Source organism: Sus scrofa, chromosome 5 (genome assembly GCF_000003025.6).
Source record: "Sus scrofa isolate TJ Tabasco breed Duroc chromosome 5, Sscrofa11.1, whole genome shotgun sequence".
NCBI lineage: Eukaryota > Metazoa > Chordata > Mammalia > Artiodactyla > Suidae > Sus > Sus scrofa.
The window spans coordinates 64,366,393-64,509,849 of NC_010447.5; the positions used below are offsets into that span (position 1 = coordinate 64,366,393).

The following is a 143,457-nucleotide window of genomic DNA, read 5'->3' on the forward strand; positions in this document are numbered from 1 at the left end:
CAAGGTGGCAGTGGGGATGATAGGCCAGGCAGATAAACACAAAGTGGTGGAACAGGCAGAGGACAACTGGAGGGAATGTACACAAAGGAACCAAAAGAAAGGAGGCCAAAGAGACAGATGGCTTTTTAAAAGCCTACCTCATCTCATTCGTTTGCACAAAGCATTACAGGTTACAAAGCACCTGTGCATGCATTTTCTCATTTGCTTTTCCCAGAAGGGGTATGAGGAAGCCAGAGCAGGAAAAACTATATATTCTAGGAAGTTCCCGTTGTGGCTCAGTGGTTAACGAATCCAACTAGGAACCATGAGGTTGCAGGTTCGATCCCTGGCCTCGCTCAGTGGTTTAAAGATCTGGTGTTGCCGTGAGCTGTGGTGTAGGTTGCAGACGTGGCTTGGAGCTGGTGTTGCTGTGACTGTGGCGTAGGCCAGTGGCTACAGCTCTGATTGGACCCCTAGCCTGGGAACCTCCATATGCCACATGCACGGCCCTAAAAAGCAAAAAAAAAAAAAAAAAAAGGGCGGGGGGACATAAATCAATGGGATAGAATTGAGAGTCCAAAAGTAAACCTATACATTTATGGTCAATTGTTTTTTTTGTTTGTTAGGTTGGTTTTTTTTTTGTTTTTTTTTTTTTGTCTTTTTGCCTTTTCTAGGGCTGCTCCTGTGGCATATGGAAGTTCCCAAGCTAGGGGTCTGATTGGAGCTGTAGCCACCAGCTTACACCATAGCCACAGCAATGCGGGATCCAAGCTGCATCAGCGACCTACACCACAGCTCACAGCAACGCCAGATCCTTAACCCACTGAGTGAGGCCAGGGATCGAACCCACAACCTCATGGTTCCTAGTCAGATTCGTTAACCACTGCGCCATGACGGGAACTCCCATGGTCAACTGATTTTTGACGAGGGTGCCTAGACCACTGAATGGCGGGCGGAAAGAATAGCTTTTTCAACAGAGGGTGCTGGGACAACTAGATATCTACATGAAAAAGGATGAATTTAAACCCCTATTTCATACCATATATAGAACTGAAAATAGATCAAAGTCCTAAATACATACAACACTATAACACTTTAGAAGAAAATATACGTGAAAGTCTGTGTGACCTTGAATTAGGCAATGGATTCTTCAAAACAGCAACAAAAACACAAGCACAAAAAAAAAAAAAAAAGAGTTCCCATCGTGGCACAGTGGTGAATGAATCCAACTAGGAACCATGAGGTCGAGGGTTCGGTCCCTGCCCTTGCTCAGTGGGTTAAGGATCCAGCGTTGCCGTGAGCTGTGGTGTAGGTTGCAGACGCAGCTCGGATCCCACGTTGCTGTGGCTCTGTCGTAGGCCGGTGGCTACAGCTCCAATTTGACCCCTAGCCTGGGAACCTCCATATGCCACGGGAGTGGCCCAAGAAATAACTAAAAAAAAAAAAAGCACAAGCAATCAAGGAGGAAATACATAGATAAATGGGACATCATCAAAAGTGGAACTTCTGTGGGTCAAATAACACTAACAAGAAAGCGAAAATACAACCCACAGGATGGAAGAAAATATTTTTAAATCATATATCTGTTGGGGGTCCTGTGTCCTGAATATGTAAAGAACACTTACAATTCAATAAAAAAGACAACCCAAATGAAAAGTGGACAAAGGGTTTAGGTAGATATTTTTCCAAAGAAGATACACAAATGACAAAACAAAAACCAAAAAACAAACAAAAAAAAAACTCATGAAAAGATTTTTTTTAAGGGCTGCACTAGTGGCACATGGAGGTTCCCAAGTTAGGCATTGTATCAAAGCTGCAGTTGCTGGCCTACACCACAGCCATAGCAACGCAGGATCTGAGTCGTGTCTGTAACCTACACCACAGCTCATGGCAATGCAGGATCCTTAACCAACTGAGTGGGGCCAGGGATTGAACCCACGTCCTCATGGATACTAGTCAGGTTCTTTACTGCTGAGCCACAACAGGAACTCCAAAAAGATATTTTTAGCATCATTAGTTACTAGGGAAGTGTCAGTCAAAGCCACAATGAGCTACTACTTCACACCCACTAGGATAGTTACAACAGCAACAGCAAGTGTTGGTGGGAATGTAGAGGAAGTAGAATCCCCATACTTTGTGGCTGGGAATGTAAAATGTCTCAGCTGCTGTAGAAAATAGCTTGGCAGATTCTCAAAAAGTAAAATAGAGAACTGCCATGTGACTCAGCAGTTTCATTCCTAGGTCTATGCCTGAGAAAATTGAAAACATGTTCACACACAAGCTTGTCCATGATGTTCATAGCACCATTATTCAAAGTAGCCAAAAAGTAGAAACAACCTAATGACTAGCAGCTGATGAGTAGATAAACAAAAAGTGGTCTATGGGTGCAGTGGAATCCTTTTTAGCCATGAACAGGAATGAAGAGCTTGGAGTTTCCATTGTGGTGCAGTGGTTAAAGAATCTGACTAGGAACCATGAAGTTGCAGGTTCGATCCCTGGCCTTGCTCAGTGGGTTAAGGATCCAGCGTTGCCGTGAGCTGTGGTGTAGGTTGCAGATGCGGCTCGGATCCCGTGTTGCTGTGGCTGTGGTGTAGGCCGGCAGCTACATCTCTGATTAGACCCCTAGCCTGGGAACCTCCATATGCTGCGGGATCGGCCCTAGAAAAGACAAAAAGCCAAAAAAAAAAAAAAAAAAAAAGGAGTGAAGTGCTTGTAGGTGGTACAACCTGGATGAAGCTCTCAGTGAAAGAAACCAGATACAAAAGGCCACGTATTGTTATGATGCCATTGATATGAAATGCCCAGAATAAGTGAAGCCATAGAGACAGAAAGTAGATTAGCAGTTGTCAGGGTTTGGGAGAGGAATGGAATTTGGACTAACTGATAATAGGTAATGTGTTTCTTTGGGTGGGGGGGACAGTGATAGGAATGTTCTGGAATTAGATAGTGGTGATGGTTGTACAACACAGTGAATATTCTAAAAAGCAGTGAAGAGGATACTTTATTTTTTTAAGTTTTATTGAAGTATAGTTGATTTACAATGTTGTGATAATTTCTTTTTTTGTTGTTGTTGTTGTTGTTGTTGTTGTTGTTGTTGTTGTTGTTGTTGCCATTTCTTGGGCCGCTCCCGCGGCATATGGAGGTTCCCAGGCTAGGGGTTGAATCGGAGCTGTAGCCACCGGCCTACGCCAGAGCCACAGCAACGCGGGATCCGAGCCGCGTCTGCAACCTACACCACAGCTCACGGCAACGCCGGATCCTTAACCCACTGAGCAAGGGCAGGGACCGAACCCGCAACCTCATGGTTCCTAGTCGGATTCGTTAACCACTGCGCCACGACGGGAACTCCAATTTCTTTTTTTTAATTAAAAAATTTTTTTAAATGTTATTTCCCCACTACAATTTTTTTTTCTACTGTACAGCATGGTGACCCAGTTACACATACATGTACACAGTCTATTTTCTCTCATTATCATGCTCCATCATAAGTGACTAGACATCGTTCCCAGTGCTACACAGCAGGATCTCATTACTAATCCATTCCAAAGGCAATAGTCTGCATCTATTAACCCCAAGCTCCCAATCTGCCCCACTCCCTCCCCCTTCCCCTTGGCAACCACAAGTCTATTCTTCAAGTCCATGATTTTCTTTTCTGTGGAAAGGTTCATTTGTGTCTTATATTAGATTCCAGATATAAGTGATATCATAAGGTATTTTTCTTTTTCTGACTTACTTCACTCAGTATGAGAGTCTCTAGTTCCATCCATGTTGCTGCAAATAGCATTCTTTTGTTCTTTTTTATGGCTGAGTAGTATTCCATTATGTATATATACACCATATCTTCCTAATCCAATCATCTGTCGATGGACATTTGGGTTGTTTCCATGTCTTGGCTATTGTGAATAGTGCTGCAATGAACATGTGGGTGCATGTGTCTTTTTTAAGGAAAGTTTTGTCCGGATATATGCCCAGGAGTGGGATTGCTGGGTCATATGGGTAGTTATATGTATAGCTTTCTAAGGTATCGTCATACTGATCTCCGTAAAGGTTGTATCAGCTTACATTCCCACCAAGAGTGCAGGAGGGTTCCCTTTTCTCCACACCCCCTCCAGCACTTGTTATTTGTGGACTTATTAATGATGGCCATTTGGACTGGTGTGAGGTGAGTACCTCGTGGTAGTTTTGATTTGCATTTCTCCAATAATCAGGGATGTTGAGCATTTTTTCATGTGCTTGTTGGCCATCCATACATCTTCCTTGGAAAAATGTCTACTCAGGTCTCTTGCCCATTTTCCCATTGGGTTGTTGGCTTTTTTGCTGTTGAGTTGTCTAAGTTGATTGTACATTCTAGAGATTCAGCCCTTGTCAGTGGCATCATTTGAAACTATTTTCTCCTATTCTGTAAGTTGTCTTTTTGTTTTCTTTTTGATTTCCTTTGTTGTGCAAAAGCTTGTCAGTTTGATTAGGTCCCACTGGTTTATTTTTGCTTTTAATTCTGTTGCTTTGGGAGACTGACCTGAGAAAATATTCATAAGGTTGATGTCAGAGAATGTTTTGCCTATGATCTCTTCTAGGAGTTTGATGGTATCTTGTCTTATATTTAAGTCTTTAAGCCATTTGGAGTTTATTTTTGTGCTTGGTGTGAGGGTGTTTTCTCATTTCATTGATTTGCATGCAGCTGTCTAGGTTTCCCAGCAATACTTGCTGAAAAGACAGTCTTTTTTCTCATTTTATATTCTTACCTACTTTGTCAGAGATTAATTAACCATAGGTGTCTGGGTTTCTTTCTGGGTTCTCTTTTGTGTTCCATTGGTCTGTTTGTCTGTTTTGGTGCCAGTACCACACTGTCTTGGCGACTATGGCTTTGTAATATTGCCTGAAGCCTGGAGAGTTATGCTTCCTGCTTGGTTTTTGTTTCTCAGAATTGCTTTGTCAATTCTGGGTCTTTTGTGGTTCCATATGAATTTTTGGATTGTTTGTTGTAGTTCTGTGAAAAATGTCATGGGTAATTTGACAGGGATTGCATTAGGTCTGTATATTGCTCTGGGTAGTATGGCCATTTTAACAATATTAATTTTTCCAGGAGCATGGTATATCTTTCCATCTTCTTTAATTTCATTGATTAATATTTTATAGTTCTCAGCAGAAAAGTCTTTCACTTCCTCGGTCAGGTGTATTCCCAGGTATTTGGTTTTTTGGGGTGCAATTTTAAAAGGTACTGTATTTTTGTATTCCTTTTCTAATATTTCATTGTTAGTATAGAGAAATGTGCCTAATTTCTTTTTCTTTTTTTTCTTTTTTTTTGTCTTTTGCCATTTCTTGGGCCGCTCCCGTGGCATGAGTTTCCCAGGCTAGGGGTCAAATCAGAGCTGTAGCCGCCCAGAGCCACAGCAACGCAGGATCCGAGCCGCGTCTGCAACCTACACCACAGCTCAGAGCAACGCCGGATTGTTAACCCACTGAGCAAGGGCAGGGATCGAACCTGCAACCTCATGGTTCCTAGTCAGATTCGTTAACCACTGAGCCATGATGCGAACTCCAGAAATGTGCCTGATTTCTGAATGTTTATCTTATATCCTGCTACTTTGCTGCATTTGTTGATCAGTTCGAGTAGTTTTTGGGTTGAGTCCTTAGGGTTTTCTATATATAGTATCATGTCATCTGCCTACAGTGACAGTTTTACCTCTTCTCTTCCTATTTGAATGCCTTTTATTTCTTTTGTTTGTTTGATTGCTGTGGCTAGGACCTCCAATACTATGTTGAATAACAGTGGTGAGAGTGGGCATTCTTGTCTTGTTCCAGATTTTAGTGGGAAGGCTTTCAGCTTTTCTCCACTGAGTATTGCATTGGCTGTGGGTTTGTCGTACAGGGCTTTAATTATGTTAAGGTATGTTCCCTTTACACCCACTTTGGTAAGAGTTTTGATCATGAATGGATGTTGTAGAAGAGGATACTTCAAAATGGTGAATTTTGAGAGTTCCCGTTGTGGCTCGGTGGTTAACGAATCCGACTGGGAACCATGAGGTTGCAGGTTCCATCCCTGGCCTTGCTCAGTGGGTTAAGGATCTGGTGTTGCTGTGAGCTGTGGTGTAGGTCACAGACACGGCTCAGATCCTGCATTACTGTGGCTGTGGTGTAGGCCAGCAGCTGTAGCTCCGATTTGACCCTTAGCCTGGAAACCTCCATATGCCACGGGCGCGGCCCTAAAAAGAAAAAAATAAAAGTAAAAAAAATAGCTCACGTTCATGGAGTACTTTCTATATGCCAGACATCGCCTTGGAAATGTATATATATGTTGCTCTTCATTCATCTTCACCACAACTGCATGAAGCAGGCATCACTGCTAGTCTGATCACCATCGTCCCCAGTTTTCAGAGGGAAAAAAGCACAGAATTGGACAACTTCTTTTTTTTTTTTTTTTTGGCTGTGCCCATGGAATACAGAAACTCTGGAGCCAGGGATTGAACCCACACCACAGCAGTGACCCAAGCCGCAGCCGTGACAGCGCCAGATCCTTAACCCACTGCACCACTAGGGAATTCTCCAACCTCCTTTATGAGAATTTCAGCCTCCCGCCTTATTGCTCCCAAAGCCAGAGCTTCATCTGTCGTGATCACAGTGTGTCTTTTTCACTTACCAAAAAATCTCTAATAAGACAAAACATGTTTCTCTTGCAGGAGAGAATTTTAGAGATAAGTGGAGCAAAAATTCATGGACGACTCTGTCGTCAGGTATGCTTCCCACTCTCTAAAAATTATTTCACAGTCTGTTTCTCAGGATTTTCTTCAGCCACGAAGAGAACTGAACACTAGCATCCACAGCTGGTGGTCATTGCTCTTGAACTTGGCTTGCCATTGTTCTCTGACATCCAACAGAGCATTGGAGAAAACTGCTCTCTAAGTATCTACGTTACTAGCTTCACCACTGGTTTGACTGTCTTTTCTGTTGTGTGTCTCGTACCCGTATTTGCTCTGAGGAGTGAGAGCAACGTGGGTGATGTGCTCCGTCCTTGGGGCCTTTCTCTGACTTTAGCACAACCTTCTCTTCCTCTTCAAAAGAAAGGAGGGAGTTAGGGGTTACTGACCAGTTACAGTCCTCTCATTTTACAGATGAGGGAACGGAGGCCCAAGGGCATCTCCAGACTTGTCCCAAATCACCCCCAGTAACAAGGCAGAGCCACAATGAGAGACCAGAGCTTGACCCCGGAATAACAGAAACCTTACATGGTAGGACTGTTGGAAGGACTGCATGATACACTTAATAGACATGAAGTGCTTGGACCTGCACGTGGCACAGAGCAAATACCTTCTCTTCCTCTTCAGGGGCACAGTATTTTGTGCTACTTCTGGAAACTGTGACCAATACACAAGCTTCGATTGACTTTGAACCTTGATTTGACATTTTAGGGCTGATAGTGCCCTGGGGACAAGGGGTGAATAATAAATAAAACCCTGTTTCCGGATAATGTTTTCGGTAGTTCCTATTGGGGGTTTATTTTTCCTTCTTGTGCAAACAATCATTCTCACTTTCCTTCGCCCCTGTCCCTTTAGACACATTATATCCCCAGTGAAATCTGGTTCAGTTTATGGAAGGCATTGTTCTGAGTTGTCGGAGTCCTATCACTGCCTTCATTGCTACTTTTATGAGTCAAGGAAGTCCTTTGGGGCCACTGATGACTTTTTTCTCATTTGGGGATATAACATACAACAGCAGTATACACACAAATGTATAAAGCACATTTTAAAACATGAACAAAAATATGCATATGGGGAGTTCCCGTTGTGGCTCAGCAATAATGAATCCGACTAGTACAAATGATGACGAGGGTTCAATCCCTGGCCTCGCTCAGTGGGTGAAGGATCCAGTGTTGCTGTGAGCTGTGGTGTAGGTGGCAGACACAGCTTGGATCTGGCATTGCTGTGGCTGTGGCGTAGGCCAGCAGCTGTAGCTCCACTTTGATCCCTAGCCTGGGAACCTCCCATGCCTCGGGTTTGGCCCTAAAAAGACAAAAGACAAAAAAAAAAAAAAAAAAAGCATATGACAGGAAGATAAGATTAGCCAGGGTCAACTGTCCCCATTAATTAAATTTTTGAGAATCTGCAATCTTTAGGATTGTAATAATTATTAACCTAACAATACGCTGTAACAACCATAGTCAATGTCACATTTCAAATGTGTGAGTAGTGGGGAACTAAGTTGCTTATCACTTTTTCCCCTGAAGTACAACTTTCCTTGGAAACATTTCAGTCCTCCAAGAAGTTCTAAATTCCTGAGAGCTTGGCTAAGGGGACGATGAGGGAAGGACAGAAGAAAGGTGGACAGAGGCTGTCCACAAATGCTGAGGGGAGACTGGACTTCTCTCCCTGGCCTGGGAAACTTATGCGATGTTACAGCCCACCACCGGGGGGCGCTGTAGAACTAGGGATGGTAGCCTTGTTGCTTTACTTATCCCCGGGCATTCTTGACCCCTAAATCCTAGCTTTGTTTCCCCCCCTTATATTCAGTTTTTCTTTCCTTTTCTTTTCTTTCTTTCTTTCTTTTTTTTTTTTTTTTTGCTTTTCCCTTATATTCAGGATACTTAACCTGGTGACGCTGGTCAGGCTTCCGATTGTCAGTGAATATTTAGAATTTATGTGTAAAATATGTGTGACTTGTTAAACTGCATTTTTCTTCCTAGAGAGAGGTTTCATAGTTTTGATCAAACTCCCAAAGGTATTTGTGGATGAGGAGTTTGGGGTAGGTAGATGGAAACTATTACATTTAGAATGGATAAGCACTGGAGTTCCCATCATGGCTCAGTGGTAATGAATCTGACTAGTATACATGAGACGTGGGTTCAATCCCTGGCCTCGCTCAGTGGATTAAGGATCTGGCATTGCCGTGAGTGGTGATGCAGGTCGCAGTCTCGACTCAGTTCTGGCATTGCTGTGGCTGCAGTTCCAATTCGACCCCTAGCCTGGGAACTTCCATATGCCTCGGGTGTGGCCCTAACAAGACAAAAAGAATAGAAAAGAATGGATAAGTACTGAGTTCCTACTGTATAGCATAGGCAACTATATCCAATCTCTTGGGATAGACCATGATGGAAGATAGTATGAGAAAAAGAGTATCTATAATATATAATATACATGTATGACTGAGTCACTATGTTGTTTGTACAAAAGAAACTGGCACAATACTGTAAACCAACTATACTTTAATAAAAAAAATTTTTAAGTATAATGATTATGACAAAAAAAAACTTTCAAAGGAATTTGTGACTTTCCCACCCCCCAAAAGCAATGGTATTCTCTTGAGAGGGTGGAATGCAAGGATACAAACTTGTTGACATCTATCAGTAGCAAGCACTGAATATATGTAATTTGACATAATCATCCTCAAAATTACCTTTCAAAATATCCCCATTTTACAGGGGGAAAAAAAAAGTAACAAAACACACCCTGCCTCTTTGAAGTTCAAAGAGATGAAAGAACTTTGCCCCAGTTCATACATTTAACAAGTGGTGAGGCTGGCATTTGATTCCAGGAATGGCTGACCCTGACCAGGTCTGGGCAGAGGCGGAGAGAAGAGAGAATTCTAGGTGAGGGAGTACAGACTGTGAGCAGATGGCTCTCAATTGAGCCTTGAAGGATGGCAGAGAAAAGGGGCATCCTGGATGAGAGGGATGTGGGCAAAGAGGGATTAGGGCCGTGCTGCGGCTTTTAAAAATGCATGTGGTACAAGACCTTTATTTATTTATTTTTTGTCTTTTGAGGGCTGCACCGGTGGCATATGGAGGTTCCCAGGCTAGGGGTCCAGTCGGAGCTACAGTTGCTGCCCTACGCCACAGCCACAGCAATGCCCAATCCGAGCCAGAGCACAGGGCAACACCAGATCCTTAACCCGCTCGGCGAGGCCAGGGATAGAAACTGCATCCTCATGAACACTAGTCAAATTTGTTTCCGCTGAGCCACGATAGGAACTCCCAAGAACTACCCCTTTTGAGCAGGTGCCAGAAAGTGGGGTGATGGACTTGGTGACTGGGAGGTGGGCAAATGATAAGATCCAGGGTGTGGCCGGGGAGTGGGAGGCCGAGGTGGAGGAAGCGGTCATGGGGAGGAAGGGAACCAGGAGGGGAGGCCACAGTGGATGGGTGGGTCTCCCACGTGGATGCTGCCTCGCACAGTCAGGGGAAGAGCAAGCCACCAGCCTGGAGCTGAGTCTTCAGGGAAGGAAGGGGGGCTGCCCAGAGGCCAGGAGATGACAGCAAGAAGGGAGATGGGAGCTAAAGCTCACCACCCAGATTCTTCAAGGATGTTTCTATGGGGGTGGTGGAGTGGTAGCAGGGGTGGGGGGGGGGACCTAACTTCCTGAAGCAGCTAAGAGGAACCAGGTGAATGCTAACCTTACTTCCTGTCCCTAAGGTATGTAGGCAGGGTGAGAATAAGATCAAGGCTAGATTTGAGGAAAAATTTTCTGAACTGGACAGGGTATGAGGCATGAACATAGCAGCTGAAGAGCCCCAGGAGGTGTCTTTTCTTCCAGAAGAGGTTTGGGAGCAGAACTGACCCCTCCCCCATCCTTCAAATCCCTTCTCCCCATCTTGGTGAGGCTGCCTGGCTTCTTTGATGGCAAGGTTTCATTTAACCCAAATCCACGGAGCCCTAAGACATGTACACTCACTTTTCTTGGCTCTGGGGAGAAAGAGAGAGCAGTGAATAAAACAGAGAAAACGAACCCCCTGCCCCATGGAACTGGCTTCCTAGCAGGGGGATTTGTTTAGGTGGGTTCCTGATGCAGAAGCATCCAGCAAGTTCTGTTACTCACCGGTGCAGGAATCTGGACGTGGGCTGAGTTCAGACAATGAGTCGTGTGTTGCCTGGGGGAAGGGAGAGATGGGGTGACGTCAGAAAATGGAAAGAGCCCCAGGGCCTGGGGGCTGAGGTGGGGGTGGGGGGTGGGCGGGCAGTGACCTTGAGAAAGTAATTTACTTTTTTTTTTTTTTTTGTCTTTTTGCCTTTTCTAAGGCTGTTTCCGCCGCACGTGGAGGTTCCGAGGCTAGGGGTCTAATCAGAGATGTAGCCGCCGGCCTACGCCACAGCCACAGCAACCCGGGATCCGAGCCGCGTCTGCCACCTACACCAAAGGTCACCGCAACGACGCGTCTGCCACCTACACCAAAGGTCACCGCAACGCCGGATCCTTAACCCACTGAGCCAGGTCAGGGATCGAACCCGCAACCTCATGGTTCCTAGGTGGATTCGTTAACCACTGAACCACGACGGGAATTCCAAGTCATTTACTTTCCCTGAGGCTTTTCCTGCTTAGCTGATTGATCTGTAAAGGAGAAAGGAAGGGGAGATAATCCCTCATTCCCCAATTGTGGTATTAAGTGAAAGTGCTGTCCAAATACGTGCCCTACAAATAGTCATTTGTCATCTCCATGAGGCAAGTCTTCATTACCTTCCCTGCGTGTGGGTGCACAGTGGCCCCTACTCCCCCACGGTGGCTGCGAGTATTAAATAAATGCACAAACTAAGCATAAGGGCTTAGTGAGTGAGGCCCATGGTGCCAGCGATGCTGGCCACCAGCAACAGTCCTCTGTTCATCACCAGCAAACTCTTTGCTCTCTGGGGACCAACGTCCACCCGGAAGGGGAAACGGGTCCTGGTGCCAGCCTGAGGGTTTAGGGTGCTGGGGGCGGGGCGTGGAACCCGCCTAAGGGATGAAGGGGGAGGGAGAGGAAGCCCACCGCTGAGACATAATTCTTTTGAGCTACTTCCTTCCCCTCTGCACTCCAAAGTCCCTCATTCAGCCAATCGTTTAATTTTTATTCAGGACCTACTGCGCGCAAATATTGTGTTTGGTGGTGAGGATGGAGTGGAGAACCACACAGGCGGGATCACTGTTCTTGGGCTCTCATCCCGGTGGGGACAGAGGTGGGAGCTAAGTGCTATTTCTCATCTTTCCTCCTGGGGGCTGGGGTGGGTGGCTAGGCTGTCCCAGCTTCCAGCTCCAATTTGGCCTGGATTTGGGGTCCCCAGGAGAAGCCCACTCTCCTCTTTTAAAAGCACAGTGTATTGTGCGGTGAGAGTTTGAGAGAGCTCTCTCCCATCTTCAGCTTTTTATTTCGAACGTGTTCCTATCGACAAGAAAATGGAGAAGCACTACAGCGAAAAATGGTTTTCGCTGAGCTTCCAGAGCTCGGACGCCGGGGACGAAGACTGGTGGGAAGGGCGCGGAGAGGGGCGGGGTGGGGGCGGGGCCTGAGGGGGGCGGGCCCAGAGCGCGGGGCGGAGCAGCAGGCGGGTCCCGGCGCCGCCAGGGGGCGCCGCCAGGGGGTGCCGCGGGACGGCGGGGGCGGACGAAGTGGGTCTACAGGACGCCGGATGACTCACAGCGGCGGACGAGAGGATGAGTCAGCTGTCCTCCCGCTTTCGGCGCCCGCCGCGCCCCGGCCCCCGCCCAGAGCTGACCCTCGGGAGGGGCTCCCAGGGGCGGGCGGCAGGGCCGGGGACGCATTCGGGACAGCGCTCGGTTTTCTCCCTCGGGGCCGGTCTTCGGGAGGAGACTTTGTGAGTGTCTGGGCCGGGCGCGCCAGGGCTGATCCTAGGGCAGCGGGCTCCAGCTCGAGTACCGGTGGAGGCGCAGCCCCGGGGCTCGGGCCTGGGCGGTGGCACTTCCTGGGGAGGGGGGGTGTTCCCTTGGGGAACCACTCGCTCCCTGCTCGCCGGGATCCGCGGGGATGCTCCTGAAGCCAGGGATGCTCCGGGTTCTGGGCGGACTGTGGGCGGCGCCGCAGGGAAACGTGCCCCCAGCCAAAGCCACATGCAGAGAAGAGAGCCTGCTTTGTGCCTTGGACGCCGGCTGTTTTTTGTCCCTTAGACCAAGTCAGAAGAAAGAGGAACCCAGGTCCTCTCTGCGGGTTGGCGGCCCCTGGGCCCCCGGTCTCTGGTGGCAGGTCCGGCCCAGGAAGGGATATGACTTGTCCAAAGCCGGAGAGAGGAGGCCAGGCTGCTGGGTTTGGACTTCCAGCTCACCAGGCCGTGGAAAGTGCCTAAAATAGTGCCTGACATCTAGTCCCCCGTAATGTATAATAAGCAATATATGTACGTATGTGTGCCTAATAGCTTATCTTTATGGGGTCCTTACTCAGTGCCCAATGTTGTCGCAAGTGTTCCTCATGACTTCATATTTGATTCTAACTAAGACGTAAACACTATTCCACACTGGGGACATAAACATTCCCAGTAAACACATTCTGTTTCTGGGGAAACAGAAGCTCAGAGAAGTTAGGTTACTTGAGCAAGATCACACAGCTAAGAAGTACAGTGTGGGAGTTAAACCAGACCCCCTGATTTCAGGGGCTCTGTGCATGAGACTGACTTTGAATATCTGTGGGGTCCGGATGTTGATAAAAAAAATTGACCAGTCAATGTGAGAAAGAAGTGGAAATTTCCATGCAAGCCAGACTAAGGGAATAGACTCTCAGAAAGCTCTGAGAACTGTTTGGCCCATTAGAGGTCAAAGCACAGTCATGTAAGTTTTGAGAGAGAGGACTGTAGAGTAAATGACGTATTATTGCCAGTTTATACTATCCAGATCTGCTCTCCAAAGCGTGGTCGTGGTCATCATGGCCTCTGACAAGATTAAGAAGGCCTGTTATCTCTTAAGGGATTGTGGCCCTTAATGAGATGAAGAAAGAATGTGATCTCCAAGGAGGGAGGGTTAATGTAGATGCACGACCCACAGGCTAAAGGCGAGGAGGGAGGGGGCCCAAATGAGCAAAGAAAAACTCCCTGTTTGGGAGTTCCCATCGTGGCGCAGCGGAAATGGAACCATGAGGTTGCGGGTTCGATCCCTGGCCTCGCTCAGTGGGTTAAGGATCCAGCGTTGCCGTGAGCTGTGGTGTAGGTCGCAGATACGGCTTGGATCCAGCATTGGCTGTGGTTGTGGTATAGGCCAGCAGCGGTAGCTCTGATTAGACCCCCAACCTGGGAACCTCCATATGCCATGGGTGGGGTTATACAAAGCAAAAAAAAAAAAAAAAAAAAAATTCCTTGTTTAAATGTTTCTTGTCTTGGAGTTCCCTAGTGGCTCAGCTGGTTAAGGATCTGGCATTGTCACTGCTGTGGTGTGGGTTCGATCCTTGATCTGGGAACTTTTGCATGCCACAAGTGTGGCCAAAAAGTTTTTTTCCTTATCTGGCCGTAAAATATGGATTTTATTTTATCACAGGAGTGTGCTGCCAATGGTTTGCTTCTCAGGGTGTCTGAAGGTTCTGGCCAGAGTTAGCTCAAAGCTGAGGGAGGGGGCCCAGTGAGCTCTGCCCCTCCTGTGAGGCCCAAGCTCTGCAATTTCTCAGGTGCCACAGGACAGAAGAGAAGCACTGAGCATCACTCTTGTCCAGCTCTTGGCTAGCCCTGTGGCCCCGGGACCTGATCTCTGACCGCCACCATTCCCCCTGCTTGGTCCATGGGCCACACTTGCTACTTTAGGGGAAGTCGCCTTTAGCAGGGTTTCCCAAACACCTGCCAACAGACTGAGGCCGATTTGGGGTTCATTAGAAGCAGCTGGGGAACACATTAAACACACAGATCCCAGCTCATCATAGAGCTGTGATTCTCAACCCTGATTGTACATTAATACTCAGTGGACCTGATGCCTGGGTCTTCTCCCTGAAGATTTTTTTTTTTTTTTTTTTTTTTTTTTCTTTAGGGCAGCACATGCAGCATATGGAAGTTCCCAGGCTAGGGGTCAAATCAGAGCTGTAGCTGCTGGCCTACACCATAGGCATAGCAACTTGGAATCCGAGCCGCATCTTTGACCTACACCATGGCAACGCTGGATCCTTAACCCACTGCGCAAGGCCAGGGATCGAACCCACATCCTCATGGATACCAGTCCAGTTCTTAACCCACTGAGCCACAATGGGAACTCCCCCCACCCCCTAGAGATTCTGATTGAATAGATCCTGGGGTCCCCTGGGGCTCAGAATGATTACTTGTGGGCTGCTGAGGTTGGGCACCGCTGCTCTGATGGTCGAGTCCCCTAGAGCTGAGGTGGCCCTAGGAATCTTAACTTTTAAAAAACCGCCTATGTGATTTTTGGGTGCAGCCGTGTTTGCAAACCTCTGGGGTGGAACTCACTTTTTTCTAATTGGCTTTGAAGAATCTCCCAGATTCTTCCAATGGAACCCTGTGTGTCATGTGTGGGAGCAGCTTGGGGAGGAGCAGGGTCCCCTCTCATCCTCTCCTGGCCCCTCTCTCAGTTTATAGGGTTCCTCTCCTTACCAGGCACCAGCATTCTCACCCACCCAGTCAGGTTCGTTTCTTGCAGATTCTCGGCAGGGTGGTCAGTCCTTCTGAGTTGGTGGTCACTTGGAGCTGGGCCCTTGAACCCTGAGCGCTCAGGCTGGCGGCATTGGCAGCCCAAGGACCTTAGAAAACACTCATGTCCATCCTCTTTTCCCAGGTCTCAGTGGGCTGTGTTGTGACCAGTTAACTGGGTGCAGTGATGGCCTCCCCTCCCTTCCTCTGGGACGCATTGTCATCCCTCTTTTTCAGTGTCAGCTTCTGCCCTGGAGTAGTTACATCTGTCACCTCCCAGCTTAGTGCCCTTTTCTGTGTCTTTGGCTGCTACATGTCCTCCTGGGTATTCGGTATACCTGCTAGGTGCGAGACTAGGGGTCTGCACTCTGGACCATGTGCCCCAGGTCATATCACTTAACCTCTCTGACCCTCAACCTCTTCATCTGTGAAATGGGCTAGTAATGTGTCTTACCCCCTCGCAAGGTCACTGTGTGGCTCAAGATAGTCTGCAAAGAGGTGCTTGGGTGACTGCAAATTGTGACACCAATGTTCTTGATATTCACTGAATTGGATACAATGAATGTTCTCTTTTCTCACTGGCGGAGAGAGGGGTCACTGGCCCCTTGCTTGGGGAACACCCGGGGTGTCAGCAGTGAATATTAAATTCCCTAAACTTGCTGTACAGCACAGGGAGCTGTATCCCATCACTTGTGATGGAACATGACAGAGGATAATGTGAGAAAAAGAACATGTATATTTATATGTGTATGTATGTATATGTGTGTGTGTGTGTGTGTGTGTGTGTGTATAGATATACACATATATGCGACTGGTTTACTTAGTTGTATAGTAGAAGTTAACAGAACACTGTAAATCAACTATAATGGAAAAAATAAAAATCATAAAATAAAATTTTTTTTTGGTTTTTTGCCATTTCTTGGGCCGCTCCCGCGGCATATGGAGTTTCCCAGGCTAGGGGTCGAATCGGAGCTATAGCCACCGGCCTACACAACAGCCACAGCAGCATGGGATCCGAGCCGTGTCTGCGACCTACACCACAGCTCACGGCAATGCCGGATCCTTAACCCACTGAGCAAGGCCAGGGATTGAACCCGAAACCTCCTGGTTCCTAGTTGGATTCGGTAACCACTGCACCACGACGGGAACTCCTAAAAAAATTTTTTTTAAAAATTCCCTGAACAATGATGGATCCAAGGGTCCTGCTTCCCTTCCTTACTGAATCAGAATGTGCTCACAGAGAGCCTAGCATCTGGTCCATGCCCAGCACAGAGGCAGGTACATGGGGATTCCAGGCTATTGGGTAGTAGAGGGATCCTCAGAGAAAAAGGTGAGTGATGCTAGATGAGAACAGTCTAGAAAGAGTGACTGCTTTGGCATTTCAGCGGCAGAGTGTTGCACAAATGGCCAGAGAATAAATACTTTATGCAGAGGAAGGAGCTGAACCAGGCCAGCCCTGAAGGAAGGTTGGGACTGATTGGAGGGAGCAGAGGATGTGGGCAGAGCTGCCTGAGGGGATCAGCAGGCTGCCCCCCCACACCAGATTTCCATAGCAATGCCACTTAACAGGACTGACCCAGGCATGGGGGCCTCTTAGGCACCAGCATCAAAAAATGGTGTCACAGGAGTTCCCATTTGTGGCTCAGTGGTAATGAAGCTGACTGGTATCCATGAGGATGTGGGTTCCATCACTGGCCCTGCTTAGTGGGTTAAGGATCTGGCATTGCTGTGAACTGTGGTGTAGGTTGAAGACGTGGTTCAGATCTGACGTTGCTGTGGCTGTGGCGTAGGCTGGCAGCTGCAGTTCCAATTGGACCTCTAGCCTGGGAACCTCCATATGCTGCCAGAGCGGCCCTAAAAAAAAATGGCATCGCAGAGCAGTCACCAAACAAAGCTGTGGCCGCTTACCTCCTGGCCTTTGCTTTTCAAAGCCAAGAGGCACACTCTTTCCAGTAGTTTCCTCTGAAGGAGACCTGGTGCCCTGCCCCTCTAGATTCTGCCATTGTTGGTGCATTTTCAAGGATGGATGAAGAACAGCCTCCTTCCTCTCGTCCCAGTGGCAGGGGGCAGAGGTGGGGCAGCCACTGTTCCATCTATCCTTATGTCGCCAACAACACAGCATTTGCCTATGGACAACTGTCTAACCCTGTTCAGTTGCCAGATCACCCCATGCACCCCCCCAGATCCGCTCCCCTTTGTTCTGACTTCTCCACCCTCTGCTCAGAGCTGCCATCCATTGTTCTCCTTGGGAATGGCTGCAACAAGGGAAATCACGCAGTTTTTGGTCAAGGAAGGAAAGAGGGAAGGGAAGGGGTGAGTGGTGGAAAAAGTGACTGCCAGCCATTCCTTGGATGTGGGCCTGGAGGGCAGTTCTGGGTGGTTGCCGTGGTGACAGCCAGCCGAGCCTCCTGCCATTTCCCTGCCCTTGGAACTGAAGAATAGCTGTTAGGCCTGAATTGATAGCCTCAGGGCCACGCCTGGGGTGGGGTACGGACCGCGCCCAGGTTTAGCTCTCTTGCCTCTGTGTCCCCAGCCTGCACAAAAAAAGATCAGCTAGTCTTGGAGTTCCCGTCGTGGAGCAGTGGTTAATGAATCCGACTAGGAACCATGAAGTTGCGGGTTCGGTCCCTGCCCTTGCTCAGTGTGTTAACGATCCGGCGTTGCCATGAGCTGTGGTGTAGGTTGCAGACTCAGGCTCGGATCCAGCGTTGCTGTGGCTCTGGCGTAGGCTGGTGGCTGCAGCTCCGATTCGACCCCTAGCCTGGGAACCTCCATATGCCTCAGGAGTGGCCCAAGAAATAGCAAAAAGACAAAAAAAAAAAAAAAAAAAAAAAAAATGATCAGCTAGTCCATTTGCTCCAGCAGACACCTCCAACTATCCTCTGCTTCCTGCCCCAGCTCTGGGCCCCAGCAGGCTCTCCTTTGTGGACCCCTTCTCCTGGGCTCCCTTGCCCTCTGGCTTCTGGCCAGCACCCCTGGGGGCTTCACCACCCCGATTGGTTTCTCTCAATCCCACCTGCCCCCCTGTGATCAGCTTCTCCACTAAGTTCTCCCCAGTCACCCCTTTCTCTCTGTCTGCTGCTGGGACCCTGACTGCTGCAGAGGTGTGTTCATAAGGAGGGAGGAGTTCCCTGGTGGCTCAGTGGGTTAAGGATCTGGCACTGTTGCTGTTAGGGCTCGTGTTGCTACTGGTGTTGCGGGTTTGATCCCTGGCCTGGGAACTTCTGCAGGCTGTGGGCTTGGCCAAAAACAAACAGACAAACAAACAAGGAGGAAGGAAGGAGGGGAACCTCCCCAGGACTCCTTTCCCTGTGATCAGGCAGGCTGGCTGTATGAGTTGGGTAGCCTGGCAGGTGTAATCTGAGATGTACCCAGAAGGCTGCCCTGCCCAGAAATAGCCATGCTGAAGTCCTGAAGTTCAAGGGTCACTCTCTGGGTTAAAATGTTTCTCTGTAAAAATCCCACTCTCCCTAGGAAGGAGAGCACATTACCTTCATTCATTTCTTAACCTGTCTTAGTTTCAGCAGATAAGAAGCTTTGAAATGCAAAGACTGTCTGTCCTGTGTAGACATGGCATTGGGCCTGGTAAAGAGTAGGCTTAAAAAACAGTAAGCGCCTACTGTAGAGCACAGGGAACTATATTCAGTATCGTGTAATACCTATAATGGAAAAAAATCTGAAAAAGAATATGTGTGTGTCAGAGTTCCCACTGTGGCTCAGCAGTTAACGAACCCCACTAGTATCCCTGAGGATGTGTGTTCGATCCCTGACCTTGCTCAGTGGGTTAAGGATCTGGCATTGCTGTGGCTGTGGTGTAGACCAGCAGCTACAGCTCTGATTCGACCCCTAGCCTGGGAACCTCCATGTGCCACAGGTGCAGCCCTAAAAACACACACAAAAAAAGAATATATGTGTGTGTGTGTCTGAATCTCTGTGCTGAAACTAACACAACACTGTAAAACAACATTTCAATTAAAAAAAAAAAAAAAAAAAGAGGAGTTCTCGTCGTGGCACAGTTGTTAACGAATCTGACTAGGAACCATGAGGTTGCAGGTTCGCTCCCTGGCCTCTCTCTGTGGGTTAAGCATCCAGCGTTGCCCCGTGAGCTGTGATGTAGGTTGCAGACGTGGCTCGGATCTGGTGTTGCTGTTGCTGTGGCTGTGGTGTAGGCCAGCAGCTTTTGCTCTGATTAGACCCCTAACCTTGGAACCTCCATATGCCTCGCATGGGTTAAAGAGCCGATGTTGTCTCTGCAGTGGTGCAGGCTTGATCCTCTGTTTGGCCCTGTGGGTTAAGGATCTGGTGTTGCCACAGTGGTGACTCATTCATTTCCAGGCCTGGGAACTTCCACGTGCTATGGGTGCTGCCAAAAAAAGATTTTTTTTTAACGTAAGAAAAGTTATTTACAATATAACTTTGCTAAAGTGACAGGAAAGGGGGCGTCTTGCTGAGGGCAGTTTCCTGAAAAGAACTGCTTACAGCTGTATTTAAAAACCATCAGATACTCTCTGGTCCTGACAGCAACATATGAGGCCCCTAAACCCACTTCCTCCCACGGACGCAGCAAATCTATAGCTACACATGGAGAAGGAATTCCCTCCAAAAATCCAGAAATCAGGGGAGTGACTTCTCCATATTAGATGAAGGAGAAAATAAACACATCAAAGTGAGTAGGAAATGGGAGTTCCCTTTGTGGCTCAGCGGTTAATGAATCTGACTAGCATCCATGAGGATGCAGCTTTGATCCCTGGCCTTGCTCAGTGGGTTAAGGATCTGGCTTTGCTGTGACTATGGCGTAGGCTGGTAGCTACAGCTCTGATTTGACCTCTAGCCTGGGAGCCTGCATGTGCCGTGGGCGTGGCCCTAAAAACCAAAAAAAGAGTAGGAAAGGCTGCAACCCACTGGCCATAAACCCCACCCTGCACAGCCATGCAGTCGGGAGGGATCTCGGCCCATCTCGGCATCAGGAGATGCACCCCGTGGTACCTGCTTCCTCTACTCATTCACTCACAATTTTGCACCTCAGGTGGTTGCCTCTGCTGGGTGGAGCACAGGTCACATGCCAGCTACCCAGCTACAAAGGAGGCTGTGAAAACAAGTTTTCTGGCTTCTACCTTGGAAAAGTGAAACCCGTAAGACAGGAAATTCCCCACACATAGAGAGGGTGTTCAAACGCCTGGGCAGCGAGAAATATGACAAGTGTCCTCCACCGTAAAGGTGTTGGGGGGGGTTGGGGGGCCTGGAGAGAGGGCCACAGGCCCCCTCAGTCTGTGTTCTGGGTTTCAGCCAACAGAAACAGACTCTGGTTAACTTAAGCAAAGGGAATTTCTTGCAAGAAAGTCAGGAAAGTGTGGGGAGAGGGAAGGGGAGGTGGTCTTTTGTGAGGCATCTACCGTGTGGTTTGTCATCTGCATTCTTCTTCTTTTTTTTTTTTTCTGTCTTTTTTGTTTTTTTAGGGCTGCACTGGTAGCATCTGGAGGTTCCCAGGCTAGGGGTCAAAACGGAACTGTAGCTGCCGGCCTGCACCACAGCCACAGCAATGCCAGTCTGAGACCTACACCACAGCTCATGGCAATGCTGGATCCTTAACCCACTGAGCGAGGCCAGGGATCGAACCCGCAGCCTCATGATTCCTAGTCGGATTCGTTAACCACTGAGCCTACATTCTTTCTTTTCATTCTCTCATGAGCCTTGTGAATTAGGTATCCCTCCTCCCACTTCACAGATGAAGACACTGAGGCCCAGTGAGGTTAAGTGACTTGCCTAAGATCGTGTAACTAGTAAGCAGCCGATGTAGAAATAAAATCTAGAATTTTCTGACTTAAAATCCCATGCTGTTTCTGGGGTTTATTTTTTCTCTCTTTTTATGTGCACAGACTGCTCAAAAACTCCAAATATTTTCCCTGCTGCTGGAGTCCTGCTCAAACCAGCAGGTGGGGTGGTTGCCAGAGGCTGTGGCAGAGGAGGAGGCGGGAAGGCAGGGTGTGCCTGTGTGGGCCCTTTGTAGTCAAGTATTTATAAACCTGGCCCTACTCCCTTGTAACAAATATCAGGTGTTTCTTCTGGCTCCCAGGCTCAGAGGAGGGGGTCCTCCCCTCTGCCCACAGGAACGCATCCAGGAAAGGCAGTAGCTGGGGGTCAGGTGAGGCCAGGCCAGCTCTGCAGGGTGAACTCAAGCTCCCGGACTCAAGGCGTCCTAGGGATTTGGAGTCTGCTGCCGCTTCGGAGAGATACTGCCCTGAACCACGCAGCCCTGGCTCCTTTAGGTCAGAGATGGTTTGTCCGGCATTGGCACCCAGCCCAGGGCAGCGCTGCTATAGACGAACCAGGAGCCTGTGATGGGGCTGTGGTCAGGGCTGTGCTCGCATTGGGGTGATGAGGGTGGCAGGAGAGGAGGCAGGAGCAGGAGCATGTCCAGAAAGGGCAGAAAAAGAGCTGCCTGCGGAGAGGTGATCCGTGCCCTCTAGCCCCCTGGGTATGGCCGTTCCTGGGGTCCCTGGAATCCTTCAGACCTTTCCTGCTGTGAATTCCTTCCAAGGAGCCCCTCACTTTTAGACCAGATGGAGTGAGAGTGATTATGGTAACCAAACAAGACCGATGGGGACAGTCCCCACTGTGGACCCTGTCACGTTCTCAGGGGCCGCGGCTGGCCGGTTGTGGTCGCCACACTGGGTCACTGGTTCCTGGAGCTCAGGTTGACAGGGACACCTCAGAGCCTGAGCCTGAGGAAGGGGTATGATGAGGACTAGAAGCCCCAGGGGGGAGAGGAGGGAAGGGCCAGAGGGACCAGGGGTGGAACATGGGCTTCTGACAGGACATCACCCTGAGCTCAGGCCTGGGGTGCGGGTTTTTTGTTTTGTTTTGTTTTGTCTTTTTAGGGCCATACCTGTGGCCTATGGAAGTTCTCAGGCTACGGGTTGAATTGGAGCTGCAGCTGCCAGCCTACACCACAGCCACAGCAACACAGGATCCAAGCCGTGTCTGTGACCTACACCACAGCTCAAGGTGATACCGGATCCTTAACTCACTGAGCAAGGCCAGGGATCGAACCTGGGTCCTCATGGATACTAGTTGGTTTGTTAACAATGAGCGACAGCAGGAACTCCTGGGATGTGTTTTAAGAAGTGAGAGGGTCAAAGCACTAGTTTGTATTTTAAAGCATGTATTTACTTATTTAACCATCTCAAGATTCAAAAATCAGGAGTTCCCACTGTGGCTCAAGGGGATTGACGGTGTCTGCAGTGGCAGGGACATGTGTTCCATTCCTGGCCAGGCACAGTGGGCTAAGGAATTAGCATTGCCGAAGCTGTGATTGCAACTCAGGCTCAGATTCCATCCTGAGCCCTTGAACTCCATATGCCTCAGACGCTGCCATAAAAATAAATAGGTTTTCAGAGTTCCCGTCATGGCTCAGTGGTTAATGAATCTGACTAGGAACCATGAGGTTGCGGCTTCGATCCCTGGCCTTGCTCAGTGGGTTAAGGATCCAGTGTTGCCGTGAGCTGTGGTGTAGGTTGCAGACGCAGCTCAGATCTGGTGCTGCTGTGGCTCTGGTGTAGGCTGGCGGCTACATCTCCGATTAGACCTCTAGCCTGGGAACCTCCATATGCCGTGGGAGCAGCCCAAGAAATGGCAAAAAGACAAAAAAATAAATAAATAAAATAAATAAATAAACAAATAAATAAAATAACTAACTAAATAAATAGGTTTTCCCCATCGTGGTTCAGCAGTTAACGAACCTATATCTGTGAAGGCTTGGGTTCAATCCCTGGGCTTGCTCAGTGGGTTAAGGATCTGGCATTGTTGTGAGCTGTGGTGTAGGTTGCAGACGAGGCTCAGATCCTACATTGCTGTGGCTGTGGCATAGGCACAGCTCTGATTAGACCCCTAGCCTAGCCTGGGAACCTCCATATGCCATGGGTGTGGCCCTGAAAAGATAAATACATGCATACATACATACATAAGGACAATACCTTGTTTAAAAAAATTCCTCGCAGAGTTCCCCTCGTGGCGCAGCAGAAATGAATCCAACTGGGAACCACGAGGTTGCAGTTTTGCTCCCTGGCCTCTCTCAGTGGGTTAAGGATTTGGCGTTGCTGTGAGCTGTGGTGTAGGTTGCAGACGTGGCTCGAATCTGGCGTTGCTGTGGCTCTGGCATAGGCTGGCAGCTTAGCTCGGATTAGACTCCTAGCCTGGGAACCTCCATATGCCTCGGATGCGGCCCTAAAAAGCAAAAAAAAAAAAAAAAAATTCCTTGGGCTCGTTGAGAGGATGGGGTTGGGGATGTGTTGGGAGACTGTCTCATGAACCATCCTGTCCTGTGGGGGGGGCGGTTATTCGCAGCTGGACAGGTTGGAAGAGGCTCCCCATTTTCCTCAAGGGCAGGTCTGACCTCTGCCTGCCTCCCGCCTACCTCTGCATTCTCAGAGGCTGGTGCCATCTCACCCTGGGGAGCAGGCAGAAGGTGGCACCCCAGCCTCCCACCCACACCCACCCACCCACAGACTGACAGCCGCCCCACCTCACCCCCTTCCTGGTGTCTCTCTTGGGCACCTGAAACTTTTCGCCTCTGCTCCCCCACTCCCCAAGTCTTCAAGCTCTTTCTCCTCTCCAATCAGCCTTTGAACCTGCTCAGATTTTTCTTGTCTTTAAAAGACACACCCTGGAGTTCCCGTTGTGGCTCAGTGGTTAACAAATCCAACTAGGAACCCTGAGGTTGCGGGTTCAATCCCCGGCCTTGCTCAGTGGGTTAAGGATCCAGTGTTGCTGTGAGCTGTGGTGTAGGTTGCAGACATGGCTTGGACCCCATGTTGCTGTGGCTATGGCATAGGCCGACGGCTACAGCTCTGATTCAACCCTTAGCCTGGGAACCTCCATATGCCACGGGAGTGGCCCTAGAAATGGCAAAAAGACAAAAAGACAAAAAAAAAAAAAAAAAAAAAAAAAGACACACCCTCCCTTGGCCCCACATCACCCTCAGCTGCTGTTTTCTCCCCTGCTTCGGAGCCAGACTCCCTGAAAAATGAAGATGAGCTTAGACTCCCACCATCACCCCCTCCATCTCTTTCACTTCTCAAGATCTCAGTTCCTAGGGCTTGAACCAGGCTGCAGCAGAGAAAGCACCAAATCCTAACCACTAGACCACGAGGAAATTCTCTCATGGCATTTTTAACAGAAGTTTATGGAGCTCCGTGGGTCAGGTGCTGTTCTGAGCATTTGCATGTAGTGACCCACTGAATTCTCACAACAAGCCAAAGAGGTGGGTACTATGTCTAGCCTATTTGACAGACAAGAAAACTGAGGGAGAGTTTAGGTGTGGTCACCCTGAGAAAGCGGTTTTAAAACCAGGCCGTCCACATGCACTGGTCCAGAAAACAGATTTGTGCCAGGTTAGCAACCAGCTTCCTGTCCACACAGTGACACTTTTTTTTTCTTTTTTCTTCTTAGGGCTGCACTCGCGGCATATGGAAATTCCCAGGCTCAGGGTCCAACAAAAGCTACAGCTGCCGGCCTACGCCACAGTGACACTGGATCCTTAACAGCCACAGTGACACTGGATCCTTAACCCACTGAGTGGTGCCAGGGATCGAACCCACATCCTCATGGATCCTACTCAGGTTCATTACTTCGGAACCACAATGGGAACGCTACAGTGACATTTCTTGGTGAGTTTAGACCCACCCCCCCTCCTGCCTTGGCTTGGGACACCTTGGTTCCTTAAATCTTGGTGTTTCTTCCTTGAGTGAGGGCACCCCTTTCAGGCATCTCCGCATGCTCACTGACTTCCCTCTTTCCCCACCTAGATCTGCCTCCTGACCCATCTCTCTCGGCTGCCATTGTCACTCTACTTGTCACTCCCATTTGAATGTTGCAGAGATATATTCTAAATCTATATTCTAAATCCCCAGCTGGAGGCAGGTCTTGCCCAGAAGTTCAAATTTTCTGGAGCTTGGGAGGGCATGGAGGGCTGCAAGTCAGAGATGGGGAGGTGGGGAAGGCCTGGGGTATTGGGTCAGATGAGGGCTTTATTCTTTTTTCATTTTTTAGTCTTTTTTTTTTTAGGGCTGCACCTGTGGCATATGGAGGTTCCCAGGTTAAGGGTCTAATCCGAGCTGTTGCTGGTGGCCTACGCCACAGCTCACAGCAACGCTGAATCCTTAAACCACTGAGCGAAGCCAGGGATTGAACCTGCAACCTCATGGTTCCTAGTCGGATTCGTTTCCACTGTACCACAACGGGAACTCCCCAGATGAGGAGTTCACACTGCTATATACAGAATAACCAACAAGTCCTCCTATATAGCACAGAGAACTATACTCAGGATTTTGTAATAACCTATCAGGGAAAGGAATCCAAAAAAGAATAGTTACATGTTTAATTTTTTAAATTTTTTATTTTAGTTGATTTACAATGTTCTGTCAATTTTTGCTATGCAGCAAAGTGACCCAGTCATACAAGAATAGGTATAGGTATTTATAACTGAGTCACAGTGCTGTACACCTGAAACTATCACAACATTGTAAATCAATTATACCTCAATTTCAAAAATAATAATTTTGGAGTTCCCATTGTGGCTCAGTGGGTTAAGAGCGAGACATAGGAGTTCCCGTCATGGCGCAGTGGAAACGAATCCGACTAGGAACCACGAGGGTGTGGGTTTGATCCCCAGCCTCGCTCAGTGGGTTAAGGATCCGGTGTTGCTGTGAGTTGTGGTGTAGGTCACAGATGTGGCTCAGATCCCCCGTTGCTATGGCTGTGGTGTAGGCCAGTGGCTACAACTCCGATTGAACCCCTACCCTGGGAACCTCCACATGCCAAGGGTGTGGCCCTAGAAAAGGCAAAAAGACCAAAAAAAGTTTTTCATGCAGATGGAACAGTCCCCAACACGGAGTGTGCCATTGCCCTTGAAGCTACTTGGGAATCACGCTGGCCCTGGTTACCTAGGCTGGAATGGCGGAGACCCACAGCTGATCAAACCCCTCTGTTTTGGAGTTCCTGTCGTGGCTCAGTGGTTAAGGAATCTGAATCTGACTAGGAACCACGAGGTTGCAGGTTTGATCCCAAGTCTTGCTCAGTGGGTTAAGGATCCAGCATTGCCGTGAGCTGTGGTGTAGTTTGCAGATACGGGCCGGATCCCGCGTTGCTGTGGCTCTGGCATAGGCCGGCAGCTATGGCTCCAATTCGACCCCTAGCCTGGGAACCTCCATATGCTGCAGGAGAGGCCCAAGAAATGGCAAAAAGAAAAAATCCCTCTGTTTTTATGCAAAATTTATCTCTGTCAACTTCACAGCAACCCTGGGGACGGTGACCTTGACTGGGGCGGGGGCGGGGGGGGGGGGTGTCAGTCTGGATTCCTAGGAAGAGCTGATGTTGTTGTTCAAGTTCAAAGGCAGCCGGCTGCAGGATGTCTTCTTGCCCAGAAGAGGTCAGTCTTCAGTCTGTTCAGGCCTTCAACTGATTGGATGAGGCCCACCCACATTCTGGAGGGCAATCTGCTGTACTCAAGCCCATAGATTTAAGTGTAAATCTCATCCAAAAACAGGAGTTCCTGTTGCGGTGCAGTGGAAACAAATCCGACAAGGAACCATGAGGTTGTGGGCTTGGTCCCTGGCCTTGCTCAGTGGGTTAAGGATATGGTGTTGCCCCTGGAGCTGTGGTGTAGGTCACAGATGCGGCTCAGATCTGGCGTTGCTGTGACTCTGGCGGAGGCCAGCAGCTGTAGCTCCAATTGGACCCTGAGCCTGAGAATCTCCATATGCTGTGGGTGTGGCCCTAAAACAAAACAAAACAAAAACAAAAATCTCATCCAAAAACAGCCCCATAGAAACACTCAGAATGATATTGGTCCACATATCTGGGCACCATGGTCTAGTCTTGTTGACACCTCAAATTAACCATCACAGGGGCTTTCTGTTTAATCCCTACAACCCGGGAGTCAGCTGTTGGGGTCCCCACTGGTGATGAAGAAAGGCGGCTCAGAGTGGTGCTGAGGTTAGCTCAGGGCTGCAGTGTGTGCCATCATCAGGGGGCATCTTCCACAGACTGCACAGGAGAACGCTCTCTGGATGTTACTAGAAAACTAGCACCCAGGATGGAGTTCCCACTGTGCTGCAATGGGATTGGAGGCGTCTCGGGAGCCCTGGGACACAGGTTCCATCCCGGGCCTGGCATAGTGGGTTAAAGGTCCAGCATTGCCACAGCTGATCCCTGGCCTGGGAACTCCATATGCTGCAGAGTGGCCAAAAAAGAAAACAAACAAACAAACAAACAAAAAACCAGCGCCCAGGAGCCCAAAGCAGGGACACGTGATGTCAGGATCAGAACTCGATGGACGGTCCTAACCCACGTTAACCAGAAGGGAAGTGATAGACAGCTAGTAGGCACACCTCTCAATATCCACACAAGGTCGGCCCATTTCTGGAGTCTGCTGGTGGCTCAGTGGGTTAAGGATCTGATGTTGTCACTGCTGCCACTCAGGTTTGATTCCTGGCCCAGGAGTTTCTGCATGCTGCAGGTGCGGCCAAAAAAAAAAAAAAAAGTTTAACTCATTTCTTCAGCTCCATTGTGGAAAGTTGACATCCTCCCCATGGTTTCTAAGGTGGCCACAGAGTGGCGGCTGGGGTGCCTTCTCTTGGTCAATTGGCCCTGACTTCCCGCTTCTGCCGCAGCGGCGTTCTTATCACCACGGCTTGTTTGTCAGCCTGGCAACTTTGTTCCTTTATTTCAAAATCCACCTCCTCCCGCCCCACTGTGCAGCATCCGTGTTTGTGGTGGGCTTTCCAAGTGACCTGGGGAAATGGAGGGAAATCACAGAGCCGCAGCGATGGCTGCAAGCGACATTAGCCCACGTGTCCTTACAACATGAAGCTGCCTGTGGCATTTCCACAGCCCGGCTCCAGCTCCCTGTGGCTTAATTCCTCCCTCTTTCCTCACCTTCCTTTGCCCTCTCATCACCAGCCTCTTCCTCTGAGAAACAAAAACTAAATTCCTCCCACTTTGTTTTGCAGGGAAATTCCACCTGCTCTCGCCCAGAGCATTCATCCTGGCTCCAGCCTTTCCTCATCCGTCCTGGGGATGGGCAGAGGCGTTCAGAGAATTCTCTACCAGTGAGGCTGGCTCCTCCCTCCCGGATCCGGTTCCTTCCCCGAAAGGAGCTGGCCCTGCTGGTCCAGCCCTGGCCAGGTGAGAAGGCCTCCTGTCTAACCCGGGCAGGTGACTCTCCATTGTGAGGACAGGTCCCCAGCTACCTCAGCTGGAGGCCCCAGGCTCGGATCCCACAGGGCTTTGTAATTCCTCCTCCCCCGTGACTCATCCACAGTGACTGGGCCACCAGGCCAGAGGACAGGAGGTTCTGTTCTGGAAAGTGCACTTGACCTTCTGGTGTCTGGCAGACTCTGTGCTCAGGTGGACACCCACCGTGATGTGCACAGTATCCCCCTGCACTGGAAATACTCGGGTCCCTCTTGTGCCTCTTAGGAATCTGTGTACCCTGTTCCCTGCTGTGACATTGAAGGCTGGACATCAAACACCAGGGAGTTGAGATTCCCAAGCTCTGGGGAGCCTTTGCCTTCTTGAGAGGTTTATGGTATAGGAGGCTGGTGCTGGGGGTTTGGGAGGGAAACAGACACTGGCTTAAACATTTTTTGCTTTTTAGGGCCGCATGCATGGCATATGCAAGTTCCCAGGCCAGGGGTCAAATCAGAGCTATAGCCACTGGCCTACACCACAGCCACAGCAACACCGGATCCTTAACCCACTGATCGAGGCCAGGGATTGAACCTGAATCCTCATGAATCCCAGTCAGATTCGTTAACTGCTGAGCCATGACGGAAACTCCGACACAGCTTAAATCTTGACTCCATCACTTACTGTGTGGATTTGAGCAAATTACTTAACCTCTCTGAGCCTTAGTTTTTTCAGTGGTAAAAATGGGCACTATAGGAGTTCCCTGGTGGTTCGGCAGGTTAAGGATCTGGAGTTGTCACTGTGGTGGCATGGATTTGATCCCAGGACCTTTCACACGTTGTGGGCACGGCCAAAAAAAGCGGGGGGCGTTATAGCATCTCCCTTGTGAGGGCTGCTGAGAGGACCCAGAACGGTGAGGTATGGCAGGTACTTAGCACAAGACCTACCTGTTCTAGTTTAGGTCCAGGAGCAGAGAGCCTGGGCCCTGCTCTCTATTGTGTCCAGCCTCTAAGAGGAGTGGGACCCCACTTGCTGCCTCTCTCCCATCCCTGACCCCTCAGCCTGGCATTCCTGGTAGAAGCCCCACGGGAAGCCAATGGGAAATCTGATCTTGGTTCTGGCCAAGCTCACTAATGATGATAGCGGGGGCTGTAGCCCCATGGAAGCCTTTCTATTTTGCTGACCTGAGCCCTGGGGTCCAGGGAGCTCATTCCTCCTCCACTTCCCTAGCTGATCCCCCTAAGTGACCCAGCCTTGGGCATGGCAGGGAGGCCCTTGGCAGTTCTCTGAGTTGGCAACCTGCACTCCATGGTGGGCAGCTTTTGTTTAGGTAAATGCATGTGATCACTTAGCCAGACCTTAGACTTAAAAGGAGGGAAAGAGAGAAAAAAAATTTAGCTAGTGTATTCTTTTTTTTTTTTTTTTTTTGGCTGCACTGGTGTTATGCAAAAGTTCCCAGGCCAGGGACTGAACCCGCACCACAGCAGTAATCCGAGCCACAGAAGTGATAATGCCGAATCCTTAACCCACTAGGCCACCAGGGAACTCCCAAGCTCAGTGTATTCTTGCAATCATTTTTCCTGATACCTTTTGGGTGCAAGGCGGTACCACATCTTGATCAGGGCTGGATCCCCATTTCCTGACTCCCACAGAGTGTGCGCTCTGACCCTCTCTGCCCCTTGGTGGATTTGACCCCAGGCGCTCTGGGTCCATGGCCAGGCCTCAGTTCCAGGAGTCAATTCACACTCACTGCTGTCGGATATGGCATCACGGGAGACTGAGCTGCTGGAATGGTGCTGACATGCTGATTTTGTGTGACTCCAATAGTTTATCTAGACAGGGGCCCAGAAAAGGAAAGTCTGGGCAGGGGCTTGGGCATCCTGGAGGTGGCTCTAGTGGCAGGACAAAACAGACAATGTCCTGCCCTCCAGGAGCCTATATTCTCCTTGGGGGAAGCAAACTGGGGTGATAGAGCTGTGAAAAGAAAGAAAGCTGGTTAGAAGTTCTCATTGTGGCTCAGTGGGTTACGAACCCAACTGGTATACATGAGGTGTGGGTTCAATCCCTGGCCTCGCTCAGTGAGTTAAGGATCCAGCGTGGCTATGAGCTGTGGTGTCATTCACAAATGTGGCTTGGATCCGGTGTCACTGTGGCTGTGACTTAGGCTGGCTGCTGCAGCTCTGATTCGACCCCTAGCCTGGGAACTTCCATATGCTGGGGGGCATGGCTGTAAAAAGAAAAAGTAAAGAAAAAAAGAAAGAAATCTGTTTAAGGGGGATAGATTACAGTGAGGAGGCCAGTGGAGTGGTCCTCATGGTAGGACTAGGGCAGGGCGGTACTTGAAAGGCAGTGAGGAAAGTGCCTATGGGTGTCTGGGGAAGAGATTTCCAGGCAGAAGAATAGGAAGGCCTGAGCCAGAGGGCAAACAGCAAGGACAGAGAGGTAGGGGGGACCAGATTGGCCAGAGAGCCTGCAAGCCCTTGTAAAGACTGGCTGTCACTCCAAGAAAGATACAAAAAAGGCGTGGGGAGAGACTGAGAGGAGAAACACATGATCTGACTTTATTTTTATTTCTTTTTTCTTTTTACCACCACACCTGTGGCATATGGAAATTCCTGGGCTAGGGATCAGATCAGAGCGGTAGCTGCCCGCCTACGCCACAGCCACAGCAACGTGGGATTTGAGCCGCGTCTGCAACCTACACCACGGCTCAGGGCAATGCTGGATCCTTAACCTGCTGAGTGAGGTCAGGGATCGAACCTGCAACCTCATGGTTCCTGGCCGGATGCATTTATTTCTGAGGCGTCAGGCTGCTCTTTGCGGTAATAAACAGCACCATGAAAAGCATTATTTTTTATTTATTTATTTTTTAAATGTAAGCTCTTTTTTTTTTTTTTTTTTTTTTTTTTTTGTCTTTTTGCTATTTCTTGGGCCGCTCCTGTGGCATGTGGGGGTTCCCAGACTAGGGGCTGAATCAGAGCTGTAGCCACCAGCCTATGCCAGAGCCACAGCAACGCAGGATCCGAGCCGCGTCTGCAACCTACACCACAGCTCACGGCAATGCCGGATCGTTAACCCACTGAGCAAGGGCAGGGACCGAACCCGCAACCTCATGGTTCCTAGTCGGATTCGTTAACCACTGCGCCACGACGGGAACTCCTGAAAAGCATTATTTACGCCATTCCCTGGTGGACCCATGCAAGCATTCCTGTGGGATAGGAGAGGAATCACAGGGATGGATAACATCATCTCTCTCATGTCTTAAAAAAAACACAAAACCTGCCAAGTTGTTTTCCAAAGTGGTTGGAGCTGGAGTTCCAACTGTGGCTCAGCGGATTAAGAACCAGACACAGTGTCCGTGAGGATGAGGGTTCGATCCCTGGCCTCGATCAATGGGTTAAGTAAGGATCAGGCGTTGCCGTGAGCTATGGTGTGGGTCGCCGAGGCAGCTCAGATCTGGCATCGCTGTGGCTGTGGTGTAGGTAGGCAACTGTAGCTCCAATTCATCCTCTAGCCTGGGAACCTCCACATGCTGCAGGTGTGGCCATTAAGAGAGGAAAAGAAAAGAAAAGAAAAAAGAAAAGAAAAGAAAAGCCTGAGTCAGATCAGGGCACACACTCTCTCTCCTCAAACCCTGCAATGGCAGCCCACCTCCTTCAGACTAAATCCCCAAAGTCAAAGTCACTGGAAAGGCCTGGGAGAGCCTCTGGCCCTTGTTTCCTGTCTGAGTCCCTCTCAGTGACTCTCTTGCTCACCCTGTTCCAACCTCGCCAGTCTCGGCGCTGTCCCTGGGACCTGCTGGTGGCCCCCTGCTGCCTCAGACCTTAGCACTGGCTGTTATACTGAAAATAGCCTAAATGTTCTGGTTTATTTGTTTATTGTCTGTTTCCCTCAATAAAAAGCGTTTCACAGTCAGGGCCTTTGTTTTCTCGCTGCGGTATCTCGGGCACCTAGAATAGTACTTGGCACAGTGTGGGTCCTGCATAGTTGTTCATTGAATGAATCAGTGAGTGTGTGATTATAATGAGCTTTATAATCTAAATCAGGTAAAGAGCAAGTGACATGGTGAGGGGTGAGAGGCAGGGAGAAGATGGCAAGGTTCAGGGATTGAAGGGTGGGAAAATGGTTGGAATTGGAGTTTTAGAGGAAAGGAGTTTGAGAGAGAGTAGGAGATGAGAGAGTGGCTACCTGGTCTGAGTGATGAAGGGGTCTCTGCTCTCCTGCCTCATTGGCTCCTTCCACTCAGCCTCCTTTGCTGGCTTTTGCTTTTGCTTTTTGGTCTCTAAGATGAAAGCAACATCAGGAAAAAGTCTAGCGGAGTTCCCTTTGTGGCGCAGTTAACAAATCTGACTAGGAACCATGAGGTTGCAGGTTCGATCCCTGGCCTTGCTCAGTGGGTTAAGGATCCGGCATTGCCCGTGAGCTGTGGTATAAGTTGCAGACGTGGCTTGGATCCCGCGTTGCTGTGGCTCTGGTGTAGGCCGGTGGCTGCAGCTCCAATTGGACCCCTAGCCTGGGGACCTACATGTGCCGCAGGAGCGGCCCTAGAAAAGGTAAAAAAGACCAAAAAAAAAAAAAAAAAAAAAAAAAGTCTAGGGCAGTGTTCTTCAAAATGAGAGGCATAGTCATCAGTGGATCATGAAATGAAGTTAGTGCATCTATAAAAATGAAATAGAAGAGAACAGGAAATAGCAGCGCTCAATGTATGTATTGAGGGAAAGTATCGTATGATAAAGCTTTATTTCATTGAGGTCTGTGTACACGGTGCATGTATGCCTGAGTCATACCTGTCGTTGGGTCCTGGACAAACAAGTTTGAAAGCCATTGGTCCCGAGAGTGGGTGAGGAGGTGGAGGAACTCAGAGGGCAGGTGCCTGGAAGGATTTCATTGTGAGTCTTGAAATCATCAACACTTTATGGGGGAAGGCTGGATAGAAGGGTATGGTACCAGGGCCAAAACTCTTCAAAAGATACTCAGGGGCCTGAAGATGATTGCCACGAGCTGGTTTTTCTTCCTTGCTCCAAGGAAGAAAACTCTTCCAGCCATCCCTCAGCCCAACACTGCTGCTGGGTCTTTGCCCACCCGCGATTCCAACCTGTCTCCTAGCAACCTGCCTCCAGTGCTGGGTCATGACCCCGGGCTGGGATTCCTCATTTGTACCTCTCGCACTCTCTCTAGGTGCCCATCAGAACAGCAACACTATGTCCAGTTGAGCCATCATTAATGGAGCCCGTCTATGTGCCCACAGCAACCCCGCAAGGTATGATCACCCCTCATTTTACAGGGGAGAGCCAAGAGTTCAGAGGTTGAGCGCCTTGCCCAAGGTCTCAGCGTCAGAGACAAAATTGGAACTCAGGTCCATCTTACTCAGCAGTGCAGCCTTTGCAGAGCACGTCCCAACCTCCCTCACCAGCTGCCTGGTCCACTCTTAGACGTCCTCACAGGAGATTCAGATTTCGTGCTTCGGTACAACTACAAATCGCTTCATTCTGTGGATGTTGGGTTCCACAGTCATAACACCAGTTCTCCATTGGGGCATCCTGTAGTTCAACTCCGTCTACCTGGAGGCAGCACCAGATCGCACAGGTTGTGGGCTCAGTCCCACAAGGCCACTCCACTCCTTCCCACGTGGGATGTCAATCTCACGTCTAGGTTGTTGCCTCTGCTCTGACTGACTGGCTATGTCCCTTGCCGTGGGCTCCATTAATTTGCTAGAGGGGCTCAGAAAACTCAGGGAACCAGTATACTCACTAGATTACCAGTTTATTATAAAGGATGTTACAAACGGCCAGATGAAGAAATACAGAGGGTGAAACTCCAAGGCAGGTGCTTCTGTCCCTGGGGACCTGGTTGTGTTCTTGCTCTACAGCTGGGCAGCTCTCCAAATCCCATCCTTTTGGGCTTTTATTGGGGCTTCATTGAGTAGACACAATTGATTACATCACCGGCGATTAAGAAGTTCTGGTCCATATGTACAATGAAATACTACTCAGCCATAAAAAAAGAACAAAATAATGTCCTTTGTGGCAACGTGGATGGAACTAGAGATTCTCATATTAAGTGAAGTGAGACAGAAAGAGAAAGAAATACGATGTCACTTATATGTAGAATCTAAAAATGGCACAGATGATCCCATTATAAAGGCAAATATGATGTCACATATGTGGAATCTAAAAATGGCACAGATGATCCTATTTACAAAACAGAAAGAGATCACGGCCAGGGAGAGCAGACTTGGGCCTGCCAAGGGGGAAGGGGAAGGGAGAGGGATGGACAGGGAATTTGGGGTTGGTGGATACAAACTGTAACATTTGGAATGGATAAGCAATGAGGTCCCACTGTACAGCACAGGGAACTGTGTGTGATTGGATCACTTTACTGTACGACAGAAACTGAAGTACCATTGTAAATTAACTATACTTTAATTCAAAAAAAATCATTGGCCAACGGTAATGGATTCAGCCTCAAGCTCCTTCTCCGAGGTTCAATGGGAGGGGCCAAAATTTTCCACCCTCCAGTCACGTGGCTGGTTCCCTTGGCAACCAGCCCCAACCTTAGGTGCTTTCCAAAAGTCACCTCATTAACATAATCCCAGGAGCGGTTGAAAGGAGTTGGTTAAGATAGTGACAACTTTATTGTTCTTATCACTAAGGAAATTCCGAGAGTTTAAGGAGCTCTGTGCTGGAAATGACAAAGACTAAATCCATTTCTTTCCTTTTTTTTTTTTTTTGGTCTTTTTAGGGCTGCACCCGTGGCTTAAGGAGTTCCCAGGCTGGGAGTCGAGTCAGAGCTACAGATGCCGGCCTATTTCACAGCCAGCCACAGCCACACAGGATCCCAGCCACGTCTGTGACTCTCACCAGAGCTCACGGCAATGCTGGATCCTTAACCCCACTGAGCGAGGCCAGGGATTGAAACTGCACCCTCATGGTTCCTAGTTGGATTTGTTTCCACTGAGCCACGATGGGAACTCCTCCATGTACTCAACAATGGGGTTTAGGTGGCTGACAGAATCTGACCTTTACTTGACTGAAGTCACCAGGGTCAGAAGAGGTCAACATCATTCTCCCTTTGGTCCCAGTTGATCTGCTGGTTGAGTGATTCAGGCTAATCCTCCCCATCGAAGCAGGACTGGGAGTCTTTACAATGGCCTTGTTATCTTTGCTCTCATTACTTCTCCCCCCTGATAACAGTCTTTCATCTCTGTGTTCTTTTGTTCCCTTAAGAGCATTAATGACTGAGACCTGTACAAGGGCAAGCACTGCAGTCAGGCTTAGACTCTCAAATGGCTCTGGCCAAAAATGGCTTCTCTTCTGTCAATAAAGCCATGCCTGGAGTTCCCGTCATGGCGCAGTGGTTAACGAATCCGACTAGGAACCATGAGGTTGCGGGTTCAGTCCCTGGCCTTGCTCAGTGGGTTAATGATCCGGCATTGCCGTGAGCTGTGGTGTAGGTTGCAGATGCTGCTCGGATCCCACGTTGCTGTGGCTCTGGCGTAGGCCGGTGGCTACAGCTCCGATTAGACCCCTAGCCTGGGAACCTCCACATGCCGCGGGAGTGGCCCAAGAAATAGCAAAAAGACAAAAAATAAAAAAAATAAAGCCATGCCTGATGGAGCTCTCTGGTGGCTTAGTGCTTAAAGGACCTGGCATTGTCACGGCTATGCCTCAGGTGGCTACTGTGGTGTGGGTGTGATTCCCTGGCCTGGGAGCTTCTGCATAAGGGACAAAACAAAAACAAAAACAAACAAACCAACCAAAAAACCCAAGGCTGGTTCTTTTTTTCTGGGATGCGGCACCCCCCCATCTTCTTACATAACCTGTTAAGGTAAAGTTTGGCATTGGGTGGCCCCACCTGTAAGGACTGCAGAAGATCAAGCAGAACAGCTGGATCTGAAATTCTAGCTGCACTAATAGACAGGCCTGGAAATCCATGTTCGGTACAATTCAAAATATTTCTCACTGTGTCACTGCACAGCCGGTCCTGACAAGGTGGATCTTCATGTGCTCGTTCAGGGACTCAAGAGCCTTCCTTCCTTCCTCTGTGTCCTTGCGGTTCCCACCACTTAGCTCGTGGGTAGGGAGGGAGTGGGAGGGAGGCACACCTGCTTCTGGGACAGGCTGCCAGGAGACTGGCTGGGCTGCTGTTCCAGCAACAGCTGTGGCCTTCAGGAAGGGAGCAGGACTTTGACCGCCCGCAGGTGGTCTCTGCCATGGCTATTGTGGGGGGTGATGAGGATCTGAGCCCCAAGGAAGAGAAAGAGGGTCTCTCAGTGGGTGGTGCTGGGCCCAGGAAAGAGTTGAAGGATACAGCAGAAATTATCACGACCTTGTGCATCAACTAAACTTTGATAAAACTTTAGGAGTTCCTGGAGTTCCCGTCGTGGCGCAGTGGTTAACGAATCTGACTAGGAACCATGAGGTTCGATCCCTGGCCTTGCTCAGTGGGTTAAGGATCCAGCGTTGCCATGAGCTGTGGTGTAGGTTGCAGACGCAGCTCGGATCCCATGTTGCTGTGGCTCTGGCGTAGGCAGGCAACTGCAGCTCCGATTAGACACCTAGCCTGGGAGTGGCCCCAGAAGAGGCAAAAAGACAAGGGAAAGAAAAAAACAAAAAACAACTTTAGGAGTTCCTGCTGTGGTTCAGTGGTAATGAACCCGACTAGGATTTGGGTTTGATCCCTGGCCCTGCTCAGTGGGTTAAGGATCTGGCGTTGCTGTGAGCTGTGGTGTAAGTCGCAGACATGGCTCAGATTCAACCCCTAGCCTGGAGACTTCCATATGCCACAAGTTCGGCCCTAAAAAGCAAAAAAAAAAAAAGATCCAATTCATGCGTTAGGTTTGCTGAGGGAAGAATGCGCAAAGCCTAGTTGATAAAGCAAAGGAGATTTATTAAAGCATCAGAGGGGCATGGACTGAGCTCAAGATGGCGCCAGCTCTGACTGAGCAGGTGCTAAGCTTATAAAGCATCTGTGGCTGGAGTTCTTGGCCGAAACCAAGAAGGAGGAGGAGGGGAAGGTCAAGGGAGTAGGTGGTCGAGTCCCAAGACAGAGGGCAGTGAATCCTCGTAGGTGGTCAATCTATGCTCCACATTCCGAAAAAGGTGTAGCTCTGGTGCTGGGCTGTGTCTGCAGGTGAAGAGTCACATGGGGGGGGGGGGGGGTCTGTCTCCATCCTCCTGGGAACCTATCAACACGGAGAATACTTTTTCAAAAAAGAAAAGTTGATTGGAAGGAGACCTGAGGGGAGTAGGGCCTGCATTTGGGGTGGAGAGTTATGTAAATTTGGGTAGAGAGAGTGAGACCTGATTAGAGAGGCCTTGAATGTGTCCTTCTGCTTTGTTCTGGGTTCCCGGAGTTAACTCTTATGCAGATGGTCTCTGACTGGGTTCCACCTGCTAAGCCCTGGGATTCGGGGTGAATCTCTCAGTATCCCAGGGCCTGGAGAAAGGGAATGAGCTGTATTTCTTTATTGAGGTGGGGGTGAGGATGGGAAATATTTACAAGCCCAAGGTCAGCAAGACCAAGTTGATGTGTTTCAGAGAAGGCCCCTGGCCTTTTCTGTAGGGCAGATTCTAAGGCAGGACCTTAGAATCCTTCGTGAAGCGCCCACAGGCTGCTTGGGGCCGGCCAACCTGGCTTTCGGGACTGGACCGTTGCTGGGAACAACCCAGGATGTGGCTGCTCCCGGTTAAGTTGTGGGAAGCTGAGCTTAGGGCAGCTCCTCCCACTCAGATCGGGAATCCCGGAGCCGGCCTCTGCCTGGTGTCCACCCTGATCCTGGCAGAGCTGAGGCCTTGAGGATTTTGTAATCTTCGGGGAGATGCCATTCCAACATTCTTATGTTACAGTCACGGTAGCCTCGTGAGACAGTTAGAGCCCCGGGATTCAAAATAACCACTCCATCTAGTGTGTTTACTATGTGGCAGGCACCTTATATTTGCATCTAGTAGATGAGCAGGGCCTGGGCCTTGCGGCATCCCAGCGACTGTCTTTTAACGGCCCTGTTCCTAAATCGAGCTCCGTGGGGCAGTTCTTCCTGGGTCAGGGGTGCTGTGCGGCAGTCCCAACACATCCTGGATTGTTTATTTATTTGTTTGTTTGTTTGATTACTGGCTGGCCAGGGGCATGCAGGAGTTCCTGGGCCAGGAATGGAACCCACACCACAGCAGCGACCTGAGCCACAGCAGAGACTACACTGGATCCTTTACCCGCTGAGCCACAGAAAAACTCCTTTCCTGATGACTTTAGGGTAAAGTCTACAGTGACTTGGGGTTGCAAAATCATCTTTATTCCAGAATGACAAGGTTCAGTCACATTTAATAGCCACAGCTTCCAATTACAGTCCAAGCTGGGACCGATTTTCCGGCAGTGTGAGGGGCGGGCCCCTGGGGAAGGGGCGAGGCCAGCGGGTCCTTTCCTGCAGAGTCACCTCTGCTCACAGAAGAGCTTTTTCTGAGCTCCCAGTTGGTGCAGGTTTAGGAATCTCACACCAATGATCAGAGGCATGGAATGTGGTACTCCCAGAATCGGCCTCTCCACAGCCCTTGGAGGTGCCAGCGGAGCAGAGACATGACCCGGCCTCAGTCTGTTCCAGCTCTGCAGGGCCCCTCCTCTGAGCTTCTAGGCCCCGGTAACCCCACCTCTCCTCTGTGCCCCCAGCCCTGGGGCCAGCAGCTGTTTCCCAGGGTTATTATTTCTGAATTCCCTCCTCCTTTTTTTTTTCTTTCAGTCCTCTGAGACTTGTTTAACCAATTCCCTATATTAAATTCTCTCTGATGAATGACCTGTTTTGGATTCTGTCTTTTTTTTAGGGCCCCTCCCATGGCATGTGGATGTTTCCAGGCTAGATTTCGAATGGGATCTACAGCTGCAGGCCTACGCACAGCCACGCTAAATCCGGGCTGCGTCTGTGACCTATACCACAACTCATGGCAATGCCAGATCCTTAACCCACTGAGGGAGGCCAGAGATTGAACCCACATCCTCATGGATGCTAGTGGGGTTCATTACAGCTGAGACACGACGGCAACTCCAGGATTCTGTCCTCTTGACCAGACCATGATTACATATTGGTTATTTAACAATTTCCAACACACCACGATTTTTTTCCTCTTAGCAACTTTGGATTCCATTTTTTTAACTCAGTGAATTTTGTTATGTTTATAGTTGTACAACCATCATCGCAACCTAATTTTGCAATGTTTCCATTCCAAACCCACAGCTTATCCCTCCCCCTCCCCCCAAACTGTCTCCTTTGGTAACGGTAAGTTTTTTAGTCTGCAAGTGTTTCTTCTCTGCAAATAAGTTCATTATATCCTTTTTTTTTCAGATTTCACACATAGGTGATAGCATATGATATTTGTGTCTCATTTTCTAACTTCACTTTGTATAGTAATTTCTAGGTCTATCCATGTTGCTGCAAATGCTATTGTTTCATTCCTTTTTATGGCTCAGTAATATTCCGCTGCACATATGTACCACACCTTCTTTATCCACTCCTCTGTTGATTTAGGACATTTAGGTTGCTTCCATGTCTTGGCTATTGTACATAGGCAACTAAAAAGGGGTCTAAATTATGCTAAATATAACAGCCAGTTATTTATGAAGGAAATGATGAAATATTTGCTTATGTCATCCAGGGCTTGATAAAATACTACTCTCCCTGGGAAAGAGGTTAATACTTACCTGAAGTGCTATGCTATGACCTTCCTTTTCTGCATTTGCTTTAAACCAACAGATGCCCAATATGTCATTCATGCACCAAACTGCAAACTGAATAAGAGCTGACCCCAAATTTCAAAACAGCTTAAGCCTGGAGTTGCTGCTGTGGTGCAAGAGTCCACAGTTTAGTGTCTGACTGCAGTGGCTCAGGCTTTGAGAAGGCTTGGGTTCCATCTCTGGCCTGAGGCAGTGGGTTAAAGATCCAGTGTTGCTGCAGCTGTGGCTCGGATTCAGTCCCTGGCCTGGGAACTTCCATATGCCTTGGGTGTGGCCATAAAAAAATAAATTAAAAACTAAGAAAAAAACAGCTTAGGCCCCCTACCTCCTTACTGTTGTGACCCATAGGTCAGCAGTGTTATCTGTAGGGTTGGTTATAGAGTCAAATGACAATTGAAAGTGTTAAAAGCAGAGGTGTTTTTTTTTTAGCAAGTTGTTTCCTGACCTGCTGTTCTGTAAGGCAGGCTCAAGAATTTCTGTTAGTCACCAGTTTCTGTTAACCCTGTTTCATTTTCCAGAATGTTGTAAAGTGGGACTCCTACAGTAGGTAGCGTTTTCAGAAGGGTCTCTGTCTTTCTTTTTTTTTTTTTTTGGTCTTTTTGTCTTTTTGCCTTTTCTAGGGCCGCTTCTGCGACATATGGAGGTTCCCAGGCTAGAGGTCTAATCAGAGCTGTAGCCACCGGCCTATAGCAGAGCCACAGCAACATGGGATCCGAGCCACATCTGCAACCTACACCACAGCTCACAGCAACGCCGGATCCTTAACTCACTGAGCAAGGCCAGGGATCGAACCTGCAACCTCATAGTTCCTAGTCGAATTCATTAACCACTGTGCCACAACGGGAACTCCAGAAGGGTTTCTTTCACTTGGTCATAGACATTTAAGTTTCCTCCAGGTCTATTTGCAGCTTGGTAGCTCATTTGTTTTTCTTTCTTTCTTTTTGTCTTTTTAGGGCCGAACACTCGGCATGTAGAGGTTCTTAGGTTAGTGGGTCTAATCAGAGCTGTAGCTGCAGGCCTACACCACAGCCACAGCAACTCGGGATCCGAGCTGCATCTGAGACCTACAGCATAGCTCACGGCAATGGATCCTTAACCCACTGAGCGAGGACAGGGATCGAACCTTCATTCTAGTCAGATTCATTTCTGCTGGCACCACAATGGGAACTCCTCATTTCTTTTTAATAGTTTTAATTCTTTCTTCCTTTCTGTTTTGGCCATACCTACGACATGTGTAATCCAGGCCAGGGACTCAAACCCAAGCCACAGCAGTGATAATGCTGGATCCTTAACCAGCTGAGCCACCAGGGAAGTCTGTGATACTTTTAATTTTCTTTCTTTCTTCTTCTTCTTCTCTTTCTTTTTTTTTTTTTTTTTTTTTTTTTTGCTTCTTGCTTTTTAGAGCTGCATCTGCGGCATAGGGAGGTCCAACCAGGGGTATAGCTGCCAGCCTACGCCACAGCCTACGCCACAGCAACATCAGATCCGAGTGGCATCTGCAACCTACAGCCACAGCTCACAGAAACCCTGGATCTTTAACCCACTGAGTAAAGCCAGGGATCGAACCTGCAACCTCATGGTTCCTAGTCGGATTTGTTTCTGCTGCACCATGACAGGAACTCCTAATTTTCTTTTTCTTTCTGTCTGTCTGTCTGTCCTTTTTTTTTTTTTTGATTTTTAGGGTCGATCCTGCATATGTAAGTTTCCAGGGTAGGGGTCAAATTGGAGCTATAGCTGCCAGCCTACTCCAAAGCCACAGCAATGTTGGATCTAAGCCACATCTGCGACCTATACCACAGCTAACGGCAATGCCAGATCCTTAATCCACTGAGTGAGGCCAGGGAACAAACTCACATCCTCATGGATCTTAGTTGGGTTTGTTAACCATTGAGCCATGAAGGAACTCCTACGTTTAATTTTCAAAGCTACCCTCTGAGAGGTTTAATCAGCTCCAATTTACACATGAAGAGACAAAGGCCCAGGCCATGCTAGTTGAATGCCAGGGGCAGGGCTTTTGAATGTAGATCTGTTTCACTGTCTCTGTTCTGGGGGGAACCAGAATTTGGCACCTCAAAATGTCTCTTTGGCATGTTAATTATTTTAAGCAGATTATTTTCTAAGGAACAGAGGATCTGAAAGCAACTCTGCAAACCAAGAAGTTACCCTTTTGTAAGAAACATCTTCATTTGTAAGGGAAATATCCACTTGCAGGAGTGTCTTTCTTTTATTCTTTTTTAAAAAAATCTTTTTAGGGCTGCACCCACAGCACATGGAGGCGCCTGGGCTAGGAGGCCAACTGGGGCTGTAGCTGCCAGCCTACGCCACAGTCACAGCTACTTGGGATCCGAGCCACATCTGCAAGCTATACCACAGGTCATGGTATCCTCAGATCCTTAACCCACTGATTGAGGCTGGGGATGGAACCTGCGTCCTCATGGATACTAGTCAGATTCGTTTCTGCTGAGCCACGATGGGAACACCTAGAAGTGTCTTTCTCCTTGTACCAGGAAGAGAATGACCAGATCTCTAGAAACTCTTATCAATGGAGGTGTTGGCTTGAATGTGCCTCACAGCCTTACCTTGTTTGCTCTGTTTTTCCTGGTTACCTCCCCTAATTGGCTCCCCCCACCCTCAATATTCTCTTTTGTCTTCAGCTGGAAATGATTTTTTTTTTTTTTTAATCTTTTTAGGGCCACACCCGCGGCATATGGAGGTTCCCAGGCTAGGGGTCGAATCGGAGCCATAGCTGCCGGCCTACGCCAGAGCCACAGCAACGCAGGATTCAAGATGCGTCTGCAACCTACACCACAGCTCATGGCAACGTTGGATCCTTAACTCACTGAGCGAGGCCAAGGATCGAACCTGCTCCTGGATGCTAGGGGGGTTTGTTAACCTCTGAGCCACGATGGGAACTCCTGGAAATGGTCTTTAAGGTGAGGATTACTCAGGTTTCCTAGGTCTCTCCCAAGGAGAAATTTTTGTTTGATTTTCTCCTCTTAATCCGTTTTGCATCGATTAAATTCTTGTACCAGCCAGAGGGACTGGAAGGTAGAGGAAAATATCTCAACTTCCCACCAGCCCCTCCCCCATGGCCATGGCACTTCTTGGGTCCACTCTGCGGTCCTGGGCAAGCCCACACCTCTTTTCTTTGCCCCATGATGTCCCCATGTGTTTAGAATCTAGAATAATCCATGTGTCTGTCAACTGAAAAAAAAAAAAAAAAAAAAAAAAGCACAACCTAAACGTTGAGAATTTTGTTTTATTTGGTGGATTTTCTGAGGACTTAAGCCCAGAAGACAGCCTCTCAAATTGAAACTGATGGCACTACGGGCCTGAACCCAGCCTAAACCCAGACTGGCCCTACTCCATGCCTGTCAAAACTGATCTGAGGCACTGTTCTGAGAGGTAAGGGAGGAGCCAGCATATAGGGGTGTTTTTGCAAAAAAATGTCCCAGGAAGTTGGAACATCAAAAGATTACTGTTAATTAAAGAAAAGCAGGAGTTCCCATTGTGGTGCAGCAAAAACGAATCTGACTAGGAACTAGGTTGTGGGTTCAATCCCTGCCCTCGCTCAGTGGTTTATGGATCCGGCGTTGCCATGAGCTGTGGTGCAGGTGGCAGACATGGCTCAGATCCCGTGTTGCTGTGGCTGTGGTGTAGGACAGCAGCTGCAGCTCCAATTCGACCTCTAGCCTGGGAACCTCTATCTGCCATAGGTGTGGCCCTAAAAAGAAAAAAAGAAAAGAAAACCAGACGTCTTAAATTAATGAATTTAGCACTTTTCTATGTATGGTAAGACAAGAATCTGGGCTCATTGAAATCATTCCTTTGAGGAGTTCCCATTGTGGCTCAGTGGTTAACGAATCCGACTAGGAACCATGAGGTTGCGGGTTCGATCCCTGGTCTTGCTTGGTGGGTGAAGGATCCAGCATTGCTGTAAGCTGTGGTGTAGGCTGAAGATGCGGCTCGGATCCTGCGTTGCTGCCGCTCTGGTTCAGGCTGGCTGCTATAGCTCCGATTAGACCCCTAGCCTGTAGCCTGGGAACCTCCATATGCCGAGGGAGTGGCCCTAGAAAAGGCAAAAAAAAAAAAAAAAAAAAAAGACAATCATTCCTTTGATATGGACCTTAACTATCTATCCAGGGCCAGTATCCTGCTTTCCTCCATCCTCAGTCCCCTCAGGGTACATAGTGCAGGAAGCTGCAGTGGCTGATGGCTTGGTGGCGGCAACATTCTTTGTTTACTGATATGGCAGGTGACATTTTTCATTCACGGGACCCAGGAGACAGCCTCTCAGATAGCTGAGGAACTGCTCTGAAGAAGCGTCTGATAGGATGCTTGTGAGAGATACAAGCAGGCAGGCAAGGAGGCTCTGCCCCAGGATTAGGTGGGTTACATTTTTATAATCCAAGGAAAATGGGGAGGGAACAAGACTGCCTTCTTCATTCTTCACGTGGACATCAGGCTTCCCATCATTAGCTCCTCCTTCGTAATGGGTAAGAAAGTATTTGACCCAATGAGGTCAAACTAGGATCTTCCTGGTGCTTATTCAAATCAGCAGAAGGGTGGTAACATTTGCCGAAATATGTTGAATGACCTCTGGTTTCCATATAATGAGGGTCTCCTACTTTGGAATGTCACCTTCCCCTTACATTCCTGTCCTCGGTTCTCAGGATCATTATCTCACTGAACTTGAATGCAGGACTCAGTTTATCTTTCGCTTAATGACCTGAGGTGTATCTTATGCTCTTATTTATGGTTTTATAGTTAAACAAGCCTGCTTTGTTGTTGTTCTTTTTCTTCTTCTTTTTTGTCTTTTTAGGGCTACACCCACAGCGTATGGATCCTTAACCCATGGGAGGGATCGAACCTGCAACCTCATGGTTCCTAGTCGGATTTGTTTCCACTGTGCCACCACGGGAATTCCAAGCCTGCTTTGTTCTGATGGCTTTCTTGAACAGTTATTAACTGACAGTGGTCTTCCCAAATCCCCTGGGTTTCCCTATCTATTGTCCCTTACTTGATCTCCCTATAACTTACCCTTGTAACTATTCTACTCCATCCCGATCAGAAAGTCAGAACATATATGATTGTAGTGAAGGGAAAATACATACAATCAAGCACGCTTTTTTTTTTTTTTTTTTTTTTTGCTTTTTGCCATTTCTGGGGCCACTCCTGTGGCATATGGAGGTTCCCAGGCTAGAGGTCTAATCAGAGCTGTAGCCACCAGCCTACGCCACAGCCACAGCAACGCCACATCCGAGCTGCATCTGTGACCTACACCACAGCTCATGGCAACGCCAGATCCTTAACCCACTGAGCAAGGGCAGGGATCGAACCCGCAACCTCATGGTTCCTAGTCGGATTCGCTAACCACTGAGCCACAATGGGAACTCCTCAAGCACACATTTTGTCAGAAGTTTGATGCTGGTCATGAGGACAGGCATCTCCATTAATGATTTTAGTCTTTTCTAGATATGAGAAGATGCAAGAAATTGGGCTCATTAAATTTTCTCTTGAAAATATCTGCCTAGCTGAAGGCTTGTTCTGCCAGTTTTTCCCAGAGCAGGGAGTGCCTCATTCCTAATCTCCACCTTGAACTCCTTTCAGGGGGGTTGAAGGGCAGCAATTGAAGTGGCTCAAGACTTCATGCTTGGAGAACTAGATGGCGAGCAACAAAGTTTAATTGGCACCCCTCACTCTATGGGCAGTTCTTTTTTTTTTTTTTTTTTTTTTTTAGGGCAGTACCTGAGGCATATGTAGTTTCCCAGGCGAGGAGTTGAATTGGAGCTGTAGCTGCCAGCCTACGCCATAGCCTCAGCCATGTGGGATCCAAGCCGCATCTTCGACCTACACCACAGCTCACAGCAATGCTGGATCCTTAACCCACTGAGCGAGGCCAGGGATCAAACCTGCATCCTCATGGATGCTAGTCAGATTCATTTCTGCTAAGCCTCAACAAGAACTCCTGCAGGCGGTTCTGAGGGTGAGGCGGACGGCTCAAACTCTGCTGAGACGCATGGTCCTTGCAGGCCATGTTAGAACAGCCCCACTGGGTCCCTCACCGCCCGGCTTGGCCAGTCAGCTCTGGCTGCGTGGGACATGGCAGAGTAGTGGGGTTTCTACTCTGGGAGAAGATCTGACCCTGCCTACATTGCCACAGGGGAAGCAGCTGGTTTGGGGAAATCCAATTTAAAAGGAAAGAAATCGAATTAGTTCTCCAGGCGTCTGCCAGCCAATGTTTGAGTGGAAACGATTACATTAGCTGCTCAGGCCTCTCCAAGCCAGCATCAAAACTGAGGGGCTGGTGGGCGGAGGGGGAGAGCAGAGAACTTAGCTTGGTGGAATAAAGTCCTAAGACTCTGATCAGCCTTGGCTTGGGACCCATGAACCTGTGGCTGGCTCTGCCATTGTCTTTCCGTGGTTCTCAGACCCTTTTTGTAACTTCCCTTTCCCAAGGCCCACACGCGTGGTCCCAGCCCTCGAGAGTGTGGTCTTACTTATATAAGGAGAACACCCCTGCACAGGCCTAGCTACTCTGAGAATTCCATCGCAGATCCCCTTGGGGTATGGATGCTATGGGGTGGGCTCCTCTTGGGGGGCTGGCCCAGGTGGTCCTAGGTGGTCCTTGAGCCAGTCAGCTCTCAGCAGGAAAGCTGTCTCCGGAAGGTCCTTCTGCCTAATATCCTGTGCTTGGTAGGCCATGGGGCGTCCTGAGCACGGACCCTGCTCCCTTCACCCTGACCCCTGGCACCAGGATCAGGGTCCTGATGAGGTGCCAGTAGGGATGCTTCTTATTGGATAGGGCTGACTACCTGTTTGGTCCTTTCTGCTAAGGGGGCTGGAGGCTGAGATGCAGTGAGAAGCTGGGAGGCCACAGGTAGAGCTGGGAGGAGCCACTGTCTCTGGCCTCTGCCGGGTCTGCTGTACAATCCAGGCTGGAAGCACAGAAATGCAGAAGTCGCAGTGTGGCTGCTGAGATGCTGACTATCCTTCCCCCAAACCCCATTATTTAAAGGTTGGGGTGCTCCTTTCTTTTCTTTGTGTGTGGGGGAGCACACACCTGCAATATATAGAAGTTCCCAAGCTAGGGGTTGAATTGGAGCTGCAGCTGCCGGCCTATGCCACAGCCACAGCAATGCCAGATTCCAGATCTGAGCTGTATCCATGACCTACACTGCAGCTTGCAGCAATGCCGGATCCTTCACCCGCTGAGCAAGGCCTGGGATTGAACCCACATTCTCATAGATACTAGTCGTATTCTTAACCTGCTGAGTCACAACAGGAGTTCCTGCTTTTTTTTTTCCAGCCACACCTGTGGCATATTCGTTCCTGGGCCAGGGACGGAATCCAAGGCTCAGCTGTGTTCCAGGCCACAGCTGTGGCAATGCTGGATCCTTAACCTACTGGGCCACAGTGGGAACTCCAAATTGGGGTACTCTTTTCTTTGCATCTTGGTTACCAGAAAACTGGGTTTACCTCTTCGTGGGTGTGGAGCCAAAAGACCCATCCAAGCCAGAGAGCAGGAAAAGGATTTATTGCTAGGGGAAATAAGGAGAACACTGGGGAGTTTTTTCCAAAACAGCAAAATTGGGGAAGATTGAAGCTAAGGGTACATGTGTATTCACGAAGGGGCTTGAGCAGAGGCAAATTCAACACAGAATAGGGGCAAAGGTGGACAGAGTTCAAGCTTTAGTTGACTGAAGTCACGAACATCGGAAAAGATCAACATCATCACTCCAGCCCCCACTTGGGAGGGGGGCCTGAGGTTCTGCAGAGTGAAAAGATATCAGAGTTCCTGTCATGGCGCAGCGGAAACGAATCCGACTAGGAACCATGAGGTTGCGGGTTCGATCCCTGGTCTGGCTCAGTGGGTTAAGGATCCGGCGTTGCCGTGAGCTGTGGTGTAGGTTGAAGACACAGCCCAGATCTGGGGTTGCTGTGGCTGTGGTGTAGGCCGGCAGCTGCAGCTCCGATTGCACCCCTAGCCTGGGAACCTCCACATGCCATGGGTGCGGCCCTAAAAAGCATGCATAAATAAATAAATAAATGATATCTATCAGACATTATGTTCCTTGGGGAGGAGCTAGGACTGTGTTTTATGGCTGAACTACTGTTCCTTGATTGCTTTTCCTGTGTTCCTATTCTTTTGTTCTCTTAAGATCATTGATAACCATTGTGGTCTGGCTGGATTCCCAAGCCATTTAGGTCAAAACGGTTTCTCTTATGTCCAGAAAACCATTCCTGAGTGTTCTCCTGGGGTGCATCGGGTTAGGGATCTGGTGTTGCCACTGCAGGGGCTTGGATCACTGCTGTGTCGTGGGTTCCATCCCTGGCCTGGGAACTTGCACATGCTGAGGGGGCGGCAAAGCAAAAAACACCCACAGAGAAACTCTTTCTGGTCCTCCTGCTCCAGGGACCCCCTGCTCTATCTGCACACATCTCGAACAGCCCAACAGTGGCACTGGGGAAAATGGAACAATTACATTGAAATGCTTGGGGGCTGTCTGTGGACATGGTCACTGTTCCTATTACTTTCCTAGTGGCCCTCCCCTCCCCTTTGCCCCCCCAAGTGAAAACAAAAACAGAGTGCTGATTTCCTGAGTATTTGCTTGGAAACCTGCACTTCATTTATCCATTTTTTTCTTTTTTTTTTTTTTTTTTTTTTGTCTTTTTGCCTTTTCTAGGGCCGCTTCAGCGGCATATGGAGATTCCCAGGCTAGGGGTTTAATTGGAGCCGTAGCCACTGGCCTACACCAGAGCAACAGCAACGCGGGATCAGAGCCGCGTCTGCAACCTACACCACAGCTCACGGCAACGCCGGATCGTCAACCCGACTGAGCAAGGGCAGGGATCGAACCCGCAACCTCATGGTTCCTAGTCGGATTCGTTAACCACTGCGCCACGATGGGAACTCCCATTTTTTTCTTTTTAGAGCCTCACCTGCAGCAACGCCCGATCCTTTAACCCACTGAGCAAGGCCAGGGATTGAATCCTCATGGATATTAGCTGGATTCTAAACCCGCTGAGCCCCAGCGGGTGTGGAGACCCACTCTTTATGAGATCTCTAAGGTGGAAGGGATGTGAGAGCTTCTCAAGTTCCCATTTCCAGCCTCCTCTGGCGCCCCTTCTTATCCCGGGGGCCCCCATCCATCTTGGACAGGCCTGGGTTTAAGGAGTTTGTCTTGGCATTAAGCCAAAAATCTGTCCCCCGTGAGTCCCACCCTGAGTTATTGTGGCCCCTGGGATGACATATACCCCGGTCCCCCTTATAGCTCTCTAGGTAGTTTTTTTTTTTTTCTTTTCTTTTTAGGGCTACACCTGTAGCACATGGAAGTTCCCAGGCTAGGGGTCAAATTGGCAGTGGTTGAATCAGAGCTGTAGCTGCTGGCCTACCCCACAGCTCACAGCAACGCCAATCCCTGACGCCATTGAGTAAGGCCAAGGATCAAACCTGAATCCTTATGGATACTAGTCAGATTCCTTTCCCCTGCACCGCAAGGGGCTCTCCGCAGAGATGCTGTCTTTGACTGTGCCTCGCTGCTAAATCAACACCTGAGTTTACTTCTGGACTTAAATATATGAGGGATAAAGCCTATTATCCAATGGACCAAATATGTGCTTAACCTACTCAGCTTCTTGAAGGGTAAGGATCAGGAACTGTGCTAAACATATCACACCCATTGTGGCGCAGTGGAAACGAATTGGACTAGGAACCATGAGGTTGTGGGTTCGATCCCTGGCTTTGCTCAGTGGGTCAAGGATCGGGTGTTGCCATGAGCTGTGGTGTAGGTTGTAGACGTGGCTTGGATCTGGCATTGCTGTGGCTGTGATATAGGTCGGGCGGCTACAGCTCCGATTAGATCCCTAGCCTGGGATTCTCCATAAGCTGCAGGTGTGACCCTGAAAAAATGAATTACACAGACTGCTTGATTTCATTATTGATGTGTATCCTCTTGGGTCTTAATCCACTACTCTTGACCAAGATATCTTCGAACTATAAAGCTGTTATCCAAATTACTAGGTATTTCTCAGAGCTTTGCGAAACCTACAATAAGTCATAACATTCCAAGTTATCGTTGGAAACATTGACCAGGGAAGGGCAAAGCAGGACCCTTGCCCTTGTTGGGGGTGGGGTTCACCCAGGTATAGATCTGCTTAATTGTGCTGTCCAGTGCACTCATACTTTTCCATTTTGTGCCCAAGAAGCTCCTAAGATGCCCTAGCCTATCAGTGAAGTAAAAATTCACTGTCCTCTGGAGTGTACTAAGGTGCTAGTTCAAACCTCCTTCCCGGAGTGCCTGTCCTGGCTCAACAGGTTAAGAACCTGACTAGTATCCATGAGGATGCGGGTTCAATCCCTGGCCTCGCTCAGTGGGTTAAAGAATACAGCATTGCCGCAAGCTGCAGTGTAGATCACAGACTCGGCTTGGATCCAGTGTTGCTGTGGCTGTGGCGTAGGCCCGCGGCTACAGCTCTGATTCAACCCCTAGCCTGGGAACTTCTATATGCCGAGGGTGCGGCCCTAAGGGGGCAAAAAGTGGAGCAAGGTAGGAGTGCTGCGTCCATGGTTCCAGGATGTCCTACAGCTCAACTGTGTTTCCCTTCTTGGGTTCCATGAGACACCACCTGTGTTCTGCAACTCCCTCCATGGCAACGCGGAAGCTCCCAGGCCAGGCATCACATCCACATCACAGCTGTGAATACACCGGTTCCGTAACATGCAGAGCCACCAGGGAACTCCCACCACCCATATTTTTTCTTTCTTGTCTTTTCGTCTTTTTCTAGGGCCACTCCCGTGGCATATGGAGGTTCCCAGGCTAGGGGTCGAATCGGAGCTGTAGCCGAGGGCCTACATCAAAGCCACAGCAATGTGGGATCCAAGCCACATCTGCGACCTACATCACAGCTCCCGGCAACACCGGATCCTTAACCCACTGAGCAAGGCCAGGGATCGAACCCGCAACCTCATGGTTCCTAGTCGGATTCGTTAACCTCTGCGCCACGATGGAAACTCCCTACCACCCATGTTCTTAATAAACTGTTGGCTTTCACTTGAGTGAGATGTTATTTACAATAACAAACTGAGTCTGTTATTTACAACAAACAGAGAGAGGGTTTCACCCTGGGATATCCTTGGGTTGAAGTAGCAGCATCTGGTGTACTGACAGCACCCTCTGCAGCAGAGAGACCAGGACTGGGAGGTGTGTGTAGGGGACCTGCTTTTCCCAGAGGGAGCTGGCGGTCCCCAGCAGGGCGGATCTTAGCATTGATCAGGAATTGTGATGCTATGAATTAGGACAGTCTCATTCATTCTTACGTAAATGATTGACTAGTCCCACAACTGAAACTGTACCGTTAGCCCTTAAGGCCTCTAATTGATCAGACTAGGGCCATAGAACAGCAAAGAGACCTAAGGATGCTAATCGAGCTTGGGTTTTCGTTTTTTTTTTTAATTGTGGTAAAATAAAACTAAGATACTCCTTGCAACTGTCACCACCATCCATTTCCAGAATTTTTCAGCATCCCAAATGGAAACTCTGCACTCATTATACAATAATTCCTATTCCACCCTTCCCAGCCACTGATGACTGCTAGCCTACTTTCTGCCTCTATGAATTTACCCGTTCTGGGAAGCTAATATAATTGGGATCCTACAGCATTTGTTCTTTCATGTCTGGCTTATTTTTACTGGCCTAATGTCTTTAAGGATCATCTGTGTTGAAGCATGTGTTGGAATTTCATTTCTTTTTAAGTTGAAATAATATTCCATTGCATGGATCTATTTCATTTTGTTTATCCATTCATCTGTTGATGGATATTTGGGTTGTTTCCACATTTTGGCTCTTTTTTTTTTTTGGTCTTTTTGCCATTTCTTGGGTCGCTCCGGCAGCATATGGAGGTTCCCAGGCTAGGGGTCTAATTGGAGCTGTAGCTACCAGCCTACGCCACAGCCATAGCAACATGGGATCCGAGCCGCATCTGCAACCTACACCACAGCTCACGGCAACGCCAGATCCTTAACCCACTGAGCAAGGCCAGGGATCGAACCCGAAACCTCATGGTTCCTAGTCGGATTCGTCAACCACTGCGCCACGACGGAACTCCACATTTTGGCTCTTGTGAATAATGCTTTAGTGAACACTGGTGTTTTGATTTTTTTTTTTTCTTGTCTTTTTAGGGCCACATGTGTGGCATATGAAGTTCCCAAGCTAGGTATTGAATTGGAGCTGCAGCTGTTGGTCTACACCACAGCCACAGCAATGCAGATTTGAGCCACGTCTGTGACCTACACCACAGCCCATGGCAATGCCAGATCCTTAACCCACTGAGTGAGGCCAGGGATCAAGCCTGCGTCTTCATGGATACTGATCGGCTTCATTACCGATGAGCCACAACGGGTCCTCCCCGCCCTGATTTTTTTTTCAAATGTGATGGTATTCAGGGCCATTTTGATTCTTTTTAAAAAGATGTTGAGTGCACCCAAACTGAATTAAGGAGTGGAAAATAAAAACCGGTTTCCTCTGCCTCTGTACTTCCTCTCTTGTAGTGTTTATCTCACTCTGTTGTAATTGCTGGCTTCATGCTCTGAACTGCAGGCTAGACTGTAGACGTTTGGGTGAAGACTGTCTCCCACATGGAGACTTGGTGAGGCTGACCGACACCCCCCAGCATCCCCCTGCCTGACCTTTTCTGGTTAGAGTGAAGCAGGCGGAGGTGGAGCAGCGGTCATTCCTTAGCTCACACAAATTGCTGCTTCTTGGCTGGCTCACTAGCTTCTCCACGGCCAGCCAGGGTGTGTTTGGTTTCACTCTATCGGTCCCGGCCTCTGCAGGACCCACGCCACCACCATGGGGAACAGGAATGGACCAGATTTGCCGGTCCTCAGGGGCTCCACCCACGTTCTCGTTCTCACCCACGTTCTTTGCATCTGTCCTTCCTTGACTCTCTGCTCCGTGGGCGTCAAGTGCCAGCCTCAGAAGCAAAGACAATACCCTTATAGAGATGGCTTAACCAGCTCCAGTGATTGCAGAAGGTCAAATTTCTAGAAAAAAGTATTTAATATGCTGCCTCTCTGATTAAGCCCCGACGGGTACACCCTCATTCATTCAACCAACAAATACTGAGGTTCTAGAGTGGATGCTATGAACAACGGTGTGATCTTGGATCAAAATCCCTTCACCTCACCCTGCCTTGACATCTTCACTAGTCAAGTAGGAAGACCAGCCTTCTCACTTACTTCTTTTTTTTGCTTTTTAGGGCTGCACCCTCAGCATATGGAGGTTCCTAGGCTAGGGGTCCAATCAGAGCTACAGCTCCTGGCCTGCATCACAGCCACAGCAACTCGGGATCTGAGCCATGTTTTTGAGCTACACCACAGCTCAGGGCAATGCTGGATCCCCGACCCACTGAGCGAGGCCAGGGATCGAACCCATGTCCTCATGGATACTATTTGGATTGTTTCTGCTGCACCACAAAGGGAACTCCCCCCACTTACTTCTCATACAAATACAGTGAGAGCAAACAGCAGGTGAAAGACATCTGAAAAATAAGTAACTCCAAAAAAATAAGGAACGCAAAACCCCCAAACCAATTCAGGACGTTGTCATCATCTTTTATTATGTATCAAATTGTCTTTAACATAAGTTACAACCTGATTAAATTTGATAGACATTTTTTTATCTATTTAAAGAAAAAAAACTCTTTATATACAATATCTTTTGTCTAGAGTCTAGCAAATATAGTACCTTTCATTGCAGGATTTCTGCTTTACATAATAAGCAAAAACAAATGACCAAACAAATATAAACCCGAGCAAACCCAAACCCCTTAACTACAAATATCAATATTGAATAAAGCATTACAAACATAAACATAGAATAACTTTTTTTTTGTTTTGTTTAGAAATGCAGACTGAATACTAAAGTTAGTGGCAAAGAAAACCAAAAGAAATACAAACAGGACCCCGAGAAGATGACCAATAGTCTTCAGGGGTGGACTTTCCTGCTCAGGGCTGCGAGGCTGACTCTAGACCATCTCTCGGCTCCGACGGATGGCACAGCACAGGATCATGCTGAAGATCATGCCGAAAATCTGCAAGACAGGACGGGCTGTGAGGGACAGGGTGGCTTCACCGTGGGAAGGCAGAAGGAGAGCGGAGACAGGAGTCCCTCGGGCCCCAGCAAATGACAAGGAGAGTCTGCCTCTGAGGCCAAACCAGGTCAAGGGTGTGAAGCAGGAGAGACGCAGGGGAGACAGCTGATGGCCAGCAGTGGGGAGGCGGTGTGGGATTCTGAGTCTGTAGCCGCTGGCTATTGCAGGCGCATGACCAAGCTCCCTGGGGACTCTCAGGGTGCGACAAGGAAGCGCGGAGCCGAAGTTAATGTTCAAATTCCAGATGTTCCAATGTCCACAGGGCAAGACTTACACTTCCCTCTTTCCATATGTCTGTGATTTACTTTTTATTTTTCGTCTTTTTGCCTTTTCTAGGGCCACTCCTGCGGCATATGGAGGTTCCCAGGCTAGGGGTCCAATCAGAGCTGCCGCCGCTGGCCTACGCCAGAGCCACAGCACCAGATCCTTAACCCCCTGAGTGAGGTCAGGGATTGAACCTGCAACCTCATGGTTCCTAGTCAGATTCATTAACCACTGCAGCATGAAGGGAACTCCATATGTCTGTGCTTTATATTCTAGGTTTTTTTTTTTTTTGGCTGCATCCGTGGCATACAGAAGTTCCCGGGCTAGGGCTCGAACCTGCACCACAGCATTGACAAAATCAGATCCTTAACTGCTAGGTCACCAGGGAACTCTTATATTCTAGTTTTAAAGGTACCATTATGTCTTTTACTGAAAGCTGAGTGGAGCTTTTGTAGCTGCAGACGAAGGTGCAAATAACCTAATGAAGAAGAAAAGCGATTCTCTCTTGGGGGGAGTCTTTGCAAGGGGCAGAGGAGGGCTGGGTCCCCTACAAAGCCTTACTGAGCCCTCGTTGGGGGAGGGGGGACCCCAGGGAACCTGGCTGGCCCTTGATGGTTTCTGGGGGCTCATGGGCAAGAGAGTAGCTTGTTGGAAGCTTTTGGTCTCCTAGTTGTGTGTCTCTCCAACCACAGGGGCAGGTGACAGTCCACATCCCTGTAGCTTCCACGGAACTAACTCCTTTCTTGGGGCAAAGAAAAGCAGGTGCAGGATGAAGATCATCCTGCACCTGGAGATCATCCCAGGAACACTAACAGACCTGGGAGATTGACATCCTTGCTGCTCCAGGTGTGCTCTGCGGACCAGGTGCAGCGAAATCACCTTACATTTACCCCTGAACCTTAATGACTAAGGGAATGGATTCTGGAGACGCAGACCTCAAGTCCCAGATGCCTCACTCATGGCCTCAGAGCCTTGGATCAACGTACTCAACCCTCTCTGTCTCTCCAGCCCAGGAGTCTGTAAAATGGGAATACCAATGGTTCCCCCCTTCATAGGCTGACACATTAGCTGATTCGTTAAAACAGTGCCTGGAAGTTTCTGCTATGGTGCCATGGGATTGACCGCGTCTTGGGAGCATGAGGACGCAGGTTTGATCCCTGACCCAGCACAGTGGGCTAAGGATCTGGTGTTGCCGCAGCTGCCATGTAGGTCACCACTGCAGCCTGGATCTGATCCCTGGCCCAGGAACTCCATGTGCCGCGGAGCAACTGAAAACCAGCCCCCCAAAACAAAAGCAAAAAAACACCAGTGCCTGGCCAGAGCAAGCGCTCAATACATCTTACCTACCAGAAGGACTATTCGCTTCCGAAACCCCCGACACTCACCATCACCACGGCGATCCCAATGCCCACAGCGCCAATGATGTGGAACTTGTTTTGGAAGACCTCTTTGATGGCCTCAGGGCAGGGCTTAGGCGGGCAGAACCAAGATCCAGGTCACACACGGTCCCTGCTTCAGGCTCTCCCCCAGCCCCTCCCCCCAGCACGCATTTCATACCCAGAGCCCGGGCTTGGGGACTGGCTGACGGATGGGAGGGAGAACCGGGGGAGGGAGATGTGGGAGGAGGGGCCCCCAAAGCTGGGCAAGACATCAGGGATGGAAGAGGGGTGAGCCCTGGCTTTGGGGGCCTACGTCTTCTCTGGCCACAGGGTTACTTCCTATAACTTGAAAGTTTGGACATTCGCCCAAACTTCTCATCACAAACTGCTCCCAAGTCCGAAGAGCAAACATCCAGGCCTGGGAGCTCCCGTGTCCACAATGGCTGCAGGGCAGGGCGTGGCGGGCAGCTGCAGGTGCCCAGTTGTTGCAGGAGCTGGAATGCTTTGTTATCTCCCTGACCTTTGCTGCCCTTGAGGAAACACCCGGGCCAGGGGAGAAAGGGGAGGGCCATGGTGGGTCCTTCCTGAGGAAACAGGTGTTTAGCAAACACTGGGACGCCGTCTTCCTGGGACAAGGGGGCCGAGTGCAGGGCTGCCTTTTGGGGATCTGCCCAGAGCAGCTGGGCAGGGACGCAAGGGTCTCGCGCCTCAGCTTACCTTCATTGGGAGGCTTGAGAGTACGTCCTTTTGGGGGCAGATGTCTGCCAGAAGTTGTTCCACTCCCCCCATTAAACCACAGCAGTCCAGCTGCAGAGAGAAGGGCAGGGATGGGGTGAGAGAGACAAAATCAAACAGAGGATTGAAGAGTTGCTGTTGTGGCGCAGCAGAAACAAATCCGACTATTATCCATGAGGATGCGGGTTCAATCCCTGGCCTTTGCTCAGTGGCTCAGGGATCCGGTGCTGCCATGAGCTGTGGTGCAGGCTGCAGATGTAGCTCGGATCTGGTGTTGCTGTGGCAGCTCTAGCTGCAATTTGACCCCTAGCCTGGGAATCTCCATATGCTGCTGGTGTGGCCCTAAAAAGAAAAAAAAAAAAACCAAAAACACAAAAACCCCGAAAAACCAACCCCCCAAGAGGATTGGAAGGGATACACACAAGTTCTGAAGCAAGGGGAGGAGAGAAGGGTGGCATCTTTGTGAGGCCAGCGTACCGCGTAGTGGATGGCTTTCAGAGTCTCCCGCTGGGGGTCGTCCTTGCCCTTCAGCTTGTTGTAAGTGTCCCTGTAGAAATCCTGGACTTCTTTGATCACCTGGGATGCACAGATAAGAGAAGAGCAGAGATGGCTTTTTTTATGAACAAATGGCACTTCCCATCTCATTCATGCTCAGCCACAAATTCCCACACTCGGAAATGCCATGGAGCGGACAAGCCACTGGGCCAGCATGGCCCCCTTGGGGCCTCTGGGGTCCCTTATCTGCTCCCACATCCTCTAGGAACCCCTCCAGCCACTTTCCCTTCTTGCACCTCTGGTTGGTCCTTTCAGCCCCATTTGGCTCCTTCCCTTCTACCTAGAGACAAAATTAAATCATCTCAATTTAAGGAATTAGAAAAAAAAAAAATCCTGGGAGTTCCCTGGAGGCCTAGCTGTTAAGGGTCCAGTGTTGTCACTGCTGTGGTATGGGTTTGATCCCTGGTCTGGGAACTTCTGCATGCTGTGGGTATGACAAAAAAGAAAAAAAAAAAAAAGAGTCCTACTCCTACTAGTTCCTCAGGCTTCCATCTTTTTCTACTTTTTCTTTTTCCCCCACTTTGAGACTATGTGATATTTGGCAAGTTACCAAAGCTCTCTGTACATGAGTTTCTGTGAATGTAGGATGGAGGTGATAAGAGGTCTCTACCTCAGAGGTTATTTTGAGGATTTAGAGGTGATACTGCATGTGAAGCCCTTAGCACAGTGTGTGGTACAGAGTAAATACGGGGTGAGAACTAGCTCTTTCCCTTGGTCCCCACCCTCCAGTATCAGGGAAGTGACCCATCCCCAGCATTCTCTTTTAGTATCCTTCGTCGTTAGCTCTCCCTGTTTCCATGGCTACAGCTTTTCTCATCTGGATAATTAAATCCCCCCACCCCACCTGCATCCAGTGTTTCTCTTCTTTTGCTTCTCCTGCTACCCATGGCGAGACAGCCCTTGCCCTTTCCAAGACACCGTTCTGACGCGGGGCCTCCCTAGCTCCCCACGGAGCCCATGCTCAGCTGTGCTCAGACCCCTTCTTTGCTGGAAGCCCCTGACTTCACCAAGTTTCTTCCTGAAATCCTCTCTCTCCTTCCAGGTTTAGGTCCACACCTCCCCTCCACGGAGCCAGAAGACACTCTTCTTCCCCACCCCAGCTTTTCAAATCCCATGAGGCTTCTGTAACACTCATCAATGGCATGTTGCTCTCCCACACTAGGTGGCAAAGTTCCCTGAAGTGGGGACCACAGCTCTGGAACCCCCAGAGAGTGCGGCACAGCTCGGGGCTGATGGTGGCACCTATTTAGAGACTCGGTGAGGGAACGAGGGCGGGGTGGGGGGGTGGTTCGTGTACAGTCTACACAAAGCCATGTTTTCCTAAGTCCTGCTCCAGGGAAGCTGGGGTCGGGGGACTGCTGAGGGGTGAGCAGCAGACACACAGACTCAAGGACACGATCTGAAGGCCAAGGCCTTGCTCTGCGGTCACGGGAAGCAGCGGTGGGCACCTGCACAGGGCAGTGTAACCGCTCGCCTTCCCCACCCTGGGAGGGACCATTCTGATGCCCACGTGGGAACGGGGTGAGGTAAGAGGCACGTCTCATGATTGAAGGCTGACCCAAGTGACCTGCCAGGACACCCTCCCGCTGCCATCCTCCTCCATCCCCCCCACTCCCAGGAGACCTTCTGGGAAAAACCTACCTGATCCTTGTGGGAATATCCCCAGATGGCCGCGGCTATTTCAATGGCAAATATCACCAAGAGGAAGCCAAAGAACTGGAAGGGAAAGGGCTGAGGTGAGGTGTGGTCCCGGCTGGCCGGAACAAGCAGAGGGCGTTTTGGAGACAGGGCGTCTGGGGACCGGGCATCTGGGGGCGGGAGCGGATGCCTGGCAGGGGTGGGAGGAGGGTTACAGAGGTGCTAGCACCCAGCCAAGGCCAGGAGGGAAAATGCTGCAGGAGGAGAGCGCTGACACAGACCCCAGGATCGGTATTTCTAAGGTGGGAAGGAAGAGGTAGTGATACAATGCCATCCCGCTCACAAAAACCGTAGAGATTTGAGGAAAGAAGGAATTGGATACACTCTGGAGTCTGAGCAAAACTGTAACAAATTTTGAAACGAGAAGAGGCGACGAAGGTACCTGTGGATTCAGAGAAAAAAAGCAAACGTGGTCCTCGAAAAAGGGGAAAGCAAAGTCCTGGCACTTAGTCGCCTAAAGGAAGTGATAAGACAGAGGCTCCAGGAAGGAAGAGGAGTCACCACGGGTGGGGTGGGGAGGAGACAGAGCCCTGCTCAAGCCCCAGGGACTGGCTTCACCCCACCCCATCCCCCGTTCCATGAACTCTTGGGTGGGGGACCTGGGAGGCCCAGGGGTTGTGGGCACGGAGGGGACACTCACCAAGCCCAGCATGCACTGGGACTCCTGTACCGCCCCGCAGCAGCCCAGGAAGCCCACCACCATCATGAGGGCGCCGGCTCCAATGAGAATATAAACTCCTGAGGGGGCAGAGCAGAGGACAGGACGAGGAGATGTTAGCGTGAGGCCCAGGCATGTTCTGTCTCCTCTGCCGCATCCTTAAGGCCCCCATCTCAGGGGGGCCCCATCCCCCCTCAACTCCTCCACCTCTGCTCCCTTGTCTCCCGCCACCTACCTCTCTTCCAGGACCCGCTCACCAAGCCCTCAGCCTACCTGGAAGCGGGTAAGATGCCCATTACCCCCGACCTAGGACAAAGAATACCCACGGGACCCCCAGATTATATCCAGGACAAAGTGGTCCCATCAGTCAGCTGTTTCCTGCAGGATGGCTTCATTCCCACTAATTAAATTAGAACCTCTAAAGTTGGGCCAACTTCCAGTGACTCTAGACAAGCCTCCTGCTGGCCTCTACCTGAGAGAAGAGGCTGTCGGAGGCAGGTGTCAGCAGGAAGGGGCTGTGCACGCTGCGACATCCACGCTCTGGGCAGGCAGCTCTGCCAGCTTCCCAGAGGGAATGCCTCCCCGCCCCGCTGCCCAGAGGCAGCCAGGCACAAGCAGTGAGCCCCATCCGAGGGCATGAGAACCTCGCTCTAGTGCAGAGAACACAGCCCGGGGGCCAGAAGACGCTTGTTATGGTGCCCACTCCACTACCAACTGCTGTGTGATCTTGGGTAAGACACTTTCCCTCTCTGGGCTTTGATTTTCTGATTAGTAAAATGAGACGTTGGTTGCTAGAATATTTCAAAAGATCGCTTATACTTTCGTGAGAGCTCACAGCTGCAATTCAGTTACCCCAGGTTAAGGGTGGCAAGGATCCTCCTTGCTAGAGGGTGGGTGAGTGACACGTCCCTAAGAGCTCAGTCGGGGTGGCCCATGGAGAGGGGGTGGTGAAGGGTTGTGAGTTCCACAGGGACACGGCCCTGGTCCTGGTTATTCCAAACTCCCCCAGGGAATGTCCAGAGGGGCAAGCAGCTCTAATTATTTTTTGTTTTTTAAGGGCCGCACCTGTGGCATATGGAGGTTCCCAGGCTAGGGGTCAAATCGGAGCTACAGCTGCTGGCCACAGCCACAGCCACAGACACTCAGGATCTGAGCCACGTCTGTGACCTACACCACAGCTCACGGCAACACTGGATCCTTTACCCACTGAGCAAGGCCAGGGATCGAACCTGCCACCTCATGGTTCCTAGTTGGATTTGTTTCCACTGCGCCACGATGGGAACTCCTCTGTATTTCCATGAAGCCCACCATGATGGTACCTCCAGTTCTATTCTTGAGGAGTGTAGCTGTCCTGCAGCTCCCACCCCCTTACCCAGCTCCATCTGGCCCCAGGGCCCCAGGGGAAAACTGGCAGAGAGGTCCCAGGCCTCCCTGGCTTGCAGGCATATTCTGTCTACCCTTGGGAGGGGCTATGGTCACATGTCGAAGGCACCAGCTCTGAAGGCCCAAATGCCTGCATTTGAAAGCCACTTAATCTCTCTGTGCAACGGTTTTCCGGTTTTCCATCCGTAAACCGTGGATGGGAAAAATACCCACCTCAAGGACTGCCATGAGGATCAGGCAAGCAGCTCTAAATGTACACAAGTGCTGGCTATTGCTAATCTTTTTAACATTCATTTTTAAAGTTTTTATCTTTTTTTCTTTTTTTTCTTTTAGGGCTGCTGCACCTGTGGCATATGGATATTCCCAGGCTAAGAGTGGAATCGGAGCTATAGCCGCCGGCCTATGCCAGAGCCACAGCAACGCCAGATCTAAGCCACATCTGCAACCTACATCACAGCTCACAGCAATGCCAGGTCCTTAACCCACTGAGAGAGGTCAGGGATCGAACCCGCAACCACATGGATGGATATTAGTCGATTCTTAACCCTCTCTGCCACCATGGGGACTCCCTAAAGTCTTTATCTTTTTATTGAGGTATAGTTGATGTACCAACAGCTATTAGATGACAGCTGTGACTAACCCCAGTGAAGATGAGTTTCCCTGATGATGTACCGCTCCCTCCCTGCTGTCCTCACTGGGGCCAGGGACACCTCCCTCAAGTAGGGGTGCTTCCCCATAGTATAGCAGGACGCTGTGAGGATGAGAATCCCAGCAGGTGTCACAGTGACTTCATTTTCCCACATCTGTACTCTCAGCACGGGGCTGAGCCATGCCGGCAGCAAGCTGTCCAGTGGGGCCAGCAGCTGAAGCTCCTGGGCAGCCTGGCCGGAGCACACACAAGGGAGCATTTGTCCTCTGCCCGTCCCCCCACATCTGTCGTGATGTCAGGTCACGTGGGCTTGCAGGCAAACCCTGATGAATATGAGTATTGTCCCCGTGCACGCCTGGCCCAGACTGGGCAAGGGGACAAAGGCAGCTTGTCCTCGAGTCAAGTCCCATCCTCCTGGGTCGTCCAATATGTGGGGCCATGGGCTGGACTTGGGGGGGCATGATGGCCCCCCCACCCCGCAGGCACTGTGGGAGAAGGGCGCTTTGGGGTCTGGGCTCTGCTGTCCCCACCTCCCTGTGAGCAGTAACGCGGGCCTGATTCTCCCCATCTCATCACTCTTCTCATCGCTCCCATCGGGGCAAGACGGCAACAGATGAGGTCACTCCTCTGAGCTCCACAGGGGCTGAACAAATGGGGGTATTAAGAGATCAAAAGGATTGACAAGCACATAAAATAGAATTGAGAGGAGTGATCAGACAGACGTGTTTTCTCTATGTCCAGATCCCAGGCCAGAGGCCTGAGCGACTCTGGCAGAAGGCAGGGAGTTGGGCTGGCAGTGAGAGAGCCACTGGAGGCAAAAGCTTTTCCCACGCAGAGAGAACGCGCTCCTATTGGGCCTGTTGGTTAATATTAAATATTCATTCTTGGGCTCAGTAGAAGACATTAGGACAAAGGGTCTTGTTGGTTTTAAATCTCTGCTTGGGCAGCTGCAGATCTGGGGCATCTGGGCTTCACCCTCTCCAGCTGGAGATAAGGACCAGCTCTTCCCTGGCGGCTGCTTGTGGGGGTTTTAGCAGCGGCCATCAAGCCATGGGGCAGCTCAGCTCTGAGCAGCACCCCCTGCGGCCTTCCAGCCACTGCAGGGCCTGGGCTGCTGCTTCTAAGGGTCATCCAGGGCTTCCCCTTGCACAGGCTCCTCCCGGTCTGCACCCCAGCCTGTTTGCAGAGGCGGATGGTGCTAAATGACAGAGCAGTTCCCTTTATAAAACGAGTGGATGTTGGCCTTCGGTCTGACTCATGGAAGAAGTGATTTGTCACGGAGCCTTCTCTCGGATTATGCTGTTCATTTGCTTAAGGGTTGTTGATTCTGCTTTTTTCAATCTGACATGATAGGCTTAGTTGGAAAAAAAGCTTCTGGTGCAGCAGCAGCATCTGCCAGGGTATCCTTTACACAGGAGCTTTTTTTTTTTTTTTTTTGTCTTTTTAGGGCTGCACCTGCAGCATATGGAGGTTCCCAGGGTCCAATCGGAGCTGAAGCCGCCAGCCTATGCCACATCCACAGACACAGCAACGTGGGATCCGAGCCGCGTCTGCAACCTACACCACAGCTCACAGCAACACCAGATCTTTAACCCACTGAGCGAGGCCAGGGATTGAACCTGCAACCTCATGGTTCCTAGTCGGATGCGTTTCCGCTGCGCCACAACGGGAACTCCCAAAGCCTTCTTTTTCACCTGTTTATTGGGGTTCTCGGCCTCAGGAAGGGAGGGGACAATGAGCCTCTGTCATCACCCTGACCCCCATCTTGCAAACAGCACCCCCCACACCTGTTTGAGGGCAGTGCAAAATGTGGCAGAGCCTCTGGCCTCACTTGCTGAGAATAGTCCACTGCCTCCAAATACATCAAGCAGGGGTTCAGAGGAACCCTAAGTCTGCTAACCCCAAAGGCTCTTTCTCCATCCCTCTCCATCGCACTGATGGCTCTTCTTGTTTACGAGGCCACAGTGAACTCTGTCTGTCGAGCATGTAGGTCTCAGCCTGGAGATGTGGGTGTAAAGCTCTGCCAGGGTCAGGATGGGAAAACCAGGCACAAAGCGACAAAACAAACTGCCCGGGACCTCTCTGCCAGTTTTCCCCTGGGGCTCTGGGGCCGGATGGAGCTGGGTAAGGGGGTGGGCGCTGCAGGACAGCTACATTCCTCAAGAGTAGAACTGGAGTTCCCATCATGGTGGGCTTCATGGGAAATACAGACAGAGGAGTTCCCATCGTGGCGCAGTGGAAACGAATCCGACTAGGAACCATGAGGTGGCAGGTTCGATCCCTGGCCTTGCTCACTGGGTGAAGGATCCAGTGTTGCCGTGAGCTGTGGTATAGGTCACAGACGTGGCTCAGATCCTGAAAATCATCAGGGGACTGGTCCTGGGGTGGGATGGGGGGATGGGGGGATGGGGGGTGGGTGGGTGGGGAGGGAGTGGATGCGCCTGGACTCTGATTAGAGCCCCCAGATGCCCTATGGTTCTGGAAGGACATCAAGGAGTTAAGAAGGGCTGCTGGCCTGGGCCCAAGAAAAAGAAGTTCCCAACACGTCTGCAGCCTGGGATTACATACACTGCTCACGGGCTCAATCTCCAGGGCCCGAATCGGAGAGACGGCCCATATAAGGCTGTCAGCTGGTCTGGATCCACTAGAGAGTGTTCTGAGTGTCTCTTTCTTTGCTGGCCTCTCTGCCTGGCTAGGCCCCTTCTCTCTACTCTGAAAGATGTGGCCTCTGCAGGAGAAAAGACACCCTTGGGTCCTTCAGGTTTCCTGAGAGGTCGGCTGCGTGACCAGGCCGGCCTGTGGGTTTCCCTACAGGCAGTCTGTGCCCCAGTGCAGGGGACAGTCACCCCATGATGTCAGGAAGAGCGGTGGGGTGGAGCTGGCACTCTCTGCTGGAAGAGGGGCTCTGGCTCAAAACAAAGGCTGATGTCACAGCCCGAGAGGGGACGGGACAGAGAGAATGAAGCCTCCTTGGCCCTTTGCCCGTGGACGGCAAGTGTTCAGTGGCCCACAGCACTCAGCGAAGCACGGGGCCCAGCCGGATCCGAGGGGTCCCTCAGTTGATCACGTTGCATGATGTCCCTGTCTCCATCCTTGTGCCAGGAGGATGACGTCTCCAGAGCTGAGCCCTTTCGGGAAGGAGGTCCAGCCTAGAGGGTCGGTAATCACCCATCAGGGCTCAGGGGGCAGTGGCCATGTGTTCCCAAGGAGGGAGTGCTGTGTCTCTTTGGGATGTGCCTTCAGAACACCTCCTGGTCACTTCAGGTAGGACCACTGGCCATCAGAAGGGCCTTGCGATGACCTGGGCATCTGGGTTCCGGGAGGTCCCCAGAGGCAGGCCCGGCCTCTGCAGTTGCCTACCTTCTCCACCTGTCACCTGCTGGGCTGCCGGGGCTGGGAGCTTGTCTCCCTGCCCCACTACAGTTGGGAGAAAGTCAAAAGGCCTAGAGAGCCGTCCCGCCCCCAGAGGGGACATTCAGTCAGTGGAGACATTTCCTATTTCTACACGGGGCCTCCTCCCCACAGTCCAGCCCAGATAAGATGAAGCTCTCCTGAGCCTGCCTTCACATCCAAGCCCTGTGTCTGGAGGGCCACAAGTTTGGGCGCCTTATCTGTCACCTCCCACATGTAAAAATGCACAGAAGGAGCCCAAGTGGTAGCAGACAAGAGATACTGGGAGTGACTGCAAGTGTGGGGTCAGGCACCTTCAGAGTGCAGGGAGGCCAGGGGCTCTTAGGACAAGGCCACCTGCTTGCATGCACCTGCTGCAGATCTGCACTCCCCATGGATGGTTCTCCCTCTGAGATAGAACGTGAGGCAGAGAGCTCAAGGCCTGCCTTCAGCAGCTGCCCTTACCCTGCGGCCCCAGTGCCTTAGCTCACAGGATGGCATTCCAGGCTCGCTGCTGTGGCCAAAAAACTCACACAAAAATGCCATTGCTAAAACAAGTCAGGGCACTACTGAAACCCGTTCCCTAGAAACTCTGTGTGTAGTTAAAAAAAAAACATACATTGTACTTCTCTCTCCCTTACTTTCTGGCAATAGAGAGACACGCCCGAAAACACCCCAACTCATGCCACCACCGAAAAGCAATGAAAGCAGAGAAAAGGCCACCAGGCAGATTGCGCCAGGCCAGCACCGGGAGGCAGGAGGGAGTCACATGCCACCGGCCACTGAGTTCTTCCTGAAGGCGCGGGTGATAACGCTCTTTAGACTGTCTGCTCTGTCTTTTTTTAAAAATAACTTCTTTGGTGGGTGGAAGGGAAGTGACCAAACTTAGTTGGTCACTTGGAAGTGACCAACACTCTGAGCCTGATGACATGACAGGAGCCTCCTAAAAATAGGGGCTGCTTTTTATTTCTCACAAATGAAGTGTTTCCTATCCCCCGCCCAGGAGGAGGGGAGAGCCGCAGCTTCCATGAGCTGACTCAGAACCTGGGGAGCTGCACGGGACAAGCCCCAGTGCTCCCACACCTTCTAGAAGCCCTTACGCGGCAATACGGTGGTGAAGGTGACAGAACGATGCTAGAAAATATGCCAAGGAGCCCGTGTGCAGAAAGGAACCTGCTAAAACTATTCGCGTTCAAACTGGAAGCCTTTGCCCTAAAGCCAGAGCACTTTGAAAACAGGCAAATAAAACTTAACACACATGGCATGTGCCCTAGCACGAGGGTCTGAAGGGCTGTGACTGGTCTGGGTTAACTGGGAAGTGGGTCTTCTGGGTCTCTGAACTCCTGTCTGAACCGTGGGGAGATGTTTCGTCTCCTCCTGGCACTGGACAGAGTTGTTTTAAATTAAGGAAATGAGGAGTTCCCGTCGTGGTGCAGTGGTTAAGGAATCCGACTAGGAGCCATGAGGTTGTGGGTTCGATCCCTGGCCTTGCTCAGTGGGTTAAGGATCCGGCGTTGCCGTGAGTTGTGGTGTGGGTCGCAGACGCAGCTTGAACCCCATGTTGCTGTGGCTCTGGCGTAGGCTGGTGGCTGCAGCTCCGATTCGACCCCTAGCCTGGGAACCTCCGTATGCCAAGGGAGTGGCCCTAGAAAAGGCAAAAGGACAAAAAAAAAAAAAAAAAAAAAAAAAAAGTTAAGGAAATGAATAAGCCTAAGAAGACATGAAATGAAGAGAGAGGTTCAGGGACAAGGACGGGGCTCTGAAATCCTCCAGAGCGGCAGTGGCTGTGGCAGAACCGATTTCACATCAGAGAATGGTCCAAAAGCCAGGCTTGGTCAACTTGGAAAAAGAATCTGCACCAGTCAAATGCAAATGCACGGGCACAGTCACACAAAAGCGCAGCTGTGCATGGCCAAATGGCAATGTGGCCAGAGCAAAGTCCCCCCCAACCCAAGCCCCTGGGTCCATGGACTCTCCGCAGCTGGGGCAGCACCAACATCGCCCACTCACCTGTGTAGAAGCTGGAGTTATTATTTTCTTGCTCGAAGATGCTCTTGGTCTGAGAGTCAAATCGGAGCCATAGTCCAATGGCAAGGACTGCAATCCCAGCGAGCTGTAAGAAGACACAGCATGTCGGCATGAGCCTGGCTGCCAGGGACAGCGTGGTCCCCAGGGGAGCCACACTCGACCTGTGCCCCCCTCACTAGGCAGCAGTAGATGGGGAGGTGGTGGGGGCAGGAGATCAAGCCATTTGCTAAAAGTATCAGCCAGCTGGGGAATAAATTATCTACTAACACTACAGGGAGAGAAGGGGTACTGCGTGGACAACAGAATACTATACAGCACTGAAAATGAACCAACCATAGTTTGCGCAAAACTATGAGCACACCGCATGGTGTTAAACAGAAGCAAAAAGCACCAAATACACACATTATGATTCCATACAGTTAAAATGACTGGGGGTGCATATAAATGATAACAGAAAAAGAAGAAAGTGATGATCATAAAGCCAAGTGAGCAGTGGCCAGTAGGGAGAGGGCAGAACTTCTGCTGGGGGGCGAGGTCTAGGGCATGGGCAATATTCTAGCTTTGATTTGGGTGGCGGCGGCACAAGTATTCACGTTACAATTATTCTTTCACCATTTGTGTCTCCTGCACTACTGTGTAGATAGAGCAAACAATAAAGAAAGAAAAAAACCACCCAAAGGGCAGGCACACCCCTGGGCCATGAGAGCAGCGTGATTCTGACCACACCACGCTGCTCAGGGACGCCTCTCCCACATCTGGTCCCTCCCGCTTCTCACAGGGAAGCCTTCCAAGCGGACCCGCCCAACTCGTGGTTTAGGTGGACACTTCCTTATTATGAGTGACCCTTATAAACATCAGACCAGAAACCTCCAAGGAACTGTCCAATCCTATAATTTAAAGAAAATCCCATTTCATAGACAGGCAAGTTGAGATCCTGGACCCTCAAGGGCAGACTCTCCTAATAAGGCAAGACTAAAGCATCAGTCCCAGTCCATTAGGCATTGCTGGACTTGGTGCCATGAAGGAGGCCCCCTGCCCTGCCCCCTCCAGGCCAGCCAAGCACCCCTCCCCATCACTGGCCCGTACCAGACTTGCCGGGGTGACTCACAGGCTGTGGGCAGTGGCCAGCTGGACAAGGGTGTGTGGGCTTGGGGCCAACGCCCAGCCCCAGGTTTCGCTGGCTCACCCTCCTCCATAGAGGAGCCCTGTGTCACAGCCCTGCCCCTCAGGGAGCCGGGTTCTCTGCCCCAGGGGCTGGGACAGCCTGCAGTATGGACAGGCCTCTTCTCTCTGCTTCTCTCCTTTCCCCCATGACTTGGCAGCAGGTTTAGACATGCTGAGTGGAGTGGAGATGGCAGCAGTGGGAGGGGAAACCCAGGACTTTAGCCTGCAGTAGAGTCAAAATCTTGTCTACATCCACAGCAGTGTCCATAGTGAGGGTCTGGAATTTTCTGAAGCTCTATTGCTTCAATTTTCCTATCTGTCAAACAGGAGTGGTAAGCCTGGATGCTCTAGTTCAGTCTGGGTTCTGCTGACTCTCAGGACCACCAAGAGCAGGGGCCCAGCGGGGAAACCTCCCTGCCCTGGGGACTAAGAGCCACTCAATGGGTCTTGACTTCAAGAGAAGCAGATTCTGGCCAAGCCCCAATCAGACCCCTGGAAAATGTTAGACAGAGGCCACTGGCCTTCTCTGGGTCATGAAAGCATTAACCTGAAATGCCTGGAGGCTGGAGCCTCACATGCACTTACAAGTAGTCCTAGACTGTGGTTGGCACTGAGTCACAGACCCTGGTCTGTCTCCCCTCTCGTTCTTATCCTGGTGGGGCTATTGCTGAGAGCACCTAGACCTGTGAGAGGCTGTCCTTTCCTGTCCTTTCTGCTCTAAGCCTTGCTGATCTAAGAATTATCCTCCAGTCAGTCTCCCAGTGGATAAAGTTACTCATCCATCCTTTACTCTGCCGGGAAAATTCCTAAACAAGTCACCACAAAGAGAATAAAAACAGTCTCATCTGAAAGAACTGAGCTGCAAAAGATGATGATGGTTACTCCCTGCCAGATGCTCATGGTTACTCTCTGCCCAAGAGCATCTCAGGGCAGGAACTGGGTCTCTTTGGGATGATTCTATATGCGAGGAATAGGACCCAAATGAAACTTCCGGTTTGTAATTTCAAGGATTCTGAGCCAGCCGTTTACCTGATCTACATGCACAGGTAGCAAGAAGACCATGGATGGAGTGGAGAACTGGGCCCAGAAGGTCCCACCCTGACCAAGGACAAATCCAGATACAGGAGTCCGGGGTCCTGCCATGTTTGGACCTCACCTCAAAGTTAACATTATGCCACTTGGTTGTCAAAGCCAGAACATTTTGCTCAGAGGAGGAAGGAAAAGCAGCCGGCTCTGGAGAAATGGAAAGAGTGGTAAGAGACCTCAGCTTCTGATGCCTGAAAACTCACCCTAAGTGAGGAGGAAGGTTCAAGAAGCCCAGGGGAAGGGAGATCAGGGGTGGGCCTGGGAATACCCTTCACCAAATTCTTAGAGAAACAAGCCCCGCTGCCTGTTTTTATTTTTTATTTTTTTTGGTCTTTTTGCCATTTCTATGGCCGCTCCCGAGGCATATGGAGGTTCCACAGCAACTCGGGATCCAAGCCGCATCTGCAACCCACACCACAGCTCACGGCAACGCCGGATCCTTAACCCACTGAGCAAGGCCAGGGATCGAACCCTCAACCTCATGGTTCCTAGTCGGATTCGTTAACCACTGCGCCATGGTGGGAACTCGCCTGCTGCCTGTTTTGATTGAGTTGCTGAGTTCACTGGTCTGAGGGAGTGCTGCAAACCACTGCTCCATTTTCTTAAAGAAAAAAAAAATTTTTTTTTTTTTTTTTTCTTTTTTAGGGCAGCAGCCATGGCAAATGGAGGCTCTCAGGCTAGGGGTTGAACTGGAGCTGCAGCTACCACCTTACACCACAGCCCTAGCAATGCTGGATCCAAGTTGCATTTTTGACCTACACCACAGCTCATGCAACAATGGATCCTTAACCCACTGAGCGAGGCCAGAAATTGAACCCACATCCTCATGACTACTAGTTGGGTTTGTAACCCACTGAGCCACAATGGAAACTCCCCGCAGCACTATTTATAATGGCCAAGACATGGAAGCAACCTAAATGCCTATCAAAAGATGAATGGATTAAGAAGATATGGTACATATACATCATGGAATACTACTCAGCCATTAAAAAGAATGAAATAATGCTATTTGCAGCAACACAGATAGAGAATACCATATCTCACTTATATGTGGAATCTAAACTATGACACATGTGAACTTATTTACAAAACAGAAACAGACTCACAAACATAGAAAACAAACCTACGATTACTGAAGGGAAAAGGGGTTGAAGAGGGATATATTAGGAGTTTGGGATTAACAGACACAAACTACTGAATATAAAATAGAGAAAGAGAGTTCATGCTGGAGCGCAAGAATGAACTTGGGTTAAGAATCTGACTGCAGTGGCTCTGGTCGCTGCAAAAGCACTGGTTTGATTTCTGGCCAGTGCAGTGGGTTAAGGATCTGGTGCTGCCGTGGCTGTGGCACAGGTAGTAGCTGTGGCATGGATTCAGTCCCTGACCTGGGAACTTCCATATGTTGCAGGTGCAGCATAAAATTAAAAAAAAATAAATAAAAAGAATATGTATCTATTATGTACAACTGAATCACTTTGCTGTATACCAGAAACTAACACAATATTGTAAATCAACTATACTTCAATTAAAAAATAAGAAATACATGTTAAAAGAGTACCAGCCAGTTGTTGAGGGACCCCACAAAATAAGGAAATAGGGGCCGGGAGGGGCCAGGGAAGTTGAAAGTTAATGAACAGCACGTGGCAGAAATATTGGCCGCACAGAGGCCACAGCTGCAGCCTGCCTCTTACACATCATCACGGGACATGGGCCGAGGATGCTCAGACAATTCCCTGCTCACGGGATCCTAGAAAGAGGACAGTAACCTGCCCACCATCACCAACCCGTCTGGTGGGGACGGAAATGGAAAGTCCAGCCCCTCCACTCCCAGCCCCTGGCCCTGCCCAGAGCTGGTGAGCTCTTTCCAACAAAAGCCAAAGGGACACATTCCACCTTTGGGCCAGAAGTGGTCCCATCCCTTCGACGGGGCAGGGAGAAAGGACAGTTTTCCCCTTGTCTCACGGGAGATTTATTCCTTCACACACACTCATTTTCTTCTTAGTAGATGGGCCAGGAGACACACCTAATCTGAGGACATTCTACGAAACACTTGACCAGAATGTCTCAAAACTGTCAGGGTCATGAAAAACGAGGACAGACAGAAACTGCTACAGGGCAGCCAGGACGGGGCACCTGTCACGTGGTGTTGTGGGTGGGGTCCTGGAACAGAAAGGGGACAGGACTGGAAAAACAGGTGAAATCCAAGGAAGTCTAGTGAGATAATGTACTGGCGCTGGTTTCCGGGCTGTGAAAATGTACGCAGGGAATAGAAGCTGTGAACAATAGCGGAGACAGAGGAACATAAGGGAGCTCTCTGTACAATCTCTGCAAATTTTATGTAGATGTAAAACTTTTTTTTTTTTTTTTTGTCTTTTTGCCATTTCTTGGGCTGCTCCCACGGTATATGGAGGTTCCCAGGCTAGGGGTTGAATTGGAACTGTAGCCACCAGCCTGAGTCAGAGCCACAGCAACGAGGGATCCAAGCCGTGTCTGCGACCTACACCGTAGCTCACAGCAACACTGGATCCTTAACCCACTGAGAGAGGCCAGGGATCGAACCCGCAACCTCATGGATCCTAGTCGGATTCGTTAACCACTGAGCCATGATGCGAACTCCTAAAACTTCTAAAACTGTGTGTGTGTGTGTGTGTGTGTGTGTGTGTGTGTGTGTGTGTGTGTGTGTGTGTTGGGGGTGGGGGGGGCTCTCTTTCAAAGCTTCCTGTCTCCTTCGAGAACCTGCTCCATTAATCCACCTCTTTCCTGCCTCTGTCATCCGTCTTGGCCCCTGCTTCACTTTTTACCAACGAACCCAGGCAGGCCTGACCATACAAAAAAAAAAAACAACAACAGAAAACAAACCCTCTCTGCTTCACCCACACTGCTCCCTCTGGCTGCTCTGTGCTTTAACACCCCAGCTTGTCGCTTAACCATCAGACCCCCAAGGCCTCACTTGCTCAGTAAAGGGTCATTGCAAGGGCCCCGTCCCCTCCCCTGTCCCTTGCTCTTCACGCAGGATGGTGGCTATTTCTCTGAAAGGCTTGTCTCCAAGTGTGAAGGCTTTTGCTAGATTTCACTCTGTCATCATACTTTGTGATCTCTCAGCAGGGACACCATTGAACCCTGCCTCCTCTTCGGCTCCTGAGATGCAAAGTTTCCCCAAAAAGTCTCCTGCATTCCCACCTCTGCTTGAGGGAGCCCCCTCTTGCTGGAAGGCAGTCCAGGCCGCTTAGGTCAGCTGTTACCCCACCAAGAGTCCTCGGCCTCTGCCTATCCACTATATGCGACCCCCAGCATCCCCCCCCCAGCTTCCCTGGCCCCTCCCTTCCTGTCTCACGAGCTCCTGGAGGGCAGGGTGACTTCTCCGTCATGTAGTAGCTCCCTGTCCCCTCCATACCTGGAACCAAACGGTCCTTAGTAAATAACTATTCAATCACTGAAGAATTAATTTCAGTGAAAGAGAATCTCTAAAGCCCATCAGAATTTCCTCTCCGGGGTCCCCTTCCCTTGGATAAGCCTTCTTTCCCCCTGGCTTGGCACCCAGACCCATCTTCCAATGACTCACATCCAGAGTCAGAAACTACATGAGTTCCTGTTGTGGCTCAGTGGGTTAAGAACCCGACTGGTATCTATGAGGATGCAGGTTAGATCCCTGGTCTCACTCAGTGGGTTAAAGATCCGGCATTGCTGTGAACTGTGGCATAGATTGGCAGCTGCAGCTCTGATTCAACCCCTAGCCTGGGAACTTCCATATGCTGTAGGTGTGGCCCTAAAAAGAACAAAAAAAAAAAAAAAGTAAGGAAGAAAAAAAAGAACAGAAACTAGAGGGGAATTCCTGTGAATCTGACTAGGAACCTTGAGGCTGTGGGTGTAGCCAGCAGCTGTAGCTCTGATTGGACCCCTAGCCTGGGAACCTCCATATGCCGTGAGTGTGGCCCTAAGAAATCGAAGAAAAAAAAAAAAAAAAAAAGAAAGAAAGAAAGGAAAGAAACTACAAAGAACAACTGCTTGCCCAGAGAAAATACTGAGAAAGAGCCATGAGGGTATGTGATGAATCTCATAACGAGATTTTGGGGCAAATCCACATAAGTCTTTTGAAAATAGGAGTTTACAAGAAGACGGGAGGTTACAAGAAGTCCACACACCGCTGTCCTCATGGCCCACGGAAGGCCAGTGAGACACTCCAATTTCTGCTGAGCACAGAGGTCACCCAGTTGCCTGGGGCTTATGCCACCAGCTTAGGAGACAGGACAGCCCTGCCCCACCCCAGGCTCAGCCCTCGGCCAAGAGTTTCCTGTCCTCTCGGCGCTGAAAGCACAAGGCACCCATGCAGAGCTGCGGATTTTAGCGAGTTCCACCCAGATTTACAGGGACAGGGCCCCACATGGTACCCTGATGCGCACACTCAGGTTAAAGGAAACGGCTCCAATTCCAATAGAGGGCTGAAAACAAGTCAAAGCCCAGTGTCACTCAGGGGCGCAGGGCTGCTCTGGACCCCCCGCTGGTTCCAGCTAGAACCTGAGCGGGTATTTACCAACTGCCCTCCTGATGGAGGCATGGAGGAAAGTGAAGCAGACTGGTTTAAGTGGAGGTTTCAGTGCACGTGTGTGTGTGTGTGTGCACACCTGTCTGTCTGTCTGTCTCGCACTGCATCCCACCCCTCGGGTGGAGGACAAGCCCCACTTCAAAGAAAAGTCCTCTGTGGCAAACAAACTGGGTGCTAGAGGGTTAGGTCCTCTTTCCTCTTGGTCCGCTCTTTCTCTTCTAATATGACCTGACTGGTAGTACATTTTTTCAAAGGACAAATACGCATTATGCTTTCTCTAGACAGCTGTCTTAGCTCAGAAAGTGCAGGGCAGATCATTCTCCACAACTGGTTTGCTTTGAGGCCAACATCAGACCGCAGTGGTCACATCTGCCACTGTACTGGTGACAGGAAGAGGTCGGGGGAGATGGGAGTCCTTTTTTTTTTTTTTTTTTTGCTTTTTAGGGCTGCACCCGCGGCATATGGAGGTTACCAGGCTAGAGGTCAAATCGGAGCTGGAGCCACCAGCCTACACCACAGCTCAGAGCAATGCTGGATCCTTAACCCACTGAGCGAGGCCAGGGATCAAACCCGTACCCTCATGGTTGCTAGTCGGATTTGTTTCTGCTGCGCTACAATGGGAACTCCGAGAATGCTTTCTTTCCTATGTTTGTACCTCTGCACAGCAATGGCTATTTGGCGACTTCGAGGAACCTGTGGTCAAAGAGATGCAGCAAACCCTCCTGTGAGGGGACAGGTGGCATAACAGAAAGACCGATGGGCAAGGAGCAGGAGGCCTTGGCTCTGTCCCCTGTCACTTGCTCGCCTGTGCCACCACAGGGTGATGTCAGAATCATCTGGCAGAGTTCTAAACACACATCTACCACAGCTCCATCCCAGGGCATCCCAAGCGCTCTCGGGAAAATGCACATGTCTGCTGAGAATGGCTGACGAGTGGCTTCAGGGGCTAATCCTGGTGCTGTCACCTAGGAGCTGTGTGACACTGGGTACTTGCCTCAGCTTCTCTGCACCTCAGAGTGCCCATTTGTAAAAAATAGAGTTTGCTACCTTCCTGCCTTTGACCCAGGTTGAAGGTGAAGTTTAAATGAAGTGATAACATGTAAAACACTCTGAAAACCATGAGTGCTAGAGCCAGCCAGATTCTGTGGGGAAAACGATGACAACGCCCAGAATAAACCTTGAGAAAGACCCGAGGACAACAGCGGGGTGATTCATGGCACTCCCAGACGTCAGCTGGGCCCCCCTCTGAAGTGAGAAGGCAGCTGGGTGGGTGTGGGGGAAGGGGCTGTCTGTCTTCCGTGAGAGTCTGGGTGAGTGTGGGGCGGTGGGGAGATGGGCAAAGTGACCCCCTACCAAAGCTCCACGGGGATCAGATGGGTCTCCTGGAGAGAGGGGGGCAGGCGGGGGAGGGAGACAGCCTGAGAGTGAGGCCTCTGTCCCTGCTGGGATCCCAGGCTGCTTCCATGAGCGAATTCACTCTGCAGAAACAGGGCGTCCCCATCGTGGCTCCGTGGTAATGAATCTGACTGGTATCCATGAGGACATGGGTTTGATCGCTGGCCTCGCTCAGTGGGTTAAGGATCCAGTGTTGCTGTGAGCTGTAGGGTAGGTCACAGATGCAGCTTGGATCTGGTGTGGCTGTGGCTATGGTGTAGGCGGGGAGCTACAGCTCTGATTCAGCCCCTAGCCTGGGAACCTCCATGTGCAGAAGGTGAGGCCCTAAAAAGACCAAAAAAAAAAAAAAAAAAAAAAAAGTGATTAAATGAGCAAATCACACAGAGGGAGGGAATTTGACCTCTACTTCCCTCCTTTGCTAAAATCTGTATCAGCCCTGGATGTTTTTTTTTAACATAATGGATTTGGGGGATCTCAGCCTAGCTGCCCCCAACACCCAGGAAGTTGCATCACAGAGGGTGCAGACCTGCCCTCCTGTCTGACGGAAGTCTCAGGAGTGGGGACGAGGGCCTCTGTGTTCACACAGGCTTCAGCGTTTAAAAACCAGTCGGGCCACCTAGACCTGTGGGCTCCGGCCTCACCCATCTCCATGGCAACCCTGGCTCAGGCTCAGGCTGAGTCACCGGCTCTTCTCCCCCTCGCCGGGCACCCTCCTCCCCCGCGCTGCTGTCTCTGGAAGGACGAAGTGCTTGGGCAGCACCAGGGATCTCGGAGCCCTGCCTTTTCTGGTCCCGCCCTCAGGACAACATCAAAACCCAAACTCCACGCTGATCACAACAAACTGCCATGACTTGCTTTTTCCTTAAGGATCACAGGCAAACCGTTCGTTCCTGGCAGAACTGAGAGGTGCCAACCAGGGCATAAGGCTAACTTCAGTCTTGTTAGAGACGGAATGGAACCCCCCTGAGATCACGCCTCCCACACCCCTCCCCGTGAGTCTGATCATCCTGGGGGCCACCTCGTCCCCGTGGGGCTTCTGCTGAGCTGCAAATCTATGGAAGCCTGTATCCTCAGAGGCCACTGGGAGGCTTTTTCCCAGGCCAGCGGTTCTCAACATGTGGTCCCCAGACCAGCTGAAACGGCCGCACCTGGGAACTTCCTGGTTGTGCAAATTCCCTGTCCCATCCCAGACTTACTCAATTAGAGACCCGAATGAGGTGGGCCCTGGCAACCTGATTTTTTTTTTTTTTTTTTTTTTTGTCTTTTTGCTATTTCTTTGGGCCGCTCCTGCGGAAGCATAGATCTTTTTTTTTTTTTTTTGTCTTTTTGCTATTGGCAACCTGATTTTAAGAAGTTTCCCCAGATGGTTCTGATGCCGGCTCAGGTTTGAGAACCGCTGCTGTGAGGCCTTCATTTAAAGACTGGACAGTAGTTCCCATTGTGGCTCAGCGGGTTAGGAACTCGACTAGTATCTATGAGGATGTGAGCTCGATCCCTGGTCTTGCTCAGTGGGTTAAGGATCCAGCGTTGCCGTGAGCGGTGGTGTAGGTCATAGACATGGCTTGGATCCCGCAAAGGGCATGAAGCCATGAAGTGGGGGTGCGAGCCTTCCCTGGGCGCAGGGCTCCCTGAGCTCACAGGCTCCACTGCCCTGCTGGCGCCGTAAAGCCAAGGGGGCTGGGCCTGAGGACCACCTGCTGCTGCAAGGAGACAGTGAAGGAGGAGGATATGAGCCAGGTTAAGAGGGAAGGAAGCAAGAGGTAAGAGAGACAGATACTGGCTGGACAACTCCCTCTTGACCTCACTGAGCTGGGACGTCAGTAAAGGCTCAAGTCAGAACCTGCATGTGGCCGCCAACCTTCGCCTCCACCCACAGACTCACCCCAGGAGCCCTCCTCCCCCAGAGATGCCAAACGACCTCGGTAGCCTCTGCAGCAGGGTGCACTTGGCAAAACATCCCTGATTTCTGCAGCCTGCCTTCTCCCCACGTTGAGTGTGCACGCGGATACTTCCTCAAATCACCCCAAATCCTAGGAAAACCAAATGTCCTTAAAAGGAATACATGCAGAGGCTGATGGGGAGTGACATGGTGGGTCATCTAGCTTCACTGCTGATTTGATTGTGGCTTTTCTGTCCCTTAGTAACTCCTCTAGAGGTGAGGGGAAGGAAAATAAATAAGAACAGCGGCAGCCACCACTTGAGTATCCACATGTGGCCTGCATCGTGGCAGACCTACGTTATCTCATTTCATCTGCTTGTCACACTTATTTCATAGATGAATTGGCGTCAGAGAGGTTAAGCAACTTGCTCCAAAGACACAGCCAGATCCAAGGAGCCAGCAGCTTAGAGCTGCACCCTTCCCGACACTGTGCTCCCTCCTTGCCGGCTGGTGAATGCACAGAATGGGGACCCCCAAGAACTTTCTGGGAGGGGACCAAGAGGGTAATGTGGACGTGTGGAATTTGGCCTGAACCTTACCCAGCCTGCTGGCTAGACCAGGCTGATTCAGGGCATCAGTGCCAGGGGAGGCCAGGGCCAAGGGGAAGGGCGGGCACGACCACTAACTCCTCCTTCGAGTCTGTTCTCTGTCCCCCTGTTGAAGATGGCAGAGGTGGTGGCCTCAAGCCCACCGTCAGGGGGTCCCAGGGGAACCGCACCCTTCAAGGCCAGCTCTATCTTCCTTTCTTTGCTTCCTTTGGTGTCCACACAGAAGCATTGGTGACTTTGGCTCTGTCCCCTCTGGGACCTGGCTTCAAGGCATCAGAAAGTTCTGGAGAAGAGAAATCCATACCTTTGGGGAAGCAGGAGGCGTGAACATGCCAACCTGGCCCTCCCGGGGCAGCTTTCACAAGAGGGGCCCCTGCCAACCCTGCTTCCTTATGGGCCATTTCTGGCAAAGCCCCAAACTGAGGAAATCTCTGAAATGGGCAATATGTAGACAGATGGAAAGACAAGTTCTCTAATTCACCTTCTTCTTCTTCTTCTTTCTTTTCTTTCTTTCTTTTTTTTTTTTTTTAGGGCCGCACCTGTGGCATATGGAAGTTCCCAGGCTAGGGGTCTAGTTGGAGCTGTAGCTGCCGGCCTAGGGCACAGCCACCACCATGTGGGGTCCGAGCCGTGTCTTCAACCTACACCACAGCTCGCGGCAATGCCGGATCCTTAACCCACTGAGCGAGGCCAGGGATCGAATCCGAATCCTTATGGATACTAGTCAGGTCCATTAACCACTGAGCCACGACGGGAACTCCTAACTCACCTTCTGAAAGCGATGAAGCCTAGTGGTAAGATTTCGGCTTTGAGTAATGCCGTGTGATGAGGCTTTGCAGAACTGAAGCCATAAGATGTGAGCGAATGTGAGAGCTTGGGGAAACCTCAACCTCTGAAAAATGCTAAGGAGAGAGGTGGCTCTTTAGGTAATAGTACCTACTCAGCAGCTGCAGCAGCTGACACCTGAGCTCTGCCATGAGCCAGGCACCTACAGGCTTTACACGAACCATCCCGATATCACTCCCCGTGACCTTGTACTACTGTACCGAGGCCGTGTGATGACCTTTCTCACACACTGGAGGAAAGTGAGGCCTAAGGACAGTCACCTCCAGGCTGCCTCCCCCAGGAACCTGCATTTCTAACAGGTCAACCCTCCCTCCCTCAACAATTCCCCTGGGTCATAAAGCCCCCTGCTGCTCTAGGTTGCTCTTTTACACAGTGTGGCACCTTGCAGGGCTCATCAACCACGACAACACCAAAATGCCACCATCCAGAGAAGCCAGGACCTCAGAGAGGCAGATTTAAACATGGTGTTTAGACCTAAACTCAGTGTTTAGTGCCCTAAACACTGAGAAGATTGTGGCACCTCCCCCACCACCTTGATAATTCAACATTAAAAACAAATCAAGGAGTTCCCGTCATGGCTCAGTGGTTAATGAATCCGACTAGGAACCATGAGGTTGCGGGTTCGATTCCTGGCCTTGCTCAGTGGGTTAAGGATCCGGCATTACCGTGAACTGTGGTGTAGGCTGCAGACGTGGCTTGGATCTGGCGTTGCTGTGGCTCTGGTGTAGGCAGGCAGCTACAGCTCCAAACGGACCTGGGAACCTCCACGTGCCGCGGGTGTGGCCCTAGAAAAGTCAAAAAGACAAAAAACAAACAAAATCAAATCAAAATTGTACAAGAAGTATAAAGAAGTTACTTGCTCCACGGTTCCTAAGAACAGGCTCAGCTGCCTGCGGACCTGGGCCTCTCTTCTGGTGAGGCAAGTGCACTTGGGGGCCTCCTGGGTGGAGGCAGGAAGGTGGCTCAATAGCGACAGCCACCAGGTGCTTTCAGCTGGCTCTGCAACTGCGCTTGAATTTCCGCCCAGCAGAGGAAAGCTTTCCTGAAGCTTCGTGCACAGTCAGAGATTTCCCGGGACAGGGAGAAGAGGAATGTGGGGAGAGTGGAGTCCTACGCCCCCTCCTCCCTTTTTTTTTCTTTCTTTTCTTTTTACGGCCGCACCTGCCACATATGGAAGTTCCCAGGCTAGATAGGAGTTTGAATCAGAACTATAACTGCCAGCCTACACCACAACCACAGCAACGTGGGATCCGAGCTACGTCTGCAACCTACACTGCGGATTGCAGCAACACCAGACCCTTAACCCACTGATTGAGGCCAAGGATCGAACCCGCATCCTCAGGGAGACAACACTGAGTCCTTGATGCGATGAGCCACAACAGAAACTCCCCTGTCGCCCCTTCTGAATCTGATAATGCTGGTGGGACTGCCTTTGAGGCAGTTCCGATCACCCCAGCCTGAGATGAAGAAACTGGCTCAGAGAGGTGAAGTAACTTGCCCACAATTACAGAGCAGGAATGCACAGCGCTGGCCAGGCAGAGGTCAGTTTCTTGACTGCTGGTCTCCTCCCCAGTGGAAGGGAGGGAGCTTGGTCCCCTCTCTGGGGACTGGCAGAGGATGAAGGGACTGGTAAGCTTTTTCTCAGCACTCCTTTATCATGGAAATTAGGTAGCAACCTGGCCCTAACAAGACCTGCGAAATCCTTCCTTCGGAGGACTAAGCCAGAAGGCCCTTTCTGCCTCTGAGGAGCAAAGTTTTGGCCAATACGAGGTTCTGTGTTAAGTAGTTTGGGGCTGAGGGATTGGAAGAGAGGCCTCTGTCCAAGGTAACCTCCTTCTAAACAAGAAATCTCATTTCAAGTTTCCACTGCCTGCTCGCCAGACATGTAGCAGACGTCAGCCAGCCCATAAATCCATTTTCTGCTGAAAGCAGGCATTCTGATCTTAACCAAAATCATCTGATGTGGGAGACTGTTTGGGGTTGTTTTGCCTTAAATTCCAGAATACCATTGTGTACGCCTCACTAAGATGCCTGGTGATCACATAAACACACTTGTGCTGATACATTTTGGCCACGAGGACCAGCGAGCTCTCATTCCATCTGGAGATCCGGTTACCACTGGCTTGCTCGGCCCCCAGGGGTGGGAGATGCCCCTTGCCCTATTCTGCCATGATCCCCCCTTCGATTAATTATTAATGAACAAATCCACCAAGTAGCTCCTATTAAGCTCCATTTGTTTTGTTTTGTTTTGTTTTGGGTCACCTACAGAAGTTCCTGGCCCACGTGTTGAATCTGAGCCGCAACTGCAACCTATGCCACAGCTGTGGCAACAATGGATCCTTAACCCACTGCCACAGCAGGAACTCCTAACTTCTGCATTTTTAGAGGAGGATTGCGGGCACAGAAATTCAGTAACTTGTCCTGAGATCACATGGCAAATAGGTGGCAGAGTTACAGCTTGAATGCGGAATTGTCTGACTGCAAAGCCCAAGTTCTTCATCATTTTGCTCAACTCTTGGTCTTTTTGATCCAATCTCTTAATTGCAGGGCCAGAATTCTTCACTTTTGTCCTTTCTAGTCATATCTGATCCTATTTCAAAAGTGGCATCTTCTATCCTTAGAGGCCCCCAGAGAGTCCATCTGTAAGAGCAGAGGGCCTCCCTTCTCACGACAGGAAGGCACCTGCCACGGCAACCAGGCTCTCTGGGGGAGCTGCCTGATGGGCAGAGTCTAGAGAGGGAGGCTGTGCTTCCTCTAGCTGGCCTTTGGCTGGGGAGCTCTGTCTATGTTCTTGCTGCACCGGCCAGAAATTGAGTGTGGACACAGCACTGCTCTCAGAAACAGAGTCTCCAGAGTAACTTGGTACATTTCCTTCTCATCCCAGCTTCGCTACTGCTGAAAGCTGCCCACTAGTCTCTGTCTTTGTGTCTCTTATAGGAATGGCTCCATGGTGGACTCAGAGCCTTTGCCCTTCCCCCCACAGCATCATCCTGCTAGCAGAGGGCAAAGGGAATGAGAGGGCATCACTGCAGGCTTGTTACAGTCCTGGGCACCGGGCCCTGGTAGAGACCTGTGACATGAGGATAATGCCAGCGTCCCATATGAAGCGTCCCTCCCCAGCACTGGAAGAAAATCTAATTTCCAGTTGAAATGAGTTTTCTGGTCTCTTAAGGGTTATCTGTCTTGGAGAGTCAGGGCTATAATTCGATTGAAGAGAGGAGAGTAGACAGCTTCCCCAGGCTTGCAGAAAGGAAGCTTTAAAAAGTTTGAGCATCATAGTAACAGGTTGAAGTCCATGGCCCCACCTCCCAAGAAAGAAGGCACTTGCAGTGCATCAGGTGAGCAGGAGGAAGGATTGGGGGGATGGGTTTCTAGTCTTTGGGTGCACATTCTGCTGAGGGTGGTCTCCCACCTGTCAGAGGTGGGGCATGGATGTGAGAGGGCATGCTGCAATTGTTCATCTAGCTGGGAAGAAGTGTTTTTGTTTTTTGCTTTTTAGGGCCACACCCGCAGCATATGGAGGTTCCCAGGCTAGGGGTTGAATCGGAGCTGTTGCCACCGGCCTACATCACAGCCACAGCAACGAAGGATCCGAGCTGCATCTGCGACCACAGCTTACAGCAATGCCGGATCCTTAATCCACTGAGTGAGTCCAGGGATTGCACCTGAAACCTCATGGTTCCTAGTCGAATTTGTTTCTGCTGCGCCACGATGGGAATTCCAAGAGGTATTTTGTTGTTGTTGTTTTTTTTTTTTTTTTTTTGTCTTTTGTCTTTTTTGTTGTTGTTATTGTTGCTATTTCTTGGGCCGCTCCCGCGGCATATGGAGGTTCCCAGGCTAGGGGTTGAATCGGAGCTGTAGCCACCAGCCTACGCCAGAGCCGCAGCAACGCGGGATCCGAGCCGTGTCTGCAACCTACACCACAGCTCACAGCAACGCCGGATCCTTAACCCACTGAGCAAGGGCAGGGATCGAACCCGCAACCTCATGGTTCCTAGTCGGATTCGTTAACCACTGCGCCACGACGGGAACTCCCCAAGAGGTGTTTTTGATTTGGACCTCGAAATCACTATGTCTTTCGTCTATTGGAGCTGCTGTAACAAAGTCCAAGATCAAGGCACCAGCAGATCTGCTGTCTGGTTTGGACTTGCTTCCTGGTTTACTGAGGGCTGTCTGCTCACTACAGTCTCACAGGGTTGACAGGAGGAGGCAACTCTCTGGGGCCTCCTCTTAGGGCACTAATTCCATTCAGAAGGCCCCATTCCGGTGACCTAATCATCTCAAAGGCCCTGCCTCCAAACACCCCTGCCTTGGACTTTAGCGTTTAACACCTGGAGCAACACATCCAGTCTAAAGCAAACCATCTTTTAAAAAAACACCATGGAGTTCCTGTCGTGGCGCAGTGGTTAATGAATCCGACTAGGAACCATGAGGTTGAGGGTTCGATCCCTGCCCTTGTTCAGTGGGTTAACGATCCAACGTTGCCGTGAGCTGTGGTGTAGGTCGCAGACGCAGCTCGGATCCTGCATTGCTGTGGCTCTGGCGTAGGCCCATGGCTATAGCTCCGATTCGACCCCTAGCCTGGGAACCTCTATATGCCGCGGGAGTGGCCAAGAAATGGCAAAAAGACAAAAAAAAATAAAAAAACACCAAACTCCCCAAAGAAGACATGCAGATAGCCAACAGGCATGTGACAAGATGCTCAACATCGCTAATCAACAGGGAAATGCAAACCAAAAGCACAATAAGCCATCACGCCACACCTGTCAGAATGGCTTTTCCCCAAGAACAATACATAACAAGTGTTGGTGAGGCTGCGGAGAAAGGGAGCCCTGTGGAAGCTTGGTAGAAGTGTGAACTGGTACAGCCACTGTGGAAAAGAGCATAGGGGGTCCTCAAAAGATTGAAAATAAACTACCGGGAATCTCACTTCTGGGTACATATCTAAAGCCCATGAAAACACTATTTCTAAAAGACATATGTTGTGATGGAACATGATGGAGGATAATGTGAGAAAAAGAATGTGTGTGTGTGTGTGTGTGTGTGTGTGTGTGTGAGAGAGAGAGAGAGAGAGAGAGAAAGAGACTGGGTTACTTTGCTGTATAGCAGAAGTTGACAGAACATTGTAAATCAATCATAATAAAAAAATTAAAATCTTAAGAAAAAAGACATCTAAAGCCCCCCCCCCCCAAAAAAAAGATATATGTTCACTGTGGTACTGCTTACAATAGCCAATATATGGAAACAACCTAAATGTCCATCAATAGATAAATGGATCAAGAAGATGTGATATATATACATACAATAGAATACTATTCAGCCATTGAAAAAGAAAGAAATTGTGCCATTTATGACAATGTGAAGAGATCTGGCAGGTATTATGCTAAGTGAAACCTGGAAAAACAAAACAAATGAACAAATCAAACCAAATGAAACCAAACTCAAAGATACAGAGAACAGACTGGTGGTTTCCAGAGGGGAGGGAGCTCTAGGGGGTGGGTGAAACGGGTGAAGGGGATCCAGAGGCACAAATTTTCAGTTAAGTCATGGGCAGGTGGCGTAGAGTATGGTGGCTAGAGTCAGTGATGTGTTTTGCAAGTTTGAAAGCTGCTATTATTTCAAGAAAAAAAATTTCTGTAACTTTGTATGGTTACAGGAGGTAACTCGACTTCCTGTGGTGATTATTCTGCAATGTGAACAAATGTCAAATCATTATGTTACACACCAGAAATTAAAGGAGTGTCATATGTCAATTAAAACACGCACATATAAAATTGGTACAACCACTGTGGAAAACAGTATGGAGATACCTTAGAAAACTATACATAGAACTACCATATGACCCAGCAATCCCACTCCTGGGCATATATCCGGACAAAACTTTCCTTGAAAAAGACATATGCACCCACATGTTCACTGCAGCACTATTCACAATAGCCAAGACATGGAAACAACCTAAATGTACATCAACATATGAATGGATTAAGAAGATGTGGTATATATACACAATGGAATACTATGCAGCCATAAAAAAGAACAAAAGAATGCCATTTGCAGCAACATGGATGGAACTAGAGACTTGAAATCAGTCAAATCAGTCAGAAAGAGAAAGACAAATACCACATGATATCACTTATATCTGGAATCTAATATATGGCACAAATGAACCTTTCCACAGAAAAGAAAATCATGGACTTGGAGAATAGACTTGTGGCTGCCAAGGGGGGAGGGGGAATGGAACGGAATGGATTGGGAATTTGGGGTTAATAGATGCAAACTATTGCCTTTGGAATGGATAAGCAATGAGATCTTGCTGTAGAGCACCAGGAACCATATCTAGTCACCTACGGTGGAGCAGGATAACGTCAGAAAAAAGAATATGTACATGTACGTGTGACTGGGTCACCTTGCTGTACAGTAGAAAATTGACTGAACACTGTAAACTAGCTATAATGGAAAAAATAAAAATCATTATTTAAAACACATACACACACCAAATGTCTATTAAGTTGAAAAGCAACAAATTCTCAACTATGTGTGATTTTGTTGATCTTTCATTAAGAGCTTTCATAGAATTATGAAAATCATTCACGCTATTGATTCAATCACTCTAAGGTTAAAGATAAATTAAAGCTAAAATGCTATAGAAATCTGTTTTGAATTCACTAAAACAGTCTAATGGACCTTATTGTGTTCTTAAGCCCGTGTCAAGGATTTTCTCCTATGATCCATGTGTGGTGTTCCTGCCCTTGGACACGCAGCTCAGACTGGGAGTAAAGGGGGCACCTCCCAGCAGTGTGGAGGTAGGGACTGGTAGGAGTCACAGCCGCCACCCCCGCCCGGGTCTGAGAGGTGAATACTGGGTCCTTGAAAGTGTGCTGGGAAAGCTTTGGGGAGGTTACTTTCCCAACAGAGACATTGCTTCTGCTCCCTTGTATGATGCTGGGCAGGAGGATTGAACAGAAGGAGACACTGATTGGAGATCCTGTCGTGGCTCAGCAGTTAATGAATCCAACTAGGAACCATGAGGTTGCGGGTTCGATCCCTGGCCTTGCTCGGTGGGTTAAGGATCCGGTGTTGCCGTGAGCTGTGCTGTAGGCTGGCAGCTACAACTCCGATTAGACCCCTAGCCTGGGAACTTCCATGTGCCAAGGGAGTGGCCCTAGAAAAGGCAAAAAGGAGTTCCTGTCGTGGCGCAGTGGTTAACGAATCCGACTAGGAACCATGAGGTTGTGGGTTCGGTCCCTGCCCTTGCTCAGTGGGTTAACAATCCGGCGTTGCTGTGAGCTGTGGTGTAGGTTGCAGACGCGGCTCGGATCCCGCGTTGCTGTGGCTCTGGCATAGGCTGGTGGCTACAGCTCCGATTAGACCCCTAGGCTGGGAAACTCCATATGCCGCGGGAGTGGCCCAAGAAATAGCAAAAAGACAAAAACAACAACAACAACAACAACAAAAACAACAACAAAAAAAGAAAAGGCAAAAAGACAAAAAAAAAAAAAAAAAAAAAAAAAAAAGAACACACTTTCTCCATGTCAACAGTTCCCATACCTTTCTACACAGGACCTCCTCTGGAAGCAGAGGGATCTGGCGGCCCCTCTCCTCCAAGTCAGCCGGCTTTGTCCTCCCTGCTACTCAGCCAGGCTGTGCACCACAGTTCAAGGGTCTGAGGCCCCCATGACCCCAGGGAAGTGACCCTCCCTTTCCCAGGTCCTCAAGGGCAAGGCCAGAGAAGGCCAGTTGAGCCTTCTAATTTCCACCTGGTGGGAAAGATGGAAGAACCCCGCTGTTCCTGAGCAAAGACAGATGACCCAAGCTCTGGACCAGAAACACAGAACAGTCTGTAAATTCACTTGGAGCCCAAGTCACTCCTTGGGCAAGGATTAGGCTGAGAGTCAGCACTGCCCTTGATTACCGGGGAACCTGGGGTTCTCTAATGCCCTGCTCAGAGCCCTTCAAGCCCCCCGCCCCGCCGTCTCAAGGAACAGTGAGGCGAACCACATCGCATGGCAGAAACATGGGATTCAGGACAGAGCAGGCATTGCGTGGAAACCAAGGGAGAAAAACCAGTATGGGGTATTTGGTATGGAGAGGTCCACGGGCTGCCAGAAAAACAAAGAAGCATGGAAGGCATGTTTCTGGAGGCAGGTCTGTTAATTCATGGGATTCCCCCCAAATGTTCAGACCCATCAGTCCAGGATGACAGAATGCAGTACTTAAAAAGTATCCAGAACTAAGTTTTTTTTTTGTAGAGGGGACGGGTTACTGGATGGATGTAATTAAAATAAAATTATCTCATCTGGAGACAGGATGCTGCTTTCCACAGCTGCCTGCCATCACTTGATGGAAAATGACAATGTCCCTGGACCAGCATTACCTTTTCCATGGAATGAAACAGGCAAGCAATCTGCAGTCAGACTTGAAAAACATAAATTAAAACAAAAATGTATTCATGAGATTAGCCTTTTTTTTTTTTTTTTTTTTTTTTTTTTTTTTTTTTTTATCTTTTCCCTGGCTAGGGGTCTAATCAGAGCTGTAGCCACCGGCCTACTCGGGATCTGAGCCGTGTTTTTGACCTACACCACAGCTCACGGCAACACTGGATCCTTAACCCACTGAGTGAGGCCAGGGATCGAACCCGCAACCTCATTGTTCTTAGTCAGATTTGTTAACCACTGAGCCACGGTGGGAACTCCCGAGATTAGCCCTTTTGGTCTTCTGAATTCCCTCAGTTGCAAACAGGTGAACGTGGGTCCAACAGGCTCCCAGATTTTCAAACCCTCAAACCATGAAGTCACGGCTATTCTACCGGTAAAAGGGGAAATATGGTTTCTGCAAGTCTTTGGTTGAAAAGGCCTGTGACCTTCAAAGAAAGTTCTCCTGACCCCACCCTGGGGATGTGGTGGGGGCAGAACACAGAACATAAACATGCAGCTTCCTGAAATTTCACTTTCCTCTCCCCAGCAGACACAGTCTATCCAGAACATGCAGACGCCAAGGAGGCAACAGGACCATAGAAGCCATAGTAACCTGTGACCTCGGTCCCTCCCCCTCACAGCCAGAGGGCCCCCCCCCCGCCCCCGGACTTATGCTCTTTAGAAGAAAAGGTGCTTTTGTTAAGTCCCAGGTGTATTATTAAGTCCCAAACTGCGCAGCCAATCCTCAAAGCTGCGCCTCCTTATAAAACTGAATCGAACAGGGAAACAAACAGAAGAATCCAACACAGACACACAGCTCTGTGTGTAAGAGGGAAGACTTGCATCCAATACAGAAGGAAGATGTGAGGACACTGATGTGTAGGGTCTGAAGCCCCAGAAGATTCATTTAGCAGAGTAAGTGCCTGAGGGAGGACGGCCCTCGAAAGGGTTGCTTATCAAGGCAGGTCCAAGGTCAGGTCCGAACCAGCCAACGCAGAGGAGTAGGGTCTGGAAGGGTGCCATGGGCCACTTTGAAAAGAAAGAGGTCGAGTGCATGTTAGTGCGTGCATGCACGTGCATTTGTGCATGCATGCGTGCATGTGTGTGTGTGTGTGTGTGTGTGTGTGTGTGTGCAGGAATCTTTTCCCATCCCCCCAAATCAGGAGTCAGGTCTGTGGCTGACAACCGTTGCAGGGCACAGTCGGCAGACGGGAGAAAGCCATCAAGCGTCTGGGGCAGGGCAAGTCCTATTTTCCTGAGCAGACGCAGACACCTGGCCTCCCCTCCCCTCTCTCCAAACCTGCCAGCCTCTGTGCAAACACAGCCAGCTCTCCCGGAGCTCCCGCTGTCCGGGTGCCAAAGGTGGAAGCCATTTCAGGCAAGAGCCCCAGCTGCTTGCTCAGCCCAGCACGGAAGGCAAAGAGCTTCCGGGCAAAGTAGCAGGTGGGATGGGTGGGCTTTTCCCACCATCATCCCACTTGTCCATTCCCTGCCCGGACCCAGGATCTTGGCCTCTTAGGGTTTCTTTGTGCATAGTTTTTATCTCTAGAAGTGGGGCCACACATGAAATGGAGTCAGTGTCTTCATGGGTGGAGGGAGGAGGCTGGCAGCGATGCAGAAAGAGGGGAAGCAGCGTGGCTCTGGGTGTGCGCCTGGCCACCTTGAGGGTCTAAACTTCCACACCTCTCAGGGAGACACCCCCACCCTCCCCACCTCCTCAACCTACTTTCCACGCATCGCTGACAAGAGCCACAGGTCTACGCTGCTGTGTTCAGTGCATCACACACACTTACTCATTTAACCCACAGCAACCCCGGGGGTAGGTGCTAGAACCACCAGCTGATGGAAGAATTGAACCCAGAGCCAGTGCTCTGACCACCAGGCAGCATAACCACCAAAGGCTGAGGGCGATGAGAACAGAGAGCCCCCCAGACAGCTGGGGGGGCGGGGAGGGGCGGGGAAGGGACTCCAGGGTTAACAAGAAAGAGATGCAAGACTCAGGCACCGGAGGCAGAGGTCAGATGAAACCAAGCCCTAAGCCAAGCCTGGTACCCACTGCGCATTTCATTTCCTGACTCCCTATTTTGGGTTGTGCGGGAATGTCCTTTGCTGTAGGCTGTGGGGAGCAGGGGGGGCTGGCTTCATAGACTGAGCTTCTGAAGGGACTTTTTGGGACCATTTGCTCCAATCTGTTGTGTTTTACAGATGAGGAAACTGAGGTCTGGGGCTCAAAAGGTCTCCAAGTGAGCTGGGGGCAGAGCTGGACTAACATGCATGTCCCTGAACCCCAGTCCAGGCTTCTGTCTGTATTTCTTTTTTTCTTTTTCTTTGTTTTTTGTCATTTTGTCTTTTTAGGGCCGCTCCCGAGGCAAATGGAGGTTCCCAGGCTAGGGGTCACATCAGCGCTGTTGCTGCTGGCCTACACCAGAGCCACAGCAATGCCAGATCTGAGCCACATCTGCGACCTACACCACAGCTCACGGCAACGCCAGATCCTTAACCCGCTGAGCGAGGCCAGGGATCAAAACCGCAACCCCATGGTTCCTAATCCTATTCGCTTCCACTGCGCCACGACGGGAACTCCTCTGTATTTCCATGAAGCTTGCCTTAGGGCCTAGGGCTGGGAGACTTCATTTCCTGGGAAAGAGAAATCCCTTGCTATTTTTGTCAGCGAGGGCGGGGACAAGGCCAGAGGCAGTGAGCAGAGGGGCCAGAGGGTGGTGGGGGTAGAATGGGAAGGCCTTGCTCTTGACCTGGCCCAGCCCTGGTCCCCACTGCACAGCTGAATCTGCCATTTGTCATGGCAACGTGTTTCCTGTCTCAACATTTTTTGCAGGGTGGGGAGGCAAAGAGGGCTGAAGGAAATGCAGAAACAAATGAAACAGAGCCGGGAAAGTTAGGCTCGCGGGATGGGGTAGGAGAGGGCATTGAGAAAACAGACTGATGGCTGGCTTGACTGCTGGTATCAGAACCCTACTTGGGGAGGGCAGGCAGTGCAGGCTGGGTTGTCACCGACGGTCCCACAGTGATGAGAGTGGGGTCCAGGGACCAGGTACACCCCTCCCTTCACTCCCGGCCCCGATCGTCCCACTGCCACTGAGGTGAGCTGCTCCTCTCTGGATGCCTACTGGACGACCCCACTCAGCATCCTCTGTCCATGAAGTGCTGGTGGCCCCTGGCCTCCTAACTCCTGCTTTTCAAGACCCACATTAGGGCTCAAACACCAAGTTTAGAAACTCCTGGTCTCAAGAAAGGGAATGATGACATCATAAGGAGCCAAGCAAATAGGTCTCTCAGGTCAGAGCTTCCCTTCAAAGCTCGCTCTCTCTTTTTAATTTTTTTGCCTTTTTAGGGCTGCACATGTGGCATATGGAAGTCCCCAGGCTAGGGGCTGAATTGGAGCCACAGCTGCTGGCCTACACCACAGCCACAGCACCTCGGGATCAGAGCCGAGTCTTCGACCTATACTGCAGCCCAGAGCAATGCAGAATCCTTAACCCACTGAGCAAGGCCAGGGATCGAAGCCACATCCTCGTGAATATTACTGGGGTTTGTTACTGCTGAGCCACAACGGAACTCCACAAAGCTCACTTCTGATAGCTTGTTGCCTCTCTCCTTCCATCCCCACCCAGCTGGGCAGAGCAGCAGGTGGTGATGGAAAGTGTCCTGGACTTGGAGCCAACCAGACGGGCATTCAAACTTACGTCTGAGGCCATTCTGCCACACCACCCTGGGTAAGTCCCTGAACCTCTCTGGGGACTCGTTTCCTGGTTGTCAGTAAAATGGGGATACTGCTTCCTGCTCTGTCTGTCACAGGGGACATGGAAGAGGACATGGCAGGCCGTAAGACACTGCACAAGGGGGTCAAGGTAGTCCTCGATTCCATTGCCTCCTAGGAGATGGCAAGGATTGCAATCCCAGCGAGCTGTAAGAAGACACACAGCACATTGCTACAGGGACCTTGATACAGTTACTGAGAAATAACTGATTGGAGTCAGGTAGCTGCTGCTTAGCCCGCTACATCACTTGTTACCAGGTGCCCTTGTAGTTTTTGTGATGGAGACAGAAGAGGAGAGGTCCCCTTCAGGGATGAGGGGGTCGTGGTATTGGCTGGATTCCCATGATGCTGGGCAGACCTGCCCCTCTCTGGTTCCTTCTTCCTCATGGTGAATAAGAGGGCTGGACTGGACGATTGCGCAAGTCATTCTAATTCTAAACCCAACCGTTTAGGTAGTCATTTCTGTTTCAGATGGCATGGCCCATGGGCGGCACCAAGCCCAGGCAGAGACGGCTCTGGATACCAATGGGAGTGGCAGGCCGGCAATCAGGGAAGGCTGAGCAGATACCGGGAGTGGCCCAGGGCTCCGGCAGGTGCCAGGGGCAGATAGGGGTATGGTGGCACCTTGGTTGTTGGTGGTTTCCCCCGCTCCACATCTTCATGCAGCCTCGGCAGAGAGCTGAGGAGCAACCCAGAGATTGGCAAGGGAGAGATAGCGCTAGGGAGGGGAGAGGAGAACTTAAAGGACAAGGGTGGGGTGGGGCGGGGCCAGTCCGCCTTCAACATTCTTTTCTGGTGCCAGGGGTTGGGGAGAGGAGGAAGCTAAGGCTGGCAGCTAGCTGGCTGGCTGCTGGGGCTGGGGGGAACATCAGGAGGGGGGGTGCCCACCCCAGCAGGGTCTCCCTAAAGCTGGGCTGGGGACACCTATATTCCATCCTCACGAGGGCAGGCTTTTCAGGGCCACACCTGCGGCATAGGGAAGCTCCCTGGGCTAGGTGTTGAATCAGAGCTGTAGCCGCCAGTCTACACCACAGCCACAGCCACGCCAGATCTGAGCTACATCTGGGACCTACCTCACATCTCATGGCAAAGCCTCTGAGCCATGATAGGAACTCCTTTTTGGGGGGGAGGGGTGATTCTTGAAGGGCAGGTCAATCTCTGTCCGCTCCAGGGAGGATTAAATCTCGGGAGATTTTCCTTGGGGTTCATGGGGAAACCAGCTCCGAGGGAATAACTACATTTTTGTTAGAAGCCTCTGGTTGCATGTCCCTGCTTCTACAGCCGTCTCTCTTAAGAGTGGAACAGGGCCTGCCTTTCCAAATGCCCTCCTGACCACAGAGAAGCAAAGACTGTTCATCTGTGAGCAGGGGAGGTGGCCCGGGGATATAAAATCCTGGATTCCTTGCTTCTCTCTCTGGATGGTTCCTTAATACCTCAAGGTTACGTGTGGCAGGGACACTCCCCTTTTCTGCGGCCAGCCTCAGACTTCCCATTTGCAGAGAGGCTGGGAGTGGCTGGCAGCGAGACTTCTGAAGCTCCCTGGCCTGGGTCCTCCCCAGGTGACTGTCCACTCCCTGTGGCCCCGCCTGGCTGCTGGGTTGGAAGGACTGAGGCGGGCTCCTGATCTCTCCCGGAAATAGAGAAACACAGGACTCATCCCACAAAAGGTGCCCATCCGCTTCTACCTCACCTCTGCCCAGTTCTCCCCCGGTTCTCTCCAGTTCAGATACTTATCGCCCTTGGAAAAAAATCAAGACAAGCTAGTCTTGCAGGTAGTTTCGAGGGAAGCTCAGACTTTTTCTGGGTGACTCAGAAAGAGCCTGAGAGAATGGGGGCCTGAAGGTTCCTTCTCGAGATAGGAGGGGGGGATCCCAACTATCATCCAGGGACGGGGCCCGGGGGCGCGCACACACTCGCAGCCGGCGCGCCCCTTCCTCTCCAGCGTAAAGGCACCAACAACTCTTGGTTGGGCTCCCTCGGCGCCACCAAAGTCCCTAGGAGCGTCCGCATCCTTCCCTCCTCGCGGCCCCGGCCACTCCGCGGACCCCGCCCGGATGACAAGCTACACTACCCGTCACAATCCCCCTTGGCCAGGGCCTTGAGTCCCCAGCACAGGGATTCTCCGTTTCTCCCTCCTGCATTCGGAGGGACTCAGGGTAGGAGCAAACACAAATCTTCCCCCTGCCACCCCAGCTCACTACGGCCCGCGCCCCCTTCCCGCTCCGCTTCCGCCGAGCCCCGGACCAACGCGCCCGCCCCGCCCGTCTCCGCCCGGGCCAAGCAGCCCGCGGGCGGCCGCAGTGCCCTCTCTCCTCCCCCAAGAAGTCTTCCCCGCGCGGGCGGTGCCAGTTGCCGGCAACCCCCAAGGCGGACGGGGTGCCCGGGACGGACAGGTGGCCCCGAAGACGAGCGCGCGGCAGTAGCCGCTCACTCACCCAGAAGATGAAGTTAAATCCGAAGAGCAAGTATTTGATACACTTAGTGCCTCCTTTGACCGGCATGGTGCGGGCTAGACTGGCCTGGGCCGGACGGGTGCGGGACGAGGGCGCTTGCGGCCGAGACACACGGGACTGGGCTGCGGAGCGAAGTGCGGGCGGCTGCGGGCGGGCCTCCGGGCTGCACTTTTAAAAGGTGCCACTCCTCGGCCGCGCGTCGCAGTGTTGCGCAAGGGCCGGGCCCCGCCCCCGCCCCCGCCCCGCCCCGGCCCACCTGCCCCGCCCCGCCCAGGGCCCCGGGCCCGGGGCCCTTCCGCCTCAGGCTCTCTCCCCGAGTTACCCGGACCTGACTTCCCGCCATCCTCCCCCTTTCCTTTAACCGTCTTGAAGTCTTTCCAGGCCGTCATCCCTGCCCAGCTTTCATCCCGGAGTTATGCGGTGGCCTCGCCCTTCCAGTTCTCACCTGGATTCCAAGCGTCCCCAGCCCTCTACTTTGGGAGACTTTCCCCAGGTGGTGGGTGCAGAGACCCCTTACTCAAAGCCCGCTGCCCTCCAATGAGGGCTCCCTTTGCTTTGGTCTCCATTTGAAGGAAAGCTGCCTGGCTTTATTTCTCCCTGGGGCGGCTCCTTGCAAACCTTCACTCTTGGAGCAAACTCTTATTCAGCACTCAGGCGGAGTAGGAGGAATTAGAAGCTTGGAGTCCAGGCGGGAAGATCGGTGGAAGGCTTATGGGAGTAATTCTTAAATACCATCACTGAAAAGTAATATGTTTGAGGGCTGGGCAGTCTGGGAGTGTTTCCTGCATTTGCAGTTCAGCTGCTCAAAGGAGAAGAGAAAGTCTGTAGCCTGGCTTCTGTTCGTGCCTTTGCTCCACATCACCCTCTCTCTTGCCTTTTAATTCTGCCCGCTGCCACCTCTTGGTTGCTCCAGTGCCAGAGTTCTGAGGGTGTTTCTCCTCTGCTCAAAAACGTTCTGCAAATAACAAATGTTGGTGAGGATGTGGAGAGAAGGATACCCTTGAGCATTGTTGGTGGGGATGTGAATTGGCGCAGCCACTGTGGAAAACAATAAGGCGATCCCTTCAAAAAATTAAAAATAGCGGAGTTCCTCTTGTGGCTCAGCAGTAATGAATCCAAGTAGTATCCATAAGGATGTGGATTCGATCCTTGGTCTTGCTCAGTAGGTTAAGGATCTGGCATTGCTGTGGCTGTGATTTGACCCCTAGCCTGGGAACTTCCATATGCCATGGGTGCAGCCCTAAAACAACAAACAAACAAACAAAAAGAAGATGTGTTAACATACATACAGTGGAATATTGCTCAGCCATAAAAAAGAATGGGATCTTGCCATTTGGCACAACATGGATGGACTTAGAAGGTATTATGCTAAGTGAAATAAATTAGAGAAAGACAAACACTGTATGATTTCACTTATATGTGGATTCTAAAAACCAAAACAAACAAATATAACTAAACAGAGTCATAGATACAGAGAACAAACAGGTGGTTGGCAGAGTCGAGGGAGGTAGGGGGAGGAGAGAGGTATAAACTTCCAGCTACAAAATAAATGAGTCATGGGTAAGGAAATGTACAGTGTGAGGAATATAGTCAATAATTATATAATGTCGTTGTATGGTGACAAATGGTAGCTATCGTGGTGATCCTTTTGACATGTGTAGAAATATTGAATCACTATGGGATGTGTCAGGAACAAACAGAGTGTTGCAGGTCACTTATACTTCACAAACTAGTAAATTCATAGAAAAAGAGATCAGATTTGTGGTTATCAGAGGTGGGGGTGGGTGGGTAGGGGAAGGGGAATTAGTTGCAGGTAATCAAAAGGTACAAACTTCCAGTTAAATAAGTATTAGAGATGTAATGCACAACCTAAGAAATATAATTAACACTGCTGTAAGTTATAAAGGAAGCTTGTTAGAATAAGTCCTGTGTTCTCACCACAACGAAAAAATATTTTTTCTTTAGTGTTGTAGGTGTATGAGATTAGAGGTTCACTGAACCCATCGTGAGCCTCATTTCATGATGTATATGAGTCAAATGATGTCATACACCCTTTTTTTTTTTTTTTTTTTTGGTCTTTTGGTCTTTTTTTAGGGCCACACCCGTGGCATATGGAGGTTCCCAGGCTAGGGGTAGAATTGGAGCTACAGCTACTGGCCTATGCCACAGCCACAGCAACGTGGGATCTGAGCCGTGTCTGTGACCTACACCACAGCTCATGCAACGCCGGATCCTTAACCCACTGAGTGAGGCCAGGGATCAAACCTGCATCCTCATGGATGCTAGTTGGGTTCGCCAACTGCTGAGCCATGACGGGAACTCCATATGTTATACACCTTAAATTTACACAGTGCCGTGTGTCAGTTATATCTCAGTAAAACTCGAAGAAAAAAATACTTTCTGTAGCCCCGCCACTTTAATGATGTAAGTCAAAATTCTTCATCTTGCATCTGTGGGGAACACTGCCCCACCCAGCACCCCAGCTCTGCATGTGGCATGTGATGTGTGCCCTCTGCCTGACTGAGCTTGACCTCTTCACTTATAGATATTCTATGGCTCCTTAAACATTCCTTTCCTGTTTCTCACCAAAAGATAAGATTCCCCCTACTTTTGAAATCCCTAACCCCCTACGCATTTTTTTCAAAATGAAGTTTCCTTTGGTGTTTTTTTTTTTTTAATTACAGTTGCAAAACACCCTCATTATAGAAACATCAGGAGGTCCCAATAAGCAAAAAGAACATAACTCAAAATGACTCCCCCGCCAGAAACAGCCGGTGTTACCACTTCCAAGTTCTTATTTTGCTCGGCTGATTATGGTTGTTAGATTTGCCACATTGATTCATTCATTTCAAAACACTTTTTGTATCCACTTAGGAGAGTATATCCTTGGGGCAGGAGGGGGGATGAGAATATTACATGAAAGTATTTCCTTGGGGCAAGAGGGGGATGAGAGTATTATGTGAGGTCACGGACAGAGCCTTGAAGGTCAAGGGGGCTCAAAGGAGGGGACTTTGACCCAAACTGGGAAGCATGCTGCAGACCCCCAGGAAAAGTGGTGGCAAACAGGGGGGAGTGTTGGGCCAAGCTGGGGCCAGGGCTGTTTGGAATCTGGGCTGGAATTCACAGTGGGGTGTGTGCGTGTTGCATGTGCGTGGTAAAGGCGGAAGAAGCCTCATGGTCCTGGATTCTGCACTTGGAGGTGAGGGGTCACAAGCGTTTGAGCAGGGAACCTGTGCCTTAGGTAGCTGGGTGGCAGGGCAGGGGGATAGGAGGGACAGGCAGGAGCTCCTGCAGGATAAGGACCACTGACTGTATCTCTAGGCCTTGGCTCAGAGCTTTGGGGGGTTAGCCAGAAAGGTGAGGGGAGTCTGGGGACCTGCAATTGGGTAACATGAGGCAGGTAGCAGGGGATGAAGGTGAGCTGGGGACCCATGGAGGTACATCAGGTGGCTGTGGAGTCTCGCAGGTGAGACCAAGGAGTGAACTGAGGGAGTGGAGGCTGGGGAGGGGGTGGCACACAGGGAGAGGGCAGAAAACCGGGAGAGGGGACTCCTTTGTGAGGGGCCGGTGAAGGCCAGGTCAGAGTCTGGGCAGCAGGAGCGGGGAAGACTTCATTTCTTCTCCCAGGGCCTCTGGAGAGGCTGCTCTGTCCTCAACAAACCCAACGCTGAGACCACACGCCTCACCTGGAAGAATCTCTGCATGGCCGGCCCAGGGCCAGCTCCAGAGCTTCTGTTGGGGAAGGGTGGCCTGGTGTCCCCAGGTTTTCCGGGGTGGGGGGGGGCTCCAGTGCGGGGGGAGGGGCGGTGGAGGATCCGACGCTCCTGCTGACTTTGGAAGGCGGGTCAGCAGACAAAGCCCCAGGGTGGAATTCCAGGCGGAGGGACCCGGGCACAGAGCACGTAACCACTGTCACCCGCTGGGGAAACACCGAGGCGGTGAGATGGGGAGGGAGCGATGGTGGGGAGGGAGCCGCCGAGGAAAGAGCTCCTTCAGGGGTTACTCAACGCCAAGGGCGGCTGCGCAGAGGGGTCGCGGTAGCACTTCATCCCAGTCACTGCCCCCAACCCAGGGTGGCTGAGGATGGGGTCGAGCAGCGTGTGAGGCACTGGTGGCGGAGGGATGGGGGAGCGCGGGGCGGCAGCAAGGTCCCACGGGGCTGCCCTTAGCCAGAGTCCACCTGCCTGCGGAGAACAAGGCTAAGGAGAGAAAAGATTTTATTTTATTATTATTATTTTTTTATGTCGTGCTCTTCCCCCAGCCCCCTACCCGCGCGCATTCGCAAGCCCAGGTAGGGGTCATTCAGGAAAACACTTAAGTGTATAAGAGCAACTCCTTGAGTGTGAGCATTGATTGAAGTCATCCACCCAGAGGGTTTAGAACAGTGCCTGCCCCGGAAGTGCCCAGAGGATGTTGGCCACTTGCTATTATTGCTATTATTTACCCTCAAGAAACATTACAATTATTGCTGTTATTTACCCTTCACAATTGCTATCGTGAAAGCACCAAAATTATAGTCAAGGGGGTCCTTAGAAGGTGTGTGAGGAGATCTGAGATCTGTGCTTGGTCCCGACCCTCTGGTTTATTTTGAAGAAGCCACCTCCTCTGTCTGGGCCTCCATCTCCTCACGTGTCCGGTGATATTTTGGATTAGAAGACAGCAGGGTTCCCCCCTCTCCCCCATTTCGTGGTGCCTCCGAGCCGAGCCGAAGGGTGTTGTTAACAGACGATTTAATCCAAAAGGCAACCAGGAAAGGGAGCGACGGAAAAAATATGGTTTGCTTTAACTGGAAGGGGAAAATCTGGGTAAGCCCCTGAGTCAGCGATCACATGGAGGCAGTGAGGCCTTCCAGGCTTTGTGGTGCTGCAGTGGGAAAACTTTTCCTCCCTTCCCTCAGGGCATCCTGTTTCTGGAAAAACCCCTGGCTCAGGCTGAGGGTCCACTTTGGCCCTTGCGCGCCCCCTGGTGGTCATATTTGAACACGGGGCGGGGAGCTGAGGCTAGGCCACGCCCCTCTGCCTGGGCGGGCGCTTGCCTCCCGCTGTGGGAGGGGCCGGGAGGACCACACTCACCGCCACGAAGGCCTCCCAGCCGCCACCTTGGTGGCCATTTCTCTTTGCCAGGACCCTGCTGACCAGCTCTTCTTTCTAGACCCTTCTCCCTTCCTGTCCCTGGGGCTACATCATCTGGGTTCACTCCCTTCCCTTCTAGAAACATCTTTGCCGCTCCTTTTTCTAAGCTCAAATGCCACCACTCCATGAAGCTTTGAACACTGCTGTCTTCTCCTCCATGAATTACCTTGTTTGACTCTCGGGTGACTCGCTGGCCTTCCTCATGACCTCCTGTGGGTACACGTGTTGGTGGTAGGCCCTTCTGAATACACTTGGGTTTGATGAATTTCTGTGTTCTCCAATCTCCCAGTCGCTTGCTGGCCCAGAGGGGCCCTCTGCAAGGGGTGGCTCTTCCTCAGGGGTGGCTCCTCTTTTTCTCTGGACACTCTTCCCCCTTGTTCCTCCTCCTGTGCCTCTTTTGAGCTGACCTCTTCCTAAATTCATCCTGGCGTCCAAGGCATTGCTGAGCATTTCCACTTTCTTTTTCTTTTATCTTCTTAGGGCCACACCTGCAGCATATGGAGGTTCCCAGGCTAGGGGTCGAATCAGAGCTGCAGCTGCCGTCCTACACCACAGTCACAGCCATGCAGGATCTAAGCCGCATCTGCAAGCTACCTGCAGCTTGTGGCAACACCAGATCCTTAACCCACTGAGCAAGGCCAAGGATTGAACCTGCATCCTCACGGACTCTAGGTCGGGTTCTTAACCCAACCCAACGGGAATGCCAGTATGGGAAGTCCAGTGTTTCTACTTTAGTGTCTCCCAAAGTATGCCCGCATCCTAATCCCCCACATCCGTGATGATACCACCTTGCACAGCCGAAGGGATTTTGCACATATCGAGGTGAGGAGGTTATCCTGGCATGTGCTCGTGGGCCCAGTGTAATCCCAAGAGTCTACAGAAGAAGAGGCAGAAGGGTCAGGGTCAGAGAAGGAGCCCCGCAGGTGGTAGCAGAGGTGTGAGGGATGCAGGGCTGCGTGCTGAAGAACGCAGGCAACCTCCAGAAGCTAGAAATAGCAGGAAAGTGGATTCTCCCTTAGAGCTGCCTAAAGGAACATATGTAGCCCTGCTGACTCATAGGCTTCTGACCTGCAGAACTGTAAATAATACGTGCTGTTTGAAGCCACTAAATTTGTAGTAATTTGTCAGGAAAAAAATACTTATTTCAAGATAAACATCTGACCTCATAGTCTTCAAGGGCCTCCCTACCCAAGAATCCACCTTCTTTCTTCTTGATCCCCACACCCCCACCCCGTTCACCCTCCCAGTCAGCCCTCCCCTCCCCTCCCCTGTTACTTCGGGCCCTGGCGTCCCACACCTGCTTATGGAATGTGGCTCTTGCTACCTAGTACCTGTCACTGGTGGGAGGAACCACAGAGATTGTCTAATTGAAAAACGAAGAAGTGAGCCTGAGGCAGGAGGAGTGATTTAGAGGAAAGATCAGACCTCAGGTCTTTTGAGTCCAGGCCCGTGTTGGTTGCTCAGCAACCTTCCTTCCTCCTGCCTCCACCCGAGATGGGGACCGTGTCCCCGAAACTCTTCCTCAGCCCAAACAATTGTCCCACCCTTCCTCCTGCCTCCCTGTCATTCACCTGTCCACTCTGCACACATCGCTGGAAAGACTGTCCTGCCATGTCACTGCATTTGGGCTGCCTTTGGCTGCCCTGCTCTCACTGTAACTTTTCCTAGTGTGAAACACACACACAGTCAGTGTGGAGATTACCCACGTAGCGGACGGAGTTTATGACAATTTCATGGAGAGGTGGGAGAGGGGAGACAGCTCTCATGCTAGAGAACACCATTCTAAAACCCCCTTTTGGCTGGAGAGGGTGTGGAGAAAAGGGAACCCTCCTGCACTCTTGGTGGGAATGTAAATTGGTGCAACCACTATGGAAAACAGTTTGGAGATACTTTAGAAAACTATCCATAGAACTACCATATGACCCAGCGATCGCACTCTTGGGCCTATATCCAGACAAAACTTTCCTTGAAAAAGACACATGCACCCGCGTATTCATTGCAGCACTGCTCACTATAGCCAAGACATGGAAACAACCCAAATGTCCATTGAAGGATGAGTGGATTAAGAAGATGTGGTGTATATACACAATGGAAGACTACTCAGCCATAAAAAAGAACAAAAGAATGCTGTTTGCAGCAACTTGGATGGAACTGGAGACTCTCATACTAAGTGAAGTTAGTCAGGAAGACAAATACCCTCTGCTACCACTTATATCTGGAATCTAATATATGGCACGAATGAACATTTCCATAGAGAATAAAATCATGGACACAGAGAGCAGACTTGTGGTTGCCAAGGGGGAGGGGGAGGGGGAGGGAGTGGATTAATTGGGACCTTGGGGTTAATAGATGCCGACTATTGCCTTTGGAATGGATAAGCAATGAGATCCTGCTGTGTAGCACTGGGAACTGCATCTAGTCACTTATGATGGAGCAGGATAATGTGAGAAAAAGAATGTATACATGTATGTGTAACTGGGTCACCTTGCTGTACAGTAGAAAATGGACAGAACACTGTAAACCAGCTATTAAGGAAAAAATAAAAATCATTATAAAAATAAGAAAAAAACAAATTTTTTTTTTTTTTTTTTGGTCTTTTTGGCATTTCTTAGGCCGCTCCCGTGGCATATGGAGGTTCCCAGGCTAGGGGTCCAATCGGAGCTGTAGCCACCAGCCTACGCCAGAGCCACAGCAACGCAGGATCTGAGCCGCGTCTGCAACCTACACCACAGCTCACGGCAACGCCAGATCCTTAACCCACTGAGCAAGGGCAGGGATCGAACCCGCAACCTCATGGTTCCTAGTCGGATTTGTTAACCACTGCGCCACGACGGGAACTCCAAAATAAAAATTAAAATAAAAAAATAAGAGAAAAAAAAAAAAACCTCCCTTTATGGGGAGTTCCCTTTGTGGCTCAGTGGTATCAAACCTGGCTAGTATCCTTGAGGATGCATGTTCGATCCCTGGCCTCACTCAGTGGGTTATGGATCTAGCTTTGATGTGAGCTATGGTGTGGGTCACAGATGTGGGTCACAGATGTGGCTCAGATCTGGTGTTGCTGTGGCTGTGGTGTAGGCTGGCAGCTACAGCTCCGATTTGATCCCTAAACTAGGAACTTCCATATGCCATGGGTGTGGCCCTAAAAAGACAAAAACAAAAAACAAACAAAACCCCAACCCTTTTGGGAGTTCCCTGGTGGCTCAGTGGGTTAAGGATCCTGTTGTCACTGCTGTGGCTCAGGTCACTGCCATGGTGCTGGTTCAGTCCCTAGCCCAGGAATTTCCCCCTGCTGTGTGCTTGGCCAAAAAGAAAACAACAAACCCTTTTTGGGTCTCTCTGTCTTCAAACACCCACTCTGTGCGACCACACCTGCCTGGTCTCCTGCAGCCCAGCCCAGCCCCTGTGGGCCTCTGGCCCTCACCTCTGGTTCACAGGGAGCAACGTTGCTCTCACTCCGCGTGTCCAGTTTGCATCCTCCACTTCCCACTTACCCTAACTCAGCAAAGCAAATCACATTTCTCAGGATCTGTCCTCTTTAGAAGATTGAGAGGTGGGGAAGCCTGGTCAGGAGCTAATAGTTAATATCACCCTTTCGTCCTCACTCCTAAAGCTTTGCTTCGCTCGTTCCCACTCATCATTCCAGCTCGAAAACCTCCCAGCTCCACTTACTTCTAGATTGTTTGCCATAACACTTACCACTTTCTAAAAGAGGAAAGAATTTTCTTAGGACGTGTGTTGTTTATCATCTGCCTCCTCTTGCTGGAATGTTGACTCCTCCAGAGAGGGGATTTTTTTTTTTTTTTTTTTTTTTTTTTTTTGTCTATTTGCTATTTCCTGGGCCGCTCCCACGGCATATGGAGGTTCCCAGGCTAGGGGTCGAATTGGAGCTGTAGCCACCGGCCTATGCCAGAGCCACAGCAACGCAGGATCCGAGCCACATCTGCGACCTACACCACAGCTCACGGCAACACCGGATCATTAACCCACTGAGCAAGGGCAGGGACCGAACTCGCAACCTCATGGTTCCTAGTTGGATTCGTTAACCACTGCGCCATGACGGGAACTCCATAGATCGGGGATTTTGATGTTCTCAGATGTCTTCCAAGGGCCTCCAACAGTACCTGGCTCACAGCAGGTGCACGGTAAGTATTTACTGAATGTATGCAAAGCTAATGTCCTAATTCTAAGCTCATCCTAAACACCCTCTGTGCTCTGTCTTTGCGAGTATTTGCAGGTCTCTTTCCTCTCTCGAGACACCGCCCACATCTATGGCGGGGTTCCTACCTCTTCTTTCCTCAGCCCCAGCCCCTGACCCGTCCTCCTCTCCTCTCTCCCATGGGCAGCTTACCCATCTTTGAGGCCAGCTCGGCCCCCCCCCAACCCCCGCCTTCCACGCGTCCTTGTCAACCCCATCTAGCCCTCCCTCTTAGGGTTCCCCTGTCATTGCTTTCTGAATCACCCACTGGGCTCGGATCAGATGTTGTCCTGAATGGTAACTTCACGTTCCATGCATCTTTTTTTTTTTTCAAAAGTCTCCCCCAGTAGTGACTGTTCCTGGTGTATCCACAGCCAGTATTCTGCTGACATTAAATGAAAAAATAAGTCCGAAGAACTAACACTTGGATGGGCACACCTGCTGTACGCATTTAATTGCTGAACAGCCTTCTGAGGTGGGTAGTGACTGGACAAACAGGGAGACGGAGGCCCCATGACTTAGCTTGCTAGGAAGCAGCAGGGCTGGGATTTGCGCCCCGGTGACCTGGCTCCAGAGCCCAGGTTTGGAACTGCTGCTCCCCAGGGTGAGTGGCTGTGTTCACTTTGGTGTTCTCTCTGCCATTCTTGTCCCCTGGTGGTGGAGGTGGGTGAAGGGGCTGCAGGTGATGCCCCAGGGGGTGTGCCATCCTGAAGGTACCTCCCTGGGGCTAAGATGTCATTGTCATCTTCGGGGCCATTGCCAGGTGAGTTTGTGCCTTGGTCCTGTCCCTCAGCCTCCCTTTCCGTGGCTGCTGACCTCTGTTCTGGGTAGTGGTTCTGGATTCGTGAGAAGGATCAGGGGCTGGACTCAGCCCTTCTCCTAGGTGGGGAGTATGTGCGTGTGTGTATGTGTGTGTGTGTGTGTGTGTGTAGCCCTGGGATATTTCTGTGTGGGTTCAGGCACATATGGGCAGGTGGAATGTAGTTAAGATGAAGCTGAAAGTAAGAAGCTGTAGCTGGCATCCACCCTGGGGCCTGCGGGATGGTCCAGAGGGAGGCATATTGCCATGGAGTCATTGCCTGCAGAGAGGTGGAGTCTGGACCCCATGGTGTGGCACAGGAAGCCCTGGCAACCTGGCCTCTGCTGCTGCCCATCACCCATTCGCCCCTTCTGGCATCTTATATGCTTTAGCTGTTTTGTACTACTTTTCTTTTTGTCCTTTATTCTTTCTCTCTCTCTTTTTTTTTTTCCTTTTTATGGCCATACCTGCAGCATATGGAAGTTCCTGGGTTAGGAACTGTAGCTGCTGGCTTCGACACAGCCGCAGTAATGCAGGATCTGAGCCTCAGCTGTGACCTGCACCACAGTTCAGAGCAACGCCGGATCCTTAACCCACTGAGCGAGGCCAGGGATTGAACCTGAATCCTCATGGACACTATGTCAGGTTCCTAACCTGCTGAGCCACAGTGGGAACTCCTCCTCTCTCTTTCTTAATAACTCTTTTATTTTGGAATAATTTTAGGTTTACAGAAAAGCTGCAAAGATACTGTGGCTTCCCCCTAATGTTAACATCTTAAAAAAACCATGGTTTATTTGTCAGAACTAAGAAGTTAACACTGGTGAGTGCTATTAACTGAAGTGCAGATTTTATTCAGATTTCACCCATTTCTCTACTAATGTCCTTTTCCTGTCATGGAGTCCAATCCGAGATTCCACATTGATTTAGCCCTTTGCCTTCTTTGCTTCTCTGAACGCCCTGGGCTCGTTCCTGTGTCTCTACCTTTGACCCTGTCATTCTCTTGTCTGCAGTAACTTTCCTGTTGCCAGCAAACTCCTATTCATCCTGCAGCAACCTCTCAGGTCAGGGGTAATGTGGGGAACTTGGTAGGAATGGGGCTTTGGGATCTGACTGTTCGAAATAGGAAATGGGGGAGAATTTCCATTTACCCCTTCCATACTCGGGATCTCATTTGACTCTCATTTGGGTTTTGTGTAACCTACTTGATGCAAATTCATGCAAATGCTAGTATATATTATTGTTCATTCCCCTCTCCCCCAGCTTCGGTTACTCAAGGGACTGCGTCGACAGGTGACCTTCACAGGACTGTACAGGCAGCTGGAGGCAGCGCTGGAGGAGAGCTCAGGTCCCCTGGCCTCCAGTTTCATTGGCTCCCCTCTCCGTCACACTTAGCTGCCTCCATGTTCCTCCACTGTCTGGTCCGGGGGTGCTTTGGTGTAGCGCTGGGCTCGGTACGGTGGGTGGTGGGTTCCCTGTGGTTTCTCGGCCGGCTGCACATTTAGAATGGTTGCATCATCCTCAGCTTTAGGGACTTTCCTCAGGCTGCTCCAGGCCAACCTGTCACTGGTGTCCCCACAACCCTTCCATCCACCTCTGCCAAGCAGGCCAGGACAGCCCCCAGGATGCCGGACCCCTGGGCTCCCTGACTCCACACTCCCCCCAAGGGCTTTGGCGGGGTCTCCTGCTGCCCCCAGCATCCTCTCTGCCCCCTCGTCCCCTCCTTGGGCTGCCCTTCCTCACCTGGCATCCTTGGGGAGGCTAAGTCTCCAGGAAGCATTAGATTTGTATTTTCTCCTGGATTTAACTTTTTTGGGGGGACATTCCTTATGGCGCATGGAAGTTTCCAGGCCAGGGATTGAACCTGTGCCACAGCATTGACCCAAAGCCACTGCAGTGATGACGCTGGATCCTTAACCTTCGGTGCCACAAGAGAAGTTCCTGAATTTAACTTTTATGTAGATCATTCATTTACACGACTGAGGAATAAAGGTATAAAAGAGTGGAGAGGGAAGCGTGTATCTTCTGGAAGTTGTTATAGGTTGAGAGAGATTTAGGACGCATATCAACCCAGTACGACGTGAGGGTCTTTTTTGTGTCCTGATTCAGACAGACCAATTATTAAAACAAACTTTTGTAGGCAGTTAGAGAAATTTATTTTTATTTATTTACTTAGTCTTTTTAGGGCTGCACCTACAGCGTATGGCGGTTCCCAGGATAGGGGTCGAAGCGGAGCTGTAGCCGCTGGCCTACACCACAGCCACAGCAACGCAGGATCCGAGCCGCACCTGCAACTTACCCCACAGCTCAAGGCAACACCAGATCCTTAGTACAGTGGGCGAGGCCAAGGATCGAACCCCTGTCCTCATGAATGCTAGTTGGGTTTGTTAACCACTGCACCACGACGGAAACGCCTCACATGGATCTTTAAACTCAGAGACTCTTTCCTGGCTGTGGTCAGAGAGGGATGTGACAGAGAGGCATGGCAATGCTGGCTTTGAAATGGAAGGAAGGGGCCACGTGCCAAGGTTGGAGGACAGCCCCCAGAAGCTGGAAGAGGCAAAGAAGGGAATTCTCCCCTGGAACCTCCGGAAAGGAAGGCAGCCCTGCTGGTACCTTGGTTGTAGTTCACACCTCTGACCTCCAGAAGAGCAGTTATGTCATAAACACATGTGGTTAAGTTTTGGTAATTTGTTACGGCAGCAATAGAAAATGACTGCATTCCTTCTTGGAGCTATTTCAGGGCAGAGATGCCAGAAGCACCAGCATCTCAATTCTACTTGGGGTCTGGAGGCTGACAGATCAGGGCTTGTGTCCTGGCTCTGCCGCATGTTAGCTGTGCAACTGTGGGTGAGTTACGCCCCCTCTCTGGGCCTGCCTCCTTGTCTGTAAAAAGGGCGTAAGAGCACCTGCCTCACAGGGTTGCCCTGATGGCGAAATCATACAGCGCGTGCAAAACCTTCAGCACATAGTAACTGCTCAGGAGAAGCCAGCTGTGAATAATGCTGTGACCATGACCACCATTCTAACGTGGTGCTCTCCCTGGATCCTCCAGGTCCCACTGTCCTCTCTTTTGATTCCTTAGGGACCTGGGAGGTGGCGCATACACTAGCCCTTGTTTCTGCAGCAAACACCCTCTCTTGTCTGAGTCTGGTGCGGGAGCCCGTTTCTCCTGACAGTGGTTAGCAGCTTGGGGGCCAGGCTCCGGTCCCATGACAAGGGCTTAGCACTGGGAATTAGGGTCCCAAGCCGCTTGAGTGATTGATTGATTCATTATTGGCAGCTTCCGAGAGACTGTTTTCTCACTCTTCCCAAACTCGAGGGAAGACCCTGGCAGGCTCCTGTGCTGCTTCCACGTGTCACAGCCCCTCAGTGATGGGAACCTCCAGGACCCCATCTGTCCCCATGAGCCAGCTCTTGTATGAGCTTCTCTCCTCCTGAGGCTGGCCACCTTTGATCAGGTAGTTCTGGTTATTAGAAAGGGTTTCTCCCCACCTGTGACCCCTGTCCCTGTCCTGCCCACTGGGGCCACCTGGAGTCCACTTCCCCTTCTGCCTTTTGGCTGTGTGAGGGCTGGCAGAAGGAGCAGAGGTTTGGGGGGCAGAGCTGTGGGGTCCAGTCCCAGCTTGGCCACTTATATGCTGGTGGCCTTGGGATTAATGGCTCTGGGATTATTCGAGTCTTTTTTTTTTTAAAACCATTTTTAAAAAATTTTTTCCTCTTTTTTGGGGGGGATGCATCCATGATACATGGAGATTCCTAGGCTAGGGGTCAAATCAGAGCTGCAGCTGCCGACCTATGCGCCATAGCCACAGCAATGTGGGATCCAAGCCACATCTGCAACCTATGCCACAGCTCGTTGCAATGCCAGATCCTTAGCCCACTGAGGGAGGCCAGGGATCCAGCCTGCATCCTCGTGGATACCAGTCAGATTCTTAACTCACTGAACCACAGTGGGAACTCCAGTCGTGTCTCTTTTAATCCCAAACTCCTAATTTACGTCCCCCCCCTCTGCCCCCAGTATTCCCTTTGGTAACCGTAAGTTTATTTTCTATGTCTGTGAGTCTGTTTCAGATTCGTAAATAAGTTCATTTGTATCATTTTAAAAATATATTTTTAGATTCCACATGTAAGTGATATCATATGGTATCTTTCTCTTTGTGACTTACTTCACTTAATGTGAAAGTCCATCCATGTTGCTGCAAATGACATTTCATTCTTTTTCATGGCTGAGTAATATTCCATTGCATATGGCTGTCTGTATGAGTCTTTTCTAAAACCTGTTTTTGTAATCTGTAAAAAAAAGAAAAACCCAAACACCTACGTTTCAGGATCATTGTGGGAGCCTATGGAAGGCACCTCCACACAGCAAACACCCAGTAAATACTGCATCCCTTCCCCTGGCTCCAGGCCACTCCTGGGTTCATTGTCTGCCCCTTGGGGAGGTGGCTTGGAGGCCCCACCCCGTCTCTGCTGCTCTGGGAGTGATGGGGCCAGCTTCGGGGGGGGGGCGCCCTAACTGCCTGGACTCTTTCTTCTGCTTTGGGACAGCCTTCACCTCAGTCTTCTTCTGCCCAGCTGCACCTTTCTCTCAGCCTTGGCCTCCTGCCTGGGGCACCCGCCCTCCTCTTTGGGGGAGGCACCGTCCTCTCTCGCGGCTAAGACTGAAGTCTGGCTTACCCTCCCGGCTCCTCTGGCCTCCCTGTGTCTGGTGGTGCTGAAACCCTCTTTCCCTGATGCTTCTGCTGGGCATAGAAATAAAAACTTACTTTTAGCTCTGGCCCTGGTCCATCACATGGCACTGCTCCCTGCATGAGCTTCTTCAGATCTGCAAGTTGTTTTCCTGACTCCTTAGAACCTCAGGAATGTTCTCGGTCACTGCATCTCCGTGGGCTCTGCTTGCAGTTCTCGCCCTGCAGCCAACACCATTGATTTCTGCCACAAACACTCTGTGGTGTGGCTCCCAGCACCTTGCCCATCTGCTGTATCCTCCCCCTGTCCCTGCCTCCAGAAGGATGAACTGTCTCAGGATGGCAGGGTGTTTGTGCACCCTACACACACACACACACACACACACACACACACACACACACACCCGTCCTGCTTTCCACAGCATAGCACAGGGTGGTGGTGGCTGGATCAGCTCAGCTTTCAGGGGCAAAGTGGTTAACCAAGAGATTACTGCACTGTCTCTTTCAATTTAAATTTCAGATGAAAATGAACAAACAAGCGCCCCCTCTGAGGACAGAGTCATCCGCTGACACTGACACAGAACAGCAGGCTTCTAAACCGAATCAGGCAGTGTTTCCCCAGTCCTGGCGGAGACCTTGCCTCAGTCTCCAGGCTGAGTTCCCAGCATCTCTAGCACGGGTCTCACTGTCAAAATAGCCCCGTCTAACTCTAGACGGGAATCTCTCCGAGGACCTGGGACACTTTGTTCTCAACTTTTTTTTTTTGGTCTTTTTTTGTCTTTTTAGGGCCACATCCGAGGCATATGGAGGTTCCCAGGCTAGGGGTCCAACACACAGCCACAGCAATGCCAGATCCGAGCTGTGACTGCGACCTACACCAGAGTGGCAACACCAGATCCTTAACCCACTGAGTGAGGCAAGGGATCAAACCCGCAGCCTCATGGTTCCTAGTTGGATTCATTCCTGCTGCGCCATGACAGCAGGAACCCCTGTTCTCAACTTTGAAATCTCCGTTTCCTTGAGACAGAAACCCCAGTTCCTCAGGGCCTTTGATACAATGCCCACACCGTATGGTGCATCTGGCCACCCACCCCTCCCTCAACACACACTCCTAGACTCTGGGATGATTCTTGAAACCAAGGTACTCTGCACCTCTGGCCTCGCCCCTGCTGTTCCCCCAGCCTGGATCCTTCTCTCTCAGGATCCTTCCTTCTTTGGATCTTGCTCCCGAGGGTCCTTACGGGAGCTGGCTTCTCGACTTGACGTGTGGCCTAGCCCAGCCCAGCCACGCATCCCTGCCCCTCCCCAGCTTTGCACCTTCTGTTGGCTTTACCAGCAGCTGACTTGTACCCATTGATTTTTTTGGTCTTTGTCTCCATCCACTTGGATGTAAACTTCACAGGGGCCACGGCTGTATCTTATGTTTGCTGCTGCATCTCCGGGGCCTAGAGGGTGCCCACGGTGGGTGTTAATACTTATTTGTCGAAAAGGAAGCGAGGGCTCAGTGTGTGTGGATGGATGAGTGACTCGTAGCGGAAGCCTCTCAGCATGGCTGGACCCCTGATAAGGGGGTGCCAGGGAGGGGGAGGGGGCCCCACGTGGCTTCCCCCTGACAGCTGAGTGGCAACCTGCTTGCCAAGCAGGACACACCGAGGGAGGAGGGCTGGTGTGCCGGTGGAGGGGGGGGCCCCGGGAGGGGAGGCCGCCCCAGGAGGCCGTACTGGGCTTGGCCAAGGGTGAAGGGCCCCTGGTCGGCAGCCAGACGTTCCTGCCCTTCCCTTCCTGTCCAGTGAGTCAGTCAGGCCGGTGAAATTCTCGGGAAGTGGCCCTTGTCAAGGGTACAGCGGGTCTAGGGGTCAACCAAACAAGCACTTGCTCATCCAGCCCCCACAGACCCCGCCCACACCTTGAGCTCGACCCCGCCCACACCTTGAGCTCAGACTGCTGGCCCCCAGAGTGGGAGAGAACTCATTTCTGCTGTGTAAGGGTGCCTCCGCCCCAGGGTTCCCCCCCACCCCCCGGCCTGAGGTCCTGGATGACAGGGCCCCAGGAACACAGCACCTCTCCTGCCCACTGATGCTCATCTTCTCATCCCTTGATTTCTGGAATTCAGGCTGGAAGGAGAGGAGGAGCTGCCTGTGGGGACCCCTCTGCTTTTCTTACCTGTTGTCTTGGCTGCCCCCCTGCTCCCCCTTTCTCTGGTTTCATCACACAGTTTGCTTCTGGTGCTGGATCTGTCAACCGGACTAGACTGTGGGTCCTTTTGTGCTCACTTGCCACTGTGTCCTCATTGTTTGACTCCCTGGAGGCGCTCTGCACACGTCTGTAAATGAATGAATATGTGAAGGAAGGAGGAAGGAAGGGATCTCGTCCTCCTGGGCTGGTCAGAGAGGCTTGGACAAAAGTCTGTGCTTATAATAAGCAGGAGCAGGAGTTCCTGTCATGGCGCAGCGGAAACAAATCCGAGTAGGAATCATGAGGTCGCAGGTTCGATCCCTGGCCTCGCTCAGTGGGTTAAGGATCTGGTGTTGTCATGAGCGGTGGTGTAGGTCGCAGATGTGGCTCTGATCCCACATTGCTGTGGCTGTGGTGTAGGGCGATAGCTGCAGCTCTGATTTGACCCCTATCCTGGGAACCTCCATATGCTGCACCTGCGGTCCTACAAAGCAAAAAACAAAAACAAAACAAAACAAAACAAAAAAAAACAGGAGCAGCAAAGTCCCTCTCATAAGCACACAAACTGCTAGCAGCGACCTCTCCTGGGTTGCTGACTCCTCAGGAAGTCCTTCGGGGGTGCCCTGGGGCTCTGGGGCAGGGCAGGGGGCCTGGTGGATAAATCTTTTTCCTTAGTCTCACCTAGCATTTGTCCAGCAATAGGAAGGCCAAGGACAAAGGCTTCCTATATTATGTAGGGCAGAGCCTGGAGATGGATTGGGAGAGAAAAGTGGCGGGGTGTATTGGGGTGCGTCGGGGTACACGTTCCTCTTCCTTTTTACTCCTCCCCACCTTGCTTCTTTGTTGGAACCAAAAAGTGGCGGCAGGAGGTCTTCTCATCATCTTTTATTCATAGATTTGATAAATATTTACAGGCCGACTCTGTGCCTGACACTGTGATTGGGCCAAGGATGGAGGGAAGAGTGGACGCCATCTCCAGCCCCAAGGAGCGCACAGCTGGACAGGGAGATGGACAAGGTAACAGTCCCAGAACATGGCCAGGGCTGCTCCAATGGCTCTGTGTAGGTGGCTTTGGGAACAGAGGAGATACTCCCAGTGTGGGACTTGGTGCTGTTTGCCTGGAGGAGGTGCCATCAGAAAAAGGCCTTGACGGATGAATAGGAGTTTGACATGCAAGGAAGGGGAGGGGTTGGGGAGGGGAGAGAACATAATCCAAGCAGAGGGAGTAGCAGCTGGCCAGGGGGAACGTTGTGAAAGGGCTGGTAGGTCTGGGTTAACGGGCTTGGGCATGGGGGTGGCAGGAGGTGGAACAGAGGTTGTAGGGAGAGAGGATGGCCAGGGGCCTGCCACTCCAGGCTGCTACTCTTGCTCTCAAGAGTGAGCGGAGGTGAATCTTGGCATCATGTCAGGGTGCTGGTTATTATCTGTTTGCCCGCCTCTGCCAGTTCACCCACCTTCTACCCTGCTCTGACCTCGTTTGCTGCTTCCCCCAGGCTCCTGAGCCCTCTGGCTGGAGGGCAAGAGAGAGAGGTTGGGGTATTTATCCTCATTGCCTTGTCACATTCCAGGTGGTGGTTGCGTCCCTCTGTGGCCACAGTTCCTGCCAGGTACCTCCTCATGCTCAGTCTCTCTGTTTTCCTCTCTTTGGCCCTCAGGCCTAGGGAGGCTGAGATTTCCCACTGCCACTGGTCCCCAGGGGCTCCTCCACCCCCTTCCCTTCACTTAACTAACTCTGCATTAAGCTCTCTTGATTTTTTGACTTTTTTTTTTTAGGGCCACAGGTATGGCATATGGAAGTTCCCAGGCTAGGGGTCCAATCAGAGCTACAGCTGTTGGCCTACATCACAGCCACAGCCATGCCAGATCTGAGCCACGTCTGCGACCCACACCACAGCTCACGGCAACGCCGGATCCTTAACCCACTAAGGCCAGGGATCAAACCCTCAACCTCATGGTTCCTAATCGGGTTCATTAGCCACTGAGTCACTACGGGAACTCCTCAAGGTTATAGTTTAGATACTAATAGGGTGAAATTATTATCCAATGGAGAAAGTTCAGAGAATCAGAGACAAAGCCATTGGATCTAGAGGAGGCAGATGATAGTGTTTCATTCATTTTTTTTTTTTTTTTGGCTTTGCCCATAGTATGTGGAAGTTCCTGGGCCAGGGATCGAACCCACGCCACAGTAGTGATCCAAGCCACAGCAGTGACAATGCTAGATCCTTAACCCACTGAGCCACCAGGGAACTCCTGATTCATTTTTACACATGTGCCAAGTCAGCCCACCTCGCATCCATTCATCCTTTTTTTTTTTTTGGTTTGTCTGTTGGTCTTTTTGGGACTGCAGCCATGGCATATAGAAGTTCCCAGGCTAGGGGTCAAATCGGAGCTTTGACTGCTGGCCTATGCCACAGCCACAGCAATGTGGGATCCAAGCTGCATCTGCAACCTACACAGCAACTCACGGCAACACCAGATCCCAACCCACTGAGTGAGGCCAGGGATCGAACCCACATTCTCAGGGGTACTAGTCGGGTTCATTACCGTGGAGTAACTATGGGAACTCCCATTCACCACCCTTTGCATGAAACTGTTACCTCAAATTTCCCTTAAGTTCCCTCCCTTCTCCATCCTCCACCTGCCCATTTGATTCAGGTGGGATTGATCCAGCTCTGTGAGTCAGCTCATTGGCCAAAGACATGCTGGGTCACCAAAGCCACAGTGATGAGTCGGGGAGGGATTTGGGTTCCAACCAGGGCCAATGAGACTTCACCTGTGGTTTCTGAGGGAGAGGCAGAGGCTCCTCCCGGATGGGCTTGAACTTGGACCCATAAGCACTGGAACACTGTCTCCACTTGTTATCACAAGTGGCCTGAGGAGACAACAGCAGAGAAATGGAGAGAAACCAGGTCTTTGAGGGAACATAAGCCCCAGGAAGCCTGGAAGGCAGCCCAGCCCGACCCCTGCATGTTTCTGTTAATTGAGCTCCTATTGGGTTTCTGTCTTCCCCTCTTTTCTGAACACTTGGGGCTAAGAGGATCCTACATGAAGCAATGGTCATCATCAAATGTTGTCTTATATTCTAGTTATTTTAGAAATGGTGTGTCACCCATATGTTCATTGCAGCATTAATCACAATAGCCAAGATGCGGAAACAACCTACATGACTATTGACAGATGAATGGATTAAGAAGATGTGGTATATATACACAATGGAATACTACTCAGCCATAAAAAAGAACAAAAGAAAGCCATTTGCAGCAACATGAATGGAGCTAGAGACTCTCATACTATGTGAAGTCAGAAAGAGAAAGACAAATATCATATGATATCACTTATAGCTGGAATCTAATATACAGCACAAATGAACCTTTCCACAGAAAAGAAAATCATGGACTTGGAGAGAAGACTTGTGATTGCCAAGGGGGAGGGGGAGGGAGTGGGATGAATTGGGAAGTTGGGATTAATAGATGCAAACTATTGCCTTTGGAATGGATAAGCACTGCTTATAGTACAGGAACTATATCTAGTCACCTTTTTTTTTACTTTTTAGGGCTGCCCCCGTGGCATATGGTGGTTCCCAGGCTAGGGGTTGAATCAGAGCTGCAGCTGCTGGCCTACACCACAGCCACGACCAGCAGTGAAGCCTCCTTCCTCTGAGACAAGGAAGAGACACTGGTCCCGGGACCAGCTCTGTCACTGCCTGTTGGGTGACTTGGGGTCACTTCAGCCCTTGGGGCCTCAGATTCTATATCATTCAAATGGGCCAACCCTCTCCTGTAGGAATCAGCAGAATCTATGTAAAGAGCACACAGGGCCTGCCAGCACCCATGCTGCCTGCGTGGAGATGCAGAGCTGCAGGGCTGCCTGGGGAGGAGTGAGGAAGCTATGGGGCTTGAGGAGTTCCCTGGTGGCTCAGTGGGTTAAGGATCTGGCATTATCCCTGGCCAAGGAAATTTTGCATATGGTGGGCAGCCAAAAAAAACCCACACACACACACACACAAACAAACAAACAAAAAAGAAAGGGGATCCTTTCCTTGAGAGCTCCTTTGGTTTCCTGGGGTGTAAGATATCGCAGACAGGTGCCATTCTCCCCGGGCCAGGGGAGGAAGCTGAGATACTAAGGGTTTGGAGGCTTGCACCAGGCCAGGCAGCAGTGGCAGGACTCATAGCCCAGCTGGCCCAGCACAGCTCCCTGTGCCCCTGTCGGACAGCAAGCATCTCTCAGGGCCACTTATGCCTGGACATGCTCCCTAAGTGCCGAGGGGTGAGCTCGGGCCTTGCTGGCCCAGCCACGCTGAGGTGGCCTTGCTGCAGCCTGGCTGGTGGGGGCGCTGGAGGCCTAGGTTCCCTGTAGTTTCTCTGGTGGGTGGTGTGGCGAGGGGAGGCGCAGACACAGTTTGTTTTGCTGGGCCGGGGCCCTGAATGGCTCTTCCGGCCATTGTGCCCTGGGTCACGAGCAGGGAGCAGGATGCCTTTGTAGCCTTTGTAGTAGATCAGGGTCACCCTGTACTTGCCCGCATTCCAAGGAGGCCCCGAGTGTGGTCGCTTACAGGCAGTCTCCCAGACCAGCTTCCTCCCCTTCCCCAGACCCCCACCTCTTTAAGAGCACGTGTCCACCCTCGTGGTGGGGCCTCTGGCCACCCAGCCCTCCTCCAGATGGCCTTAGATCTTGGTCACACACTGTAGTAACAGCACAGCGAATGTTTTCTGACTTAGGTGCCGCTTAAGAGCTTTACATACTAGGAGTTCCTGTTGTGGCGCAACGGAAATGAATCCAACTAGGAACCACGAGGTTGCAGGTTTGATCCCTGGCCTCGCTCCGTGGGTTAAGGATCAGGCATTGCCGTGAGCTGTGGTGTAGGGTCTTAGATGCGGCTCAGATCCCTTGTTGCTGTGGCTGTGGCAGTGGCTGGCAGCTGTAGCTCCAATTGGACCCCTAGCCTGGGAACCTCTGTATGCTACAAGCACGGCCCTAAAAAGCAAAAAAAGAAAAAAAACAAAAAACAAAACAAAAAACAAAAAAACAAAAAAACAGCTTTACATACTAGTCTTGGCAGCAGTTCCACAAAATGGATGCTATTGTCATCACCCCTTCCCATTTATAAGAAGGAAACTGCAGCTGAGATGGGTTCAGCCACCGCCAGGACACTCAGCAGGGAATGGCAGAGCCGGGTCACAGACCGCACGTGTCTGAGGCTGGAGTCTATGTTCTCAGCCGGTCGCGCTGTCCTCTAGTCAAGTCTGGTGCTCTGTGTTTTGGAGGTGGGTGAGGAAAAAACAGAGCCATTCGTTCATGAGTCTTTTTTTTAATAGTAAAGTTTTAACTTTAGAACTGTTTTATTTTTTTTTTAGAACAATTTTAGATTCCCAGAATTACTGTGTAGAAGTAGGATCCCTATGTACCCAAGACCCAATTTCTACAATTATTATGACTATTTTTGTCTTTTTAGGGCTGCACCAGCCGCATGTGGAGGTTCCCAGGCTAGGGGTCGAATCAGTGCTGTAGCCACTGGCCTTTACCACAGCCACAGCAACGCAGGATCCACGCTGCGTCTGTGACTTACTCTGCAGCTCACGGCAATGCTGGATCCTTAACCCACTGAGCAAGGCTGGGGAGTGAACTTTCTTCTCATGGATGCTAGTGAGATTCATTTCTGCTGAGCCACAAAGGGACTCCTCTGCTATTATTGACATCTTGTGTTAGTATGGTACACACGTCATGACGAATAAACCAAAATTGTTATACTATTTAGTGAAGTCCATAATTTATTCAGATTTCTTTATTTTTTACGGAATGTCTCTTTTCTGTTGCAGGAGCCCCTCATGGATTCCATATCACATTTACTCATTCTGTCTCCTTCGGCTCCTCTTGGCTGTGACAGTTTTGCAGACTCTCCTTGTTTGTGATGGCCTTAACAGTTTGAGGAATTGTGCAGAATGTTCCTTAATCAGGAGCCATTTGATGTTTTTCTCATGATTGCGGTTGGCTGTGGGTTTGGGGGAAGAAGATCACGGCCGTCAAGTCCCATTTTCATGATATGTCAAGTATGTGCTGTCACCCTGACCCATGGTGTTGGCCTTGATCACCCGGTGGAAGCCGTGTTTGTAACTGTAAAGTTACTCTTCCTTCCCAATCCTCTTGAGTTATTTTTTGAGCACTTGGAGGAGAAGCAGCTGGTGACTCTCCTGGGAGCAGGGAAAGAGGGGAGGGGGCAGAGCAGCGTGATGGCAGGTCTCCTGGAACAGAAAGGGAATTGTGAATTTGCACCTGGCCAGGAGGAGAAGCTGATGGCCTTTGAGGCAGGCTTGATGCAAGAGAGTCCAGGCACCTCCCCACCAAAAAAAAAAAAAAAAAAAAAAAAAAAAAAAAAGGGAGTTCCCTAGTGGCTCAGTGGGTTAAGGACCTGGTGTCACTGCTGCGGCTCAGGTCACTGCTGTGGCTCAGGTCACTGCCGTGGCGAGGGTTCGGTTGCTGGTCCAAGAACTTTTGCATGCTGTGGGCAAGGCCAAAAAAAAAAAAAATAGTGCCTAGGTCCAGGATTTGAGCGAGAGCAGCAGGGCCCAGCTGGTGGGAGAGCAGCTAGGAATTCCCTGTAGAGCCGGGTGAGAGGCGCTTTGTCCCTGGGCTCCAGTCTCATTTCCACAGACTTTATTTCCTAACCAAGGGAGCCACAGTCATCACAGAGACCCGCCAACAGACTCGAAAGAAGTCGCCGCTGTTCCAGTTGAAACTCCTCTCGTCTCACCACTGGACCACGTTGGCTAAGAGTTCAGGATGCGTGAATATTTGTTACAAATCCTGAAATGATTCTGCAGATCAGTACCATTAGTTTGCAGTATACTTCAGGGTTGAAAGTATAAATTTGGCAACATAAATATTTAGAAGAGAGTGCCTGTTCTGTAACCTTGTTTGGGCATCTCTTCATCAACTACATGGACGGGTAATCTCAAAAGAGGGAAGTGGCCTAGGCCCCCTCTTGTGACCTTGGAGAGACCCTGCATCCTTCAAGCTCTAGGAGGCAGGTGGGGGAATGAGCTGGGGCCTGAGGGGCCTGGAGGGCCAGCTGGACCAGAGCCCAGCAGAATTCTGTGGCCAAGTTGTATATCTACATTTGTCTGCACCAGAGTGTGAGCTTCACAGATGAGACAGAATTTGGATGGCGGATCTGAGAGGCTCTGGTTCCAATGTTGGGAGGAACTTGTTAAAAATGCGGGGGGGTGGGGGGGGGGCTTTGGTTTGAAGTGGCGTCTGTGATTCCTCAGCTGTCACGGTGCCTGACGCTACACAGTTAGAATTACCTGTGGATATCTGAGGGTCTAGGCGGTACAAGTTAAATGAAAACACCCCTAGGGTATGAAATGACTTTAGCAGGTGCCTGCTAACACAATAGAGGAGGGTGATTCCTTCTTGAGAAGAGCAAGGTCTGAGTTTCCGCTGCGGCGCAGTGGGTTCATGATCCAGTTTGCCTCTGTGGAGGCCCTGGCTCAATCCCCAGCCCACACAATGGGTTTAAGGATCGGGCATTGCTGCAGCTGCAGTGTAGGTCGCAGTTCAGGGTCGGATTCAGTACCTGGCCCGGGAACTTCCATATGCCTCGGGGGCAGCTGACAAAGAAAAAAGAAAAAAGAAGAAAAAGGGTAGGATCCTGTAAGAATGGGACCCAAGCGAGAAGCATGGAGAAGGGTGGTGGGCAGGTCTGTGAGAGCAGGGGTGAGGGTGACACGGGGACAATGGCAGGGAGGCAGGAGGGACCTTCTTGGGTCTGTGTAAGGTGGCCCTGTGGGCCTCCCATTTATGGCTGAGTGACCTCAGACGAGTTGCCCCCATGATTCAGTCTCCCCACTTCTCTGTATCATGGGATGGTCAGCTGGTCAGGATGGGACCCTTTGCCTTGTCCCCCATCATACACTCTGCCGCCATCGGCTACCCTAATATGCCACAGGTAGGAAGGAGCCCAGAGGGCCTTGGGCAGAGGGCTTGGCTCCCAGTACACCTGATGCAATTCTCACAACCCTGGGACGTGTGGACTGTTCCTGCCTCTGCTTTACAGATGGGGAAACTGAGCCTCATGGAGGTTAAATAACAAACCCGATGTCAGGCCCCAGGGTGGGTGCAGAGCCTCTACAGCTACGTCTGTTAGATCAGGGGTGGGCACACTTTTTCTGCACAAAGTTTAGGTTTCGTGGGTGACATATAGTCTTCTGTCCTCCTCTCTCTCTTTCTTCAACCCTTTAAAAATGTAAAACCCAGGAGTTCCTGTTGTGGCGAAACGGAAACAAATCCCACTAGGAACTACGAGGTTGCAGGTTTGATCCCTGGCCTCGTTCAGTGTGAAGGATCTGGTGTTGCCGTGAGTTCTGGTGTAGGTCGCAGACGCAGCTCGGACCCCGAGTTGCTGTGGCTGTGGTGCAGGCCGGCAGCTACAGCTCCGATTTGACCCCTAGCCTGGGAACCTCCGTATGCCGCGGGTGCAGCCCGAAAAAGCAAAATAAAATAAAATAAAAACGTAAAACCCGTTCTCAGCTAGTGACCTGTACGCAAACAAGCCCCTGGCTAGATCTGGCCTTCAGCCCACAGCTTTCTGATGCGTGATCACAGGTAGACAGAGATGCAAATTGCTAGAGAATGGCCGTCTTCCCAGCTTTCAGAGAGGACCTCGAACCCTCTCAGACTCTGGCCTGGGAGGGCAGCAGGGTTCCCTGTCTGGTCCAGGTGGATGTCAGCATCCCTGAAGATCTAGCGGGATGAGGACCCCAGGGTCTCTCTGCCCCTCACACCAGCTCCTCTGTCTGCCCAGCCTCTCCTCCGCTCCGTGCTCACTGGGGCCAGACCCCTCTACCTTCTCAGCTCTTAACTCACTTTCCTGTCTCCTGGGACTTGCGCTCTCCCTTGGGTAAGGCCAGCAGAGAGGATCCATAATCAGCTACTCATCCCCAAGTCTTTTTGCCAAGCTGCCCTGGTGGCTGGCGTGGGGTGGGAGGTGCTGAGGCAGAAGATGGCCTGGGTGGGGAGGGAGCTGCAGCCAGAGGGAAGAATGCTCCGGTCTGCACAGGAAGCCGGGAAACCAATTTGTTTCTAAGGCGCCTCAGAGTCAAGGAGGTTTGGGAAAGGAAGCTTCAGTATAAACACAGAGGATTCTGTGTTCAGGGGGCCTGCCTTGGATGTGCCTGTGCAGAGGCAGTGTGGGAAGAGCTGGGGTTTCTGGTTCTGAGCAGCATTAGAAATGAATGAAGCCAAGCCTGCATGTGAGTTCAAGTCCTGACCCTACCACTGACCCACTCTGTCTAGGCCGTCCACCTCTCAGACACCCCCTTTCTTCATCTATAAAATGGGAATAGCAATATCCATCTCAGCAGGCATGGGGAAAAGCTTACAAAGGAACACTACTCATTGAAAGCTTCCTACATACCAGGCCCTGTTCTTAGGGCTTCTTGTATACTGTTGATCCTCACTATTTGTGGATTCTGTACTTGCAAACCCACCTATTTGCTAAAATTTATTTGCAATCCCAATCTCGTGGTACTTTCTCGGTCATTCGAGAGCGTGTGCAGAGTGCTGATGAGTGTGAGCTGCCAGACACTTTCCCCACCGAACAGGGGACACAAAGCCTTCTTGTTGCTTCTCAGATGCTCCTCTCCATGGTCTGTTTGGTATCACGTTTTTCTCACATTTGTGTTTTTTTTTGGAGATTTTGCTGTTTATTAGCTTTTGAGTTTTTTGTTGTTGTTGCATCTGTGGCATGTGGAAATTCCTGGGCCAGGGATTGAACCCATGCCACAGCGGCAACCTGAGCTGCTATAGTGACAACACCGGATACTTAACCCACTGTGCCACACAGGAACGCCAATCTCGCTGCTTAAAATAACCCTCCAAACTCTGTGTTAAATCAGCTTTCTTCAGGCATGAGCTGTCGTGCTGTTGGCTGGGAGTTCAGTGTTATTGAATCAACAATTTATATTAACGAAAGTGTCTTTAAACAGAAGCACACGTAATACAAGCTAACATATTGATTGGTTGACGAAGATGTGACCGCTCGCCGGAACCTGGTTCTCCCTAATTTCCCCAGGGGACAGTGGTTCAAAATTCGATAATTCAGTGTCCACAGCGGCTTTATAGGACATCTCTATCTCAAAGGACAAGAATCGACTATACACATTCATTTCATCATCACACCAACTCTGCAGGGCAGAGTTCTCATTATTGTCTATATTTTGCTGGTGAGGCTATGGCAGCACAGAGAGCACAGAGAGGTTGCCTAGTTTGTCCCAGGCCACACAGCTCTAGATGGCAGAGCTGGAATGAAACCTAGGCAGTGGCTTCTGGATTCGGGAAAGCAATGTGCAGAGATCCTCAGGCAGCATCCCATGTGTAATGTGTGCTCATCCAGCTTCTGCCACATGGGACCACTGTGGCCGTGGGAATGGACGGTTTCTAAAATCTCTTTGGCCCTGATATTCTAAAGCTTTGTGATTTCTGCCAGCCCTTCCAAGCCTGCCCAGCACTGTGGGAGTGGGCTGGGTCTGCAGAGTAGGGGGCCGGAGCTTCAGGAATGGAAATTGGGATGGACAGGCTGTGAGCATGGGAGGGATGCTGGGTGGAAGATGCTGAGGGCTTAGGTGGAGTTTCGGAGGAGCTGGGGTCGGGGGGGTGTGTGGCATGGGGTCGGGTGGGGGGACCTGGCTATTCCCTCCCTCTGCGTCTTTTAAAAAATTTTTCTTTTCTTGGGAGTTTACATTGTGGCTCACCATTAACAAACCTGACTAACATCCATGAAGATGCCGGTTCGATCCCTGGCTCTGCTCAGGGGTTAAGGATCAGGTGTTGCCATGAACTGTGGTGTAGTAGTTCGAAGACATGACTTGGATCCTGCATTGAGTGGCTGAGGCATTGGGTGGTCACTAAATAAATAAATTAAATAAATTTTCTTTTTTTCTTTCTTTTTTTAAAGGGCCATACCTGCTTTTGGAAGTTCCCAGGCTAGGGGTCTAATTGGAGCTTGGGTGCCCGCCTACACCACAGCCACAGCAACGCCAGTTCTGAGAGGCGTTTGAAACCTATGCCAGAGTTTGCGGCAATGCCAGATCCTTAACCTCCTGAGTGGGGCCAAGGAATAACCCGCATCCTTACAGAGACTATGTTGGGTTCTAAACCTGCTGAGCCACAGCGGGAACTCCTCTCTGTGTCTTTGTAGCTGTCTCTTCGCTGGCTAGGAGTGGGGGTGAGGGACGGGGCTGGGGGGGGTACAATAGGCTCATTTTCTTTTGTAGAAGTGGAGCTGGAAGCTCAGAGAGCCTCTCCAGGATGACAGGGCACTTTGGGACTGACTGAGCGCAGACCTCATGAGGGGTGATACTAAAAATATTTAACAACTTTGTGGCACAGACACCAACCCGTTGTCCCAGATGCTGCTGCAGCCAAGGAGGCTGTCTGCGCTGGGGCTGTTGGTTGGAATCCATCCTGGCCCTGGATTCTGCCTCCTTGTCACATGCACTGATGACAGGTGGGGCCGTATCTTCTTCAACAAGTGACGGCATTGTCTGTGTTCTATTAAGTTGCCGCTGTCTCTCCTGGAAAATTCTAGTGGTGGTGTCGATGGTAGGAGGTCACCTCCGCCTCAGATCACAGTATAATTGTCCATCAGGAGCCCTGTGAATGAGGAAGGAGGGCCGGGCCTCTGGAGAGAAGGTCAGAGAGGTTCATCAGCCTGCGACCCCGTGCAAACCCTCTAAGCCCCAGGTCTCTTGGGTAAAGTCTGACAACATTCCCTACTTTACAGGGTGTTGTGAAGATCAAGCACAATTTCATGGGTGAATATGCTTTGTTTTTCGTTTTTTGGGTTTTTTTGTCTTTTTGCTTTTCTAGGGCTGCTCCCGCGGCACGTGGAGGTTCCCAGGATAGGGGTCTAATTGGAGCTGCAGCCAACGGCCTACACCATAGCCACAGCTACGCAGGATCCAAGTGGCATCTGCGACCTACACCACAGCTCACAGCAACACCGGATCCTTAACCCACTGAGCAAGGCCAGGGATCGAACCCGCAACCTCATGGTTCCTAGTCGGATGTGTTAACCACTGCGCCACAATGGGAACTCCCTGAACATGCTTTGTATGGTGAAGAATTCTGTGGGAAAAAAATGCAAAGGGGGAGTGCCCGTTGTGGCTCAGTGGTAATGAAGTGACTAGTATCAGTAAGGATGCATGTTCGACACCTGGCCTTGCTCAGTGGGTTGGGATCTGGCATTGCCGTGAGCTACAGTGTAGGTCGAGGACGCAGCTCAGATCCAGCTTTGCTGAGGCTGTGGTGTCGGCTGGCAGCTGCAGCTCGGACGCAACCCCTAGACTGGGAACCTCCATATGCCACAGGTGTGGCCCTAAAAGGAAAAAAAGAAAAGAAAAGAAAAGAAAAGTCTTGCCAGATCTTCCTTCAAAATAGAACCAGAACTCCGATTCCACCACCACTATCCTGGTGGAAGCTGCCACCGTCTCTTGCCTAAATTTTTGCCTTCAGTCCCTAACAGGTTTCCATGCTTCTTCCCTCATTCCCTCACTCATGGTCTATTCCCAGCAGAGCGCCCAGAATGATCCTCTCAGAACATAAATCAGATCATGTCACTTTCCTATGATATCATTTATATATGGAATCTAAAGAAAGGACATAAAGGAACTTATTTGCCGAATAGAAACAGACACAGACTTAGAAAACAAACTTATGGTTACCGGAGGGTGCCGGTGGCAGGGGTGGTGGCAGGCTGGGTGGAAGGGATGGGGGTGTGGGCACTGAGTCCCAGAATCTGCTGGGCACCCGCAGTCTGCTTCCAAGCTGGGCTGTTTACTTGGGGCTTCACTCGCTGAATAGTTCTTGCTGAACTCCAGGGGAAAGGTTAAATACGTACTGACTCCCAGATACGGGAACCAAAATCATACAGGAAATGTTGAGGTGGGAGGGAAGGAGGGAGAGAGGGAGGGCTGAAGGGCCGGAGACGAGTCCTGGGCTTCCCCTGCCTGGAGCTCCAGGAGCGCGCCTGACTCATTCATTCCCAGACCCAGTGGGAAGTGAAATGGGTCATCCTGTGTTTTTCAGTGGAAAACTCTTGGTTCTTCTCCCAGCATTCCCTCATTGGCAGAGCTGGTAGACATTTATGAAGCACTACCTGTACCTAAAAAGCTAGTAACTGAGAGATCCTTAGTGTGGCAAAATTTCTATTCAATGTGCATAGCGCCCCTGTTCTGTAATTCTTCCTCCTCTCACTTTTAAAACTTTCCCTCATGCTGACCCCCTGCCCTTGACAAGTGCTGTATGCCTGGAAACATGGGTGTGCTGATACAGGATTAACAGCCGACTTTCTGGAAAAAAAGCTCAGATCTGTTGCTGATTCCTGTGATGTAAATAGTCTGGCCGTGCATACACGTGGCTCCATTTTCGTGCTACCGATGTGATGCTACTGCATCAGTTTCGTTTACCGGATGCTCAGCAAGCCAAGCGGAGACACCGAGGTTTGCAGCAGAGAAAGTTTATTCTCAAGTCAGCCAAGAAAGGGAACAGGAGATTGAGTCTCAGATCCGCCTCCCCAAAGGTGAGGGGCTGAGGATATTTATGGGATAGAGAAGCAGGGTGGTGTTGGGTGTGGGGAAAAGTGACTGGACGTAGGGAAAGGGCAAGCTAATGAGTGTTCTGTGCAGGTGTATCTGGGTTACATCTTCATGGGATGCTCGCGGAAGAATAGAGGTGCTTAGCATGATCTGAAGGTGGAGTTTTTAGCCCTCTGATGTCAAAAGATCATTCACATTTGTTCAGACCCACTTTAGGATCAGTGGTTCCAACTAGTCTTAGCCATCTTTTTTTTTTTTTTTTTTTTCCTTTTTAGGGCTGCACTCGTGGCATATGGAAGTTCCCGTCTGGGGGTCGAATCAGAGCTACAGCTGCTGGCCTACATCACAGCCACAGCAACGCGGGATCCGAGCCACGTCTGCAACCTACACCACAGCTCATGGCAACGCCAGATCCTTAACCCATGGAGCGAGGCCAGGGATCGATCCCACATCCTCATGGATCCTAGTCGGGTTCGTTAACCACTGAGCCACGAAGGGAACTCGTAGTCTTAGCCATCTTGATGTAGACAAGAGCTAACTCTAAGTTTCTGAAAAACAACTTAAGCTTCCATTACTATGGCCTCCCATACATCAGAGGTATTATCTCCTAGGGTGGTTAAGGAGTCTTGCAGTAAATTTCTAGGCTACATGAAGCTTGGAGGGTAGGCAATTAAAGAAATTTAAAAAAAAATAGCTAAAGCAAGCTTAATCAGCAAAGGCAGGTTACAAGCTGAGGGGTTTTAACAAACTGTTTCCTTACCTGTGGCTCTTAAAGACAAATTCAAGAATTTCTGTTAGTCACCAGCTTCTCCTTAACTCGGTGGGGTACAATTTCAATGTTGCTGAAGGCAACACTGGCAAGAGCTGTGAAGTACCACACCTCTGTATAGAATCTCAATGTGTGGATATTTCTAAACATATAACCTCAAGAGTATAGATAAAAGTAGAGTATAGAATAAAAAAATGATGAGTTTCTAGTATTTGTCATCGCTGTTTCAAATACAATTTGTTTAATTATAAGCTTATATAATTAAATTTTAACTAATGACTAATAACTGAGTCATAAGACTCTTGAAAATACAACCATCAGCCCTTGCAAGCCAGAAGGCGCTACTTCCAGTTAACACTACCTGGGAGCGTGGGACGAAAAAACTTGGGCCTCACTCCAGACTTAATAAATTAGGGTATGAATTTTACCAGTTTTAACAGTGTCCTCAGGTAATCCGTATACATGCTAGAGTATGAGAAATGTGGCGTTAGAGGTAAACACTGTTTCTGATTTTGTTTATATCTTTTAAACCGTTTCACAACACAGATGCATTTACATTTTTATGATTTTTTTTTTTGTATTTTCCTCTGAACAATTCCTTAAAGGACACTATTTTTTAGAGCAGTTTTAGGTTCATGGCAAAATTGAGCAGACGTTCGTACTCCCGGCCCCACACACGCACAGCCTCCCCCAGAATCGACCCCAGCAGAGTTAATTAATTGTAACAGATTAATTAATTACAAGTAATGAATTCATACTGACACATCAGTATATCACCTAGAGTTGGTAATTTACATGAGGGTTCATTTGGGGTTGTACATTCTATGGGTTTGGACAAATTTATAATGACATGTATCCATCATTATGGTAACACAGAGTGGTTTCACTGCTCTATATAGACACATGTAATTTTTTGGTTTACTTTTTAAAATTTTATTTTATCGTTGTACCTGGCCATATGGAATATCCTGGGCCAGGGATTGAACTCAAGTAACGGCTGTGACCTACTCCACAGCTGCAGCAACACCAGATCTTTTAACCCACTGCACTGGGCCAGGGATGGAACCTGAACCTCTGCAGTGACCTGAGCCGCTGCAGTTGGGTTCTTAAGCCCACTGCACCACAGCAGGAACTCCTTGGTTTGCCTTTTAATAAAAATCTAGTCACATGGCAAATGTTTGCAAGGTATTTTTCCCACTTAATTATGTATCTGATAGCTTTCCATGTCAGTCTATAGAGATCTAGTTGTTCCTAATGTCTCCACAGTATTTTAGGGCATGGATGACTCATGACTAAAAAAAAAAAATCTTCCTGATAGGACACATATTGTTCTCCCCTTTAGCTTCAAGAAACCTCTTTTTTCTCTCTTTCTTTCTTCCTTTCTTTCTTCCTTCCTTCCTTCCTTCCTTCCTTCCTTCCTTCCTTCCTTCCTTCCTTTCTTTCTTTCTTTCTTTCTTTCTTTCTTTCTTTCTTTCTTTCTTTCTTTCTTTCTTTCTTTCTTTCTTTCTTTTTGTCTTTTTAGGGCCACACCCCTGTCATATGGAAGTTCCCAGGCTAAAGGTTGAATTGGAGCTGCAGTCGCCGGCCTACACCACAGCCGCAGCAAGGAGGGATCTGAGTTGTGTCTGTGATCTACACCACAGCTCACAGCAACGCCAGATCCTTAACCCTCTGAGCAGGGCCAAGGATGGACCCGCTCAGAGGGTTACTGATGAGCCACAGCAGGAACTCCCAAAACTTCATAAATAACATTTTGCCCTTTAGCTTGCTCTCAATTCCTTTATCAAAGCCTGCCTTTAAAAAATGCTGAAAACTACTTTATACTAAAGGGCTAGAGGCTGAAAATAATAGTTTAAAGCATCTTTCTTCTTCCCTAGATTCATTCATTTATTTACTTATTTATTTATTTTGCTTTTTATGACCAGACCCCCGGCATATGGAAGTTCCCAGGCTAGGGGTCGAATCAGAGTTGTAGCTGCTGGCCTATGCCACAGCCACAGCAACTCGGGGTCTGAACCACGTCTGCGACCTGCACCATGGTTCATGGCAATGCAGGATCCTTAACCCACTGAGCAAGGCCAGGGATCAAACCCGCATCCTCGTGGATACTAGTCAGATTCTTAACCTGCTGAGCCACAACAGAAACTCCCTTCTCCAGATTTAAAACGCTTGGTTAAAATGTATTAGTATTTATTGAGATATTTATGCATAAATTTCTAAGGAAATAGATAAGGATATAAAGAAGTTCACTTGAGCCCCAACCTTAAAATGCTGACAACCCAGCAAGGGGTATGCAGTCTGTGGACACACAATTATAAAATGAGACAGAACATACACCATCATCAGTTCTACCCATAGAACACTTCTGACACTAGATATATGTTTTTTTTTTTTTTTCCCCAGTAGATACCAGCCAATTCTCTGACACCAGCTGAGGGTCCTACAATTCAATTCAATTCTGACACTACCTACCCGCAGTCAGCATCGTATCCCACAGGTTATAGGACTCAGCCCCACAAGACTGACCCTACAGGTTGCAGGTCCCAGGCCTTCCTGTACTTCTGACCAATGAGCTAAAAATCGGAGGGTCCCACTAACCCCTCCCCTGACTCGATAATTTGCTAGAATGGCTCACAGAGCTCAGGAAAACACTCTACTTACAGTTACCAGTTTATTATAAAGGAGACAACTCAGAAACAGCCAAATGGAAGAGATGCACAGGGCAAAGAATGATGGGGCTTCCACGCCCTCTCTGGGCATGCCACCCTCCCGAAATCTGATGTGTTCACCAACCGGAAGTTCTCTGAACACCGTTGTTTAGGGGTTTTACGGAGGTTCCATTCCATAGGTTTGGTTGATTGAATCATTGGCCCTTCTCTCCTCCCTGGAGGTGGGGGATGGGACTGGAAGTTCCAACCCTCTAATCATGGCTTGGTCTTTCTGCAACCACTCCCTGTCCTGGAGCTTTCTAGGCGCCCCCCATCACTAGGCGCCCCCCATCACTAGGACACTCATCGTTCTGGGGAGTCCAACTGTCTTAGAAGCTCTGGTGTCAGGAACCAAGGACTGAGACCAAATAATGTAACAAAAGATGATCCTATAATTCCTCTCACTCAGGAAATCACAAAGGTTTTAGGAACTCTGCCAGGAGCCCTGGAGGAAGACCAAGTGTCTATATTTATTATATCATAATTTCAAAAAATATGGTAGTTTATGATAAAATATGATACAAAATATGATACAGGGCAGTTACAAGCAGCTTGGGTGCCTTAAGAACATAGGAGATGTCTTAACTACGAAACTGATGGCATTAGAGGAATTGACCAGCAAGTACGGTGGTGACCACTTGTCCAGGGTCCTCAAAACTGCTCTGTTAGGCAGATGAGATAATACTGTCAGCCTCAGGCCCATGGTTGGTGGAGATGAGAGGAGAAGAGAGCACCAGAGGCCAGGGAATGTTTTACCCGCGGCTACTCTTTTCATCGCAGGCATCCTAAAGTGAGATTTGCCTCCCCCCATTTTTCTCCTCTAGGTCTAGTCTTTGGCTCCTTTATGTCCAGGGATCCTGGCCCCCAAAGATGAGGGATGTTCTCCTTGGTTTCTGCCCGAGGCTCTGTCAGGCACCTGACTGTGGTGGGCCTTGGGATGCAGTCCAGAGCTGGCTGCAGAGCCACGTCTCCCCAGGCTGGGCCTGGGGATGCTACACGCTGCCCCACGTCTTCCCTCTTGGCTTCTTGTACGTCATCGTTGATCCATGAACCCTGAACCCCTCCAGTGAGCTGTGTGGAGCTGGGAAGGCTACCACCCTTCTCTATGTCCACCCTCTGGCTTGATTCACCAACTTAGCTCTTTTTTTTTGGCTTTTTAGGGCCACCTGCAGTACATGGACGTTCCCAGGCTAGGGGTCAAATTGGAGCTGCTGTTGCTGGCCTACACCACAGCCACAGCAATGCAGGTTTGGAGCTGCCTCTGTGACCTAGACCACAGCTCATGACAACACCAGATCCTTAACCCCCCCAAAAGAGGCCGGGGACCAAACCCACATCCTCACCGATACTAGTTGGGTTTGTAACCGCTGAGCCACAATGGGAACTCCCACTGTCATATCTAGCCAGCCCAGGTTTCCAGCCGAATCTAGCTGCTCATGTCAAATTTGGCTGGAAATTGCTTGCTTCAAGAACTTAAGTCTTTCACCTATAACTAAGGCCATACATGTTCTTAAGAGTTCCTAAACCGTGACTATTCTCTTTGAGAGAGGTTGATGTTTTTCTTTAAAAATTTTTTATGTATGGGAGTTCCTTTTGTGGCTTGGTGGTAATGAACCCGACTAGTATCCATGAGGATGCAGGTTCGATCTCTGGCCTCGCTCAGTGGGTTAAGGATCTGGCTTTGCTGTGAGGTATGCTGTGGGTCACAGATGTGGCCCAGATCTGTCATTGCTATGGCTGTGATGTAGGCAGGCAGCGGCAGCTCCAATTGGACCCCTAGCCTAGGAACCTCTATATGCTGCAGGTGTGGCCCTAAAAATAAATAAATGAAATGAAATAAAATAAAAATTTTATTTTAATAAATGATACATACTAACAAAATGAATGTCCATGAACACGCTGCCTCCAAGAATTAGAGCTGCATCAATATGATTGTGAGGTTGCGGATTCGATCCCTGGCCTTGCTCAGTGGGTTAAGGATCTGGCGTTGCCGTGAGCTGTGGTGTAGGTTGCAGACGTGGCTCGGATCCCTCATTGCTGGGGCTCTGGCATAGGCTGGTGGCTACAGCTCCGATTGGACCCCTAGCCTGGGAACCTCCATATGCTGCGAGAGCAGCCCAAGAAATGGCAAAAAAGACAAATAATAATAATAATAATACTGCTAGGATCACTCTTATGCATATTTCTGGGTGCCAAGGTGCCAGAGTTTCTCTTAGGACACAGTGGTTTATAGGGTGTGTACAAGATAATTTCTAATGGTTTTTAAAGTGATGGTGCCAATTTACAATCCCACCTGTAGGATCTAAGGGCTCACATTGGTTTCTAACAAACATTTAGTGACAGCAGCCTCAAATTTTTGCCAAACTAGTTAATGTAAAATGGTGTCTGGTTGTGGACTTTGATTGTTAAGGAGGTTGAGCATCTTTCCATGTGGTTATTCACCAGTCGAGTTTTCTTTTCTCTGAACACCCTATTTTTAATCTCTTGGCCATTTTCAATAATGTTGTTTACCTTATTCTTAATGATTTGTAGGAACTATTTATATATTCTGGATACTAGTTCTGTATAGGCTTTATGTTTTTTGTTTGTTTTATTTTATTTGCTTTTTAGGGCCACACCCTCGGCATATGGAGGTTCCCAGACTAGGGGTCTAATCGAAGCTACAGCTGCCGGCCTACACCACAGCCACAGCAACACCAGATCTGAGGTGTGACCTACACCACAGCTCACGGCAACACCGGATCCTTAACCCACTGAGTGAGGCCAGGGATCGAACCTGCAACCTCATGGTTCCTAGTCGGATTCGTTAACCTCCCAGTAGTTTTTACCTCTTAAGCTTCCTCTATCTTGCTCCTTCCCCCATATATCCCCCCTGGTAATCAGTAGTTTGTTCTTTGTATCTATGAGTCTCTTTCTGTTTTGTTATATTCATTTGTTTGTTTTATTTTTTACATTCTACAAATAAGTGAAAACATTTAGTATTTGTCTTTCTTTTACTTCACTAAGCACAATTTATCCATTGTTGCTGAAAATGTAATTCCATAGATTTTTAAAAGTTGATCTTAGTTAGGTTAAGTATTTTCTTCTACGCCCACTTTGCTAAGAGTTTTTATGAATGAGTAAATTTGTCAAACGGTTTTTCTGTATCAACTGAGATGCTCGCATTTTTATCCTATGAGTTATTATTGTGGTATGTGTTAAGGATAGATTTTTCTAATGTTAAATCGCTCAAATTTCTGGAATAAATTTCAGACTTGGTCATAGTATATTATCTATATATTATGTTGGTCATAGTGTATTTTAGTATGGTTGCTAAAAATTTTGTCTAGGCCTTTTAACTTTCACTTGTTACTCTATGTTTATGAGTAAGTCTGGCCAAGGCTCTTTTTTTAAATTGTGTAATTCATGTCTAGTTTTGCCATCAAGATTTTATGAAATTCATTGTCTCAATTAGGGATACTTTTCTTTATGGCAGAGTCTGCTCAGGATTCTCTAATAGCTATTCTGGTCCTCTTTCTTTAATAACAGAACTCCAATTTTTAGCTGAACACACGGCTGAAAATTATAGTGCCCAGCATCTCTCATAGTCCTTCATGAGTTTAAGTTTTGGCCAGTATCCCTCACCAGTACCACAGTAAGTCAATTCTTTATAGACCCAAATCCTGAGATTTATGATTCTCACCTCGAGAAAGAGTCCTCAAGGGCATTTATTTCTAACCATGACGATTTTCATTAAAACTAAAACTATGATCTAGTATATATTCATATATATTTATATTTATATATTGAGGTAGGATTAGAGAAATTTTTTTTTTTTTTTTTGTCTTTTTGCTATTTCTTTGGGCCGCTCCCGCGGCATATGGAGGTTCCCAGGCTAGGGGTCCAATCGGAGCTGTAGCCCCCGGCCTACGCCAGAGCCACAGCAACGCAGGATCTGAGCCGCGTCTGCAACCTACACCACAGCTCACAGCAAAGCCGGATTGTTAACCCACTGAGCAAGGGCAGGGACCGAACCCGCAACCTCATGGTTCCTAGTCGGATTCGTTAACCACTGCGCCACGACGGGAACTCCTAGAGAAATATTTTCATTGCTTCTTGATCTACATTTACAGCTTCTTAGATTCCTTAAGTGGGAGAGAATATCAGCTATTGAAATCATTAAACCAGCTACTATTTGCATGAAAGAATGCTAATTACAAACCATTTTCAGCTTTTAAAAAGATCTTTCAGAGCTCCCATCGTGGTTCAGTGGTTAACAAATCCGACTAGGAACCATGAGGTTGTGGGTATAATCCCTGGCCTCACTCAGTGGGTTAAGGATCCAGCGTTGCCATGAGCTGTGGTGTAGGTTACAGACGAAGCTTGGATCTTGAGTTGTTGTGACTCTGGCGTGGGCTGGCACTATGGCTCCCATTAGACCCCTAGCCTGGGAACCTCCATATGCCTCGGGTGCAACCCTAGAAAAGACAAAAAAAAAAAAAAAAAAAAAAGATCTTTCAAGAACTTTTCTTCAATTGTGAGAAACTTGCTCCTAAACATATGAACCAGTGCAACTTTCATCATAAACTGATAATATTCCAAATTTCACAAGCGCTATAGCCTAATAAACCAAATTTTTCAAGATGATATCGCCTTTGCCCCATGAGTTGGTATTGTGCTTAAGTTTTCCCAACTATGTTGGAATTAAAAAATAATTATGTATTGTTTTTTACTCCTAATTACTTGTATTATGCCAGGAAACACATTGATTCTTTGAAATATGATGAGAATTATGTTGTAGCTTAGTACTTGGTCAAGTTTTATAAATATTGCAAATGTATCATCTGTAATTATTGGGTACAAAATTCTATATATGTCCAATAATTCCAACTTATTAACTGTATTATTCAAATTTTTTGTCTTTCTCTGTGTGTGTCCTCAATCTAAGAGTCATAGAGAGAGTGTGTTGACTTCTTCCACTGTGATAGTGAAGTTGTCAATTTCTCCCTGAGTTCTATTAAATTTTGGTTTATGTATTGTGAACATATTTTACGAAATTTTTTGGTAATGATCACATCTTCCTAGAAAGTTGAATTTTTATATTTAATCACATTCTCTATCTGTAATAGTGTTCTTTTCAAAAAGCTATTTTGTCTGATATTAGTACAGCTACCCCAAGTTTATTTCAAACATTTCCATGTCCCACTATTTTAAGTATGTCTCTTATAAACATCATAGAAATATGTGGCATCCAGCTTCCAAGATAGATCTCCAATGAGCCTTGTCTCCCAGTATTCACACCCCCGTGTAATTCCCTCCAGCACCAAATAGGGCTGATGTGTGTTATATGTCTCCAATAGGATATTGTGGAAATAGAATTTTGATTACTGTGGTTAGGTCATAAAAGGCATTGTATATTTCACTTTGTTTTCTCTTGGATCACTTACACGGGAGGAAACCAGTGACCCTGTCATGAGGACATTCAATCATCCCTCTGGAGAGGTTCGCACAGCAAAGCATCAAGACCTCCTGACAACAAACAGCATCAACACACAGCCCTGTGAGTGTGCCATCTAGGAAGTGAACTTCCAGCCACATCAAACCTTCAAATGACTGGAGGTCCACCCAGCATCTGAGAAACAAGAGCCAGAACCGCTGAGAGAAGCTAACAGAGAAATATTTTTCAGCTTCTATAAAGAAATATGGCCTCTTATTTTTCTTGAAACTGGCTCTCTTGGTGTGTCTGATTTTTCCCATGTTTGATAAAGAAGTGGCTATAAAGAAATGTTTCTGGGAGTTCCCATCGTGGCTCAGTGATTAACGAATCCGACAAGGAACCACGAAGTTGCAGGTTCAATCCCTGGCCTTGCTCAGTTGGTTAAGGATCCGGCGTTGCCTTGAGCTATGGTGTAGGTCGAAGATGCAGCTCAGATCCCTCGTTGCTGTGGCTGTGGCGTAGGCGGGTGGCTCCAGCTCTGATTAGATCCCTAGCCTGGGAACCTCCACATGCCATGGGAGCGGCCCAAGAAAAGGCAAAAAAAAAAAAAAAAAAAAAAAAAAAAAAAGAAAAAAAGAAAAAGAAAAAGAAATGTTTCTGTGCTCTAAAAAATAAGGCAAGTGGAATGAAAAATGTCAACTGGTGATGAACCTTGTTGTTGGAGACAACACAGCACATGGAAAGGACTGGGGAATTCTAGAGGACATGCCTACCCAGTGACAGAGGACTCTCATCTCCTGCTGATTGTTCCTTCATGAGAATGTGGCCCAGGGTTGTAGGACCTGCCGGTCTTCCAAGTAAACAGAAAATCCACCTTTGTTTTATTATTATTATTTTTTTGTCTTTTTAGGGCCGCACCCGTGGCATATGGAGGTTCCCAGGCTAGGGGTCCGATCAGAGCTGTAGCCACTGGCCTACACCATAGCCACAGCAATGTGGGATCCGAGCTGCATCTGTGACCTACACCACAGCTCACAGCAACGCCAGATCCTTAACCTACTGAGCGAGGCCAGGGATCGAAACTGCAACCTCATTGGTGCTAGTCAGGTTTGTTAACTGCTGAGCCATGGCAGGAATGTCGGAAATCCACCTTAAAATGTAAAATATCCTGAGTTGGTTTTCTTTTTTTTTTTTTGTCTTTTTGTCTTTTTTGCCACTTCTTGGGCTGCTCCTGCGGCATATGGAGGTTCCCAGGCTAGGGGTCGAATCGGAGCTGCAGCCTCCGGCCTACACCAGAGCCACAGCAACTGGGGATCCGAGCCACGTCTGCAACCTACACCACAGCTCACGGCAACGCCGGATCCTTAAGCCACTGAGCAAGGCCAGGGATCAAACCCACAACCTCATGGTTCCTAGTCGGATTCGTTAACCACTGAGCCACGACGAGAACTCCATCCCAAGCTTGTAATATGGCTCTCAATTTAAAAACAGGGACAGTAGTTAAACACACACACAAACACACAAACACAGTTACACCCCCACACATCTGACTACTTTGGAGGAAAGTGAAGGTCAGAGAAGTTTAGTAACTTTCTTAAGGTGAAGGACAAAAGTAGGTGGAGGCTCTAACCACCAGGACTGTGAGACGTCTTCCGTTTCTGATAGTCTGTGTTAAGTCTATGCAGCTATTAATTCCAATCAAAGGCATGATTATATCCTACTGTTTGCTTGCTGCAAGGGCAAGATCCTAAATGCCCAAAGCTTTCTCTTCCTTGGTGAAGAACTTGAGGGAGGGGTGGTGGCAGCTTGCTCAAGGCCCATGTTAAGGATACATTATGTGTTTCATGCACATTGTAGCAGTTAAATTCAGTTGCACAGAAAGTGAGAGACCGGAAGTTTAGGAAGACAGAGCAATTCATCCCTGAGTATTTGCAAAAGACGAAATGCGTGTTTTTTGCTAAATCAACAGACAGCACAGGAGAGGCCAGTCAAAGAGACAATGGCTGTGTTTCAGGAAGGCGTAAAGATAAGGGAAATGTTCTCATGGTTCCCGAATGAGTGAATAAAAGCTTCCTATGAGGGCATGTGGCTGGTTCACAAGAGGCACTGCCCGTGTTTCCAAGCAGACGTCTGGCACAGCAGAGTAACTGAATTAAAAGCGGAGATTTTTTGGCCCAACCAAACCATATCACCCCAAAGCCTTTTTCCACCAATGAAGTTTGAGCTCAAAGGATTCCAGCCAGTATTTCACAACAAACCAGGAGAGCTCAGCCTAAGAGCCTGTCAAGATGCCAGCGGGGTGAGTCCTAGAGAAGGTGCTTTTCCAGCTATGAGAACACGTGTCATCGTGGTGGGATTTGAGGGCTGGGCCATATGAAGGCTCAGCTTGGAGGGTGAACATGGGCTTTCTCACTTCCTCTCCAGCAAGTCACTTTCCTGATTGTTCACGTCTTTATCTGCCGACTGGGACGATCCCACCTGCTCTGGCTAGCTTATGGCAGGGTTGTGAGGTTCTGAGGAGGGCATGTCTGCCAAAGTGCCCTCAAAACAGAAAGGAGTCATGTCACACCTGGCACTTCTCACCTCTCCAGCCCCATCACCTACCACAGCTCCCCTGTGTTCTGTGTTCCACCCATGCAAACCATCTTTCCGATTCTTCGTAGGTAGCTTCCTCCTGCCACTGGGCCTTTGCACATGCTGGTTCCACAGCCTAAAGTGCACCTCCCAGCTTTTGCTTGGCTTTGCTCCTACTCATTCTATAGTTCAGCTCAGGTGGCAGCCCACCCTCATCAGTTTAGTTTGGAATCCTCTCTCACAGGGATGCTTTCATAGCACCACTATCTTATAGATGTAGATCTTGTCACTGTCACATTTATGATTTATTTAGATTGATGTCATTCCTTGTTGCTAGACAGTAAGAAGCTCCATGAGGGCAGAGGTTGACGTATTTTTGTATCTGGGGATCTTTGTATCCCCAGAGCTTAGCCCAGATACAAGATAAGTATTAGGATTGCAGGGGTTCCCTGGTGACTTATGGTTAAGGATCCAGCATCATACTGCTGTGGCTCAGGTCACTGCTGTGGCTTGAATTTGATCCCTGGCCCAGGAACATCCCTATGCTGTGGGTGTGGTCAAAAAATTAGGATTGTGGGAGTTCCTGTTGTGGCTTATCAGAAATGAATCTGACTAGCACCCATGAGGACACAGGTTTGATCCCTGGCCTTTCTCAGTAGGTTAAGGATCTGGCGTTGCCGTGAGCTGTGGTATGGGTTGCAGATGTGGCTTGGATCCCTCGTTGCTGTGGCTGTGGTGTAGGCCAGCTGCTAAGGCTCTGATTCGACCCTTAGCCTGGGAACCTCCAGATGCCTCTGGTGTGGCCCTAAAAAAAAAAAAAAATTTGAGGTTGCAAGATAGTTTTGGGAGTGTAGGTATCAGGGATCCTGGACTTAGGTGCTTGGGTTAATTAAGATTCCCAGAATGAAGATCAGAAATTCTCCTTTCTGAATAAGCTCTGTGTGCACACTTTTTTTTCTTCCCCTCCCTTTAAGCAAAGCTGTGCCCCATTGTGTGATGTCGTTTTGATGTCCATATATATTGTATACATCCCATCATGGCAACTCATTATTAGTGGTAGGCGGGGCTGCCTCTGTGTCCATCAGGAGAGGAGAACAGCCAGCTGGAGCAGGAAGTGGGTTTTGGAACCAGGGCCACACAAGGTATTAGCAGATGCTGCTCTGTCTGGAACACTACTTGGGAGACTTGAATTATTAATACAAATTCTAGGAAGCTCAGTAGCTTTTCAGGAACTGTTATCCAATTAAGGGAAGATAAATTCCAAGTGTCCTTCCAAGCCCATTCTTGTTTTTTTTTTTTTCCACTTTGAAAATGTTATATTGATGCATAATATTCATAGAGAAAGTTCACAGATCATAAGCACTGAGGTCAATACTTGTTCACAGACTAAACACCCCCTCTCGTCACAGCACCCAGGTTAAGAAATAGAACATCGCCAGCACCCCCAAATCTTCTCTCATGCTCCCTTCTTGATGTTCCCTGCTCCCCCAAGGGAACACTCTTCTGACTTCTAATAGCATTGACAATTTTTGTATTTTATGTAAATGGAACATCCAGGAATCACATTCCTGAATTTGGCTTCTTTAACTCAGATATATATATATATATATATATATATATATATATTTTTTTTTTTTTTTTTTTTTTTTTTTTCTGCATCCATGACATGCAGAAATTCCCTACCAGGGATCAAAGTCGAGCCAGTGACAATACCAGATCCTTAACTGTTAGGCCACCAGGGAACTCCTCAACATTGTATTTGTGAAGTTTATCCTTACTGTTGTGTTGTGGTTGTAGACTGTTCTCATTGCTATGTGATGACCCATCGTGTGAACCTACTGCAGTGTATTTATTCGTTCTACTGCAGATGGACATTTGGGTAGTTTCCAGTTTGGGGCTATTACAAATAGAATCGTTGCTAAGTTTGGTTCATCATAAAGAGGTATCAAGAATTAAGTCAAGGGTGTTCCCATTGTGGCTCGGTGGTAATGAACCTGACTAGTATCTGTGAGGATGCAGGTTGGATCCCTGGCCTTGCTCAGTGGGTTAAGGATCTGGCAGCTGTAGCTCAGATTTGACCCCTAACCTGGGAACCTACACAGGCCAAGGGTGCGGCCCTAAAAAGCAGAAAATAAAAAAAGAAAGCGACAACCTCCTACAGTCTAGGACAGCAGTGCAAATTTGTTCAAGTATTTCTTCCCAGTGTTTCTCTCTACCTTTATTTCACACAGTTGCGAGTGCACTGTTTATGTGTAGTCACATCTCCTTTCGCTTAAGATTATACCCCCCATGTCATTTGTAACTGTTTTACCTAATTTGTCCTGGCTACGTGATAATCCATCCTGTGTGTATGCCAAGAGTTACTTGACTAATCTCCTAAACTGGGACTTTTAAGATGCTTACGCTTTCGTTTCGGCAATCAGAAACAATGCTGTAGGGACTATCTCGGAGGCAGATCTCTGTCCTCATTGTAGATAATTTCCTGAAGTTAATTCCTAGAAATGGAATTTACTGGATCAGGAATGTGGACTCTTGAAAGAAGTCAGGTAGATTACGTGTTGTCAAGCTGCTGTTTTTAATCACAGGGAGGTGCTATGCTGATGCTCCCATCAGCTTTAAAAACTGAGAGCAGGAAAGAATACATTTCACCGTGTCTTCACACATTTTGAATATTATTTAGTACAGAGTATCTTCCTAGTGTTTTAAGTATTTTAGAATTTCTCTTCTGATTTATTTTTCATGTTTCTGTACAAATTTTGACATTTTTGTTCTGGTAATGTGAAAAATGCCATTGGTAGTTTGATAGGGATTGCATTGAATCTGCAGATTGCCTTGGGTGGTATGGTCATTTTGACAATGTTGATTCTTCTAATCTAAGAGCAAGTTATTTCTTTCCATCTGTTTGTGCCATCTTCAATTTCCTTCATCAGTGTCTTATAGTTTTCAGAGTCCAGGTCTTTTGCCTCTTTAGGTAGGTTTATTCCTAGGCATTGAATTCTCTCTGATGTAATTGTAAATGGAATTGTTTCTTTAATTTCTTTCTATTCTTTCCTTGTTAATATATAGGAATGCAAGAGATTTCTGTGTATTAATTTTGTAACTTGCAGTGATTTATTTGACCCGGAATTATCTGGAAGTATGCTTTAAAATGTCCAAATGTATAAGGATTTTGAAAATCTTCTCCGTTGACTTTTAATTTAATTATAGTTAGAGTATATGGTGTGTATTTTACCTAATGTTTGAAATGTACTGAGAATTGTGCATAATCAAGTTTTGTAAGTTTAGGATGATTAACCTTTCAAATTTGTTTGGGGCTGAGGCTTTCCTGGAATAAAAGACTCTCAGCACTAAAATCAGGAAAGTCCTGGAAACTCTGGGCTGATTTGGTCACTTGCGTAGACATGAGAACAGTGGATTCTCTCATCATTGGGTGAAACTTCTATTTATTTTTTAAAATTTTGTTTATTTATTATTATTATTTGTCTTTTTAGGGCTGTGCCTGCAGCATATGAAGGTTCCCAGGCTAGGGGTCCAAATGGAGCTACAGCTGCCGGCCTACACCACAGCCACAGCAACACCAGATCTGAGCCATGTCTGCGACCTACACCACAGCTCACGGCAATGCTGAATCCTTAACCCACTGAGCAAGGCCAGGGATCGAACTAGCATCCATGGATGCTAGTCAGATTCATTAATTGCTGAGCCACGACAGGAACTCCCTTGAAGCTATTTTTTAAGAGACATGCAAGTTTAGAATCTTTATAACTTTCTGTCTATAAAATTAGAATCCCAGGTCCTGGGATAGTAGTTCAGGATTCAGGAATTCTAGTGGGCTGCTAGAACCAGAAACTCCACAAGATGTAGTGGTTTGAGCCCTAACCCTGTGGCAGTGATAATGCAGTTACTGAGAAGGTGAGAAGATTAGTCTGAAGTCTTGTGTGGGTTTTTTTTCTCTTTTTCATCTCTGAGGCATATGGAAGTTCCCAGGCTATGGGTCAAATTGGAGGTGCAACTGCTGGCCTACACCACAGCCATAGCAATGCCAGAGCCGAGCCGTGTCTTGTACCTACACTGCAGCCCATAGCAATATCGGATCCTTAACCCACTGAGCAGGGCCAGGGATCAAACCTATGTCCTCATGGATACCATTCGGGTCCATTACCGCTGAGCCACAACAGGAACTCCAAGTCTTGTGTTCTTTTGGGACTCAGGGATTTGAAGGGTCCCTTTTGCCGAGGCTCCTCCTCCTGGGTCTGGAGGCAGGGTGTCGTCTGTGGAGGCAGGCTGTTTTCAACATTCCGATCCTGTTCTCCTGGAACTAAGGGTCTGATTAGAGAGATAAGGTGACAGAGCATTCCATGTTTATAGGAAAAGACAAAAACTGCTGACAAATATCTTGTGGGTCCTTGCCAAGCAAGTAGTAAGAAGCAGAGGAAGGAGGGGTCACCACGGTCAGCGCAGGCAAGAGATGTGCTTTGGGCTATTGAAGCATCTGGTCCAAGCAATCGGGGCCCCGACCGTATGGAATACGTGCAAACACTCAGGAAGCTCAGGACTGCTGGGACTTTCATTTCAAGGAGCTGCGCTTTCATAGACAAAGAACTTTATATAATCCCAGAAATCCAACAACCTTGGTGGACAGAGGAATTCAGGAAAGGCTTCCCAGACAACTTGCAAATGTATGAACTGATCAATTGCACTTAATGTATAAAATATCTATTGAAATCACTGGGCTTAAGCTAGCCAGTGAAAACCTAACCTCTGGGCTTCTGACTTGGGAATTTCCTGAAGAAAATCATCTTGTGGTGACAGCATGAGTCTAGGTGTTCTACGTGGAGTTGGGGGGTGATCACCCCATAGTCCTGGGCGCCCCCTCACAACAGCAGTGCACCCCCACTGCCAGCAGTGCTTTCTTCTTGGTAGATCAGGAATCCCAGCTGTATTCATCTATGCTCCCCTGTATTTAGAGAAAATGGTCTTAATATTCCAGTCAAGAGTGTTATGCTCTTTTTTTCCTTCTTGTCAGTGTGTGGGCTTGATGTAGGATCTCAGTTCCCAGACCAGGGATTGAACCTGGACTGCAGTGGTGAAAGTGCAGAATCCTATCCACTAGCCCACCAGGGAACTCCCTAGTGTGTTATGCTCTGATGAAATAGAAATTCTAGTGTCTTTAAGAAATAGTCCTGGTGGGAGTTCCCGTTGTGGCTCAGTGGTTAATGAATCTAATTAAGAACCATGAGGTTGTGGGTTCGATCCCTGGCCTCACTCAGTGTGTTACGGATCTGGCGTTGCCATGAGCTGTGGTGTAGGTCACAGACACGGCTCGAATCTGGCGTAGGCCAGCAGCTATAGCTCCAATTCGACCCCTAGCCTGGTAAGCTTCATATGCTGCAGGTATGGCCCTAAAAAGCAAAATAAATAAATAAATAAATAAAAGCAAAAAAATAAAATAAAATAAAATAAAAGCAAAAAAAAAAAAAAAAAGAGAGAAATAGTTCTGGAGAGTAATACCAGTTACAGCTGCAGAATGCCAAGTGGGCGTGTGTGTTACCCTGGTCTGATGTCACTGTCTGACATCACTGTCCCCTAGAAGAGCCATCCTGTGACTTTCCCTTTGCAACTTCCCCCTGAGCCCCAGTGGTGAGTGTTTTTTGGTTTTTTTTTTAACCTCTGTGTCAACAAATTGGAGAGCTGCTGATGAACTCCTCGGATTTTGAGCACTTCTTGCCTTGTGGTATTGCTCTGAAGCCACTTTTTAATAATATATGGTAATGAAGCCCCGTAGGGAGTTCCACAAACATTTGTGGAGCATTTATTGAGAGCCACACTCCAAGTCACTCACTTATTGGAAGAGACAGGGATGAGCACGGTGTGGCCCTTCTTCCAGGAGAGGAAAGAGTAGAGGAGATAAGACCTAAAGAGGAAAATGCGTGGCAAGACGAGCCCCCCTAGAGACACCCAAGGAGTTTCCAAGGCAGGAAAGCGGTTTCTAGATAGCAAAGTGTGGGATGAGGGAGAGAGGGAAGGAAAAAAGCCTCCTGGAACAGTTACGCATGTAGCAGGAAAAAAAGCATGAATTTTGCATTGGACAGATGCAGGTTCAGAGCTGGCTGCTTTTTTTTTTTTTTTTCCCAGGGCCTCTTTGGAGGTTCCCAAGCAAGGGGTTGAATCAGAGCTGCAGCTGCCAGCCTATACCACAGCCACAGCAATGTGGGATCTGAGCTGCGTCTGCGACCTACAGTGGATCCTTAACCCTGAGCAAGGCCAGGGATTGAACCTGCATCCTCATGGATACTAGTTGGGTTCTTAACCCCTTGAGCCACAACGGGAACTTCCCCGGCTGCCTTTTTGTAACGGGGTGATCCCATATGAGTTACTGAGCCTGTCTGAGCCTCCTGTAGGGTGAATGGTTGTTAGGAGGCGGTGTGGATTGAATGGTGCCCCTTCTAAAAGATACATCCACATTCTAACCCCCGGGCCTTTGCTTGGATGCGTTCCAGCTCTTCGTCTGCTCCTGCCTGAACTTCACTTTATTCCTGTTCACGCTGGAGCTGAGGCAGTGGTGGCTGCCAGATGCAGAGGTCATGCCAATAGGACCTGGTAGTCACCAAACTGCTGGTCTTTAAAGGGGGTCATGTGGGCTTGGGGAGGGGGCAGCCATGGGACTGAAGATTTAGGCTCAGTGTTTTCCAAGCACTTTGTACCCCCCTGGATTCTGATGTCACCCTGACTGTAAAGAAGGTTGAATTTCATTTGATTTAAAGTAATTAAAGTGATATGACATTTCTTGCAAATGCAAATTTGTGGATGAAGATGCATTTTCCCCACAACGGATTTGAGGATGAATGTTGGAAACTTTTTGATATTTTTGAAAGCTACCTGAGAAATTAGAGACAGTATTGCCTCTGAGAAAGGAACTAGGGGGCTGGTAGGGTGACCGATTGTCCCAGTTCTCTTAGAACTGTCCCAGTTTTAGTAATGAAAATCCCATGTCCCCAAAAGTCCCTCAGTTCAGGGCAAACTGGGACAGTTTATGGCTCAATTGGGAGGAAGGCAGATTTGACTTTTCACTGTGTTTCCTTTCATATGCTTTGTGTTTGTATTTTTACTTTGCACCTGCAACACCTGACACTCCCCACCCCCAGAACATCAAACAAGTTCCCAGATCCCTGTAACATAAAAAACCACCATAAATAAAAATTAAAGGTAAGTGAAGAACAGAGAAGAATTCGCATATTAATGCAAGGAGAAAAAATACTATTCCTAGTTTATAATGAGCTTTTACAAATCAATAGGAAAAGATAAACATCTGAGTTGAAAATGAGCTAAAGACACCAGCCGGAAATTCAAAAAAGAAGACATACAAATGGTCAACATTAGAAAACATTCTCCCAATAATTAAAGGGACGAATATTAAAAAATAACATTGTACCGGTTTTTGCCAGTTCAATCACCAATAATTAAAAAAAAAAAAAATTGGGAGTTCCTGTTGTGGTGCAGCGGAAACAAATCTAACTAGGAACCATGAGATTCGATCCCTGGCCTTGCTCAGTGGGTTAAGGATCCGGTGTGGCCATGAGCTGTGGTGTAGGTCGCAGACTCGGCTCGGATCCCGCATTGCTATGGCTCTGGCCTAGGCCAGTGGCTACGGCTCCGATTGGACCCCTAGCCTGGGAACCTCCATATGCCGCAGGTGCAACCCTGAAAAGACAAAAGACAAAAAAAAAAAAGTCTTATCTCAGGCTACTGTAACAAAATAGCATAGACTGGGTGACTTAAACAATAGACATTTATTCCTCACGGTTCTGGAGGCCAGAAGATCAAGGTGCCTGCAGATTCAGTGCCTATGGCAGTCACTTCTTGGCTTGCAGACAACCATCTCTTCCCTGCATCCAGCTGCGACCTGCACCACAGCTGCAGCAACACGGGATTCTTAACCCACTGCGCCACAGCAGGAAGTCCCTTTTTTTTTTTCCCTCTTTTTGGATCCTTCCTCTTCTTATATGGGCATTAATCCCATCAAGGGCCCCCACACATATAACCTAGTCCAACCCTAATTACCTCCGAAAGCCCTCATCTCCTTAATACCATAATATTGGGCAACAGGGCTCCAACACATGAATTTTAGGGAGACACAAACATTCAGTCCGTGATTAA

At 49.5% G+C, this 143,457-nt stretch overlaps 1 protein-coding gene and 1 long non-coding RNA gene across 3 annotated transcripts; one reads left to right on the forward strand and one right to left on the reverse strand.

The window, feature by feature from the left end:
• On the reverse strand, positions 53,785–93,391 carry CD9 (CD9 molecule). The gene is given in 8 exon segments (NM_214006.1): positions 53,785–54,284; positions 55,994–56,077; positions 56,705–56,794; positions 57,200–57,298; positions 58,919–58,993; positions 59,616–59,713; positions 67,066–67,168; positions 93,232–93,391. Coding segments are annotated over 8 exon segments (681 nt in total). The 5' UTR covers positions 93,298–93,391; the 3' UTR covers positions 53,785–54,218.
• LOC106508508 lies at positions 102,269–116,377 on the forward strand. 2 transcript variants are annotated; one of them, XR_001305423.2, is made up of 4 exons: positions 102,378–102,523; positions 102,914–103,051; positions 111,153–111,255; positions 116,058–116,377. It is a non-coding gene; the product is annotated as an uncharacterized LOC106508508 (long non-coding RNA). The 2 variants fall into 2 exon arrangements; XR_002344126.1 differs by lacking the exon at positions 111,153–111,255 and having other exon boundaries at positions 102,269–102,523.